Source organism: Arvicola amphibius, chromosome 12 (assembly GCF_903992535.2).
Source record: "Arvicola amphibius chromosome 12, mArvAmp1.2, whole genome shotgun sequence".
Classification (NCBI taxonomy): Eukaryota; Metazoa; Chordata; class Mammalia; order Rodentia; family Cricetidae; genus Arvicola; species Arvicola amphibius.
Genome location: NC_052058.2, coordinates 54604261 through 54748439, shown reverse-complemented (window position 1 = coordinate 54748439; position 144179 = coordinate 54604261). Strand labels below are relative to the sequence as shown.

Here is a 144179-nt window from a genome sequence, read left to right as displayed (position 1 = left end):
CTTGACCTAGAGTTAGGCAAGTCCCTCTTGAATATGTCACCAAATTCACAAATGACAATGATATAGGATTACACTAAAATTTTATTTGTTAAGGTTAAAACTTCAAAGGACCACTGTCAAAAAAAACTGAGAAGGAAGCCCACAGAATGGGGGAACATACTTGCAAAGTATGCATCCAACGAAAGACACATACCCAGAGCTTATAAAGAATTAGTACATGTCAGCTGTGAAATGGCAAATGGCCCAGTTTCTGAAAAGCAAATGATTTGAGTGGGTACCACTGGAGAAGGTACACAAATGGCAATGAGGGCCTCACATGATGTCCAGTGGCATAATCAGCCACCAGGGAGATGCAAATGAAACCACTATGAGATAGCGCTTTATGCCCACAAGGAAGATTAGACTCAAAAAGAGGCTAAGGTGGAGCTGCTGGCAGAAGAGTAATGTGTTCCAAACAACTTAGGAAAATGTCTGGTGTTTTCTAAGGCAATTAAATGTAAAATCTCTATATGACTATAGTGTAAACTCTAATTGGCTTTAATAATAAAAACCCTGAGTCAGATATTAGGGAGTGAAAGCTGAAAGATCAGAGAAGCAGAGCAGCCATCCACTAGTTCTTACCTCTGTGAAACCCTCAGACTGAGTGGAGCAGCCTGTCTCTACAAGTCCTCAGACTGAATACCTTGAGCTCCTGTCTCCTCCTGCCTTATATTTCTCTCTCCGCCCAGCCATATCCCTTCCTGTCTCCAGACAGATATATACACAACAATGTTGTACATGATCAGCTGAGCATATGAGGACATGTGGGAAGACGCCCAGCAATGCCTGGGTCAGAGGAAAGGAAATGCTACTGGATCAGTTTTCTAAACACATACCCAAGTAAGCTAAAGGTTCACATCACAGCTTAATTTTCTGGAAAGCTTTTAAACCTTTAAAATGCAAGAGATATAGAATTTGCATGTAAACTCAATAGGATCCGGTCCCTGGCGCTTGCAAAATATGTTACACTTTGCACATTAACGATTCTCTGCCTTGATTTCCTCATCCAAAAGTGAGTTCATAATAATACCTACCGCATGGAGCGAGTTAAGGCTTGAAAGAAGTCAATGCATATAAGGCTCTCAGAATTCTGCTATTTGCCATTTATTATTTGGTTGACTGGCTTTTCGTTGAAACTTGTGTCCAAAGTCATCACATGAACCTGCTCAGTAAGAGATGGCTGTTTACTTGTTAGATTTTTCTCATTAGCTTCCTCTACCCCCTCTCCTCTCCATCTTTTTCTCCTCACTGGAAGGGAGTGTGTTCCTTGCTTGTCCTCAGAAGTTGTGGAAATAGGGAACAAGAAGTAGACCAACCCTCCAAGTCATGTGATAACACCGAAGGACTTAGCGGGCTAGAAACACCATCAGCACACAATGGGGGGAGATGTATCTTGGGAGGAAAATGAAATTAGTTTATTTGGGAAGAACTAACTCAGTATCTACTCAACCTGAAAGGAGAGGGAAGCACACTTCAGGGAAGCAGGACTTGGAGAACAGGATGAGAAAGGACCTGGGTAGGGATTTGGCCAGTGTCTCTCTCCAGACAACACGACAGGAGAGTTAGAGGGTACCATGGGAAGCACTCGCTGACATTCATCTCTTCCTCCTGCAGACTAGTCACGTTTGCTTGATTTTGATTCCCAACTCTAATAGAAGCCCATGATAAAGCAGCTGATGCAATCCTGCACCACAAACAAAATATTTTTTTTTTGCCAGTTACGTTAATCATTATTTGGTCAGTTTTAACAACTGAATTGGAACAACTTCAGGGAAACTGAACTTCTCCTGGGTCCTGAACCCTCGTGGTAAACAAAAGCACTACATCTACGAAACGGAAAGGTCTCTACAATATAGTCTAGATATCACCTTTGTCCCCAAAATCACTGCCCAAAACCATGCTGTTGCCCAGGAGAGACACTTAGCTGTGTCTGTGTGTCTAAGCTGCCTGTAGCAGGGGGCTGCCTCTCGTCTTTTGTGGAATCAGGTCACCCCAGGAGACTTTGTGTCTCTAAACAGGAGTGACACGCTCCTTACATCTAAGAACTAAGGCTTTGGTAAACAGCTGATCAATAAGGAGGCAATGCTACCTGAAAGGGATCACCGTCTTAATTGTCTTAACACTAATATCAATGGTGAACACAAAGAGAGCAATTGGATAATTAGATAATGAAACGGGGCCATGGGAACCAGAATCCAGAAGAGGCTGTCTAAGTCTGAGCATCATCTCTCCTCCCCCCATCTGAGATTGTACCTTTACCACATTCCCTTGGACATGAAGACCCTCTGGTGAAAATTTCCAGTGTGGGAATCCAGAGACAACTTGGAGCTCCTGAGGGAGACCCACGGGGACTTGAAGCATGGTGGGCGCATTGGCAATGTCAGGAAAGCATCCTGAAGAACTCGATTTTTCTTCATAGGGAAGCATTAAGCAACCTCCCTTGGATCTGGATAGGTCCCCAGGCTGGCTTCTCTGCCTCACAATCCCCTGCCCTTTCTCACTCCCCCACTTCATTCCTATTTGTCCTGGAATTTGTCTCGTAAAGAATGAATGTGCCCAAGTGATCTATTTAAAGCATAAATCTAACAGTGTCAGCTTCCGGTCCTCTAATTAAAAACCCTCAGTCTGTGGTTTACACAAAGCTCTGATGCAAACAGAGCTGCCTCAGGTTCAGTGTGAGACACTGAGAACATGACAACGGGAAAAACAGAGAAGCTCTGCCCTAATACAGCCTGGTGAGAACAGACAACGGAACTCCACAAGCTCCCTTGACTCAGCGCGGGGAAGAAAAGGACCACGGGAAACTCTCAGGAGCACTGGAGGTCAAGAAAGGGCTTGCCTGCAGAAGAAACACATGAGCAGACATGTCAACGATGCACCGGGAACCAGAGACCAGTGTTTCTTGAAGCCTGGTTAATGTTAGGTCAAGGAAATTATTCAGAGTGTTGCACAACTGTCTTTTGAGACTCGGGGATCATAGTGGAAAAGGGGATGGAAAGATTCTAGGAGCCAGAGGGAGCGGGTGTCTGTAGCCAAGCAGTATTTACCAGCTGGGACAGAGCAGTTGCACACAGACATTCACAAAGGCTAGGACTATGTGCCCAAGAACAAGCCCAACAAAATCCCAGCACTGAGAGAGGAGGGCCTGGTGAAGTCCCACCCCTATCTGAAGAGCTATTGACTGTTGGTGGAATCAGTTCTTCAGAGATGCAGGCCCTGAGAAGCTACCTGTGTTCCAGCACTAAATGAACTCAGTAGGTATTTTGACCAAAGTAATAGAAGAGCAACCACAAGGAGACAGCATGGGTCTCAGGCCTCACCAGGCTGGTGGGAATGCCATTAAAAAAGGAGACCACATGTGATGACCCCCGTTTCCCACAAGGGTCCACGAACATTGGGACCTATCCTTTCCTCTAACTAGATAGTCTGCACTGGTCCTATAGCCTCCACCACCTTGATGTTTGCTTCTCTGAGTCGCGGACACTGTGGAGACGAGGGAAAAACAAAGTGTGTGCAACCACACAGATAGATATTTACCGATCAGTGGGGAAAACTGCTCCAAAGTCAGTCTTAGCAGGCCCTGCCCCCCCCCACACACACACGCCAATTTAATGGATTAACAGTGGTTTTGGTGGTTTCTAGTCCTAACACTTATTGCTAACTTACCTCAATTTCCTAAAATGGTAGTTCTCAACCTTCCTAATGCTGCGACCCTTTAATATGGTTCCTCATATTGTGGTGACCTCAAACCATAAAATTATTTTGCTACTACTTCGTAACAGTAATGTTGCTACTACTATGACTCATAAATATCTGATGTACAGGATAGCTGACATGTGACCCCAATAGGCTTGCAACCCACAGGTTTAGAACCACTTGCTTTAGAAGGTTCAAAGAGCTAAGTGTGTAAACAGAGCGCAGTGAACCTTGGGGCAGTACGCTTCTGTAACTGCTGAGAGAATCAAGATACTCTGAAATCGGGGGGATCTCCGTGGGTGCTGTGGGGCTGCCTGGGTGGGGCTGGCTGTGCATGCAGTTCAGTTGCTAAAGTACTTGGCCTCGCATGGGCAAAGTTGCCACCCTGGTTTTGCTCCTCAGAACTTATTAAGACCAAGCTTTTAAAGTCAGCATCCTTGATGTGAAGACAGAGGACCTGAAATTAGGTTCAAGGCCTGCCTGAGCTGCACGAGGCCCTGTCTGAAAAGGAGTGAGGGTGGGGACAGGGAGAAAGAGAGAAAAGCCAATCAGTCAACCACAGGGCCTGTCCCATGTGGTACTGAACACCCATGCAGAGCAGTGACAAAATCTGCTCATTTCCTGTCGCCCAGGTGCTGTGCTTGAATCTCTATTAAATCACCATCTCCATGAAAGGAGAGAAGAGACTCTCTTGTCAAATATATCCTCGGAGCCTAACACAAGCAGACTGTGACTGAGCGGGTGGGCGACTCTCGGGGTCTCCCAGTGAGCACACAGTCAGGCTGTGACTGAGCGGGTAGGCGACTCTCGGGGTCTCCCAGTGAGCACACAGTCAGGCTGTGACTGAATTAGTGGCTGACTATGTGAGCACACAGTGTATTCTCTGCCATGGAAATTTTTCAGTCACTTCTCTGTAACAAAGTAAGAAAAGATGTCAAATTGACCCAGGCAAATCTTCTCTGTGTGAATGTGCTGTGCTGTGGTGTGTGTGTGTGTGTGTGTGTGTGTGTGTAAAATTCTAAACTCCGTGTTCTATACTCCAACTTCTTTCCGTTTTCTTACATTGCTTGCACTGGGGAGTGATGAGCTACAGTTTCACCATCCGGGTCAGGACTCTCGACTGTAAGTGACTACCTCATGTAATACAGGAACGCGTTTATGGGCTTGTCTTTAACCACTGAGTCCACACATGCAAACCCTGCTGACAAGAGCAACAAAGACACCGGAAGTTCAAGACCTAAAGCCTTAAAATCCTAGAGAAGTGGGGTTATCTTTTTCAAACAGTTCTTGCCAAAGTCCAAGGTACCTGCCTGTCCATTGGCCAAGCCTGGGTCACATGCTCATCCAGAAACCAACCGTTGGGATTCCATTTGTCCAAGTCCTTCCCTGGAGCAAGAGAAATGAGACTGAACCACAGGGAATAATAAGAGAGAGTGCCTGAGAGGTGAGTGCAATCCCAGAAGAAAATCAGGTGCTACTACCGGCAAGGGTACCAGATGCTGGGGAGACTGCAGGCAGATGTTAGCATCTCCAGCTATCTAAAGCCTCATCTGATAGACTGTCAGGAAGCAATTAAGCCTTTTGTCACCATGGATGCCACGCATGCATTTAATGATAACAGATGTGCAGCAGCGCCGTGAGCAGCTGCAGAGAGGGAGCCAGCAGGGCTGGAAGGAAAGCCAAGCAATCTATCTTACAGCCTGAGAGTTCCCCCAAGTCGACTTTACTACTCAAGATACCCAAACTGATTCAGGTACCTTTCAAGTTGCAAAATTCTGCTCTGGGATTCAGCGGCTGTATCTGAAACTGCTTTATGACCAACAGTTAAACCAAGGTAAATTAAGGGAGAGAAACCAAGGATACGGTTTCGTGCATAAAACCCAGCCATATAATTAACAGAGCCCACATCAATCACACATCAGTTAGGCCTCAGTGGTTTCATAGGTATTCGATGGTAGAAATAAACCAATCATGATAGGCAAAGAGGGTTGAAGCCAGTAAAACTGAAGCACTTAAACGCGGGGCTCCTGTCATTAATTAGTCAAGTTTCCTTCTCTTTGTGGTATTGGTGAGACATTTAGTAATTAGATTTTTTTTAATGTTCCCCCTCTTCTAGCTTTAGATTTTGTAATTCCCAACATTTCTTTATCTAGGCATTCCATGGAAGTGAGGTGTATTTTTAATAGAAATAAATCCTTGTATTGTAGATCATTTTATGCTTTATAAAATCACTCACTGGAGTTGCCCAGCAACCTTGGAGACATGCAGGACAAATATCATCCTCGCAAGTAACTACTGGAGCATCCACATGGTACAGCATGACATGGCACAGCACAGCATGGAACAGCATGGCATGGCACAGACTGGCACAGCACAGCATGGTATGGCACGGTACAACACGGCATAGCATGGCATGGCATGGTATAACACAGTAAGGCACAGCATGGCATAGTATGGCATGACACAGCATAATATGGCATGGTATGGCCTGGCACAGCATGGCATAGCACGGCATGGCATGGTATGGCACAGTATGGACAGTGGAGTCTGATATTCTGACAACCGGAATAAAGCGTCTTCACATTGTAACGGAGGCACATCAGAGCTATGGAGTTCTCAGAGGTGGAGCTCCTCAGTCAGAGCAGAAACACCCTCAGTACTAACAACCCTGGGGTTATGAGTCTGTTCTATGTAAGTACAAAAGCATTAATAATAACCTGAACTTTACAAGTCACCCAAGCCTACTAGTGGTAATGCCATGGTGGGGGGACCGATAGCACAGATAACCCAAATAGCGGTACTTTTTAAAACAAATAACACCAATGTTGTCTCATAAAGTATCAAGGAGCCTCATTGTTTTACATTTACCTAAAATTATACTACATATATATCTATTTAAGATATATTTACAATGTAAATCTATATTAATATAGGAATATATAATAAAGTATATATGTATGTGTGTGTGTGTGTGTGTGTGTGTGTGTATCTTAAATCTTAAAGGGCATTATGCCACTTGGACTGATTATGTTTCCCACAAGAACCATAGACTAACAAAATCTCCAATATCAATCACAAGAAACTTCCTTTTGAATAGATGGTCATTGTAGTCCAAGTGACTCCCATGACAGTGTAGACAATTAATGTAGCTTTTGGTCACCACTCAGAGGTTGAAGGTAAATCCCTATTGCTGAAGACACCACCCACTTAGGACACATAACTAACCTGAAACTCTCCTTCCTGTGGTCTAGCTTCCATGGTACCTGATAATACTATGCAAGCTGCAAAGCAAAGGAAGCAATTAATAATCCAACCCAGACGTGATGCCTGTGAACTATAACAGTGGCCAGCATGGCAAGACATCTATAAAGATGCAGGAAGTGGCACTCACATATTGGTGGTGACCAACAGCTGTCTAATTGGACTTTAGGCTCACTCAACAGGATGGGAATCATACTTGGTACTAGAATCCTAGCCAAAGCCTTGGGCTAGTGAGGTCATAGATCTTAGAAGAGAATTTACTACTGCCACGTTGCTAAGCCAGCATAATTCCTAACTTGATTCTAAATCTTGTCCTTATATCCACAGATAAATATAGCTCTCACCCCTCATCAAGGAAGTGTCTCTTTACAGCAGATGGAGATCATTGCACACACATGAACACACATACACACAACAACAACAATAACAAAAACAAGGCACAATGCAAAGATCAACCAATGGTAGCCAAGCTAGAGTTCATTCATACTATGAGTTATAGTTGGGTCAAGTTCAATAGCAGCATAAGGGAAGAAGCATCGAATGTCTGCAAATGAATTTGTTGCACATCACAGGAACCGGAACATTTTATTCACAACTTATTGGATTTGAAGCATTTCTTTCAAGCAATAGGATCAGCATGGCAGATGCACAAAGATGGGAGGAAGCTCAGGGAAGCCTCTGGAATTCACCAGATCAGGGTAGCCATGGGCATGAAGTGAGGATGGCTGGGGGATAGGAGACATGGCCAGCGGTGGGGACGGTCTGTGAACACGTGCCTTGATTATACAGGGTTTCAATGCCTCCAGAAATAAAACACCTGCCATTTAATGCTGTCTTACTGTCTCACAGTTAATAACTCTCAGTGCCTGCATCACTCCAGCCTGAACTTGACTTGCTGCACTTGGGCCTACTTTCCTTGACGGATGAGCTCACATGGCGGCTCCTTGTGTTCGTCAAGTCTCCAACATAAAGACTGCAACACCAGGTTTGTTTGCGTCCTGATTTTCAGTCCTGAGGGAGATTTAAAATGATACAAATTATCTCCAGAACCTAAGCTAATTAGTTTAGACTGGTGAATTTGGATTCATCAAACGCGTTGCTACTCCACATCATCACAGCTGTGCATGAATACAATCAGTTTTAAGGACGGTGAAAACACACCAGTCTTTTAAGAATGACGTGTGTATTTTTGTTGGTTTGTTTGTTTCTTTCCTTATTTATTGGGCGAGGGGTCAACTCCAGGGTCTTTTAGGTGCTAGGCAGGAGCTCCATCTCTACCACTAAACCCAAGTTTTCCATAATGAACCCTTTGCTTTTTAGAATTAAGGAAAGAAGTTCCAGATTGGAGAGCAGACACCTCATCAAGTCAAAGTGATGGATGTACACAGTTCAAAACCTTTGCCAAGGGACTAATTAAGAAATAATAGTTTGCCTTTCACTTCCATCTTCAGTTGCCTCTAAAGTCAACTCACTAACATTTCGGAATGTTCCTTTTACACTTACGCAGACGCGTTGCGGCTCTTCTGTGGTTTGCTAGTCTATATGAGTACATTGGTAGATTATGCAGCTCGTGTTCATTACCTCCCTCTGCCCTCTGCTGCTTCCCGATATATCCATGAGCCTCCACTTAGCTCCTTCATGTGCAGACATTTAGTTTTCAGTATTTAAAGGCAAGCCTTAGGCAAAAGGGACAGATAGCTCAGTGGTTTGCTTACCTTAGAGATTTGGTAAGTAGCACACATTAATTTCGCTTGTTATAGATAATCTCTGCTAACATTCCATTGGTTGCAAAGAGCACATGGGTGCTTCTAGACTGGTCCTGACTCGAATTGGGAACATGCTTTCTCTATCAGCTTATTCTAGAATGACAATGTTTTCATCATTATTTAAATGACTGTGAGTTCGTGACCCATCACACCTGCTTCTGTCTCTCTTGATCATAACCCAATTCCTAAATTTTCTGTCATATCCAGTACCATCCCAAGTCCTCCTTTTCCCCCAGGCCTGTCTTTTAGAGTCACTCTCATCTGGCTTCTGAACTGGCTGTCCTGTAGGCATAGTGGAGAGTGTGGCTGACTCCCAGGTCCCTTCTATAACAGATAAACAAAGAGACACAAGATTTAAAGTCTCACTGAATGATTTTTCCCAGCACTACCCACTCCCTCTGTTGATTCAGCTAACTAGCACATGCCACCCCTCCACACACAGACATTTCACCTACATACCTGATGTATTATCTAATCTCAGTGTAAGCTCTATAAAGGAAAGAGAGGGGGTTTGGGTACATGTGTGCATGTGTGTGTGTGTGTGTGTGTGTGTGTGTGTGTGTGTGTGTGTACTTCCACATGTCCACTCAAAATTATTCATTTCATTTGTTCACTTATTTGACACTGGATCTTACATAGCCCTGGTGGCTTTGAACTCTCCAAATAGACAAAACTGTCCACAAACGTGTGCTTTCCCTGCCTCTCTTGGGTGTGCTGTATTTATGGGCATGAGCCACTCACCTGTTAAGATGGACAGTTTTGTCTTTTGTATCTTCTGCTTTGTCCTCAGTGCCTAGGATAGTGCCTGGCATGGTGTGGGCACTAAGGCTAAGGATTGAGGCTAATGCATCTCCTTTGCTAGAGCCACTTCCAGGAGTGGACAGCCCAAGGCCAATGGGGCCAATGAGATGTGAGGAGAGAGTCTACATGAAAGAAAATCAAGTCAGTCAGTCTCTCCAGAAATGCAAGAAAAGGGGGCTGGAGAGATGGCTCAGTGGTTAAGAGCATTGCCTGCTCTTCCAAAGGTCCTGAGTTCAATTCCCAGGAACCACATGGTGGCTCACAACCATCTGAAATGAGATCTGATGCCCTCTTCTGGCCTGCAGGCAGACACACAAGACAGAGTCTTATTGTATACATAATAAATAAATAAATAAATAAATAAATAAATAAATAAGTAGAAATGTGAGAAAAGAAGTGGCTACTCAGGTTGCTTCTGTCAATCATCTTGTGAGCCAGAAAGGGGTAGCCTTGGGGCAAACTCAATGCCAGGGGCGTCAGGTCAGGAAGACATTGGGAGTCTGGACCCTTGGTTAATCTTTGAACCATTTAGTCAGGGAGCGCTCCCTACCTTTGGTTTGTATTTAGGTTGATTTGAATGTATTCTTTTATTTGCAATAAAGAATCTTACTGGCTATGTTGGCTTTGCCCAGTGCAAGCCATTTCCCATCACGTTTTGTTTGTTCAGTTTTTTTGTTTGTTTGTTTTGATTGTTGTCATTTTGTTTGATTTGATTTGGTGTTTCAAGATATGATCTTGCCATGTAGCCCAGGCTAGCGTCAAACTTATAGCAGTCTTCTTGTCTCAGCCTTTCCAGTGCTGGGGCTGTGAGCATGCACAACCACACCTAGTTTGTACCAGTTGCCTTTACAGAACTACTGCTCTGCTTTTCTGGACCCAAATGGCCCTTCCATGAACCCCATGTCTCCTTTTGAGGCACTCCATGCTTTAACTGGAACACATCCTGGAAAACTGTCTATGAAATTGACAAAGAACATATTTTCTGAGTCCTTCAATGTCTTTAAGTGCTTTTCATCTCTCCCCTTGAACTTCTCCGATGAATTGGGTAGATACGGGACTTGAGGTTGGTGACTGCAGCATCTTAGTATTTTGAAAACACCCTCAAAATGCCTCTTATCATCCCCTTTGCTGATGTAATGCTTGGGTGATCTAACTCTATTTTGAGGAATGGGATAGCTACATTCAGCAAAGAGAATACAGAACGCCCGATTAATTTCGCATTTCAGATACCCTGTGAAATATCTGGGGCATACTCAAAAACTTACCCAATGTTTCTGCTATTAAATGTAACCAGTGTTCTTTCTACTCGCCCTACGGAGGCCCCCATTGCTATATTCTTAATTTACCTGGTCTATTTTTAGTATTACTAGTATTACTAGTCAGGGCTTTTCTTTTTGTGTTTTGAAAAACTCGTGGTGTTAATGCTAATTGAACAATAAGAAAAAGTATGATTCTTGTTGGCATGTTCAACTGGCAGATCACCTTTGCCTGGCAGAGCCCCCCCCCCCAATCCCCTGACAGCTTGGGTTTGAGGGACTACAGCAAGAAAAAAACAGTATTCTATTACATTAACCATAGTGTCAGAACAGCTCTAGAGAAATTCATTCTTAGAGCAGAGGCCTGGGAAGACTAGCCCATTCCCCACAGGGCCCTGTAGCCTAGTTAAATGATCTGATTTAAACCTGGCTACCCAACTGACATTTCACACAAGCATCAGTAAGCAACCTCTCCGAGGGTTCAAACAGAAGAAAGCTTGGCTTTATATGAGTGAATATTCTAGATACATTTTTGAGCTTGCCACGTAATTGCTCTGCCATGACCTAGCAGGGGGATGTGCTATCTCCAAAGAAAAAGATGATTTGCTTTAAGATACATATTTCTTGAAGTTAACTCCGAGTAAACAGACCAGAAAGTAAGCAAAGAGATTCAGAGATAAGAAGCAAAGCAGTGGGAAAACTGAGCAAGATAAAGATAAGACGCAGAAGTTGGAAGAGCTATGGTCAGGAGAGATTTTTAAAAGATGCTTTTTAGAATTATTGCACTAAGGATGACCTTAGACATCATCTAGCTGTTATCTAGTCTAGGCGGGGGACGGTGCAGCTCAGTGTAGAAGAGTACCTGCCTAACACGCAACAGACCCTAGTTCTGATCCATAGCATGGAAAGGAAGTGGGAAGGGAGGAAGGGAGGAAGGGAGGGAGGGAGGGAGAAGAGGGAGGGGAGGGAGGGAGGGGAGGGAGGAGTCTAATCCAGTCCCCAGTTCTTCATTTTATAACTGACAGTAACAAGGAGGAGGCTTGCCCTGAGTCACAAAACCCAGGGAAACTAAGCTCCCCAATTCTCCAACAAGTATTGACTCTACCCCACTGCCGCTGCTGTTCCGGATCTATTGAACAGCATCCCCACCCACTCCTACCCCCATTTAGTGATCTTGACATCCTCTGTGAGTGATAAACCTCCACCATCCATCTCAGCTCAGGGGAGCAACTTCATCCCAAATCCCATATCACTAGGTAGTGCAACTCCAACGGGGGTGGGGGGGCAGAGGGGGGGAGCGCATCTAAGGAAAAATGTTCCTCTTACCAAAGACATTGCCTGTGTCCCCCAGCCTGTCCCATGAACATGCCTGTTGGAATGTAAATGACTACCTTCAGCGTTTTCCTTGGGTCCCTGCAGAAGCCTCTAAACAAAGGCAGGTTTGGTGGTACATAACACAGGACAAGTGCGTTTTGATTGGGCGAGGGTGGAAGGGTTAGACAATGGTCTGGATTGCATCAGGACCCATCAGGTAGATGGCCGCAGGTGTGCACCCCACCATTGCTTCACACGAGAACAAAGCAGCAGATTGCTCTGTGCTCTCATTGTGTTCCTGTCATCAGACTTCACCTTCTGGCTTCTCGTGTCACAGCAAGATATTTTAGTAGAGCTAGTTTCCCTGATTACGTGAATAATTCACATTTTGCATCTGAATATGGGATGTTTTCAGCAGAGCAAAACTTCCTTGAATGGCGATTTTGATTTTCGAATTAAGAATCACTCTGTCTGGCCTCAATTTTGAAAAAATTACTCATCATCCATGAAGGTCATTTGTCTTCTCTTTGTGGCCAAAAGTTAAGGAAGAAGTCCAAAAGGTCTCCTTTATGTTTTTAACAAATGGGTAACTTTCACTGTAAGCAGATGGTGTAATAAGAGTAGAGATCAGAAAGCTGTTTCTATGTTTTATTAAGAAAAATACATGGGAATGTATTAAAAATTGATTAAACAACCATTTTCAAGAGATGATCTCACTGTGTAGTCCTGGCTATACTTGTACACTCTATGTGGACCAGGTTGGCCTCAAATTCAAAGAGATCAGCCTACCTTTGTCTGCCAAGCACTGGGGCTAAAGGCATATACCATCATATCTGGCTGTATGAACAACTCTTAAGAAATTTGACTATGACCTAAAACAGAAAAACTTTATTGAAATGTTTAGTTGGCTGTTTCATTGTTGGTTTTAAAGGTGGGAGACTTGAGAGTTTCTGTTGGCTTGTGAGTACGAATGGGACTTCTACTTCTTCATCTGGTTAGCAGCATCACTAATGCAGCTATCAACAAAGAGTCCATCCAAAGTCATCAATTAGTCAAGAGATTAAAGTCATAAATCCAGCAGAGAACCAACTCCTGCAAGCTATCCTCTGACCTCTGCACATGTGTAGGTGTGAGTGCTTGTATACAGCCATGTGTTTGCGCAGGCATGTGCACATGCACCCCCTACACACACACCCCGGAAACCTCTGCCTCGAAAACTTTTTTTCTTGTATACTTGAGTCCATGCTATCTCTCCAATTGCTAAATATAGTTTTCAGTTGGCTCAGGTGCCATGACTGTACAAACAAGGCTAAAAAGAGCTGCAATGCTAGTGTGGCCATTGCAGGAACAAGGCAGCAAACACTTAATCAAGAACATGCTTTCCATACGATAAACACTGGAGAAGCACTTTACTGACGGTTATTTGCCCCTCCAGAAATTGTGTAAAATAGGTTATGTTTTTATATCTCTTTCATAAGTAAAGAAACGAAACAGATTCAAAGAGATTAACAAACTTGTCCAAAATCATTGAATTAACAAGGAACAGATCTGAGCCTTAACCACTAGATTCTACTATCTCACAGGAATGAAGAGTAAGCCTGATTTATTATCACTACTTAGTAATGTGGAGAGAGAGAGAGAGAGAGAGAGAGAGAGAGAGAGAGAGAGAGAGAGAGAGAGAGAGAGAGAGAGAGAGAATTATGGAGGAAGAGCCAAGGCCAACTTGGGTCATATTTTCTGCAGGGTTACCAGGAGCCTTCAAGAGAGATTCAATCCTCTGCTGTTTTTAGCAAGTGGCACCTGGTGCCCAGGGAGGAGAAAATAAAGTCATTCCATCAAAATGCCAGAACATGGGCCCTGGAGCTGCGTTATCAGAGATCCCAGTGACAGGATTCATAAGTAATAACCTAGAAAGCTGTTTCAACTGGAACAAATTCTTAACAATATAAAGCAGCTTGTGGCTGCTGCTAAACTTTTCTCTTCAAAGTGACCTACAGCGAGCCTCTGCACTTCTGTTTAATAGAAATTTCAGGCCATTGTTTTGGGCCAGACTGGAAATAAAGATGGAGATGCTAATGCTAAAGTTTTGAGGCACCAGGCTGAAACTGAGATTAGAGACACAGCAGTCAAATTTCCCATACAGGGCAATTTTAGTTGATATGATAATGAAGTCCCTTGTTCCTTAATTTTTATGTCCCCAAAAGGTGGTGTGAAACAATCCAGTATATACTACCAAAACTTCCCTACTTTTCAAGCCTCTGTCTCTTCATTTTATGGAAAATGCCTTTGAAATAACCAAGCTGCTTTTGGTTTTGTTTCTACTTTCTTTAAACCCTGTTCGGTCCCATCTGAACACTCATTCTATTTTATATGTTAAATGGTTTCCTGGTTCCAGAATAAAAGAATCTATACAGTTTGCACCTTTAACTCGTAATAGTTAGCAGCAGATTGTCAACTTCATCATCTCAGGCCTGTTTGGGAAAGGATGTCTTAATTGGGTGAATCAATGTGGAGGAACCACCCTAAAAGTTGGCAACACCATCCCTCGGGTGTGATCCTGGTCTCTATGAGAAGGAGAACGGGAGATGAGCACAGACAGTCGTTCTCTTCCTCTTGGCAAGGGGTGTAATGGGACCAGCTGCTTCAAGCCCTTGCTGCCTTGCTTCCCCTTCATGATGGCCCTCACTTGAACTGTAAGCCAAAGTCAATCCTTACTTCCTTGAGTTGCTTTCATTAGGATATGGCATCACAGGAACAGAAAAATAAATAAAACACTTGTAACTTTGTCCTTTGACAAGTCCTAGGACTCTCTGATGATATAGTGACTTGCTAATAGAACACACATACACACACCTAAAACAACAACAGATAATTTTTTTAATGTCTATCAGTTAAGAAAAATATAGTAGTTTAAAGCAAAACAATGGAAAAAGCTATGTCTCATTCACCTCAGTACCCCCTATTCCCCAGAACAATACCTGGTACATGGTAAGTGCCCAGTAAATTTTGTTTAATGATTGATGAACATTATTCAGTATATAATGATGGTTGTGTCCATCACTTGTGCGCCAATCTTCCAAACACCCAGATACGCTCACAAAATCCACTTACCTGGATCATACTGATCTACATGCCTTCGGGAATTGCTTCAGGTTTTACCTTTTCAAACATTTGACTTTAATACATTTTGGAGCCTTCTGACTTTAAGAAGTAATCCTGTTAGCATAGATAAGTTCCTAGACTAAGTATTAAAATCCTTTTATCTGGTGTTGAAGAATGATAGTCGCCAATACCACTTATATGATGGTTTTCCTTCATTGTCAACTGGGCCACATCTGGAATTAACTAAAACCCAAGTGGTTAGGTACACATGTGAGGATATCTTCTTAATTAAATCATTTGAAAGGAAGATGCCCTTTAATCTTGGCCACACAATCTGCTGGGCTATATAAAGCACATTGAAGAAGGAAGCTCACTGGCAAGTTCATCCCTTTGCAGGTATCAAAGCTTACTTCTTTAGGATTCCGGCAAACATTGAAGACCAGCTGAGATATCCAGCCTTGGACCTTCTGTTGATATACAGCAATTGTTGGACTAACAGGACCACAGCCTGGAAGCCACTCTCATAAGTCGTGTGTGTGTGTGTGTGTGTGTGTGTGTGTGTTCATTTTACCAGTTCTGCTCCTATAGAAAGCCCTAATACAATTTAGGACCATCTTTTCAGTGCAATCATGTCTAATCAGGAACTTTATTTGGAATTCTAATCTCAGACAGCACTAAGAGGAATTCTGGTAGAATCCATCTTTGGATACAAGAACTCCTTAACTCCCTTTCCCCTGAGTACCCACTTAACTCCTCTTTGCATCAAATGCCTCCCGGCTCTCTGGTTTCCTGAATCTCAGTAATGGTACCACATGCCCAGCTATTCTAGTCTAGTCTGATATTTTGGTATCATTACCCTGAACACTTATATTCACTCTCCAGTGTGTGTGTGTGTGTGTGTGTGTGTGTGTGTGTGTGTTTGTCTGTGTGTCTCTGTGTGTGTCTGTGTGTGTCTGTGTGTGTGCATACATATATACACCTTACCCATCCATTGAATAGGCTATCAGGTAGCAATGATAACCTTGGTCACTTTAGTTCAGCTAATTATCTTTCTGAGTACTACTGAAAATCATCCCTGAGTTCCAGGAAAAAGAAAACTACCAACGCAGTGAGCTTCCTCTCACTATACACAGCACATTTTCCAAGACACCATAAGCTGCCGTGCTCGTGAACACAATGCTGGAGTAACTGATGAAGCTCTGGAAGCCAGTAAGATCTCCTAGAAGGGACTATCGTTTTCAGCACCTTGGAGAGAGCAAGCAGCACCCCAGGTTTAGAATCACAACGATCCAGAAAGCAAGCCAGTAGGAGAGTTGTGACCACTATGGAATGCTGCAAAGGGGGCAGGTTAGCCATTCTTCTCAAACAAGTTTGCTCTCTGACCCAGGAACACATCACATCCATCCCCGCCTCAAGTCTTTGGCCCCAAGGCTTTTCCCTGATTGGATCCCTCTGCCCAGATGTTTTTGAATTGCTGTGCACGTTTCATCCTCAGGTCTCCGCCCCATGACTTTGCAAAAAAAGCCTTGCCTCACTCGTTATTTCTGTATTTTACTCTGTTCGTCATGTTGTCTACATGTGAAACCAAGCAGTTTATTCACTCCTTGCTAAGTTATCTCTCTAGCCCCAAACAGAAAGTGGATCTTGTGAAAGAATAGGCCATCTTTGTGTTAGTCCGCGTTGTGTTTTTAGGGTTTCAAGCCTATCTGATGCCTAGAATGTTCTCTGTAAATATTGGACAATTAAGAAAATGAAGTAAGACAAGCAATAGGACCATGAAATTAGACTTGAAGTGTAAGAGACAATTGACAACCTTGAACTGCACAGCTTGAGTAGGCACCAGTTGCTTCTAATTAGAATTTAAAATAGGACTATGGTTCAGGATAAAAGGTTTCTGTTCATTAGCATGGTCTATACAAGAACAAGAATCTATCACACTCATTAAGTGGCAAAGCCAATCCTAAATTTTAATTTCTAGAGTAGTTAATTTCCAGAATAGATAATTTTCTTGGTGATGGGATACTTTGTTTTATTGTTACCTGTTTTGGTTCTGACAGTGTCCCTGTACGTAGTCCAGGCTGGCCTCAAAGTCTAGATCCTCCTTCCCAACCTTCCTCAGCCTCCCAGAGGCTGAAACTGCAAGCATGTGACAGCATGTGAGATAACCAATACAACTTTTGAGATGTATTTTATAAAATATTGTGTGTATGGGTGTTTTACCCGAATGTCTGTGCACCACATGTGTGCAGTGCCTGTTTAGGCAAGAACAGGGCATAAGACACCCTGGAACTGGAGACTCAAACAGTTGTTAACTGTCATGTGGGTGCTGGGAATTGAACCTGGGTCTTCAAAAAGCAAATAGTGCTCTTAACCATTAATCCATATCTCCATCCTCAATTAATACATTTTTTTCAATAACACAAACTAAGCAAAGGCAATCCCTCTGTGGTTCTCTTAAAAACAGCTGTTGCTTCCTCTTCAACCATAACAAAGAACTTTGATTTTCTCAGAGACATAAGATAGAGACTGATACGGCGAATAATTGAGTGTTGCCTGAACCATAGCCCCTGTCATTTACTTGCAGAATTACTGGGATATAAGAGCATCTCTGAACATGGGGAAGAGATGGATATATACCAAATAGTTATGGGGAAGGGATATATATATCAAGTAGTGGACAAATTGCTTATGAATCCAGCAAACAACTTTAATGTGGACCACTTGGCTTTAAGTCCTCCAAATCATTACCAATGTTTTGAAAAGTTAAGTTGAGATATATAGCAATTCTTAAAAGTTCAGAAGTTCTGGAATTATTGGCCTTGGAATTCTTACATAGAAATATAATCTAATGTGGGTTGGCCACTGCTTCTTTAAAGGGGATGTGTGGTCTCCAGGCAGTCATAGACCTGGCACTTTATCTGTGTAACACCCAGCCTCATTTATTTTCTTGTATTAACTGCATGGCCCCCAAATGCATTTGGGTTTAAAGACTTCTACTATGTACTATGTTCTGATGAGTCTAAGGACTACAAGACCAATTGTGAAGATAAGTTTCTATTTAAAAACTACACCACAATTTTCCCTCCAAAACTATCAATCTATGGTATGGTGCCACAAGCATGAAACTTGAAGCTAAGTGCATGATAAAGACATTTATAAGGATATGGCACAGTGTGAATGTACATGCCTTTATTCGTATACAGCTGGTGTTAAACAAATGATTATTGCATAAATTAATAAAAGTATGAGAGCATGGACTAAAATTCTAAACCCTAAAAATATGACTTATTGCTATGCATAGTACAGTTTCTGAATCCACTATTTTTCCCTTTTTTTCTTATATTTTCCTCCACTTTTTGTCTCAAGATTAAGAACAGAGCAGGTACTTCATTAATTAAAGCTTAATCAGATCATCTATTAGTCTGCAGTTGGGCAGTCGCATTAGGTGTTCTGCACCTCCATAGTGCACCTATCGAAGTACTGAAGTCGAATCTCCTTGGTTTGGAGATGTGGGTCTGGCCCTGGTTGTCACTCTTTGAACAAGTCTCTTGGTTTTCTAGTCCAAAGTTCGTCCATCTGTGGAACCAGGTGGTCTCCACCTGGACTTCCTGCTTCATAGCCTCTGTCCCTGCAATAACGAGACAAAAGGTAAGTAACTAGAGCTTCAGAGATAGCAGAGTCAAGCAGAGAAGGACGAGAAGAGACACCCGTACCCTATAATTAAGGCAAAGAGACTTCCAAGCGTCCTGGCAGCAGTCCACGGAGGGCCAACAATGGAACACGAACTCATTAGCAGAGTGTTGAGTAAGACTCAGAGAGAAAGACAAGGCTGATGAGGAGGAAGTCCAAACGGAGACAGGGGATTATAAAGCAAGAGTAGGGAAACTATTGCTAATTAGGTCATTTAGACACTGAACGACTGAGTGTGATTCCTTCCGAAGCATTAAGAGAACAGCCAGGGGAGGCATAATAGTAGAAGAATATATGCTAATAGGCAAAAACAGGATCCCTGAGTAACTCGGGACAGCAATACCAAGGCAAGCTAATGGATGTCAGATGGAAAACAGCACCTGATTTTCAAGCCAATCTCACTTGAGGAGACAGACTTGAAAAATTACACAAAAGAAGCACATAGCAAGCACTCGGAAAATATTTGTTAAATCGAATTATATCTGCAAAAGCTCAGGTTGCTTTGCTGTTCTAAAAGCCTAACTTGAAGGAAATGAAAAATACAACAAATCTCAGAGTGATAATTCCAAACAGAGTCAACAAAAATACATCCTGTGCAAAAACCTCTTGTCCTTAAAATATAAAATTGAAATAATTCTATTTGCCCAGATTCATCGCTAGCCTACATCAACAGGATGGAGGCCAGGACCTATATCGGATTTGCATCCACTTGGGCCTCACAGCACCAGGCACAGTAACTTTGAATGGATGCATGCCTACATCTTGATCATCTTGGTGTAGAATAAAGCATCCCAGATTAATAGTCTCAAACAACAGCTACTTTCTTCTCTCATCATTCCATGGGATGACTGTGTCCTATAGGAAGCTCTTTGGGGTTTCTTCCTTCTCTCATGTGATGAGCAGCATATGTCAGTTGACAGTAGGTTATCTGGAGACCGGGGGGCTATGGTGACTTTCCCTCCATGTGGTTTTTTGCCCACCACCACCACCACCTGTGTGGACTCTCCGTGGAGTCAGTCCAGTGAGGTAAACAGACATCTCACATGGGGTTAAGTATTCCAAAACACAAAATCAGAAGCTATTGGGTCTTCTCAAGCTTTTGAGCTAGAGCTGGAACATCTGGAATATTCTGCTGGTTAAAGCAGATCACAGGGCAAACCTATGACTCAATGCCCAAGGCAAAAACGAAAGAATATGAGTCTGAAGAGAGATGGTTCATTGACGTTTGCCCTCCCTCTTCCTGTGGAGCAAGCAGGCTTGGAGTCATCTACTTGCTAGCACGTACCATTCTTTAGACACAGGAAGAATGACTCAGAGATGAGACCCAAATTCCAGAGGTTGAAACCAAGAGTTTAGAGGCATAATCCCAAACATCAAAAGGGAGGTTTGAACACAGAGCATCCCTTGACTTAAGTGGAAGAAATCAGGAACTCCGCCAGCCTGGATTTCAGAATTGCTGTAATTCCCTTCCTCCTCCTTTGGAAGAGTAAAAACTGGAGTTTCCTGAGTCTTTCACTGCTCAGTAGTGGCGAATGGGGGGACACATGGATTAATCCCTTCCTTGATCTTTGTCTCTAAGAGGAAGTGCACATAAGGAGTCTCAACCATGTTGCGTTGTGATCCTGGAATTTCGACTGATTTCACATAGCACGAGGTTTGCGTAAGTGAGGGAGCTTTTTGTATGAGAAGACATGAATCAGGAAGGTGGTGTCAACAGGCCATGACCCCCACTTTGTGCGGATTCCTCTCCTACTTGCCCTAGGACTTGATGCAATGACGTGGCTGAACCTGGAAGGACTGACACTCCACTGGCTAGTGGGAGCCATATACCACTGAAAGCCTCCATTTGCTTCACTTTTTCAGATACTGAGCCTCTGGGTAAGAAGTGTACAGTCACCGTTAAGAGACCACCCTTCAGGATGACATGAAGAGTCCATGAAGAGAAGGAAAGGTCCTGAGACCGATAGGAGGAGAAAAAGAGGCCCAGCAGATCTAATAACCCAGTTGAGACTCCGCTCGCTACCCCTACCCAAAAGAACACCAGAGATACTGGCATACAAACTGTCAGCGGGGTCAACCATAACCATACGAAAACAATTAAACACTTGGTTTTAGCCACTGAATTTTAGGACAGTTTACTAACACAGATGCTGGCAACCCCCTGCCATAAATCAGTGTGTGATCATGGGCAAAATATGATGCTTAGGGATTGTTGTTATGTTTTCATATACTAAGCCAGTTTAAAAACTGAGACTATATGAGAAATATGAGAATATGATATGAAAAAGAATCCTCTCATCTATGTTGGCTAAAATCAGGAGAATCTCACAAACAAATTATACACCATGTTTACACTCAAAACATGTCTCAACGTCCTTATGGCCTTTGGATAATAAGAATTCCTTTGACCTTTTTCCACTTTGTTTTTTTTTTTTAATCTCATCATCTTGTAGACCTGTACTGTGTGTGTGTGTGTGTGTGTGTGTGTGTGTGAGAGAGAGAGAGAGAGAGAGAGAGAGAGAGAGAGAGAGAGAGAGATTTAAATGTAATTCTATTGAAAAGCCTGTGTCTACTCTAGGTTCCATGTTATTATCCTCTTCCTAAGTCCCCCTCCCCAAATACTGAGCTTAAATATACATTAAAATTGTTTCAATTAATTGCAGCAGTGGAGTCATTTTGAAATTCTTCTCTATGCTGTTAAAGCAAGAGTTCCAACTGCACCTCACAAGAGGTCTCTGGAACTGACACCTCCAGAAGCCATAACCATCAACATTGTTGTGCGCCTTTTTGTGCTGCCGTTAATACAAAGGTCTGGTCTCAATCCAAGGAGTGTGTACTGAGCCCCTGCATTGGCATGGAGGAAAAATGGAGTTCCTTTGAATCCACTTACCTGTTTCACCCTGGGGAATCAGGATTACCCTTAGACATAAGGAAAAAGTTTTAGCTGAAAGTTAGGCATCTCCACACTATCGATTCCAGCATCCTTAAGGTGGCCTTGAAGCAACAGCGGCAGGAAGCCTCTGCTCCAGGGACCCATGACATGATAAAGTGATGTTTGAGGTGTTCGTTTAGCAGGAGTATAGAGACAGGCTGTGGGGTGTGGGATGGAAACTGATCTGAGTCTAACCCAAGGTGGACATAAAGGACAGAGCTGGGTGAAATATAGAATGTGAAAAATAACAAGGTTGGGAGAAAATGGTGCCATTAACATAAAAACTTAGGACTGTGAGGCAGCTGGAAAAGCAGCAATGGATGGGAGATCCACCCAGGATTACACTTACTTGTTTGGGTCAGAGGATAAATTAACAGGGCTATTGTATGGGCTGTTGGCAGCAAATAAGTGTCAGGGAAGCAGACAGGTAACCCAGGAAGGTACGAATCCAGGATGCTGCCATGTGCATCCATGTGTGTCCCATGATAAAAGTCAGCGCCCGAGGCTTGGAATTCCAGAGAACTGCCTCATCAGACTTCTTCCTGGGGCTGTCGTCATACTTCAAGACAACCCGAGAGTCACAGTAGAGAGGAAGTGCTCCTGGGATAGAGCACAAGACACCAAGCCTAATTTCACACCCAACGGAGATTCATTATCACCTACCCACCAAGCAAAGTAATAAAATTCCTTTACTTACGCTCCAAACAGGCACTGTATATGGAAATGAACTTGGTGCCTCACCGATAACGTGGTAACATCTCAGCATCCTCCAAGCCCTCTAAAGAAGCATCTGTCTTTCATCACTCATGGGTCCAGAGAGTCCTGTATGTAAGCCAGAAATTGGAAATGAACAATACTGTGACAATGAAAGCACGCTTGGTGGCTTTGGTTCTGCCATGCCGAGTGACCCATTGTTTCATGCCTCACAGTTTAAAACAATAAAACAGAATTTGAAAATCGTGCTCAAATGAATCTGAGATCCAGATGCCTCTTTAATGTATTTTTGTCATCTCTTTTGTTTGCTCCGAGTTGCTTACTTGCATATATCGTGTTCTGTATATTGAATCCTTGCACCCCCCCCCCCGTCCTCTCTTCCCTCAGCCCCTCCTTCTTCCTGTTGGTTTCCTTTGGTACCCCAGACAATTTTACTTCTACTTCCATGTCGTGTATGTATACGTGTATGCATAAGCAAGTGTGTGGGAGAGGGAAATTTGTGTATTTACATAAAATCTGGGAACCACAAATGAGATAAACAATATTTTCCTTTCTTTTTTCACTTGTTTTTTAGAATACTTTTAACATCTAACTTTTTAAATTTTTTTTTGAGAATTTGACACAAGAGAGCTGTTACATCATTTCTCCTCCCTCCAACTCCTCCTGTGTCTCCCTCACTCCATCTCAAATTCATGAGCTCTTTCTTTTTAATTACCATTACATATTTATATAAATGTTTGCTCCTATGTATATGTGATTAGAGCTGACCACTTGGGGACTGAATAACCTGTCAGGGGTCTCATCCCTGGACAAGACTCATTCTCCCTCTCCCCACAGCCATGAGAGACTCTGGCTCTTCATCTAGGCATAGGGTCTTGTGAAATTTCCCTCAACGGTGTTAGCTTGTCAGCTGTCTCAATGGTGCCAGTCTTATTTAGGTGACCATATACTTGAGATCCTACAAGCCCAGCATCCCTGTCATTTATAGAAGACACCATCTTTACAACAGATGCCCTGGTCCACTAGTTCTTACCATCCTCCCGCCCCTCTTCCTTGATGTTCCCTTCTTGATATATACCTAAGACTGGTTTAAATTACTTAATATGATTATCTACAGTTATACCCATTTCCCTGCTAGCAGCATAACTTAGTTCTTTATGGATTATGAGAAAACCTTGCTGTGTGTGTGTAACACATTTTCCTTGTCCGTTTTCTGTTGTTGGACACCTAGGTTGGCTTCACTGTTTATTTTAATGTACTTTCAAAACCAAAGTATATAGTTGATACCTCTCCTATTAAAGGTCAACTATAGTTTATATTATACCATTACAACTCTTTAGTAATTGTTCTTCAGAAAACAAAATATTTTCTTTTAGGGAGGGCCATTTTAAAACTATTGTGGCACATATTTTTAAATATACCAATTTTCAGCTGGTCTCACTTTCTTTTTAAATCTTTTCTCTTTTAAATAAACTTTATTATAAAAACTTGTAAACAAATTAAAAATTCAGTTTTTTTTCAAAGTTCTCCTCAGAAGTGTGTCCGATTATCATCTGTGCCATGGCGAACCATTCCCACTGCCCTTGCTGTACCAGACACAATCTCAAAGGCAGCCACACAGGGAGATGGCGCTGAGGTGCCTCACTTTCCCCAGAGTAAATGGCTATCAGTCAGAATGAAGAGACAGCCTGGAGTTCTCTTAGTCACAGGGGAACAGCCACTGTGAGTGACGTTCCTTTCTATTACCTCTCCCACACAGTCTCATATTTATACAGCAATCAAAACAAGAACTCGTATTTATAGCACTTCCTCTAGGCCAGGTCTCCCATGAGGGGCTTTACAGAGAGAACCTCACTCAGTTCTCACAGCGATGGTCCGTGGCAGTCCATCTCTCCTGCTTTGTCAGCAAGTTAAATAAGCTTGGAGAAGCCGAGCGGGTCACCCAAGGATTGAGTCAGTGCGCTGTTGCTTGGACTGCCAGTTCTCCACAGTATCTGTCCCTTTCTCCCTCCTCTTCTTTGACATACTGCTAGATCATGATCTTAACTCTATTGCATCTAGACTAACTGTCGCCAGTGGGATGAAGAGAAAGTGATTAATGCCACCCTCGACTGGTGCCTGAAGCAAGTCCCGCCGGATTACCCCTACATGTTTTCTTTCTGTGTCTGCTGGATGAATGCAGGGGATGTGTTGGAAGACTTAGAGGAAGGAGCCTGGACCCCTGCACTAGGGTTCCAGAGAGACATGGAATAGGATGGATATACACACATGTAAATATACATATAAGTGAATGTGCACACCCATACACTAGAATATATATATATATATATATATATATACACACACACACACACACACACACACACACACACACACACACACACGTGAGTAGGTTGGTTATGCAGTCTTGGCTCACAGAATTACAAACACTGAGGAGTCTTAGACCTGTAAGGTGGGATCCAGCAAAGCTGGTGGTACAAAGGCCTGAGAGCCGGAGAACCACGGGCAGAAGGACTGACGCTCCTGGCCAAGCTTTCTTTCAGATGTGAAACCAGAGAATCTTCTGTTTCTCCATACTTTTCTTTTACTTTAGCCCTCAGCAGATTAGATAAGACCCTCCTACACTGGGGATGGTAAACTTCCTCCTCAGCACAACATTGTTTTATTTATTTATTTTTATTTTTTTTTTTTGCTGGTCTCTTTAAGACACACTTTCATAGAAATAATATTTAATGAGATTCCTGGACATCCCGCGACCTAATCAAGTGGACAGCATGAAGTTAGCCATCACGATCCCTGGATCTCTTCCTGGATATATGTAAACACGATCAGGTTCAAACTAATCTTCTGAAAGACGAATTTTCTGAAAGATGGAATTGAAATGAGCCATCTCTGCTGAGCCAGCTAAGTTTAGCCAGCCCTCAGCCTTCTTTGCAGCTTGACCACAGATGTGCAAGATTAATAAAAAAAAAATACACAAAATACAACATGGGAGACAAACGCATCCTTATTGTGAGAAGACACTATGAGTTTATAGATCATCCCTGGTGTTCTTAATAAATTCCAAGTCCTGTTCTTTCAAGAGGCAAAAACAAGCAAAGTGGGTGATGCCTTGTCCTAGCCAAGCTCCCCCAGTGCCACCTTGCTGTTCAGAAAACTGACACTAAAGACACCTTACATGCATGCTTGCACCTGTAGTAGAAAAAAAATCTGGAGAAAAACCCACACGGGAAGGTTTTGATTACATAACAAGCTGCCCCCAAACCACGTAGCTTACAGTGAGACAACCCTGCATAAATACCAAAGCCTCCCCCCGAAAACCCCATATTTCAGTGCACAAGTTTGATACTCTACAGTGTTTGCTGGGTGTAACTGGGTCGTTCTGCCCCTAACCCATGCTCTGCTAATATCAGCTGGGCTCACCCACATATCTGAGCAGCTGAGGGTTGAGCGGGGTGATGAAGTAAGCATGACTGAGCCAGTTGTCTCCACTTGGAGCGTCTCTTCCTCCAGTAGACGAGCTGAGCTTGATAGCTTGGTAGCCATGGCAGAGGATGCAAGAACAGCAAGAGAACAAAACTGCCTGCTGTCAAGTTACTTGGTCAAAGCAGGTTCGATGGCTATGCCAAGAAAAAGTGGGGGAGGCCATTATCAAATGCATGGGTATGGAGAGAGAGTACAAACGGGGCGGTTACTACAGCCATTCTGCTGCAGCATCGCAGGATCACTGTAGAGGGACCAAAGTGCCAACAGCTGTGTCCCCAAAGTCATTTCTTCTAGCCTCTGACCTTCAAACCTCCAGCTAACCAACAGTAACAGAATCTTCAGGACAGCAACACCAGTTAGGTTTTTTTTGGGGGGGGGAGGGTTGGTTTTTTTGTTGTTGTTGTTGTTGTTGTTTTGTTTTGTTTTCTGGAGATTATTGGAAACCACACTTGGAAAGAAATGACAGATTCATTGCTCTTCTGTGTTTTGGGAGGGCACTAGGAGGCAGAGCACTAACTCCCTCTGATTGAAGCATGTTTCCGCAGGATATGAGAAATCTCTCTGCAAAGAAGGAACTGTGAGGTAATGAGCACCCTGCCTCCTTGTCCTCCTCCACATGGCAAAGGTGCTGTGTAGCAATTTCCTGAGACAGAGTCCTCCATCTTGGAGGGAAGCTCATTAAGCTGAGGGAGTAAACCTCTCACAGACTTCAGGAAACCCCTGGAACTGACCAGGTTTATTAGGCCCCTACCTCCCCAAGCATATATAAGCAGTAAGAACTGCTGAGAGACCATCCCGAACAAACTGAACTGCCTACAAGGCTCTCAGACAAGCTGGCCTGCCTAAAAGAGGGTCAGACCAGCCAGGCTACTTGGAAGGAGCTGAGATAAGCTGAGGTTCCTGAAAGGGACAGTCTCACACCCACTGAGCTGCCTGCAGCTCTGGGTTGAGCATGCGTTCTAGGTTTCCAGCTTCCATTAGCTGTCACATATGCTGGGGTAACTTTTGATGATGTACCTGTCTGAGTTGTTTTGCTCTTATAAGTAACTGCTCACCCATATTTTTTCAATAACCCCAATCAAATTCACCGGATCAGTACAACACCAAGTTGGACTTCGGTAGTATCCTGACTTTGGTCTGTCCTTGGTTCCCTATCTGGGGTGAGTAGATGTTTGTTTACATCTCCGCAGGAACAGGGTCACACAACAGAGGATGTAACCAGCTGAGTGTGGTACTCTCTGGCCCTTAAAGTGGGAGGAATACAGAAAGATAGTGAGGTTAAAAGAAAAATCAATGGAGCTGCTGTCCAAGCTGCTACCCAGGTTTTCTTCTATTAAAGCTTCTTCTTTGCCTTAGTTTCTACTAACAAGGGCTTCTCTTTGTGGCTTATTGTTTCTATAAAAGCACATTTCATTTAACAAGCTCTCAGCCAAGAAAAACAAAATGTCTCACCGCAGCAATAACTCATTTCAGGGACTTTAGACCAGACTGTTGCTAGTTTGAGTTGTGTCTGCTTCCAAACTTGGATGCCAAAGTTCTAACCCCAGTAGATCAGAATGTGGTCCTCCTTGGAAACAGGGTCACTGCAAATGCCATCAGTTAAGATAGAGTTATACCGATAATAGACACAAAGAAAATGGCATATGGTGATGCCGTCAGAGACTGTGGTGGCCCAGTGGAAGCCAGAGAACACCAAGGATTGCCAACAAGCTACCAGAAATTAGAAGAGAGGCATGGGTAGGCTGACACAGATGTCTACTCTCCAGAAATATAAGAAGCATTTCTGCTGCTTAAGCTATTCCACCTGTGGTCAGTTGTTATGGCTGTTGTAGAAAATGAGCACACGTGTGAATTATCACCCGTGTTATGGATCACTGCATACTTATCCCAACATTTGCTTCTTACTCTTAAGACTGCTGGCCCCAAGTCCACTTATGAACACAGGGTGATGTTTGCCTGAGCTCAGGCAACATGGCCCAAAACCAGTTCAAACCCTATCTCCTGACCCTAACCACACACCTTCCTTTGAATGTTATTGCTCTGTAGATGTTTCTAACCGTTGGGGCAGCTGGCCCAATCCCTGCGTTCAGGGGCGTGGCTGCCCCAGGGGAGAAAGGTACCTTTAAAAAGAACCGGGTTGGGGATAGACGCCCTGTTTTTCCCCTGTTTGACTCTCTGCTTCGCTGGAGCTTTGGCTTTGTAAGTGTATCCCACTCTCTCCTTTTATTAAAACTGATTTATTCTAAAAGGACTATTTTTTGGTTATTTCCAAATTCCTCTGACCGCCGCTACATCTAACAACAAAAAAGTTGAGACCAAAACAAAGGAGGGAGCTGCTGTTTGAAGGTGCCCCCATTGTGCAACATATTGGTTTCTAAAAGAATTAGTTCTTAATCGATTCCTTATCAACTCAATGGTATTTTAAGTGCTCCCAAGGCATTTCCCATTTAAAAGTGCCCTGTGGGGGCTCTTTTTGTATGGCGAAGGGTATTTTCTGCAATGTGAATGATTACCTGCTTCCTCTAAATTTGTTTGCTTTCCAAGTGTAATTTCCTTTCCTCCAAGACATTTGTGTGTGTGTGTGTGTGTGTGTGTGTGCATGAAAGTGGGCCTGCCTTCAGTTCTCTGCCTCTGCCTTGGCTGTCAGGAGTTGGCAAATGCTTGCCTCTGCCATCCTAGTTAATGACAGAAATAAAGGCCGCCCACAAGTAGCAGTGCCTTTTAAGCACACGTGGTGTCCGAAATGCCTCCCTCTCTGTTTCCAGCCATTTTGAACATCCTCAACTTAATGACCATTGTTTGCATAGGAGAAGGGGGGAGAGCATCATTTTGCTAGATGCCAACACTGAGCCATTAGTTACTCCCTAACTATAGTAAGCTCCGTATTAATTGCTATTCCAGATACTTAGGCGTATGTAAAGCAGCAGGTGCCTGCTTTCCTTCTCCGGGTCTGCCTCTAGCTTCCTGTGCAGGAAGAAATCCTTTTGGTGGCCCAGAAGAGAAGAGACAGCTGTGGCTCATAATGTGACAATTGTGTGACTTTAATAATTGTTTCTAGGGGCAAAAGAAATGGTTCTGAGTTTAAAAACACTTGTCTGTGTTCGGTTCTCAGCACAAACATGACAGCTAGTAAATGCCTGTAATGCCACTTCTAAGGGATCAGATGCCCTCTTCTGGCCTCCTTGGGTACCAGGAATTCACATGGTGTACATACATACATGCAGACAAAACATCTCTGCACATACTAAATCTTTAATAACAGTTAACATTGGGGAATGAAAGTTACCAATATTTTCATGGTTCTCTCTTGCTGTTGTTTTTGTTACTGATTAATTTTATAAACACCTGTAGAAACCCCAAATGTCAGGCACACAAAGGTGAAGAGGACTCTGGCTCTGTGTCTCCCATGTTCTGTCTCCGCTGAGAAGATAAGTGTGTAAACAACAATCACAGCAACATGGAAGTGCAGTGTTATAGAAAGTCACTTTGGAAACACAACAAGAAGTGCCACACTTTGCTGGAAATGAAAGAGCATTTCCCCAGAGCTGGTGGTATGCTCATGAAATCTTGAAGAATGAGTAGGTGTGTGTCAAATGCATGATGTCATACAGGACCTTTCAAGAAGAGACAGTCATGCAGTCCGTGAGGCAGTGATGCGAGCCCAGTGTTTGGAGGCTGGTGGGAGGAAGGACACAGGAAATGAGGAGCAAGTAAGAAATTAGTTGAAAACATTCATGGTGTCAAGACCACAATGCAGCTTGGACATTCATTTTTCTGTGGAAAGATTTCATTCCAGAGGGGTGTCTTAGTTATTTTTCTATTGTTGTAATAAGACACTAAAACCAAAAGAGCTTGTTGAAGAGTTTATGAAGGCTTACAGTTTGAGAGTGAGTCCATGCCCATCATAGTGGGGAGCATGGCAGTAGGCAGGCAGGCATGGTGCTGGAGCAGTAGCTGAGAGCTCACATCACAGAAGGGGGGGGAGTAACTGATAATGGCATGGGCTTTTGAAACCTCGAAATCCACTCTCAATGACACACCTCCTCCAACAAGACTGCACATCCTAACCCTTCCCAAACAGTTTCACCAACAGGGGACCAAAGATTTAAGTACACAGGGGCCAAGTATTCAAATACGTGGACCATTCTTATTCAAACAGTTACAATAAAGTAAGGACATGATGAATTTTGGTATCCTGGGAAATGGTCCAAAATCTGTTGGGGCTGAGGGCAGGGAACTGAACCAGAGACAGCAGCTATGGGGAAGAAGAAAAGGTAAAGGATTTACACAATAGTGGTGATGCAAAATTCTACACGTTGGTGACTGTGAGATATGACCAAAAAAAAAAAAGATCTTAAAAGATCACACATCTCCGGCCTCAGCATACAAGTGTCCTTGAGGAAGAAAAGAGAGAGGTGACACAGCCAAGCAGTAAGCTACTGCGACAGACTTCCAGAGGCCAGAGCACTCAGAAACTGCAGAGGGGATTTTTAGGAGTGAGATTCCCCACTCACTCCTACCTGCAGATTTGGGATCTGCTTGCTCATTCTGACCCAGCCACTCCTCAGAGATCTCACTTTCGGTCAGAGTAGAAATTAGCTCGATTTGCAGCCAACAGCCAAAGGAAGCAGTTGAGAACTGTATCTGTCAGGGCCTCAGTTCCACACAGCAGAATATTCTGGCTACTTTAGTCAAGGAAGAAAAGAAATTATTAAAATATATGATTGACTGATAAAATCACCCAGAAGGCCAGGCTTGGAAGCATCATGGCCAGGGATGACACTTGGACCACACTGGGCCACTGATGTTGGGCTCTGGAAGCCTAAGATTCTGCCTTCACTGCTCACAGGTCATGCTGATTGATCAGAAAATCATGTTGACTGATCAGAAAAGTAACACTGATTAATCAGAAAATAGTCTCCGTCCTCATTTCCTCCCTTGCCTTTTTCCCCACCAAACTCTCCCATCAATGAATGTAATTGGTAGAACTTGAATCTACAGATATTTCCAGAGGTGAAAATGCAAGAATCTGATTTTTTTCCCTTGGGGAGGTGAGATTTACAAGTGCAGGAAACACCCCATAGATAGGAAAGCAAATACTGCTTCGGAGGGTTACTGTGAACGACAAAGCTGGAACTAAGAACACCCTGTCCCTGTAACTTGGGAGCTGAGATAATCGAAAATGTTACAACTTCATGCTTTGTAGGATAGGCCTCCCAGGTAGAGAACTCACTGTGGCATGTGAAGTATTGTCAATTTTATACAGTACGTTGTTGGCACACGCAGCCAGCACAGCCTCTGAGCATGTGGTCCTCTCCAAGGCTGCGGCAATATGAAACTTATACATTCAGAGAGTACTGACTGTATGCCTATTGTGTCCCCTGACCTATATTTGGCATTAAAGTCAATTGGGCTGAAGTACTGGGGACATCTGTGCCCATATCATTCCATGTCATGTTCACAGAGATGACACCTGGAGTCTGTCATGGCTGTGACAATCTGTCATTGTTATAGAAGCAATTACAGTTTGCCATGACACAAAGACCTTCATGGTCACTCGGGGATGTGAGAGCTTGCTTGGCAGGTGCAGCCGGACACCCCCTTTCTACATCTTCCAGTCAGCTACTCCAGACTGCCTCAGTAAAAAGAGACCACGAAGGAGTGGCATGAGGTCAAGGAGAAATAGGTTATGATCCTCTAGGCCATTTGGCCAGACTCCTCAAATTAGGAACCCAAGCCTGGGAGAGAGCTTCACCTCCTGATAATCATTCCCATCTCTTCCCTCTGAGGGCAGTTAAGGGGGACACTCAGCCCACTGGACTCTCCATCCCTCTGCAGCACAGGAAGATTCCTGGTCCTTATTCCCCAGCTCCAGAGTCTCTCCGTGCCAGAACAATCTGAATCATCCTGGGGAAAGAAAGCCATCTTGCTGCAGAATTAAGCGTCATCCTAAGAGGCATATGTGAGTCCTGGAAAAATGGCTTCTTGTCTGAGTCATGGGTTAATGTTTAGGTGGGAAGAGGCCTCCTGAGCTTGGGTCTGTTTCCCTGGAAACATGGGCAGAAGTGGTCTTCACAGAAAGCACGCAAATCAGGGGGTCCATGCGCTCTTGATTTCCTACAACTCTGAGTAAGATTAGTGTCACAGCTTCCAGCGGAGCCAACACTCTCCTGCCCGGCTCTATGCAAGCTTTCAGCAGGGCCCAGTGTGCACTTCTGGCGTGAGGCAGGCGGAGCTGAGTGTGCACAGCTTAGGCACGTTGAAGGTATCTTAATGCTCCCCACCTACTCCAGGCCTCTACAGTTTCGTTTCTTACAGCCACAGCCTTGTTCTTTGGAATTTGACACACTTTTTAAATGAGGTCCTTTAGTAATCTTGCCCTAAGATGTTTTATATCAGCTTCTGCTTCCAACAAGGCGGACTAAAGATGACCCAAATCACCACCCTTATAAACCAACAAAACTGAGCACAGTCTACTGAAAACAATTTCAGGCATTATACAATTTCTAAAAAAAGAAAGGAGGAACAAAATAAGTGAGCACTAAATATGTCTTATGTCCAGGCCTGGAAAGTTTATTGGAGATCTCCCGGGTAAAGGGATTTACCTGCACTGAAGAGGTGGAGTCGTGTGTTTAAGAAGCCCAAAGCAGTGAGATTTCATTGAGCAAGCTGTCAGAGAGAACAGATGGTAATGAGTTTGTGTCTAGAATGTTCCTCAAAGGCCTATATTTACAAAGGGGTCATCGGGGCTTCACTCAACCTCTTGCTCCCTTTCTCTCCACTTTCTGGCCACCATGAGCTGAGTGGCTTTACCCAATAACACTCTCCCCGCCATGATGTTCTGCCTTGCTCCAGGCCCAAAAGCAATGGAACCAAAAGACTACGGCCTGAACTTCTGAAACACTGAGCGAAAGCAAGTCCTCCCTCGTCCTAAGTGGTTCATCTCAGGCTTCTTCGTTACAGTGATAGGTGGCCAACTAACACAAGTTACCTGCTCAGTGAGAGACCTGTGGACATCAACAAAGGACTTCGCCTGGATAGGTGACTGAATACAGTTGCTCCATGATCTCCATGGGGACTTGGTTCCAGGAAACCCCACAGACACCAACATCTAAGAATGCTTGAGTCCGACATGTAAAATAGCATAATAGTTCACATGAGTGTAGCCTACACACAGGCTCTGATCAGCTTAGCTCATTACTAGGCTACTTACACATATTACAACCCAATTGCTATGTGAATCACTGTTACGTTGAATTGTTTAAGGAGCTCTGAGAGGGGAACAAAAGATCACTACAAAATTTAATATAAATACAACTTTTTAAGAATATGCTCCATATAAGGATAAATAAATCTGTAGACATGGAACTGAAGGATACAGAGGGCCGCCTGTGCTGATTAGCACTTGTGTATGAGAAAACCACCTGAGGCAGGAGAAAGGCCCAAACAGGGTAAAAAAAAAAAATCTTGAAGCTCACCCAGGTGAGCTATTTCAAACAGAGCAGAGAACCCTACAAAGCACGGGCTGTAAGGAACGCTATTCGAGAGGACATTGCCAAATTAGCCCTATGTTGAATGTTGACTGGTCTCAACCAAATCTGAAAGCGAGCCTCAAAAGGATCATCGTACTATTTGATCCCTAACAGCTGCTTAGAACATACCACAGGGACACAAAAGAAGTATAAAGCTTCAGCACCCACCCAAGAGCCTGAAGTATAACGTGTTGGACACTCAGTGAAAAGTTGTCAGACATACAAACTGCAAACGACCATCCACAGGGAAACATCCATCAACAGAGACAGACCTGGAAATAGTATGGATGGCAAAATCTTGAGACAAGGACCATGATACTTCTATGATAATTATACCCCTGCCTGGTAAAGTGGGTAACTGAAATAATGAGCTCGGAAAAGAGAGTCATGAACAAGTTTTTACAATACAATTGGGTGACGGTGCACACCTATAATTCCAGATAATCAGAAGGTTGAGAGAAAAGGAGAGCAAACTCAAGGATAGCTTGAACAATTTAACAAGACCCTGTCTCAAATTGAAGTTTTCTTTTTTAATCCTACAGATATTGAAGAAATCACATTTGAAACAAAACTTTTCAGAAAGAAAACTCCAGGCCCAGTAACTTCACTGGCTAATGCCACCAGTTCTATACAATACAAACACCTTCAAAAATTGAAAATTACTATAGCAGGCAGAATAATGGTCTCTTCTGGATGCCCATGTTGTGGTCCCTGGAAATTATGACTAAGGATGTTGAGCATTTCCTTAAGTGTCTTTTAGTCATTTGAGATTTGTCTGTGGAGAGTTCTCTGTTTAAGTCTGTTGGGATTTGAAAAACTCAAGCTCACTACAGTCTAGGCTGAACTCAGGGTATAGCTCAGGCTGGCCCCAAACTAATTTTCCTCCTTCTTCAGCCTCTCCAGTGCTAGCTTATAGACACATGCCACCATATCTAGCATGTTTTCATTGTTTGAAGCCACTAAATTTGTGATAATCTGTTATAAGCAATAGTACAAAACTAATACCTGGGAAGGACATTTCCAACTTATTCCATGGGGCCAGCACTATCTTAACAGCCCAAACAAACCATAACATTACCGTAAAGAAACCCACAAAACCATTACCAAATTAGCAAGCCCATTCTAACAATATAGGAGAGGACAAGTCATCATGACTAAGTGCAATTTATCCCAGGAAGGCTATGATGTGTGCAAACCCCAGTGCTTTCCCGTGTCCCAAATTCCTCTAATGGGTTTGACATCCAATAGCATCACATGTCACCCTTATCTTTCTCCACTCTGCCCTCAACTCAGGCTTCACCCACAATCGCTATCTCTCTGTGTCCTACCTCACAAAGCACCCCACCTGCTTCGACAGGCTCGGGCTCTGCCACAGCAGTCTTCTCTTACCGTTTCTTATGAACATCTCTTACTGATCTGGAGCAGATGTGCCCCGGGGCTCTGCCTCAGGCTCCTCCTTCCCACCTCCCCTATCCTTCTACCACATTCTATTAGGACTTCTCTACCATGGCATCAATTTCTATTAACTGTTTCTTTTTTCTAGACGATGAACTCCAACAAGATAAAAGTGTTACTCAAGGCATCTTTGAGACTAAATGCCTAGCACAGTGCCTGGCATATGGTAGGTTCTTCATATGCATTTATTGATTTGTATCTATTGAATAGTTGATAATTTCTAGAGATAAAATCCAGTGTTCTGGGGGCACAGAGAGGACTAATTCAAAAGACATAAACAGTCCTCTCTGGAGACTGGAAGGGTTCAAAAACCAAACATGTCACCTTCCCACTCAAAAATACATCCCATAGTTTGCCTGAATTCATAGGCTCATCATGATAAAGTATTTATAACATTCCATTCTATTCGGGACACTAAGGAGGGTGTGGTCAAGTCTATTTCTCTGGTGAGAAAACTTAAGGTCCAGGAAGGAAGAAATAGCTGCCTAAGAGTCTGGTGTGGGATGAAGCAGAGCAGCTGGACCCGTCTCCAGCGGGCTCATTCGCTGGTCCTCCATTCTGCTCCTTCTGGCATGTGCTGCAGCCCCACCCCTACCTACAGAGAACAGAAATTAAAAGGACTTTTGCACTTGCCTTGGGCTCTGTGCGTTCCATCTCTATTTCTGTTCTCTGCCCTCTGCATGACTTTTGCAACAATTGAATTGCTGCAAGTCTACTCAACCCATAACAACCCCAGTTAACCCTTTGGTCCCTAGACTTTCTGGGCATTGCTTTTACTTCCAGGCAAGCAGGCTACCTCTTTTATTCCCTTCCTTAAGTGCTAATTTAAAGAAAATGAAAATGAGTATCTGAATTAAAATTGATTAGGTACAACTAAACAGGCCAACTACCCACTGAGTCTTTCCTAATTCACACATCCTAGCCACTCTCTCAACTCAAGACACAGCCCACGAAGTCTACCATAATCATGCGATCCGCCTCAGTGATGGTCGGGAATCACCGATCCTGTCCATTGTTCCTGAGTGGTCGGTCCTTCTGTTCTTGTTTGATGTGTATCTCATTGTGCCAGTTTCCCTCATCCAGCCTTTATTCTTTAATATTTCTGCTTTTTTCTTTTTATCTTTACTCAACTGCCCCATTGCTTCCATGCCACTGTGAAGAGAAGTCTTCTTCATTTTCTGCCTCTATTTTTCACCCTGAGAACTGTCTGCGGGTTCTGTTATTCAGGCCCCATCATTCTCTGCCGTCTAGAAAATGATCTGCATTTTTTCCACTGATTACTTATTTTCTCATTTGTTTGATGTCGTATTGTAATTTCTTCCTTTACAGCCATCAAATTGCTCAGTCTCTTTAGACCTCTGCCAAATTCCTCAGATTTGCTCTTTTTTCTCAGACTAGTACTACAGCATCTTCAGAGAGATACTTTCCTGGTGGGTGGTCCTTGATCCCCAACAACCATGAAGAACAAAGGAACACCTTTGTAAATTACAGTGCAAAACAGAAAATTAAGTCCTGTGTTAGTCAGGGTTTCCTAAGGGACAGAAGTGATATAATATAAAATACATATAAAGAATTTATTAGACTGACTTACAAGGCATGGTCTGGATAGTCCACCAATGGCTGTCTCAGGCTGCAAAGACCAGGAATGAACTGCTCATTCCATGAAGCTGGACACCTCTTAAGTCCTAATTTGGCACTAAAGGCCTGGAAGGTTCCTGGATTGTCAGTGGTCTTCAGTTTATTTTAGCATTCCCCCCCCCAAAAAAAAATAGTTCTAGTGTTGGTGAATGAATTCCACAGCAACAGACAGATGAATTTGCCAGTGGGAGCGACGGCCAAAAATAAGAAAGCAAAAACCAAAGAGCAAAGCTTCCTTCCTTCATGCCTGTCTATCTAGAAAGATCATAGAAGGTACCTCCCACATGTAGGGTGGCCTTTCTGCTTCAGATAACCTGATCAAGAAAATCCCTCTCTGGAGTTCCCCAAAGCTTGTGTTTCGGGTGATTTCAGATGCATCCGGTTGACAGGCTGGATTAACCATCACTATCACCTAAGTCTGGGGACACGCAGACTGCATTAAAGCCCCTTAAAATGGTGACACGTAGCACTTATAAAGCCTTCCACATGTGTCATATGTATAAAGAAGCCACAGAAAGAAATTATCCCAAGGCAGTTGCCTGCGGTAATGAAGGTACTCACTCCAAGAGTAAGTGCTTGTCAAGAAGTTTGCTTTTGTGCTGTGTTTTGTACTTCCCCCATTTTGTGTGTCTCCCTTCACCTTGAGGAAGAATTGCATTGGCTCAAGTGCCCAACACAAGCCCACAGAAAACCCATTCCCCTTTGTGAGATTTCTGTCGCTGTTGGGGAACTTCAATTCTCCAGGCTTCTCTGAATCCGTCTTCCTGTCACTTCTCAACACTTGAACTCTACTGTCAGTCATAATTGTTCCTGCATCTTTATCCTAGAATTGAAATCGATTCAGACATGAACTCAATCTTATTCTTTAAGCTAGAGGGCAGGAGGAAGAAAGAGAGGGAGAAGCACTTTTTAGTGTAAGGAATATTGGTTCAAATTTGGAGAAACAGAGTAGCTCTTGTGTGTGTGTGTGTGTGTGTGTGTGTGTGTGTATGTGTGTGTGTGTGTGTGTGTGTCTAAATAAACCTCTTAAAACCGAGCCTTGGGACTTCTTTGCAAGGGATGGATTTCTCCATTCATTTTGGGAGAAGCTATATTTGGATCTTAACAGTCCTTTCAAAGGCCAAAATCTTGAGTCCCTGATTTTACTCCCTTACCCTACTGATGTCATGCTGCTTTGCCACAAACCAAAAGCAACAGGCTAACCAATCCTGAGTCAAAGTAAACCTCCTTTTGTAAACTGATGACCCTCTGTATTGTTATAATACTGGTGACCTCTCCTTTGTCTTCTTGCTCTGTTCTGGTCCCACTCTGAAAATTCATGTACATTCATCTGGGAACACTTAGTAGCAGCTTAAAGAAACTAAAGCAAACAAACCTGGGTCTTAAATTCTCTGCAATAACCGTCAGTGAATGCCGGTGTGCTGTGGTTGAGAAAGGGCAACACCCCTGGAAGAGTTGGGGCCCTCAGCAGGATACTAACTAGCTGTCAAGGCATTTCCCATGACAAAATGGGGGGAGGGCAGAGACAGCCATGAAGATGGCTATTTTTAACTGTGAGCACAAACGGGGGAACTGAGGCGTCCAAAGGAGTCCATGTCACCGCTGATTCTTTGTTAACTGAAAGACGCAAAGCCTCTGAGACACCATTTTCCATTACTGTTCCCGGTGCTGGGCTGCGGTCCTATTTTAAGATACAATCAATTGTGTTTCGAACATTTTAGGGAAACAGCATGGACGTCTCCATCCAGCTCCCCGGGAGGTCTGTGAAACAGAATTGCAATGTGTGACCTGCGCAGGGTTTGTCTCGTGTCAGTACAGGATTCTGAGCGTTCTCCTCACTTTCCCCGGGAAGTGTGAACACTAATGATATTTCGCCTCCACTGTAGATGATAGTTATTGAACTGATTCAGATAAAATTAGTTTCTATTCCGGTAAATACAATACTTAATTTAAAGAGAATCTCGGGTTTTCTCTTTCCCTTCTGTATATTTTTTTTCTCTACACTGCTCATTTCCTTTATTATAATGTGATTTTGGGTTTTCTTTCTGTTCATAAATCAATAGTTTGCAGCAGTAATAAAATATAATTACAAACACTAGTGGTAAAGGTTCACAAAGATTGCCACCTTTATGTTGTATTTACTTAGCCTAGACGGAGGTCCATGTGAAACTTTTTTTTTCCTAACAGAGCCTCACGATATAGCCTAGGCTGTCCTCAGACTGCCGACTATTTACCCATCATTGTTATAAAAGCTAGAGAAGCAACAGAAGATTTTTAAAAATTGTCCCTACCATTACAGAGCTTCTAACTTTGCAAGAAAGATAAGTCATAATTAAATAATCAAGCCAGAGGATGCTGAGGTGAGGAAGAAATGTGGGACCATCAGGAGCTCACCATGGTGATTCCCAGCTGGGTCTAGGAAAATAAAATGGGTGTGGCATTGGTGGGTTGAGCTTCAAGGGTTGAGTTAGCTAAGTGAAGGGCAAAGGCTGGAGGTCAGAGATTGGAAAGGACAAGAAGGAAGAAGGGTCTATCAGGAAATGGAACCTTCCCGAAGGCCTAGAGGAGGGATGCAGCTTGAGTCAGTCAACAACATGGAATAGGGAAAATGTCTGGATGGAATAGAAAAGACAGAAGGTGGTGTCTCGGGAGGCAGATAGGCAGCCAGGAACCACATCATGAGGATCTCATCATAGTCACAGCCCTTTGAGGTCTCCAAAACTGTGGAAAATCATTGAAATGTAGATTTTTTTCAAAATAAACAATGTAATTGTTTTTAAAAAGTGAATTGAACTTTTTTTAAAATATTGTCAGTTACAGTATAAAAATAGTTTAGGGGGCTGGAGATAGCTCAGTTGGTAAGGTGTCTGCTTACAATTGTGAAGACCTTCAGATACCCAGTACTCATGGATAAAGCTGGTCGGATCAGCACATATTGCTAACCTTAGCGCTATAGAGACAGAAATAGAACCTGGAGCTCACTATGCAGCCAATCTAGCCACCTCAGTGAGTTCCACATTCAGGAAGAGATCCTGTCTCAAAAAATAAGATGGGGAGAAATTGAGGAAGACACCCCAAATGGAACTCTGGTATCCACATGTACACATGTGCATGCATGTGCACACTCATGTTGCACGTATGAACATGTACACTTGCACATATGGGTAATAGTTTGGGGGTACTGGAGAAAGAGAAATGAGGGAAGACAAGCCAAGTGGCTCAGAGAGCCAGAAAGAAGCTGCTGCTAGACGTGAGGTGAGAGGTGGAGATGGAGACGTGGCCAGGACCAGACTCAAATGAACACTGTGTCTGTGAGGCTCTAGGTCATGTTCAGCCAGAAGTTGAGGCTTCCCTGGCATGGCTAAGTCTCGGAGGAGTGGGTGGCCTCCCATCTCCTCTGCTAATGAGGAGCAGATACAGAGGTGTCATTGATGAGCGCTGAGCTGAAAAATCCTAAAGCTAAATCTCACCACCTGATTTATGAGGAGCAGTCATGGCAATGCGTATTTGTCCACGGTTAGTGTTTGGCTGAAAACCCTAGTGGTGCAGGAAGAGGGGTGGAATGATGAGGGTAGGGAATGTGAATAGCCCAAGGGGATTTAAAGAAGGTATCTACCTTCTTCTGAGGTTGTCTACAAACCTAGATCTATCTGTAAGTGGCCATCCCACCAAGGCCACATCTGTATAACTAGTTTATAGCTTACCTCTTCAAATTTGGAAATAAAATTTTAAAAATATGGAGGAGCTGTTGCTGGAGGCTTCTTCTCTGTGGTGGTCTGATCACTCTTGACATTCCTACAGGCATGGATTGGGGGTTTTCCGCTTGCCTTCATCTCACATTGCCCAACATATTCAGTCAAGCAATCTTCACGGGGTAGGAATGGAGCACACAGTCAAAGGACAGGGCCTAGCCAAAATGGAGAAAGGGGCTCATACAGGAAAGGTGGGGCATCTGCTTGAGTCAAGGGCTAGGGTAGGTGAGAAATGGAGAGACAGAGGGGCCAGAAAGTCAGGGTGGGTTCTCAGTGTCCTACAGAGGGGTCCCAATCAGCCTGTGTCTTGTTTGTCCCTGACAGAAGTCTGATGAGCTAGAAGAGTCGGGGAATGGAGACTAAAGATGCTAGATTGGTTTATGGTTTCAATGCTGAGGAGACACTGGGAACTTCAGCCAGAAACAGTTATCAGAGGAGACATTAGCCAACTGGAAGAGAATATCAATTCATTAATACAGCAGGGGTGTCACGACACTCGAACTTCATCTAGCAGGTAGAGTGGAGCACTTGCCTGGAATTGAAAAGAAATGCCTGGCGGGAGGGACAAACAGAAGACACCCATGACAATAACAGCCAAATCCAATGTCGTGGATGAAAGTCCTGAGAGACTCCAGGAGAGCCCCTTAGGAAATGGTCAGAAACCGAGGGAAATCAACAGGGAGTAAGAGTCTAGACTTGGAAGAAGGAAATAATGTTGAGCTGATAAGAACCAAGAAAAGGGTTTTAAGAGTGTCAGAAACAGCCGTGCGATGGTGGCGCACATCTTTAATCCCAGCACTCCGGAGGCAGAGGCAGGCTAATCTGGTCTACAGAGCTAGTTCTGGGATAGGCTCCAAAGCTACAGAGAAACCGTGTCTCAAAAAAAAAAAAAAAAAATGTCAGAAACAGGACCTTTGGCAGCACAGGGAGAAGCCAGAGCACATCTCTGCGAGCTTTACAGAGCCTAGGGTAACACAGAGCTGGAGACTGTTTGAGCAGCCCTGTATCTCAGGCTAAGTGATGTAGTAAAGCCCGAGTCTATGATCATGGGACAGTCCATGCTGAGCTTTTTTACCCTGCCTGGAAGAAAATCTGGTCACTCTGGCCCTAAAGGCACAGCCCACAAAGTTATAAACCTAAATGGAACTGTGCCTCTCCTTTGCTATGCTTTATCTAGCCCCTTGCCTGCCTGTCTGCAGGCCATCGAAGCCAGATTGGAATCCGTCTCCATTTTTAACAGTTTCAGTGACAACTCCTCAACTCTTGGTAGTCTGTTCTTCAGTTTCTGGAAATTCCTGCCAAGGTTCACAAGAAGATAGGCCTTTGTGACCCGTAATTTCTAAAAGGCATGCTTGACAATGAGCAATGACTCAATCAATAGGAAAAGTAAAGTCAGAGATTCCCCCCCTTTGGAAAAGTCAGAGCACAGGGTCACTGCAGCAGAGGACCCAAGCTGGAATCCCTCGGAGCATGCTGGAGGGCCCCAGCTAGGGAACTGAGGACCTCTGTCCTATCCGGAACATCACAAGCTTGGGCTACAAAGGAGCATTTGTGTGCCGCACCCAGAGAATAAGCTCCGATGAAGTTATGCATAAGGAGTGATTGTTGTCAATGTCTTGCCACTGGAGATTTTCCAAGTTTGGGTACGCAGAATTGATAATCTTTCTGACAACTTACAGTGCTCAAAGATAAAGGGCATCAATTAGCATCAGGTGATCATACGAAAAACCCAGTGGGATGAGAAAGAATCAGGACCCAAAGGCATCCTTACTGTAGGTAATAGAGCTTGCAGGGGTTGTCGGGGAGGGATGGGAAATAAGGTTTCGTCGTATTTCCAAGAACAGATTTAATTTGTAAATGCTGACTGAAAACCAGACACTGAACTGGGTGACAGAGTATGGGGGCTTGTTCTCCTGAAGAGGAGACTGCCTGCTTCAAAAGATAGTGTGAGCAAACACTGCGAACCGCATGAAGGCCGCCAGCAAAGGCAGCTGTGTGGCACTGCCAGAGGCAAGGGAGCCCCATGTGGAGAAACCCAAGAGGGCCTGGGTGTAGTGCAGAACCAGGGCACTTGCCTAGAATTCAGCAGTCCTAGGGTAGATCCCCAACAACAGAAAGAGGGGAGAGGGAAACACAGCAGAGCCTCACAGAGAAGCTGTTGAACCTGTGAGCGCTTCATCTGCACTACCCGCACAGGTGTGCTGCCACTTAACGACCAGCAGCTGGGAGAGAGGAATGGTCCCCACTGGAGGATCTGAAAGGTCCATGTCATGGAGTAATTTGCTGAGACATAAATTCGAATGGGCTTCTAGGAAGCTAAGGAGTCCCTGCCGGGCACAGATGCAGTGTGTGGACCGCACGCAACACCTGGCATTTGTGTCCCCATACAGCTCAGTTACGCTCTTCTTTGACATTCGCACAGTAAGTCACACACGGAGTCTTTTTTTTTCTTGCAGACTCAGTTAATGATGCGGTTGATAAGGTAACGATACAATGTAATGAATAAGTTTATTTGAAATTGCAATTTTTATTTAAACACCTTTAGAAAATATCATAATCCCATTATTTATAGAACCATTAAGAGTCTGAAAGAACTCCTACCATTTTATGACTACAGCTTACTGTATTTATGGTTGAAAGTGTATGTCATGATGACATTCATGATTCTGGAAATGCACCAAGGTCACGGGTGAGTGCTTCCAGAGAGTCCCGGATCAAAGTCTGCAGATAATAGATTTTATTGGCACTCTACTAGATACAACAAAGTCTTAGTTTGGGTTTTGAAAATAAAAAAATTCCCCCTTACACAATTTTTCTACAAGTTGAAGACAGCTAGCATGCTCTTGCCATCTATGGCATCTTGGCTTGTGCTGCCAGAAGACAATGGAGATATTATCCGCACTACCGCAGACCGACAAATTATTCAAATGAGAATGATAACCTGATTCTCCAGCTACATGTTTTCCTCTGAGTCTATTTCCTAGAAGGGAATAACCACTGAAACTCCAATTCTGGCTCCCTCCCCCAAACAGGCTCTGGAGCACCTCCAACCTAACATAATTTGACTCAACCCCCCCACACTCCTACCTTTGTCTTCTGATCACGTGCTTGATTGCCAAAGCTGGAAAACCCAATAGGTGGCCCAGACCTCTCTCTAACACGAACCAATCACTGAGTAATCAAATTTTCCTCCTAATGACTCTCAGATGCAGCCAGGCCTCCGCAGCCCCATAGCTCTCCCCTAACTTCAGGCCAAATCGTCTGTCATCACAGACCCTGAAATCTTGCCTGATCTAGTCTCCACAGTGATACAGAGTCGTCACTCCCCACCCCACCCAAAACTGTGAACTTGCTCTCATCAGCTCCTTCTGAAGATCAACTTCTGTACCAATAACTGGCTTGGGAACAGAGATCTGAAGCCCACAGCCCACACATAACACTGAGAAATACGTGGACTACCAGCCGCTCCTCCCCACGTGCGCTCGGGTTCTCTCACATCTCTATGCATTTACTTTTGACACTCTCTTCTCTGTCTCCCTACACACTAAGCTCTTCTTGGCCAGTCTCCATCAGTCCTTCAGGAGCGAATTCAATTGTCATTTTTCAGTAGAACCGTCTACAAATCTCAGTGGTTCTCCTGTCTGCTCCCCCCCACCCCCGTGGCACTGGGTATATGTTCTTATTACAGTGGCCTCACAGACAACTGTAACTTGTTAGCAGATTTACCTTCTCAAGTGAACCATAGGCTTTCCTTCAGCTCCGAGTCTCTAGTACCTAGCACAATACTTGGCTTCTGCCAAGCCACCAGGAAGTGTTTGCTGAATAAAAGGACCAGTGATTGAGGTCTTCGGCTACATCAGAAAATGGACCATGTCACCAAAGAAGAAAACAAAGCGAGTCAAAGTGTCAGAAAAGCTAAGACAATGAGGAAGGCTGCTTTCAGATCTCGGGCAACTTTTACATTACTCATCATATCCTGTCCTAACCAAGGGCTAACCGCAGCAGGCTCCGGTGGCCTGCTAGAGGAGCTCACTTGAGTACCAGATCCAGGAGATGTGCAATGATCATGAGAGAGAAGAAAAAAGCTGAAAGAAGCTGCTGGCTCTAAACGATGTGAGAAGATGCACAGTAAAATAGATAGATAGATAGATAGATAGATAGATAGATAGATAGATAGATAGATAGATATTCTTCGTCTTTGACGCCTGAGATCACAGTGACCATGTGTTGGTCACTATGCAACTTCCAAAGAAGCAAAGACAAGAAAGGATCCCTGAGATTCCCAGCTTTCTGTGTCCTGAATGGTTTACTACTCTTTAATCCTCCCGGTTCCATACTGTCCTGAACTTCCCCTTGTATGTAACAGGCCTTAGGTAACATTAGGACGGCAGCTAAACATTCTCATCTAGCTAAATGATCGTGCTAAGCACAACCTGTCTTGGGATGCGAGACACTGAAAAGACAAGTGTTTCCCAAGGAGCTTCAATCCCCGGTGTGCGTTGTTCTGATGAAAGAGTATGTTACGGGTGTGTGGAGAGGCTGGATGAAAGCAGGCCACGAGGAAGCTGAGCTCGCGCTTTGACTAACACTGGCATTTGGGTGATTTTGTGTCAGCCTCCAGCGGGATTTCTCAGGTACCCACTCTCAATAAAGTGGGGCAAAGAAAAGCTTCTCCTAGACTCTAGAGGGAAAGGCGAGCCAGGGAAAGAGGTAAATCCATTTAGTGCCACTGCTGGAGCCCACACTTCAGCCTTCTCCGGATAGGATACTGGAGGAGGTCACGCCCAACTATAGCAAACTGTATCACAAATAAATCTCAGATAAAGCTGATTCTCCAGCCCCTCAGCTGTCTCAAACGTTCTCTCCTCCAGGAGTTCCTATCCCGGCTGTGCTTCCCACCGGTCACTGAGCAGCGGCGCCGCGCCCTCTCGGCCCCACCCAACACATAGGGTCCCATGTCTGCACCCCACTACCACTCGCGGGGCGCCACCTATCGGGGTCCCCGCCCCGCTCAGCCCCACGTGCTGGACCCCGCCCGGGAGCTAGCGGCCCTTTAAACACCCCCACCCTTGCACACTACCCCCCCCCCCAACCCGGACGGCAGCCGAAGAGGGACAAACTCATGGCGTACAGCCAGTCCCTTCCGCGGAGCGCGTCCCCCGCAGTCCTAGCCCGCCGGGCTCTCCACCCAGGGCTACAACGCCTTGGCGCCCCCCACACCCCCGAAGCCGGGTGCAGGAGTGTGGGCGCTGTCCGACTCCCGGGAGGGGCGGGAGGGAGCGCGGTCTCGGCCGCCGCCGCCTGCCTCCGCCTGCCGCTCGGGCCGCCCGCTCGCCCGCCGCTGGGTGCGCTGCACGCGGGGGGCAGCCGCGGTGCAGAGGTTCATGCAGCGGCGGCGGCGGCGGCGGCTGCTGCTGCTGCCGCCGCGGAAACAGACAGACCGGGCGCTGCCGCCGCCACCCTCTCGCAGCTCCATGCCGCCGCCGCCACCGCCGCCTCCTCTCCGGCGAAGGGCGGGGGGCTCCGGCCCGGGGTGGGCAGCACTCCTCGCAGCGCCGCTCCCCTCCCTGCCCTCCGCCGGGGCGCGGGAGCCGGCGAGAGCGCCCGCCGCCTCCTAGGAGCGCACGCTCCGCGCGCCCTTGCTAGAGCGAGGAGGCGGGCGTGGGCGGGCGTCGGGGCAGCCGCGACCCATCGCGCGGAAAGGGGAGGGGGCTTCCCCGGAGGATGCCCCGCGGCGGCGGCTCCTCGCTCTTAGGCGCTAGCTGAGCTGGACCGGGAGCGAGCGGCGCGTCGCCATGCCGGCGTGACGGGCGCCCGCGGCTGCCCGCGCCGGGCCCCCGCGCTGCCCCACGCCGCGCCGCGCCGGCGCCGGGCGGCAGGATGGGCTGTATCCAAAGCATCACCTGCAAGGCGCGGATCCGGCGCGAGAACATCGTGGTGTACGATGTGTGCGCCACCATCGACCAGTGCCCCACGCGCATCGAGGAGACCTCGCCCATCGTCCTGCGCTACAAGACCCCTTACTTCAAAGCCTCGGCCCGCGTGGTCATGCCCCCCATCCCCCGCCACGAGACCTGGGTGGTGGGCTGGATCCAGGCGTGCAACCAGATGGAGTTCTTCAACACCTACAGCGACCTGGGCATGTAAGCGACCGGCCACGCCACGCGGCGCGGGAGCGGGGTCCTGGCCCCTCTCTCGGCTCTCCATTCCGGCCCCCTCCCCAGCCCCTCTTACCGTTGTCCCCCATCTCTCTCTGAACCTTCCTCTCGCCTCCCCACCCACCTCCCTCCTCCCTGCGCTTTTGTTTCAGTGACAGGGAGGGTGACGGGAGGCTCCTAGCGAAGGCATTTTCTCGTTCTTTGCTTCTGACTTCCTCAGAAAGGCGAGGAGGATAGTGAGGGGCAGGAAGAACGCAACTGGGAGGTTTCGAGAGGCAAAGATGGGGTGGTTGGCGAGTGTCATGGGAGTTTGGGGGACACAGTTTGTGTTTGTGGGTCTCCCCTGAAAGAGTTTGGGGAGAGGAGTGGAGTGCCGGGGGCGCATGGTCTGTGTCGTGCGTCCTTTAGAGAAAACCTAGCGGGCTTGAAAGAGAAGGTACAGGGTGTCCGAGTGGGAGTTAGAGATTCTGCCATCGCCCCCCAGGCCAGCGAGCATAGCGGTATCTTGGTCTGGAACCTCCAACCGGGCAGAGAGCCTCTCTGGCGATGTGCCCCCAAGGACCAATTCTGGAGCGGTGGGAAGCTGGAAGGCTCCCGGGCCAGGCGGAACTGGTGGCCTGTGCTAGCAGCCGGTTGGTGCGGCACGAGATGATTCTTAGGCTCAAGGAAAGGATGAGTCCCTTCAACTGTCTGGGGTCTTTACTTTTCAAAAGTTTCCTAATTGCAGCGCTGGTAGGAATTCCCAGGCGCCCACCGCCGAATCCAGTCAGCTGGCTGGGAGCTCTCCAACTTCCTTCAGCAGCGCTGGTTGGTGCGCGCTGAGGGTTTGGCAGCTGCGGGTGCACCTAGATCGCCAGGGCTCTGCTGCCACCAGGGGCAGACATCCTGTCCTGGAACCGCAGACTTTGGGAGGTCGCGTTCTGGACTTTTTTACTTACTAAATTTTCATCTGTCCTCCTGTCCCTTTTCAGAATGAGACTCCGTGCACTTGGCGACCATAGGTGGCTAGGAGATTTGGGGCCTGCATTCTGCCTCCTATTACAGCGTCAGTAATTATCAGATTGTAGCCTTTAGGGAACCCCCTTTTCTAGAAATTCAACCTCATTTCACTTCTTAAATCTAAAATTATGGTGCTTTCAAGATTTACCTATTTAAAATGGATATGGGATGGGGGAGTTCGCGTTTTAAAAGGTCAAATCATCTTTTTAGCAGCCGTCTTGGGGCTTTTTCTTGCACTCTCAGAGCATGTAAGTTAACACTAGTCATAGGTGCTAAAAGGAATTTTGACAGATCGTTTTGTTCCCTTTTCCTCCCAGAGTCTGCACTTTGCTCTTTAAGCATAAAAGCTCAGTGGGGAAAACTGGTTGGTGGTGAAGAAATGTGAACCCTGCTTTGCAGTATGCCTAAGCACACTGTGTTCTTGTCTCTCCGGAAGTGAGAGACATGGGGGACATATTATTTGGGGTGAATCATTCCATCTAAAAAGACACAACGTGGAAAGAGTGGGGTTTTTTTTCTTTACACGTGTGTGTTAGAACTGTTTGTTTTGTTTCTTTACACGTGTGTGTTAGAACTGTTTGTTTTGCTTGGGCCGGTTTGAAACTCACTCTTTTCACCAAAGTAAGAGAAAACCTGGCTAGGGAAGAGAGCATCTATCTGATGCCCCTGGCCTCACCCTGATTGGGGGGGGAAGGTGGCAGTAATCTTTCTGGAGACAGTCACAAAGCCTGAATCCCTTAGTAAAGGGAGCATGGAATAACTGAACAGGAACAGCCCCACATTTCCCATGACTACACAGGAGAGACCTCTGTGGCCTCAAGTCCCTTGTAAATCAGTAAATACAAAGCACATAATATATATATATGCTAATTATATATAATATACATATATATGCTAATTCCTTCTATAAAATATATCCTGCCAAAGAAGTCAAGTTGAGCTGTAAACATATGATAGCAAGCAGAACTTCCTTCTACCTAGGGGAGGGTGTGTCTACCTTGGAATCAGTTTGCACAGGCATGAATTCCTTACAATATAGTACCTTGACATACCCTACTGAATTCTTACATTTGGGTTTGGAACGATTTTGCTCGTTTCATTTAACTTCTACTTTTGATATTTTAAGATTGCTGGTTTCTGTGTTGTTCTTGCAGGGAAGCAGGAACAGTCCCCAAGAAATCATAAATTGCATTATTATAGATCTGTATCCAGAGTCAACCGATCTCTTTGTGGTTGTAATAATTGCTATGTGTTTAGGGCCACTTTAGAGCCTAGATGTTACTGAACCAATTTCTACAGAATATTTAGGCACTGAAAACATGGCCAATGTAAACTTTTTAATGGGAACTCGGATGGCACAGAAGTCAGTGTCGCCTGCTGGTTGGTTGTCCTGACTGCTTTCACCAGTGCCGTGAGCAACAGACACTGCAGGCTGGATTCCACTCCATCCAGCGTTCTCTCACAGAAGCGTGGCACAGTGAAGTTTGGGTTAGAAGGGTGCCCTTTTGAGATTTTGGAAAGAATTGTGCCGTACTAAACCCACAGCTAAAACAGCAAGAAACAGCTGGTTCCAGGATTGAAAGAGAACATGGCTTTGTGCTTTAAATGTTGAACTTCCTCCAGGGAAGGAGAGCATAGAATTAGTTTTCATTATGGCATTTTTCAAACAAAATTTTTGCTCTCATTTCTCTTTGCCTCCCCCACTAGTCCTCTTCCCTTCCTGTGCCCTTTGACACCTTCCTGTTACATCTGACCTTTTGACCTTTCCCCCTTTTTCTCAATAGTTCTTGTTCCCCTCTTGTGGCCTCCTACCTAAGTTTCATAGTCTATAAGAGAGAACATGAGAATTTGGAAAGGGGGTGTAGTTGTTTTGGAGGCTTGTTTTGTTTTATTTTTTTCTTTCTGAGTCCAGGACACGTTACTTTAAAATGATACTTTGTGGATCCATTCATTTTCTTGCAGATTCCATAATTTTATTGCTCTTAATGGTTAAGTAAAAATTCCACTGGGTGTATGCACTGCGTTCTCATTCTCCATCTTTCTGCTGATGGACTTCTGAGCTCGTTCCATTTCCTTCTTCTCGTAAATAATGCGGCAACAGACATGGATATGCAGATATCTCTGTAGTTGGATATAGAATCCTCTGTATATGCCTAGGAGTGATGTGGTGGTTCTATGGTATGGTATGGTATGGTATGGTATGGTATGGCATGGTATGGTTGGTATGGTATGGTTGGTGTGGTATGGTATGGTGTGGTGTGCTGTGGTATGGTTGGTATGGTGCGGTATGGTGTGGTATTGTATGGTCTGATAGTTCATATAGTAGTTCTATTTTAATTCTTTTTAGGCAGCGCCATACTGACTTCCATCATGGATATACTAGGTTTACACTCCCACCAATACTGAATATGGGGGTCCTCCTTCTCCACATCCTTGCCAGCATTTATTGTCATTGTTTTCCCTTGATCATAGCCATTCTGACCGGAGTGGGATGGAATCCCAAAGTGGGTTTGATTTCCATTTTGAAGGGAAGACTTCTAAAGGAACATTTGAAGTAGTTGATGGCGATGATGTTGTAATTTGAACTTGAACTTAAGTGATTTAGTATTTCCCCAAGTGACTATGAAGAGCCAGGTTGGTGACTACTTGTGGCACCTCTTTCTTTCTGACTTGGGTCTGGTGAATCTGGTTAAGGCGGTCTTCAGCTGAATGTTCAAAGTCTTCCTCCTCCCTCAAGAAGAGCTGCTGGCTTCCCAGTCTGCCGTCAGTGAACACATACTTACCCACCCGGTGTCCTGACTCACAAGCACCACAGAGCAAACAATGGCTTTTGTAGTCACCTCCTCGCTCCCTCACACCAGGGAAACCAGTGATGTGCAGGGGGTGAGAAAAGAATGTCTTGAGAAGAAGAACCAGGAAGGGTTTTCTGAAGGCACGGTGTCTCTAATGGTCTCTACAATATGGGGAACATCCATCAAAACAGAGAAACAAGAGGTTCGGGGATGGGGGAAGAAAGTGTGTTAGAGGGCAAAGACTAGGCTGTGTGGAGTGCACACAGACAGCAGTGGCTGGAATCTCGCAGGGAGTTGGGGCCTCTTGGGAAGCATCACGTAACATCTAGAAAAGGGAAAGTTAAGGTCAGCTCTTCATCACCAGGGGATGGTAGGAGTTTCTCTGTGCCTTCTTCCTACCTCTTGGGTGTGCAGAAGCTGTCCAGCAGAGGCAGAAGAACACCCCCAAGTGCTCAGTCCAAGAGATTTCCTGGGTGAGGTTGATCAGGAAGAAAGCTCTCTTGCCAGGAATGGGTGGGGTGAAGCTGAGATGGGGGAATGGCTGTGGCTAGGGAGCCTCTTGCCTACATTGTCTTCTACGATTGTAAAGGGGATCTTCCATGATCAGCTCAGACCAGCCAATCTGGAGAGCTTTGGCTTGGGTGAAATTTAGGAGGTCATAGCTCACCTTCAAGAGAGTCTGCTAGCTCTCTACTCATCACTGCTGCAGCTGCCGAGCTCCTCATTAGCCTCCCATTTAGACCTGTTCCCTCCCATCCACGCTGCTATCTATTGAGAAACATACTCCTTTTGGGTTTTTAATTTCCATGTTTCTAACACCAATAGACCTGCTATTGAAAGACACTCACCTTTCCACGTGGCTGACAGCTTTCTGTCATAGTTAATTACTCTCAGATTTTAGCTTCCACACTCTTTCCAGCTGCTCTGGCCTCTGTCTTACCTTATAAATCTTACTCTATGTTATTCAAAATACACATTTCTCTTCTCATTCTGTGCTTTCTCCCGGTAATTCCATCCATCCCAATAACAGCAGATGCTCTCTCTCTCTGGTATGCAACCAGGTACATGTATCTGTGTGTGGCTCTTCTTGACTGTCGGAAAGGTATCTTAGGCTTAAGATTTCCACACTCAAGTTACTTTCTGTTGATCTCTTTTGACGTTGTTGTTGTTGTTGTTGTTTAGTCTTTTGAGAACTATTGTGCCATGTAGCCCTACGTGGTCTGGTACTCACAGTGAGGCCCAAGCTGGCCTGGAATCCATGGCAATCCTCCTGCTTTGACCTCCTGCACACTGAGGTTACAGGGCTGCACCGTACCCAGCTTGGCTCATAAACAGTTGATCTCCACTGAAGCATTCGCCAGGTTTCTGCATCCGCAATTCTTGCCTGTCTTCGTACAGAATAGCTCCACTCCCTGTGCTATAGCAAGCTAGAACATCTCTGTATCATTCCAGAGATTCTGCCACACATCCAGGCTACCATGAGACCTACTGACCCCACTCTCCATATTCGTGATGCAGCCATTTCTGTATATTGGTGGCTGCCATCTTATGCTTTTTGACTGAACTTCCCCTCCGTCCTTGTTCTCCTCCTCCTCCCCCAAGTCTCTTCCCACATGGCCGGCAGAGATACATTATAAACACAGGTGTTATTACTCTCCTGCTTAAACTTTTTAGTAACTTTTGGCACAGTGGGTATACAATGTATAAACCACTTCCCACTCGGGATTTCTGTTCTTAAACCACGTCAGCCATCTCCAGGTCTTCAGTAGAACTAACTCAACTCAGCTCAGAGCTTCACCCCAGGCTGGCCTCTATCGGAAATGCTCCTCCTGCCTACCCTGTTCTACCTAGTTCCTGCTCATCATTCAAATCTCAACTGCCCCTCAGAATCCATCATTGACTTAACAGTTTCAATGAGGTTCTCCAATTCTGCTCATCCATAATGCCCTGTTCCTATACTTTACAGCAAGGGCAAGTGTAGCAGTTCGCTTAACTTGCCACATGTATCATGAAAGTAGATATTATATCTGTTGTGTCCTCCATGAAAACTGCCTGGACCATAGATAATAGTCAGAAAGCATGTGATCTTGCTAAATATATGAGCCATTTTTATCACTTTAAATCACCGTGTCCCCTTCAACACATCATGTCTCTTCAAAATTAGCTTTACATGTGAACCCTCAGTCTAATCCATGAAACTCCTGACACCCGAGGGAATGATTGACAGTAGCACACAGCCTCGCTCCCCCACGCTTTGTGTTCTGTTAGACTTCACTGGAAGGTCTGCTTCTCAGTATGCAGCTTGTATCTTTCACCTCCCCCACCTCCCTTCTGTGTCCTAGTCATCAAATGCTGAAGCCTCACTCTCAGGTCACCTACCTGCCACAAAGTGGCACTCGGTGCCCACCCACAGAAGCATGGCGTGGAATCCCTGGATCCATTGCTCCACCTGAACCCCCGATTCTGCACATCCCAGGATCTGTGGGAATGGTGGCATAAAGATCATGCCTGGTTGAGACGTGTCCCCCTTAGCTAGTGCTTGCTTTTTTGTCACAGGGTGGCTGAGAGGGTGGTCCTCACCGTTAGGCATGACTTCTTTGAGCATTTTGCTCTTCAAAACCAGATCAGCCATTTGTCAGTGAGTCTCCTCCTGGCTGCTGGACCGTTACCCATGATCCCTTCCCGTGACAGTCTCCTCGGGAGAGTGAAAAGAACACTGGGGACCCTAGTCTAGAGCATCAGGTGGAAAGCAAGCTCCAGTTCCCTGATGCGCGTCCTGAGTGCCCTTGAAGGGGAGATGGCCTAGCCCTTTTCCTCTAATCTCCTCCATCTCTGCAAAAGAGGAGCAGCAGAGGATTAACTGGTTTTATCAGCAAAGCATTAAGCTCACTGGAGATAAAGCACAACTCCCAAAGGGATAGAGAGTACACACGTGATTAGGGGAAAGGTAGAAGGAAGGAAACAAGATGTGCTTTGTGCCTGGGTGCCAGACTGTGGCTGCATGGCCATAGTGGGAAGGGGGGAACAGGGAGAGGGTCATTTGAGGGCGCTGGACTGCAGGACACAAGTGACCTTCCACTGGGCAGCAGGAGTACATGATGTCTTTTGGGGCAGGTCTGAGGAGGCATCAGGTTCCATCTTCCCAGGCTCCTTCCCTTGTCTACATTGTTGCATTAGGGAAAGTTGCCAGGGATGACAGAGGCCACCGTTTCTGTTATGTTAACACTAAGCAGGAAGTGGCTACAGTTTAGCAGCTGATTATTATGGATCCCTTTAAGAAGAAAAAGCAATGGGAAATAAGCAGAAGAGCATGCCGGTGAGTATTAGAGAGGGGAAGAGTGCGCATAGAGCTGAGAGTCTCTGGGAGGGAGGGGCCAGAGCCTGAACTCCAACAGCAAAGATACCCACATTGTGAGATAAGCACCCACAGAGGTATTGTGGGGTACATTGCTTCTCATTCTTTCATGCTCAAATCAAGATGCTGTTTAAGAACGGATCCCATAGTTGTGATGGATTTCAGTACAAAGCAGGTAATGATGTGTGGGGAGAATGGTCCACACGGAAGAGTGCCTAGAAAAATCTAGTGGTTTTGCTTGAGAAGGGAAGGATCACAAACTAACACATGTTCTACATGTTAGAGGCCTGTGTATGTGCCACAATACTGAGCGTCCTTCATATATAGTCTCACATAAGCCTTATCCTGAAAAGGAGGGTCTCCTAGTACAAGGTACAGGGAGGGTCAACAACCTGCCTGTGGCCTCGTAGTCAGCAGGAGGTCCAGCCAGGAAGCAAGTCTGTTATTCCCTGGCCCTTCCATTTCTAATGGACCACTTTGCCTTCCAGGAAGGAGGTTCTCCAGACTTGCTCTGCTAAATAAAAATAATGAACTTAGCCTTGCTGTTTTTTACTGTTTTGTGCATTTCCTTGATAATTTGGAATTGAGTTCAGAGAGCGTGGTAGCAAATATCTTTGAGTCTCCATCTCATGCTCCCCCCACCAGAGAGAAAGTTATAACTGTAAGAATCACATCTTCTTAGGAGGGCGGGAGCTCCATCCATGCCAGAGCTCATCTTCTGGGAACAGAGATACCATCTCCGGCTCCCAGACTCCTCACAGTGGCCAGACTGCAGAGTTTAACTCTGGGCCTATGCCTCTGCAGCTCCTCTGTGGTCCTATGGATGACTGGGGGGAGAAGCGAGGAGAGAATGTTTTCTGGTAACTCTGCCCTTAGGTATTCAGACATGTTTCTGGCTGCTACGATTCTTGGGCTATTCCTTTATTAAAGCCCATCAGACCAGCGCTAGTGGGTGGACCCTGCTTCTAATTAAGCTCCAGGAGACACACCAATTGGAACTATTCACCATGCCAGCTTAAGATCTAGCTGCTGGCTCTCTCAGAAAACCTGGGTTCCGGCGCCAGCTCTGAGACCTTTGGCAGAATCCTCCAAATTCAGTGTCTAGTCTGCTTGTACATAAATGAGCAGTCGTGTCTAGAGTTAGGAATCAACTGAGATGAAAACTGTGGAAGGGATTCCAAACTGTGGTGTGCTGTGTACACGTTACTTTGATTATAGCTTATCGGTGACTCCAGAGAAGCCTTAAGGAACTGTGGCCCTGGGCCCTTGGCAGAGAGAATAACTTAGAGCCTTGAGGGGACCCCTGACATGGGTGTCTGCCTAGAAGTCTCCAGACCTAGAGGAGGGGGGTGAAAGGCTCATTTTGTACCTCAAAGACTATGTTTTCCACTCATGTTGAGAGGCAAGTGAGGAAGACACCCCCATTCCACCAAAAAGTCACTTCCCAGCTGCTCTCTAGACAACATTCAGGACCCTGCTTTGAATTCCTGAACCTGAACCACAAAATTTAGCCACATCCTCAAGAGGGCCATTGGCCCTACCCAGAAGCCTCCCTTGGTCACAGCTTCACATGTATTTAGGAAGCTACAGTGTACCCCATGCAATGAGTTAGGAACAGAGCCCTGCTTTCCGTGGCCTAAAAAGTCATGGGTTTTCCATTCTAGAGAAGAGAGAAGACAGCATTTGAAATCATTTATGTCTTAAACTATTTTTAACGTTTGTCATTCTTTCCAAGCCCTTTGCACAATTTCATTCTGTAAGGGGGTGTCCCATAATTAACCTTACAATAATCATGAAACGGATTTGGGGACAACAGTTATACCCTATTTTAGACAAGCAAGTAGAGGCTCGGAGAGCTGCCATAATGTGTCCAAGGTCATCTTGGCAAATACTGGTGGAACCGGGCCAAGTGTGTAATCCTCCACACTCTTCCCCAGAGTCCTCCCACAAGTACACAGGAGTTGGGCTTGGGAGAAACTATCCGCAGCGCTATGTGTATGTGTGTCGCTTGTTCTGAGCATGTTTAGAGACGTCATTTATAGTCTACGAAAACCAGAGAGCAGAAAACAGGAACATCTAAATGTGTTCAACAAATGCAACGAGGAATTTCAGGCTGTCAGAGAAACACAAAGTAAACAAGGCTGTCTGATGGTCTGATGGTCCATAAGTGGGGTGGCTGTGTCAGTCCTGTCTCTGGAGCCTCCACTGGCTTAAACCCCTGGGGCCTGACCTTTCCCAGCGGGCTTGTGAGCCTGTGTCAGGCTCCAGCACTCAAAGGCCGTCAGAGGTCTGGCTAATGGGAAACAGTAAATCGACATCCTCAGTCAGCAGCTACAGCAGCATCCTGAAGGGGCAGACAAGCCAGGGCTGCCAGGGAATGAGTGGTGCAGGGAACAGGCTCTGGCAAAGCTGAGAGCTACCAGAGACTGGTAAATTAGATCTTGCCTTGCCCTCTGCCATGGGGGTAGGGGGTGAGGGGTGTCAGGAACTGACTGTGAAAGGAAGGAGAAGCTTCATGGGGATTCAGAGATGCTGGTTCTATGAGGAAACAGGATCAGACTTGCTCTCTCTCTCTCTCTCTCTCTCTCTCTCTCTCTCTCTCTCTGTGTGTGTGTGTGTGTGTGTGTGTGTGTGTGTGTGTGTTTTGTTTTACCATAAGAGTCATACTATGAGCCTCCATTCCAAAATGGCAGTCTCCACCACACCCGAGCTAGGAAAATCGATTCAAGAACTGATTGTTTTAAATGACTCAACTCTTCCAAATATCCACGAACCATCTTCACATTGTTTAGAGAAATAAGAGATTGGTGCCACCAAACTAAACCGAAAGCTCCTGCTAAGGAGGAGGAACTTTGGCCCTTGGAACCAGGGAGCCAGTCTTTTATATGGACACCTGTACACTTCGAGTGATTGACAAGTATCTCCCTTACCTGTACTCCTGTGCAACCATAACCAACAACCCAACTTAATGATTACAGAGCCACTTGCTGAAGGCTTACCTGGTGCCAAGTGTTTTATGCGCGCGGCCTCTGAAAACCATTGTTTTCCTCAGAATAAAATAATGACATAGGAGTGAAGAGGTTCGGGTGTCATGTCTAGCATTAGGCAACTAGTGAAAGAGGCATAATTAGGAACAGATAAAACTAATTCTAATGACTGTGATGAGCTGTTCGAAAGAGTTGAATAAATGGATGGATGAATGGATGATGGATGGATGGATGGATAGGTGGGTGGGTGGGTGGAGGGATGGATGGGTGGGTGGGTGGATAGGTGGGTGAATGGGTGGATGGATGAATGAACATTGGATGTCCTGGACATTGTCTGATTGCTTGCTAAGGAAACCCGAGAAACAAAATTTTTAAACCAAATTGGTTATGCCTAGTGTTCTTGCATCTGGCGGCCTAGTTCATTCAGCTGGTCAGGATCTGGTGTTCATGAGATCAAGGTCTTAGGAAGAGACCCAAGCATGTGAGCACCTGAGTCAGTACTCCTTGCTCTTCTATCTCCCTCCCCAGCCAGCTCTGGTTCATAGCCAGGTTTAAACTGACAACCATGGAAACAGCTAGAAAACATGCAAGTGGTGGTTCAGCAGAATCCTCTTTGCCTGGCCGGGTGGTAGACAGCATAGTCAGTTATGTTGCCCAGAAGCACACCTTACAGACGTGCACACTGAGGCCCAGAGAAGAGCCGGGTGAGAGTGTGAGTGAGTGGCAGAACCAGGACTCAAACCCAGGTCTGTCTGATGCCATTGCTGATGTTTCCCATCCCTGGGCCTCCCCATTGCTTACTCTTTTAGTGTGAAAATCAGCAAGCGGGTTATTACCTTCTGATTTTAGACGTACACACACACACTCACACACTCACACCTTTGTTTGAGAAGAGTCCAGGTCAGCTGGCAGAAGCATCACCTATATCAGAGAGGAAGCAGACAGAGCATAGGAGGAGTCAAGTCCCTTGGCAGCACAGAAGGAAGCTCAGATCAGCCCAAGGGATATCTGCACAATTGCCAGGAGCAGAGACCAGCCTCGTGCCAGTGTCTGTACACAGTGATTAGCAAGCTAGAAAGGAGAGGGTCTCCCCAGAGACACCCATCACAGATGGCAGGAAATAGGAGGCCTTGGCAGCCAAGAGAGGCTGGACGTATGGAGAGACTGGGACTCAGCTGGGATGCCCAGCAACTCAGAACCCCTGTTCTCCAGCCGTCCCATAGCTACCCCCACCCAGCCCAGGTACTGATGGCGATTATGGTCCTTCTTCCTGGCTCCCTGCCCACAGACAGGCATGGTATCCTCATGTCCCCTGGCAGCTCCAAAAGAAACAAGATCCAAGTGGTGTCAAAGATGACAGTTTGTGAGGGGGCCAAGGGCCCTCCCCTGACAGCAGGGCTCAGCTGGGAGGCTCTGGAGAGCAGAACAGATGGGGGGAGTCTAACAGGGATATCCTAGCAGCCTGGGGACTCTGTCTCTGTCGTGGACTTTAGTTGGGCTTCATTTATTTTCTAACATTTTCTTTTTGTGTTAAGGGGTTTTAGAATAGGAACCTAATAATGCTGTGTCTGCTTTCTCTAATGGAGGTGGGCTGGGAAGAACAGGGAAGTATGGGTCCAGGCCACTCTCTTGTGCTTTGGTCTTTTGGGGACCTAAGATGAATATAGAGGAACCCCTTCAGAGGGGAAAATATAGACCTCCCAGCAGCATATCACAACTCCCGAACTGACATCTGTGCCTTTTCAGGCCACATCTCATGAGGACGCTAGAAATCCAGGACGACGTCAGGTGATCAGCCTCCCTTCCTTGACCCTCTTCCACGCCACTCTCAACATCTGCACTAAGTCCTGGTTCCTGCCTTCCCTGGAGGAGGAGGCAGCCTCAGATCTCCTGGGAACTTAGACCCCCCACTCACACCACCTATGCGACATAGTTCTTACAGGTCCAGTTACTCCAAGAGCCCCTGAAGTCTGGTTAGCCTGCGATTTGCTACTGTTTGCTGCCAGGCTCCTGAACGTTTTTGTCAAGATCTGCTTCATCTGTTTTGCGTGTGTGTGCGTGTGCGTGTGCGTGTGCGTGTGTGTGTGTGTGTGTGTGTGTGTGTTTGTCACAATTTCTCACTGTCTTGCTCCCACCCGCCGCTTTCTTCGGACCTGTCACCTTTTCAGACTCTTAGGCCTATTGGGTATCCTGAATCCTCTGACTTTTCGTTGTTTCCCTCCCTTGGATTCACCCACCTGAGGTTGAGAGACAAATGCAGAGGGGGCCACAACCCAAGCAGCAACACCACACACCTTGAAAGCAGGATCTCCTACCCTTCTGGAAGCCCATGAACTACAGAGTCCACACATTCCCTTGTAGCATTAGTGGGCAGCTGCTTTCCAGAAGAAAACTCAGTCCTAAATGATCTTTAAAGAAATTTACCCATGAAACTCTAGTTCTGAATCCCCCAGATTGGATCATAGTGTTGAGGACTCGGAGTAGGAAGGGTTTGGAATCCAAGGAGAAGGCAGAGAGGAAGAGGGGGATTAAGTCAAGCTTTGCCTTTTTCCATGAGCACAAACACTGGACAATATTCTAGTATAAATATTGCTGGTTAAACTGGTAGAATGGCCAGACCGAAAGACATGGGTGAAACACCCACTTTATGTCCATAGGGATAGGTCAAGAGCTAGATATATCTGCAGTTCAAGAGCAAAGACCAGTTTATAAGGTAGCACTTAAATTCTAGGGCTTTTAAGACTTGAGTGCTTCCTGTCTTGAGTGTCTGAAGCTGACTCACATGACCCAACACAAAGCTGATGAAGCTCCTTGGCCTCCAAGTTCCAAACTAGATCACAGTCTTGCCTCTGGGTTACACCATCAACCATCCACATGGTTCGGAGTTGTTTCTGTAGATGTTTTCAAAGAAGCTGTGTATAAGATCCAACTTGTTGAAAATGTTGCAGAGAGATTCTGTGTTTTAGATGATTCCATCTTGAAAATGTTGTGCAGATATTCTATGTTCTAGACGATTCTATCTTGAAAATGTTGTGGTGGTATTTGTGTTCTAGATGAGTCTATCTTGAAAATGTTGCACTACACAGATGTTGTATGTTCTAGATGATTCTATCTTGAAATTGTTGTAGTGTATTCTGTGTTCTAGATGATTGTATCTTGAAAATGTTGCACTGCACAGATGGTCTATGTTCTAGATGATTCTATCTTGAAAATGTTGTGGTGGTGTTCTGTGTTCTAGATGATTCTGTCTAGAAAATGTTGCTCTGCACAGATGTTCTGTGTTCTAGATGATTCTGTCTTCTTGGACTGTCAGCTATGAAGATCTGGTGAAGTGTCTCCCTACTCTAGAGTGTTCATGACTCCTCTTTCTGTTTTTACTTTTTTTTAGGATGAGTCTTATAATTTTTCAGTTTTTGCTTCACTTTTGACTCCAAGGAATTTATTTTGCAAACTTAACCATGCATTAAGAAGAAATTTGTAATGGGAAGATTTTTCAAGATATTTAGCTTATTATGATTTGCTTACTAGAGCCATCATTACTCAGTTATGGGCAGAAGTTAGCTTTTAGTGATTACTCTTTCTGGATTGAGTGAATATTTTTCAAATAAATTTGTGTTTGGCAGCACTCTTAAAAGAAGTCCTGTGTCTCAGCATTCTGTATTCAGAATTGAGATGAGAGCCAAGGTACCAGGAGACTTCTGACTGAGGCCAAGGTCAAGGGAGCCCAGCAAATTACCCCACCGTGCACTTGACACAACCCACAGAGGCATACTGATGCCTCAGCAGATCTAGTTCTGCTGAAGTATTACAAAGGACTTTGATGAATGACAATGATCTTTGTCACCCAACTATACACACACTGTAAGGCATGGACTACTATGACAAGCCAGAAGATTCTTCTAGAAAGGAACCTGCATTCCTAAAATGCCTCCAGGCCCTCCTGAAGCCCAGCAACCCTCAGTGTCTCCCTGGAATGTCAGAGACACCAGCAGCTGGCTTCAAGTTTTACTGCACCTGCTCTCTGGCCTTGCATCAAGGGCTCATTTTGCACTGGCATTTGGCTTCAGGCAGGCAGGAGCTTGTCTGCTTCCTTCTTTTCCAGATGGCTCTGAGAAAGACCAGCAGAGGAAGGGGGGTGGGGATAGAAAATAGGACCAGGAGGCAAATTCCTTGCCATTTGGAAGACACAACCAGGGACCCCTGAGGAGACACACATGCCTAAAGTCAGCCTGGCACTTGGTGATCTGTCTCTATGTGGGGCAGGGGAGCAGAACACAGGAATCCTGTGCTGGGTTATTCAGGGATGCATGCGGAGATCTCAGGTTTGTTGGAGTCATATAAACCTACACTCTCATAAACAAAGAGCAAACAGGCAAAGGAACAAGCTAAACGGCCAGGCTGTAACCAGGACTCGTAGAGTTGCTTGCATGTGTTGGTTCTGTGGAGCCCCTACTCACTGTTAGAGGTTGGATATGGAATTACCTTTTTCCATAGAACCGGTGGGCAAACCAGGGTTCAGCAAGAATTTAACAGGCAGGTTTATGCCGTGAGGAAGTATTCACACTCCCCATTGGATTCCACACTGAGTGTTCCCTTAAATAGCTAGTGGGGGAAGGGCACTTCAGAAGCTAAAGGACCAGAGATCTTAGTGCAATTCCTTTTATATCAAAGGTAAGAAAACAGATTAAAAAGGAGGTGAACTTTCCAAGGTCACTCAAAAAAAAAAAAACTAAGAAATCTTCAAATGATGGAACTTCTTGAAAAAGTCTGTGTTTTGAAATATTTAATTAAGTTAATCTCGTTTTTATTAGTGTTAACATTTCTCTTAGAAACTCTATCGTGGGATGACAAGTCTATAGGAATGACCCAGTGTAATAAACAATTAATTATATGAGGGAAAGGATCTTAGGCCCCATTTTCATTTTTGTCTGTGCCTCTTGGTTCAAAGATACAGAATGGGTTGTCTCCTCTCAGTTAGTCTCCATTAAAAGAATCTGAACTGTCAAGTATCTGTCACCAATACTTAGTAACAAGCAAAATTCAGGACAAGGAAGAGGGGGGAAAGAAGAAGAGAAAGAGATGCTAACTGTTTACACAAATTTTAACTCATTTAAAGCTCATTCAAATTCATAGTACCTCCATTCCATATGCAAAGAAATGGGGGCTTTTGAAAGATCGTGTAATTTTTCCAAGCTTGCACTGAAAGAATTCTAAATGAACACCGGATCACCAAGCATATGGGTGTTTATCTTTGAGGGAAAAAAAGTAAATATCAAATTGTAAGTAAGATTTAAAAACACTGTAAACAGCCAATAGTTGGAACATTTCAAACAAAACCATTACAAACACTCTTCCCAAATTGAAACTGTACAAAATGTATTCAAGATTCATCTACAAGCCAAAAGCTCCAAAATACACTAAGGCATTGAGTTCCTAAGTTTTCAGCTCTCTGGGCCCCTCGTAGCATCCCCTGTATCCCTCAGAGGTTTCCTGGTAGGCAGAACACAGTGCCGAGTAGCCACGGCTGTTAAAGTTGGAGGCCTAAGTTATCAGAAGGTGTGGCTCAGTAGAGACAAGTATGAGATCCAGAAGCCAACAGTCAAGAATTCATTACCCCTGACTCTCCTTCATAGGAGACAACATATAGAAGGCATGGGCCAAGGAATCTCAGTAAGTAGGTTCGAATCCTGCCCCCAACTACTTACTAAACCTCTCTGCCTTTGCTTTCCCATCTAGAAGAATAAATAGTAATGGTCCTACTTCATAAACTTGTTGACAAGATTAATGAGTTAACATTTACATCTTGGGAACTTCATAGGCTCCCTCCTCCCACCCTCTTAACTTCTTATCTTTGCTTTTGGCACAGCGAAGCACGGATCTCAGAGCACTGTTGCTGGTAACTGAATCTTTTAACACCAGTAAATAAAAACAACGTACTTTCTTCCCATCCCTGTTTATGCTCAGAGAACCACATCATCCTAGGCATGCTAAGTAGCCCATCAGTTGATCCTTATTCATTATTTTATCAAATATCTTTAAGATTTATAGTAACCGCTATTCTAAGTATAGTGGGGGAGGAGGAACAATGGAAATCTGTAAATTTAACTCAGAGGTAGATAAACGTAGCACTTGGTGTCCTCGAGAACCATGATGAAGAACAGAAATTAATCCTTGGGGTCAAAAGCCTTTGCAAAAAAAAAAAAAAAAAAAATGGTGGTCATAGTGAACTCTGAGGCCCAAACCCCCTGCATTATCCTCAGTTTGGAAGATACTGAACCAGCCAAGCCGTGCTGATTCTCGTCCTTCATCAAGGTCCTGTGTTCCTAGCATGCGTTCATCTGCTGCCTTCCCTTTGCTCCTCTCAGTGGCAGTATGAGGAGCACAGGGAAGGTAACATCTCTATTGCACATGAAGAAACTGAGGCTGAGGCTCTGAGAAGTTTTATGATTTGTCCAAGACCCAGGGGAGCAGACAACAGACTAAAAAAGTGTCTCTGACTCACTGCCCACCACTTGCCTACATTCTCCCACTAGCCTTCAGGTTCTGAATCTGAATGCCAGCTTAAGAAAAAGGCGTTAGGGCCGGGCGGTGGTGGCGCACGCCTTTAATCCCAGCACTCGGGAGGCAGAGGCAGGCGGATCTCTGAGTTCAAGGCCAGCCTGGTCTACAAGAGCTAGTTCCAGGACAGGCTCTAGAAACTACAGGGAAACCCTGTCTCGAAAAACCAAAAAAAAAAAAAAAAAAGAAAAGAAAAAGAAAAAGAAAAAGGCGTTAGTCACCTTTTCTTTGGAAAGCTTGAATGGGCTCCCCTGAACGCCAAGAATGTGTCTGACCTGAGCTTGTCTCTGAATCTGTAGAAATTGCAAGACTGGACATTTTGCTGACTTTGGCTAAGGAAATACATTGTGGCCTACCTTCGCCTCATAAAGCAGCTAGAAGGGACTTTGGAGAAATATCTGACTCATGTCTCCCCTTCCTTCCTGCAACCCAGAGGCAAGTGAATGTCTCTATGCTGTGTTCCCAGTGTCTACTAAGAAACCTTCTTCCCTGTTGAAAGGCTAGACAAAGTGCATGGATGGCCTCGGGCATCCGCTTGTAGAGTACTGGGATGGAAGATGCCAGGCATACTCTGGAAGGCTGGATTGGGCAGTGACGTGGGATAACAAAAGTTCCTCAATGTCAAAACTCCACCCCCTGTCTGTGTTGTATGGGGCAGCCCTCCAAATTGTATAGATGAGTCCGGAGCCGCTTTGACGGAAGTGAGAGGAGTCTGGAGCAGAGGTGGTGACTCTTGCATCTTGGCTTTCTGAATCTGTGTGTCTGAGAGCAGTTCAGCTTTGGTATCCTAGGGCTAGCCTTAGCAGTGACGACTACAGCGAACTCTTTCCATTAGAGAGCATTTCTCCAGCCTCCTTTCTGTTCCCTTTGGTATAGATTGTGTTTCGGTTACTTTTCTTGTCGGTAACAAAATACTTGACCAGAGCGACTTAAGGAAGGTGTTTCCAGGCTCCCAGCCTGAGGAACAGTCTGTCACGGTAGGGAGATGACAGTGCAGGAGCTTGACACAGCTGCTCGTGCCCCATCTACAGTTCAGGAAGCTGAGGCTCCTAGACTTCATTCTGTTCCTGTGACTAAGGCCATGGCCAAAGGCAACTTGGCCAAAAGCAATTTGGTTTATGCGTCCCGAGTCACAGTCCACCAAGGGAGGCCAAGGCAGGAACTCAAAAGTAGGAACCTGAAGCAGAAACCATGGAAGGATGCTGCTCACGGGCTTGCTCCTCAAGTGATTTGCTCAGCCTGCTTTCTTTTACAACCCAGGAATCCCTGCCTAGGGATGGTGCCATGCACAGTGAACTGGGCCCTCCTCCATCAATCATTAATCAAAATGCCCCACAGGTTTGCCTGCAGGCCGACTCACTGGGAGCATTTTCTCTGTTGGGGTTCCCTCTTTCCAGGTGACTTTAGCCTGTGTCAAGTAGATACAAAGAAGCGACAAACAGAAAGTGCCGAATGCTGATGGTCAGCTCTCATTCTCCTTTTCTTCAGTCCAATACCCCAGCCCCCTGAATGGCACCTCCCACATTTAGGGTGGGACGACCCCCTCAGTTACCCGAATCAATAAACTCCCTCACAGAATGCCCAGAGGTTTATTTCCATAGTGATTCTAAATCCCAACCAGCTGACAGTTAAAATTAACCATTGTGGTTGGAGATGCAAAGAAGTGGGCATGAGGGCAGGTGTGTGCCTTCAAAATGAAATTAAGTCCTTCTCCCACATTCCGCTCTACTCCTGAAGCCTCGGAGAAACCCCGAACTTCTTCATGAACAAGGACAAGAAGAGGGGTTGCCTCTTTATGGGAAGAAGGAGTCCACAGAGAAGCCTCCGGTCAGTACCAGGAGGAAGGGAGAAAGGTTTCTCCTAGGAGGGAATGGCCACAGGGCGCGCCTTGTACCTTTGATGTGCCCTTACTGCAACTGGAGATGTGCCTCCCACCCCTCCCAGAGGAAGTTATTTACTGAAGAAAATAGCTGGGATTTCAAAGATAAACAGCCACCCACTCCCTGTCTATCAGGAGCTAAGCCTGTTAAGATGAACGGAGACCTCTCTCTTCTCGACTCCCCGCCCACCCACCCTATCACTCTCTGATCCTCCCTGCTCCATCAGGAGGACAGCCAGCCGCCTCCTCCCCATCCCTGCCTCTCACCTTTGGAAGGAGGCAGATCAGACTTGGGCTAATCCTTTCAGAGATATTTCCTGCTCCTGTGCCTCCCTTGCCTAGAAGCAGTTTAAGGGTTCCTGTGACTCTGGATTTCAAAGGCTTTCACTTCCTAAAAATTTATTGCCATCTGTTGATTTCGTTTCCGTGACACCCACATCAGGATCATTCATAAGGAGGATTAGACCACTCCTAGACCCCTCCTCCCTTGCTTGTAGCTTGCTCCCATTCAAAAGAACTAAGCCCAGATATGTAAAAAAATCTCTCTCTTTCTCTCTCTCTCTCTCTCTCTCTCTCTCTCTCTCTCTCTCTCTCTCTTTCTGACCCTCCCTCCCTCTCTTTCTCCTCCCTCTTTCTCTCCTTCCCTCCCTCCCTCTCTTTCTCCTTCCCTCCCTCCCTCTCTCTCCTCCTCTCTCCCTCCCTCTCTCTTCTCTCTCTCTCTTTTTCTCTCTCTTTCTCTCTCTCTCTCTCTCTTCCCTCCTCTCTCAACTGTCAGGTAATCTTGAGTTTGGGAGTATGTGTCATCTCTTCTTTCATCCCCAGAGAAACCTGGTTTCTGTAACTTCTGTTTGAGCAGAGGATTTCTGCTGTGCCATTTGTCAGCTGTTTGGTCTGCCTCGTCATTACCTCTTAATGAAACTGCACGCTTTTCATTTTTATCAGAGGGTCAGGGGCCGGCTGTGGCTCATCTTCTTCAGCTCCTCATTACACTGCCCCCTCTCCATCATTCCCAACCCTCCTCTACCACATGCACTAGAGGGTTTGGGTAGCCACTGCAGAGGTGCTTCGTGAGCTGTCAGGCACAGGGCCAACACACACACACATGCACTGCATGCACACACACACATACTGTATGCGTACACACACATGCACTGTATGCATACACACATGCACTGCATGCACACACATTCACACGCATGCACGCACACACACACACACACACACACACACACACATTCACACATAGATTAAATGATTTGCCTAAGACTTTTCAACCTTTAAGAGCTGGGACCTAAATTCAATGATCTGACTCCAAAGTCTACATACTCTTGGAGTTCCTGGCTCTGTACTCTCAGATACTATTGTGCTATAAACGGAACCACAGCTATTCCAGAAGGTCTCCTGGACTGAGAAAACATGTGTTTCTACCCAGGTTGGATTCCAGAGCCTGATAGGGGCCACAAACATGATCATTTTCTCAGTGAAGCCCTCTGTCCACCAATCTTTCCTGGATTGTCATGCTCAGTAGATCAATCATAAGGTTAACCCACTTCTTTGAGCCAAGGGCCACATCACCCCAATAGACCTGAGTTGTTTGGAATATTGGAACTTTCCTTAAGTGAAGTCTGGTCCCTACCTATTTATGTTTCCATTCACTGCACATTGTCCCTTAGTGACCTATGTAGGTATTCGACTCACAGGACAACTTACCTCTTCCATGCGACATGACTCAGGTCAGAGCAGAGCTGATCATCCCAAAGCCAGTCTGACCTTTTAAGGAGATGTGCTAAAGCCCAGGAAACTCAGAACCTGTCACTGTTGGCCTGTCCTCCTGGACCATGCAGAGAGAGGGCAGTGCAGCTTTTCACAGGTAACCAGCTGCTGCTCGCCTGCCTTGTCCCCTCCTCCCCTTCTCCCCACCATCTCCAGAACAGTAGCCTTTTTCCAGAGCTGGATGTACCTAGCACGAACAGCTGTGCCCATCAGGTGTCCACGGAGGACAATGCAAGTTGTCACAAACTGTGCATCCAGGTAGCAGCCAGAATAGTCAGAGGTAGCTGTCCTGTGTCTGTCAGTCACGCTTCACCTTGATCTACACCACCATAACGCCCCCACGCTGCAACTTTTCTGCCATGGAAAGTGGGAATAAAGATCCTACATTTGCAAATTGCAAAAATGCTTCTTAAGTACCTGTTATGAGCCCAGCTCCCAGCACAAAGTAAATATTTAAGAGTAGATTGATGAAGGCTCCTGTAGATGAAGGATATACAGTCAGATGAAAGCACGCAGGAAGGGAAGGCTATTCTGTTTTCCTCCAGTGGCTGGCTGACCTGTGTGACTAGAACATGCAGGGCATCCTGTTCCATAAGCAGAGTACAGTCGTGTGATGTTCATGCCCCCAGCATCACCGCTTGTCCCATTGTTTGTGTTTGTCTCCCTGTGACACAATTGCATGTTGGCTGTGTCTACTGCGAGAGATCATCAGATCTGTGTCCCTAATAGACAGATGACCTCAGTTCTTAGCCTCTCACCCCAAGTAGACCATCCTGGTGGGGTCATGCAGGGACCTCTCTTGTGCGTGTTCACCTCCACACCAGCCGTTTGTGTCAGGGGAGCATGCCTGACACACACTTTTTTTTTTTAGAAATTTAATGTTCCCCTAATTCATTTTTGGTTAGAAGAGGGTTTGATTTCCAAAGAGCAGATTATAGTCATAGGTAACCTGTTACTTGCCTGTGAACTATGAGTAAAGTACTTGGTTTCTTAATTTGGAAAAAAAAAAATGGATCATGGTGGTAACACCTCCCTCACCGGGTTGTTTTAAAAGCAAACATAACTATAAGAAGCCAGCCGGGCAGTGGTGGCGCACACCTTTAATCCCAGCACTCGGGAGGCAGAGGCAGGCGGATCTCTGAGTTCGAGGCCAGTCTGGTCTACAAGAGCTAGTTCCAGGACAGGCTCTAGAAACTACAGGGAAACCCTGTCTCGAGAAAAAAAAAAAAACTATAAGAAGCCATTGTGTAAACACCAAGACCTTTCCCCTCCATAGTACAGACCAGCAGAAGCCCAGTGGTTAGGGTAGATACCGCTCATGCCCCGTGTAGCTCTTTTGCTGTGTTTTACCATTAAACGTTTCTGAGAGCGCCTCGACATACTTTAATTAGTCATTCTCCCACCACTTTCACTGAAAGATACGGATGCATGCCTTGACAACATCAACTAAGGGTACAAAGACAGAGGTCCCCTGTAGATCAGGCCCATCATTCTTCCCTGGTGTAGATGGTGGCTCCTCTGTCTGTCTTCTGGCTTAGTTAAGAAGACAAGATTCAGATTTATTAGTGGCCCTAACTGCTGTTTTCCTTGAAAGCCCTGAGCTCTTTCAGCGGCCGTCTGGATTCTGAGATTTATAGTCGCCATTTCTAGCCACTAATGATGTCTGCAGTTGGATTTGCATGTCCACCGTCCCTGTTCAGTCTTCATCCGCCCAAGTGACTGTCATGCCGGAGGTGGCCCTTTCCTAGCGAGTCCGCTTTCTTCGTCCTGCAGAGTGTGTTACTTCACAGCCCTATGTTAACAGTGGATCAGGCTATGGGAAAGGAACAGCATGCAGTCTGCTCAGTGGAAGGCTGGCAGGGGGAGAGAGCGGTGCTTCTGTTCCTGGAATGGCCACACTGCTGCTGGAAAGCCTCTCTCGTAACTCAGAAGAGCGCAGCCCCACCAGGATGTGTCAGAAGTACTCTAAACTCTTTCCTATTTACTTAAAGCAGTCTTCCAAAGACAACTGCGGAGAAACCCGTTCTACCCCCTCCTCATTCTGCACGACCCTCAACATATCCCACCCCTCATGGGGCCCCCAGTAATGGCAAAGATTCATTGCCTCCTTCCTCCATCCCCAGAACAGAGCAGCCCAACTTGATGTTCCGTGGAGATGTAACAGAAAGGGAAGGCCCTCAGAAAGCCCCTCAGAAAGACCATACTTGGGTACTTCTGAAGCAGCTCAGCCCTGGCTGGTGGTGTCCATAGGAAGAGTACCCTCTTGGATTCACTAGTCTGGTTAAGGCCGGCCTACAGTCTCCTCTGCCAGCTGCATGCTGGATACATAGAAGTAAAAGCAATTAACAGACCTACCTTAGTTAAGGTTTCTATTCTACAGTGAAACTCCATGGGCAGGAAAGGGTTCATTTGACTTCCACTTCCACACTGCAGTCCATCATTGAAGGAAGCCAGGACAGGAACTCAAACAGGACAGGGACCTGGAGACAGGAGCTGAAGCAGAGGCCATGGAGGAGGGCTGCTTACTGGCCTGCTCCTGATACCTCTGCTCCGCCTGCTTTTTTAAAGCACCCAGGACCGTGAGCCCAGGGATGGCACCATCTGCGTAGGCCAGGCTCTACCCCATCAATCACTAATAAAGAAAATGCCTTACAGCTGGGTCTAATGAAGGCATCTTCTGATGGAAGTTCCCTCGTTTCACATAACTCTAGCTTGGATCAAGTTGGCATAAAACTAGCCAGGACATTATCCTAGGCAGAAGTTCAAATGCAGCTGCCTCTGCCAGGAAACATTGTCTGACGTAGGGACGTCTCCTCTGTTACCTCTGGCATCCTCATACCATTATAGTCAGTTTGTGGGACTGTGGACTATAAGTGCCAAATTGTAGAGACTTTTGTTTTTCAACCCGGCCTTCTGAAAGTCCAGTGTGGTTCACAGGACATGGTCATTGTGTCTGATGGATGAAAATGAGTCCCGTGTTGAACTGGCAGTGAAACTGAGTGGTGGGGGTGTGTGCTAAGCATGTGAAGGGTCCTGTGCACTCTCTCTCTCTCCCTGTCTCTCTCTGTCTGTCTCTCTCTGTCTCTTCTGTCTCTCTCTCTGTCTGTCTCTCTGTCTCTTCTGTCTCTCTGTGTCTCTCTCTGTGTCTCTCTCTGTCTGTCTCTCTCTGTCTCTCTGTGTGTGTCTCTGTCTGTCTCTCTCTGTCTCTCTCTGTCTGTCTCTCTGTCTCTCTCTGTCTCTCTCTGTCTGTCTCTCTCTGTCTCTCTCTCTGTGTCTCTCTCTGTCTGTGTCTCTCTTTCTCTCTCTGTCTGTCTCTCTCTGTCTCTTCTGTCTCTCTCTCTGTCTCTCTCTCTCTGTCTGTCTCTCTCTGTCTCTTCTGTCTCTCTGTCTCTCTCTGTCTCTGTCTCTCTCTGTCTCTCTCCGTCTCTCTCTCTCTCTCTCTGTCTCTCTCTCTCTCTCTCTGTCTCTCTCTCTCTCGCATGACTGCATCTAAATCTCTAGTGGTTTGGTTTGGGCTATATTAAAGAACTCTGCTACCTTCGTGAACAGCATCAAAAAGATTGTAAAGGCCTTGATCTCAGCTTTGCTTTTCCTACAAAGTTTCTGCCATGTGGAGCTTCTCACAGCTGTTTCTTATATTGCCCCATCTTTCCCTCAACAGTCAACCTAGGTAGGCTTCTCCTTCGATACAGCTCTGTTTTCCTCTCTTCAGAATCAGTGTTGGTGAGAGACAAAGCTTCCCGGTGTCCCCTGATGCTCTGCGATTCTGAAGCTCCAAGAAGACAGAGGGTCTGGATTTTCTTCACATAATTTTCAGGGAACTATAAATGTTTTGTCAGGGAAGAAGATGACTTGGGGAGCATGACAGCTGTCTCATATTATTTTAGGGGCTGTCATGTAGAAGATGAAAAGGCTTAGGTTTTATGAAAGGCCCCAAGGACTGTATACAAGACCAATTATTAATTCATTCAACAAATATTTTTTGAGTAGATGCCATGTCATGCACTCTTCTGGGCAATAGCAAGGAAGATATGAGGAAAACACCAAAAAAAAAAAAAAAACTCCTTACCTTTTAGGAATTTACATTTTAATGAAATGAGATTATCCAGAAATGAATGAGCCCAATGGAAAGAAACTTAACAGACCCTCAGCATGGGCTTTCTGTAAGCTCATTAGTCAATGTTCTGCCGCTGTAACCTGAGAAAATCTACTTTTATTAACCAAATATTAATTTTGCTCGTGGTTTCTCAGGCTTGGCCCAAGATCACCTGGTTTCACTGCTGTAGGCCTGAGGCAAGGTGGAGTATCACAGTGATGAGCTTTAGCTGGAAGAGGCTGCTCACGTCCTGGCAGCCAGGAAGCAGTAAAAGGATAAAGAAAACAAATCTGGAGGAAAATGCACTCAAGGGTAGCCACTACGGCCTGCTTCCTCCAGCTTGGAACTCAATAGATTAGTACTGTGATGAGATCAGTGCTTTCGTGATCCAGTCACTTTCAAATTCCCTCCTCTGAACATTCCTACATCAAAAACCAAGCCTTCAATTACCTAATTCTGGAGAATACTTTATATCCAAACTATGCCATCTGCTCTTGGCCCCCAAAGACTCACGACATCTCATAATGCAAAATGTGTTTATCGTATACCCAAAGGTCCCCAAAGGGGCAACAGTTCCAGCACTGCCCCAAAGTCCAAGGCTTCTTAGCGATACATGGCGACTATTACCTTTGTGCTGTAACTGTGCTAAGCTAAGACACTGTGACCAGTGCAACTTAAGGAGAAAATGGTTCCTTGGGTTTACAGTTTCAAAGAGCCAGTCTGTGACCATCATGATGGGGAGCATGGCAGCAGGCAGGCGAGCATGGAGCTAGAGCAGTAGCTGAGAGCTCACCTGTTAAGACAACAACAGGGCAGAGACAGAACTGACTAGAAATGGCATGAGCCTCTGAAACCTCCAAGCTTGTTCCCAATGACATGCCTCTCCCAACAAGACCACACCTCCTCATCCTTTCCAAACAGTTCTACCAGCCGTGGATCAAGCATTCGAATACAGGAGCCGATGGGGGCCATTCTCATTTAAACCACCACCGATAGACCCAGTAGATACAAGGTAAAAGTTTCCATTCCAAAGGGAAGAATGAGGAAACAGCAAGAAGAAGTAAGGACAAGGCAAGATTAGACCACACAGTGCAAACCATAGTCCTATATACAATTGTGATATAAGCTTCAACATATACTTGTGATATAAGCGTCAACATAGTGCTTGAACAGCCACAGCCATGTGGCCTTGCTGACTGCAGCCCAGATGGCCATTCCCTTTGGACTGGCTCCACTTGCTTCCTGTGGCTTTTCTCAAGAGACATTATGTGCTCCTGGCATCTCTTAACTTCCTGGGGCCTTCGCTGCAGCCTCAGCTTCAATCCTGTCTGCTCAGGAGCTTCCATCAGGGACTCTAATCATGCTGCACGTTGCCTTACTTCAAAATCCGAGTGAGAACCTTCATTATGCTGTTAAGTCTTGCATTCTGTTTTCCTGTCAAACAAGCATCAGGGGGGATAGCATCAGGGTCTGCTTCCAGTTTATGCAGAATCTGGATCTGCTTGGTCCATGGTTATAGGGGCCTACAAGTACCAGAATGGTAACACAATGAGATGAACCCTACAGTAGCATCGTCTGAGGCACTCCCGTCTAAGGAAAGTACTGAAGCACTTTTCTCACACAGTCTTTCTAAAGAGTTTATAGTTGTACAGGCTTAGAAGTTGCTGAGATGCTCTCAGCTGTCCTGCCCGGTGTCCTGGCACACAGTACTGGGCTCCTCACAGTGGAACTGCTTCTTCAGCACCAACATTACTGGCATTTCTCCTCTAGCCAAACTGTAAGGTTCTCACATTTTTGTGCTCTGATTTTGCTTTCAGTTCTCATTGTAAATCTTGCTAAAAGCAGCTAGCAATACCCATGCCACAGCCTAAATGCTTTGGTGTCTTAAAATTTCCTCTATCAGACTAGTCCATCATCTTTAAATTCTGTATCCTGCAAAGTCTGAGGACACAAATAAAAGATAGATAAATGTCTTTCAGACTATAAAACAAATGTCCTCTGATCTAATTTCCAATAAAGTCCATATTTCTTTCTGAAATCTTACGGGCATAGCCTTTATTGTTTATATTCTTCTCAGAATTTTGACCTGAGTGCCATCAGAATAGACTGTTAAGTTCTGTTAATGGCATTTTTAACATTTTTAGCCACCTTCTCCAGACTTCCAAGTGTCTTCTACAAACCAGTTCCAGAAGCTTCCTAATATATCATCAGGCAATACTATCATGGCAACCATCCCGTTCCTGTTACCAACTTTCTGTACTAGCTTTCTCTCAGTGTGAAAATACCTAGGAGTATTATTTAAGAGATTAATTTTCTAATTTTGGCTCCTAGCTTCAGATGCTTCCATCCACAGTTGGCTGGCTCTCTTGCTTTGGTCTTGAGGCAACATAGACTACCATGGTGGCAGGAGTTTGTAATGGAAAAGGCTGGTGACTCGATGGCATCCAGAAGGAGAGAGGAGACACAGACAGAGACAAAATAGTCCCTTCAAAGGCATGCCTCCAGTGACCTACTTCCTGTCCTTTAGCTACGAACTCAACTCACTGATCTTACTGGTGAGTTTAGTGCTTTTTCCAGCTTCCCCTCCAGACCCCACCTGGGAAGTGTTAAATCATAGGTCAATCACTCCACAAATCTTTGGGGGTGGGGGATAGTTTCTATTCAAACCATAACAGTGTTCAAAGACATATCTCCTATTTATTGACCCATTTCTAGTGGCTGGCTAGATCAAGCAACCCTGTTAGTTCCTGTGAGTCCTATAATGGCATGCATATAAGACTAGTTCAGATGAATGATGTCTCAAATCCTAACATTCCCAACTCAAGTTATGATCTCCACTCTGGGCAGCATCTCATCAAGGTAAATGTTGTTCTGGAAAGGGTCAAGAAATAGTCCTTTAAAAATCCTTCACTAGCTGGGTGGTGGTAGTGCACACTTTAATCTCTGCAGCTGGGAGGCAGAGGTGGGAGGATCTCTGTGAGTTCAAGGCCAGCCTGGTCTACAGAGCAAGTTCCAGGGCAGCCAAGGCTACACAAAGAAACTCTATCTCAAAATGTAGGAGAGAAAGAGAGACAGAGACAGACACACACACACACACACACACACACACACACACAGAGAGAGAGAGAGAGAGAGAGAGAGAGAGAGAGAGAGAGAGAGAGAGAGAGAGAGCGCTCTATTAGACAAGGCTGGCCTAGAACTCACAGGGATCCATCTGTCTCTTTGGGGATTAAAGGTTTTGTGCTACCATCCCTGACTTGAGGAAGCTGATTTTATGTTAAGTCATTGTGAGTCTCAAGCTGAAGAAAGAGACCACAGGAGTTGGACAATTGGGTTGAAGAACCATCAGAAGTGAACTGAAAGAAAAAGTGGTAACAGGCAAGTGGAGTTCACACTTTCTCCAGGTCCTTCTAGAATGCTTCTTTTCGATAAACAGCCTGGGAATGAGAAGGCCTCAGGACAGGCCCCTTTCCTGGCCATTATAAACTTACGTTTCCTTATGTGTCAGGGGATATAGTTGGGAAAAGTACACAGTTACGGTGGATGAATACTTTTCTAAACTGTAAAGTGCAGTGCTGGTCATTCCCTTGGCAGACCTGGTTGTGTGCCCATTATGCGCCAGGTTCTGTGCTAACACACAGGGCCTTAAGGATCTCACCAAGCTGTCTCTGGGGCTGCGCAGGTGGCTACAATATGGCCCACTGGGTAGACCATGTTGTGCCCTGCTCGTCATCTTTCTTTTGGCGGATCCTCTTGCTCTCCTTCCTTGCTTATCTGCTCTTTCACGTCTTTATTCTTTGCTTTGCTTACTGATAAGGTGATACTGCTTAAAAGGGGAGAAGCGTGGGGGCCCGATTCCTACTACTCTGGGACTGAGAGTTGGCAGGGACAGCAGCAGTTGAGAGGGTCGAGAGATGGGGCACCTGGAGACAGCTGTCCTGCTCTCCGCATCACTGCCAGGCTCTCAGAAGTCAGCACACAGCGAGAAGTCAGCTTCCGCAGCCCTCACCCTGTCCCTGCAGGCGCAGGCTTTCCATTACCAGGCTCTGTGAAGATTAACGTGTCATCTTTAAAGCACTTGGTGCTTCTTGGGAAAAGCCATGCTGTGAATTCAGGCACTGCTAAAAGATTGAACTCTTATTAAGTTTCCGACGCCCTGCATGCATCAGAATTCTTACAGCCTTTGCTGTTACATCCAGTGTCCTGGGTTAGTTCCCAGCTGGTCCCGTAGACAAGCAAATTACTGGCAAACTCTGGTTAAGACACTGTACTTAGCATACCTAGAGTACCGGTGAGTGACAAGACTCCTTTTAAAAAGCCCTTTGAAAAAGGTTTGCTGCGTTCCCACACCCCTTCCTCTACAGCTTGAGAGTGCAGGGACCTCTTGGGATTTCATAGATCTTGGGAGACTAGATCTTTTAATATATCAAAACCAACCTTGGATAATAGACTTTCTCTGTACTGATTCTAAAATACTTGAATGTTAACCTTTGTGCGCTCTCTCTCTCTCTCTCTCTCTCTCTCTCTCTCTCTCTCTCTCTCTCTCTCTCTCTCTCTCTCTCTCTCTCTCGCTCTCTCTCTTTCCTCTCTCTCTCCCCCTCCCCCCACAACAGAACATATCTGTTTGGTGGGGAGAAAGCTCATCTAGACCTTGGCTTCCCTTCTTCACTTGGCAAAGTCATAGTGCAGAGTTTCACACCCCGTTCCTGCTTCTGCTTTGGGTGAGGCAGGGAATCAGAAGCAGACGTGGTGGAAACTGTTCCATTAGGAATTCTCTCTGGCTGGGATCCACTTCCATCCCTCTCCTGCCCTGACTGCAAACTAAGACTTAAGAATGCCTTCTGACTGTTCTTGTCTTTGCATGGATAAGGAAAACATTTTCACCCCGACTGTTGGGCCAAGCAGACCAACACCCAACTGAGTCTTAGTCCTCCACAGGGGAAACAAAACTTGATGAGCAGGGAGTCTGGGTGGGTCTTCATTCCAGAGGGTGGCTCCTGGCAGTCCTTCTGCCCATTTTAGATATGGGAGTTGGCTAGCTCTATCCAGTATGAACCAAAGTGGAGTTGTTCTGAGAGCTCTGAACTTTGAAAACAAAAGAATTCCCTTTCAGGAGTCACCACCGGGAGAGTTTAGCTATACTCTTTGCCTCTCTGCCCCACTCATTGTCATTTTTCCTCTTCTGGTTCAGAGATAAACTAGGCCCATACTGAAGTAGATTCCAAGTGGAAATCAGCTGGGGAAAGTTAGACCGTGTAAACGGACTGAACTTTTCCAGGACACTTGTTGGAACCTCAAAATTGGCCTAATTAATGTGTTTGCATAGTATTATGCCTGTTTTCATTGTCGGCTTAATTAGCTTCTTTAAAAATAATTCTTCAGGTGAAGGATGTTAATGGCTTCTCATCCTGCCCTGCTGCGCGAAGCCAGAGAGCTCGATGGTTTTAAGGCCAAACAGAAGGAAGTAGTACTTTACGCCGCAGGTAGTCAGCGTGTGAAAATCGTTCCTCTAAGAAGCAGTATGGGCTGGAGTTATAAATAGACCCCAGGAATGAACTTTCAGAGAAAGTCATGGATGACAGCTATAAACTGGGTTATTAAAGGAGACTCGGGACATTTTCTACGTTTTTAAAGTTAGCATTGTAGCTAAGTCACCCGTATTCTCCCAGGACCATCCTGATGCCGCCTTCCGGGACAGAACGGAAGGCAGTGACTGCTGTCTGACCTACTGAGCTACTTCAAGATATTCGGGCTCCGCTGTTCTTATGTCTGTTTGGTCGCTTTACTCCATTTGCTCTTGCTGTCTCTTTCTCCCCCTCAGTGTGCTGATCTTTTAAATGGCCGTTCCTTCAGGACTCTGAAGTGACTTGAGAATGTTTTAGAATGATCAGCCTAACCATAAGACAGGAAACTCAAGCTCAAATTCCATCTCTGCAACTAAGTGGTTTCCTGTTTAATGCTTAGTCCCCATTGGGGCATCACTAATCATTAAACCCTTCCTGCTGCTTCATTTAGAACTGGTGGACCCAATACTGCCCCGGCTCCCATTGGTGACTGAAGTAAATGTTACATGTACTCATTTTGAGACCCCTGAGATGAAAGGGTTGTCACCAAGAGAGAGCGTAGCTGAAGGAAGTAGCATAGGAGGGTCACAGGCTGCATCCCGCAGCCACACAGGAACACATTCTAATTAAGTCAGGTATAATACATTCTAACCCTGAATGTCAGATGCAGTGTTACATATTATGTCTAGGTTCAATTTTTTCAAGATTTCTCTTCAAAAGTTGCCTGTCCTTTAATTAATCACTTGAAATCATTACATATTTGTGGAATCTGGGGACGATCTTGACAAGAAATAGTCTCACAGTTCAATCTGTATTGCTGCCGCCTGCTGGTGGAGTATGCAAATTGCAGGTTCTTTTAGAGAATTCCCTCAGATTCATCTCAGAAAGTGTTAACACTTAGCCTAAGGCCGGTGCAGCAGCAAGCATTGTCCCTGATGTGAGCCCTCTTAACCAGCTCTTGGGGAAGTGCAAAGCAGCCCTTGTAAGGAGTCTTGGGTTGTGGCATGCAGCTGCAGATTGGGGCCCACAGCTGGACTATGCTCAGCCCTTGTATACAACCAAGAAGCCTTGGGAAGAAACAGATTTGGCCTCTAGTGGAAACCTTCTTCTCAGAAAGAAAAGGAGCCGCTCTGCCATCCTTACTAAGTCAACAGTGCCCCTCCAGCATATCACCAGTTTAACAAACAACCCGCCCTTTCCTTTTTTAATGGAAGCTTCCAGTTCTGAACAGATTTCCTTGACCTGAGACTGGCTGCAGAGATTGCTCCGATACTCCAGAAAGCTTAACTAAGACGGGGCAGCTTTGCACTGTAGGATGTTAGACATCTGGGGCACTAGACTGCCTCGGACGTGTCTGCTGCAGAGCTACCGGCTTCTACATCAAGGCTAACAGACCAACAAATCCTTCTTTCCCCAAGGTGTCTGGTTCTATGTAGTCTCAGGTCAAAGGGATAGGAGGTAAACATTTCCCACTGGGTAGGACTTGAATTCTTGTGTCCTGCTCCTTCTTGCTTTCAGCCTGAATGTTCCAAACCTGTTCAGTGAGGATGAATGCACACCTGGAGCCAGGGACACTGTAGCTAGACTCCATCTTCTCAAAGGAGAGGCTGATGGCAGCAGGGCATCCTACTGTAGAGCATGAAGACTCCAGGATCCCTGGGTCTCCACTCTTACAAACTACTTTCACCTCTCATGGTCTTGGAGAGTCGTGGCATGCCGGGAAGGAGTTCCTTCTTTATGTTGAGCTGGAAGTACAACTGCCAATTGTTTAAAAATATTCAAGCTGTGCAGAACCAAGCGAACCTGGTTGGATCGTGTAGTGGGTGCTTCCTTCACAGAAACAACTGGAGGAAAGTGGCTTTTGAACTTTGGTACTTCATCCAAACATGAGAATCTTCGTCTAATCTGGCGGGATGCTCTGATGTGAGAGAGCAACAGTTAATCAGTTAGGGGGTGGAAGAAGTCTCCATCAAGGAGGATAATATATGGGGAAGCCGTGTATTCTGATGCTGGCTTACACTAGCCATTTACTCCACACATGATGCTGTGTGTACTCTCCATTTTATGTTCTCCCCAAGCATCTCTCTGGATCCCTAGCAGTCAAGTAGAAAACTGCAGGGAAAGTTAAATGACATACCCAGAATGGTTGTGTTAAATCACACCACCGGATTTTGAACTTAGACAATCAGTATTAGTCAAGCCCAGCAGAGCGTGATCTTCATACTGTGAGCGTTGGGGGATGGGTAAATTTAGGATGACCTCTGAATAACAAATACAGATCAAAGGATCCTGAAGCTTTTCATGTGAATGGCTTGATACACAGCAGCCATGACAGGATACCCCCAAACCTGTCATATTCCTTTTATGATAATCGTGTTTCATAATAGTGGATGACACATGCTGAGCCTTTGTAGCCTGTTCTTACTGTAGAGACATTTCCTGACAAGTTGAGAGGTTTTTTATTTGTTGTTATTTTTGTTTTCTTGAGAGTTTTTTTTTTGTTTGTTTGTTTTCTTTCATTGAGACACAGTCTTACTTGCATCCCTGGCTGTCTTGGATCTTGCTATGCAGACCAGGCTGTTCCCAGATTCACAGAGCTCTGCCTGCCTCTGCCTCCAGAGTCCTGAAATTAAAGGTGTGCACCATCATGCCTGGCTTCTGACAAGTTTTTTAATTGGGGGAAAATAACTGGTTTGTTTTTACATCTTTCCTGGCGTTCTGCCTCACGGGAAAGCAGGTGTCTTTCCACCTGAGGACAATTTTTCACTGTACCCGGGTCCTCTGCATTCTGCAGAGTCCCTGCCATTTTGGGGTAGGACATTCCAAGTTACATCACCCTGCTGAGGCTTGCTGTTGTGGCTTCATCTCAAGCCCTGCAATTAGCACACAGCGTAATCTTCTTTTTGCTTTCAAAAAATATAACAGGATCTTAGAAGTTTCCTATTCGGGCCTTCTTTAGTGTCCCTTAGCAGTCACGCAGATCACCAAGCCCAGGGGCTGGAGTCTTGTGCCATTTTAGACAGTTCTCCTTGTTCTTATCAAACTCAAGCAAAATATGAAGCCAAGTCCTGCCCACCAGAGCCTCTCAGGACGCCATCTGCAGACCCACGTGACTGCCCTGCAGGTACTGAAAGGTGCTCGTGACCCTCGGCCTCTTCCTTCTCATACCAGGCCTCACAGCAAAGTTGCTCATGCTGGAGGGTCCCATACCCATCCTTTGAGGGGCTATTTTCCTTTCTCTGGTCCACTAGAATGAGACTTAGCTGTGCTCTGGCCTTCTAGTTTGGCCAGTCCCACTGTCCTGTTCAGTTGGAAGGAACAGGAACAAACACCTAGGGGAGGAGCCAATCCGCCAAGTTCCTCCGCCTGCACCCTGTGACCTCCCCCCCCCCCCCCCCCCCCCCCCCCCCCGCATCTTAGTTCTCTCCGGGTTTTGTATGCACTGTTGTAAAAACAGGAAGAGAGCCATTTTTCCCACCACATCCTTTCCTGGTCCGCAAGGTAACTTGATAAACCTCTGTGTTGTGCAGTTCAAGGAAGCGTCTCCCTTTTAATGTATTTAAGAGCCACTCTGTGTGGAGAGTCACAAAGTAATGGTGCCTGTTTTCTTGGCTGATACATTCTTAGGGGAGGAATATTTCAACAGAAGTGACTAGAATACCAAGTGCACAGGTGTAAGACAAAGTAAGTGCTCAGGGAGCAGAGAAGAAAGGCTCCATGTTCCTGAGGGGCAAGCAGGACAAGCAGGACCTCAGAGGTGGGCAGTATAGTGTGTAGGTGGTTGAGGTAGAGGAGTAGCATGGTGTGGGGTAGAGAGCACAGAGGATCAGCAGGAGGGTAGACCTTGTGGCCAGTTCATGGATGTTCCGATGCCAGGTTCGGACGGTGTGCTTGTGGGAGTTTGTTCCTGAGCAGCAGAGCAGTATGGTCAGAATCTGAGAGGTAGGAGGAGCCGAGTGAGTAGACATGAGGGGAAGCCAGTTACCACATAATGACCACCAGATTCGACAGGGAAAGTGAAGACAAGCTAAGACAAGCTAACCAGGGTTGGAGAGGAGCAAAGAGAGGAGAGGGGTAAGATTGTAAATCTGAGTCCCTGAGAAAGGGGTTCCCATTAATAGAACAGTAGACAAGAAGAGCCAGGAGTCAGGGACCTTAAGCACTGGACATGAGCCAGGGAGCAACGTTAAACTAGGGGGTTTCTGGACTTTTCCACACTCATGTCTGAAAAGTCGCCTGTACTTCCTGTGAGAGAGCATGAGAGTATTTTTCAGAGATTTGTTTTTTCCTATGGGGGGGAATAGTTATAGGACTCTCAATAAGTGGCATTCGGGGTCGTTTGTTTGTTTTGTTTTGGAGTGGGAAACAGCTCATCTAGATCCTTCCCCTGATCTCTATGAGTACAGAGAGAGTTCAGATTTCACTGAGAGGACAGCAAGGACAGAACCGTATATGGCGTATGTGCCATAGGCATTTCCTAACGTTCTAGCAACACATCAGGATGCTCTGAGTCGGTCCCCAGCTCGGGAGTGTGTCCCCAGCTCCAGAGTGTATCCCCAGCAGGGGTTCCAGGCACTAAATTGCTACAGCTGGGCTTCCCTCTATGTTCACACAGCCAGACAGCAAGTTGTGGCCTGGACTTCAGAGAGCATGAGGCACATCCCATGTTTGTGTTCTAGCAAAAGGCTCCCATCCTTCCCAGGGACTCTTTGGTCACATTTCCATTCTGTCTTCTCAGTAGGTGACGTGACTTTCATCCATTATTGTTCCCAAGGAACCTTGCCTTACCTCCCCCAGTCTTTGTTACTTCATTCTAATATTACATGTGATACCGTGCTGAGCTCCTTAAATATACTAAAGGAGGGACAGTCACAGTCATGACTCCCAGAACACCCATCCATCGTCCACCCGATAAACATAGTCACCCTCCAACCTGAGGGATGATAGCTACTCAGTGTACCACTGGGTCCACCCCCGGGAGGAAAGCCATCTTTCCTCACCATTCTCATTCACAGACCCTGTGCCATGTCCACTCCCAGTGGGACAGAGGGAGGAGAAGCCCAAGGACCTGCCCCCACCCCCACTCCAGCTGAGAATGTGGCAGTGAGACCCAGGTGTGAAATCTCTACTCCAGCTCAGATCCAAAGACTGACTTCTCCGTGGGTATCTCTCCACAGCTCTGTGGACATCTTCACCAATACCAGCCCATCCTATAACAATGGGACCTGATACATGCAATATCTCCCTGCTTCTTAAAGGGTGACGGTGACTATGAAGGACCAGACCGAGGCTGTGCTTGCTCACCATTGCTCAGCACTGCCTCATCCTGTGTTTTCCTTTGATCTCTTCCCGCAGGCTCCCTCTCCCCTGCTCTAAGGTTGTTGGGTACTGCGTGGAGCTAGAAGTAAATCTGGGAGGGATGAACTAAGTGAATAAAAGTGATGAATGAATAAAATGAGTGAATTAATATGTAAATAAAAGGAGAGGCAGGGTGAGTCAGATGGCCCTGTCAGTAAAGGCACTTGCCACCAAGTGACCTGTGTTCAGTCTGAAGGACCCACATGGCAGAGGGAGGGAACTGACTCCCACAAATTGTCCTCAGACCTGCATCCATGTGTGGACTGTGGTATACACACACACACACACACACACACACACACTACATTTGATAGAAGGTTAAGGCACTGAAACGCTAAAAAAGAAAAGGCCGGCTTCTGTTAACAGGCCTGATTCAGGTATCAAACTTGTACATTTAACTTTTCTGGTCCTCGGTGTGCACACATCCTACAGTTCCTGTGTTCTCAGCTTTCATTTCTTAGGAATTTCCCAGTGTTTACAATTAGGTTTGTACTCCTGAGGACACTTTCACAGGTTGCTTTTATCAAGTACCACAATTCCTTATCTGTTACTAGTGGTTTCTAAAATAATCCTTGTTGCAAACCAAATAAGTCTGTGTGGATCCATTTAACACCTGATAGCCAGGGCAGTCACAGATTAAGTCTGGTTCCGGGAACTTCCTCTGGCCTTCAAGTCTACCCAGCAGGAGCTTTGTGTGCTTTCTGGTCTTGGTGAACTTACCACCCTCAACCTCAAGGAGTGGTCAGACAGTCCTGTTGAACTAAACATGTCTTCTCTTTCATTCCAAAGTTATCTACCAACATCTGTTCAAACTGGCTAATTTTTTTTTTGGTACCAACAAATATCAACTGATAATTTATGAAGCATCTAGCATGTGTCTCTAACTCTTCAGACAGGCTGTAAGTTAAGTTCCACCTGCTGAGACAGACCATAAAATCTTAAAGCTAGAGGGATGTGGAATAATGAATTCTGACTGCCTTGGGGGAAAGTTGTTCTCAGGTGCAGTCTCCCTAACCTCAGGTAAATACCTGTGTCCAGGACCAAGCATCCCATTGGAGGTGGTGATCGGAATGGAGACTATCCATATATGCCCTGTCTCTGTCTGGTTACTTGATGACAGTCAGGGACTACAACTGGTAGAAGCTGGGGAGGGACACAGGAAGTGAAAGAGGAGCTGCCAGCATGTTCAGAGCCCTTGCACACTGATCATTTAATTTCATCTTCCCACTCCTATAATGTTGGAACGATTGTCTTTATTGAAAAGTAGGAGAACTGGCAGCCAAAGACCATGTCATAGGTCACCCAACTAGAAGAAGGCAGATGTGGGCTTCAAGACTGGGCTTGAGCCTTGAAGTCTTTCTTCCATCACACCAGAATTAGATCTCTGAGATTCCTTCCAGCTCAAAATGTTCTGAGTCTCATGTCCTGTGCAATTTCATTTGCTTGATAGGGGCAGACATCACTTCTCGGCTTGCCATTGTCTTAGGAGGCAAATCTTGAGATGAAAACGTGAGTCTGGACTTAGTTTCACTGCCTACTCTGATATGAGTAGGACGTGTCACCTTGAATGAGACAGGCATATAGCCTCTCCCCACCCCATTTTCCTCATCAGTAAAAGGGAACTCATAGTGGCACTTCCATTGTGTCCCATATAATAGAACAATGGTGCATTTCACGCCCTACGTGATATGGCCCCAGATCACACCTTATCCTCATCTCCCCCATCTCCACTCCTTCCTAGCCTCACTAACCCCTGTCCTTTCCCTAAGCACCCCAGGAAGCATTCTCACCCTTAGCATTTTGCCTAGAATGTTCCCCAGATGTGCACATGTGGATACTGTCTTAGTTAGGGTTTCTGTTGGTGTGATAAAACACCATGACCGAAAGGTGACTTGGGGAGGAAAGGGTTTACTTTGCTTACACTTCCAACTCATAGTCTATCAGCGAAGGGAGTTAGGGCAGGAACCCGGAGGCAGGAGCTGATGTGGAGTCCATGGAGGAAGAACGCTGAGGCAGATTATTAGAATGAGTCTCCATGGCAACTGGCAACTAGAGAAACTAAGTTAGCATTAGAAACTTATTGCCGTAACACAGCCTGGCTGCTGACCTGCTGACCTGCTGGCCAACAGGTCTAGCAACTGAAGGAAAAGTGAAACTCAGTCAAGGAGAGCCAGGGCCCTAGTGAACAGCACCCCAGCGGGTGCACACAGAAGCTGCAGCGGTGGCAGCTCCCTGAAGAAACTTGCTTTGCCTGCCGCCACTGGAGACGCCATCCCTGCTGCTTTAAGGATCTGAATGCAAGTTGGAACGGGGTGTGGGGGGAGGAGTGGCTGTGTTAGAAAGGGACATTTCACAGAGGTGACCTTGAAGGGTGTAAGGCTCTGAGTGGCTTATTTGGTGTCCTATGACCCCTGCTTATACTAAGTTTGCTAGGATAGCCAGTTTGGGGCTAGACTTCTCTGACCTATTTCTCCAACAGCCCCTAAAAATCTAATTCCCATGGGCCCAACTGGCTGCTTCTTCCTCCTTCCTCCTCCTGCTGCCCAGTGAAGATTCCATTTCATTCTGTCAGTGTTGTGTGAATGCCTCAGTTAGCACCAGGAAGTATGAGGCCGGCTGTCATAGGCTCTTCCTTATAGGCCAGATGGGCAGACTGGGGCCTGCTGAGTTCGTTCTAGAGCGCAGACTCAGAACCACTGTGGTTCTACTGTCGGCTTTGTGGTCTCAGAAAAGTATGTGGGTCACCTGACCTCAGGTCACTACCTCCAGAAAGTGGGACGGAAAGAGTGCATACTGTTAAGGGAAATACATGAATTTTAGTTAAAGTGTACCCAGTGCCCAGAGCGTGGCTTGGTCTATAGTGAGTGTGTCTTGCGTTTGCTTTTACTACCATTCTCCTCCCATTGTTCCTTGTTATCCTGTAGCAGCTACAATAAAGGCACACGGGTGTACTGGGAGCTCCTCCAAAAGATACTTGATCTAGTCTCAGAGCCTAGGGATAGCTCTTGGAAGATGACCATATACTGAATCTCTAAGGATGACGTGTGTGTGTGTGTGTGTGTGTGTGTGTGTGTGTGTGTGTCCAAGTATATCCAAGCAAAGAAACCATACTAGGCAGAAAGAGGTGAGTTACCAGGCAGGCCCTGGCACCACTGTGGTGTCACCTTCAGAGTAGGGAGCAGGGAGTGGGGGGGGGGGGCAAAGATGTCTCAAGGTCAGACCGTAGCAAGCTTGCTCTTTATCGTCTCAGCACCTCTTGACCTCTTGAGCCCTGATCCCACTCCCCTCCCCGACTCCAGACAAGATCCAGCCTTGAAACCCAGGTACCAGTCCATGGCATTCTGTCACTGTGTTGTCCTCAATGTGGAAAGGACACGGCTTGAGCTGGCCAGTCGTGTTCACTGGGGTTTCTGCCAGAACAGCAGCAGAATGCAGCTTGACCCTTATGGCGGGTTATTGGGAAGAGTGGTTTGGGGCCATGGGAGGCCTTTGCCCCTATCCTAGGCTCCCAAGAGCCCTGTGAATGTCCCTTCCAGGAAAGTCCCTGTGTATCTTCCTTCTGTGCTATGAAAGTTCCCAGTGTCCCGCCAACAAAGCTTTTTTTAAACAAAAGTTTCTTCAATCTGATTTCTTACATCTTTGCATGAAAAAGACGTAACTAGTAGACTAAGAGGTGTGGACCTCATCCTTCATGCACCAAGGAGCTATGGAAGGGGCTTAAGTTGGGGTCAGCTGAACGTTCTGGAGCTGTCAGTCTGACAGCAGTGTGAAGCAAGACTAAGAGAGAGGCTGAGGGTGCGGACACTGGGCAGGAGAGAAAAGTCTATAAAAACAAACGGAGGGGCTGGAGAGATGGCTCAGAGGTTAAGAGCATTGCCTGCTCTTCCTAAAGGTCCTGAGTTCAATTCCCAGCAACCACATGGTGGCTCACAACCATCTGTAATGAGGTCTGGTGCCCTCTTCTGGCCTGCAGGCATATATACACACAGAATATTGTATCCATAATAAATAAATAAAATATTTAAAAAAAAAAAAAACGGAGAAGGGGGATACTCTGGGAAATGTCACGGAGGTGCTAGGATGGAGTAAGGCAACCAAGCCAAGATTTCTTGACAGCTGTGTTTGCGTCTGTGAAGCTGAGGGCCCTCTGAGGCGGCCTGGGCATGGAAGAGGTCAGGTTCCAGAGCAGGGAGTCGGCAGAGGCGGTCAAGTCCTGCTCTCTCCTTGTAGTCTGTCCACACCTGCCTGCCACACCTCAGTGTCACCTTGTGGGCCAGGGACCAGCCCTTATTGCTTTGATATCTCCTCCACTGAAAGATTTCTCTTAGATTTATTTGTCTGGTTCTGCCTTCCTGAGAGCATTCCGTGCCGAGAATAGGCCCTCCCCCCTGTGGTTTTTATGCCTGCCTTCTGTAGCCTGGCCATGCTTGCCTCAGAGAAAACAGGGTCGCTGTCAGCTGTAAACAACCCTCTCCACAGATTCTTGAAGATAACCCCTGGCAGAGCCTCAAGATGGGAAATGCAGAAGTTAGAAATGGCCTACTAGGGAGAACATGACATTTTAAATGCATCTTTTATACCCCAGAGATGTCTTTCTTTCCATTCTTGCAGTAATCCTGTAAGACATTTACATGTAAGGAAGCCAGGGTTTGGGGGGGGGGCAGATACTGTACATAACACCACACACCTGCTAAGGGAGTGGATGAGGACTTGAATCCAAACCTAGAACTCACAGCACACTTCCTCTTCCACCTGTTGTTGTTGTTGTTGTTGTTGTTGTTGTTTGGAGTGAATAGGTTGCAGCCAGTCTGCATTCTGAAGTCTGTTAATGTCTAAGCTGTGAATTGGCTTGTTTGTTATTGGATGATGAGCCTTACAAAGTGTGCATAAAAATTAGGTGGGTGGCATTTTTCTTGGCATCCACTCTGGTTTGGGGTGAGTTAGGTGCCCAGGAGAACCTACCTCAGAAGCAACGGCACTTTGTCTTTGACTCGTACTTCTCCCCAGGACAAGGGCGGCTTCCATCACTCTGTGCTGGAAGCCCTGCTCATCCGAGGTTTTTCTCTTGCTTCAGACTCTCCGGTGCCCTGCACTGAGCAACCGTCTGGTTGTCAGCTACAGTGTCCAGCCACCAGTGTCCTTCCCTGGGGATCCCACGCTTTGCCCTGGCTGAGCATTTACCTCCAGCTTCCCAAAGCAGGGTGTCAGCAAATCCATGCTTAGAGCCAGGAAACTCACTCATGAGTCAGCAAAGTAGTCAGGGTAGGACTCTGGCAAAGAGAGGTTCTGGACAGCCACACGGGTAGGCCACAACTGTACCCAGGCCGTCCAGCTGGGAGTTATCTTCAGGACCGAGTGCCGAGAAGCTGCAATAGAAACTGTGTGTCTTAAAGATGAGTTGAACCCCATGTAGAGGGAGTATAGTGTGTGAATAGGAGGAAGGTCCTAGCTCCATCACTGAAGAATTCTGGGTAGTTGTTCACCCACTGAGTTGTAAGCTCCTCCTCTGGAAAACACGAGCAGTAATACTTTACAGAGTCCTATGAACTTAACATATGTGTAAGTATCGGGTGGGTGGCATTTTCCTTGGCACCCACTCTGGTTTGGGTAACTTAACACATCTAACTAGTTTAGGGCAACTGTCAGCAATAAGCATCTTTAATACACAATGTATGATGAGTATTAGCAAAGCTTAGAGCCAATCTTATGCTTGTCCTGGTCCCATGCTTCAGAGAGCTCCACTGTAGCCTTCTTCTATGACTCCTTTCATGGGGTTTGAAGTTCTGAAGGCCCAAAACCATTCTTCTAGACCATTCCTCAATGGCAGCTAAGATCCTGGAATCTCCCACCTAAACAGATTAGAGTTCCAGAACCCATATGGATATTTTCTGGGTGGTTGTTTTCCAGAAGTGGACTCTACTGCCTTGTGAGCTCTCAAAGGCCTAAAATATGTCCAGAGGTCAGAGTGTGGCGCTGTCTGATCCTGTAGACATCTGTGTCCCACAGCAAGTATGTGGCTTCCTGAGGATGGTGGTGTCCACATGTTCATTTCTGTGTAGCTCCTCATAGACTCAGAATGCTACATTTCAGTGCTGGTCAGAAACAGAGATAGTTGTTGAGGTAGGGGACTATCTCAAATTTAGCAACTGTTAGGCTAAATTGATAGCCTTTAAATATAAAGGCATATGATAGGTGGGGTTGTTGTTATTCTTGGCCAAGACCCTGTGAACTGATCCTGATGCTGGTGAAAAGTGAGATGAGAAAGCCTCCCACCTGGAAGTGACCCTGTTCCTGCACCGATGTGTGCGCTCACTTCTTCCTGCTGCTTGCTTTGCTCAGGTAGACAGGGCAGGAAGGGTTGGAAACAGTGTTTGCAGACACAACCAGGTGTCCACCCAGTCTCCTTGGTCATGGAGTCTAAATTAAAGATCAGATGGCACCAACCCACTCCTGCTCACAGAAACAGCTCTGAGCCCCTCCCACTCCCGCCCCCAGTCCGGGTCAGGCAAGGACTTTATTGGCATGCTGTCTTAAACTTCCTTTGCAAAGTCTCTCAGGGACACCTCTTCGTGTCCCAAATGAACGCGGTTTTCTCTACAGCTGGCAGTATCACCACCACGCTCAGTTCTCACCGACATAAACAAGTGTTATCTCCAGGAAAATTAGTTGTGCTTTCATGGTCCACTCCTCCTTCCTTGACTCTACAAACACTCTTGACTCTCCGCGTGTTCCGTTTCAGTGTGCCTTACCACACACTGAATGCATCTGTGCCTCAGTGTCTGTCCCTGGAGCTGCAGGACACCCTGCTGTTTGGGAGAGAGAGACACAGTCAATCCGCAACTCTGGAGAAAGAACATCTCTAGAATCTGGAGGTGATGCCGTGGGACTGAATGCCCCATTCCACCACTGGCTCCCTCCGTGTCTCCGCAGCACTTAGTTGATTTTGATGGGTGGGCACTGTATATCTAAGATGAGAACAGGTGCTGCTGACCTCGTGGCCGTGTGAGGATGTAAAGAAACAGCTTATACAAAGCTCTTCTATTCTCAGTGCCACGCCCAGTGCATCTTTCTGCTGAGAGGAGCTGATTTGTGGGAGGGGAAGGCAGAGCTCTGAGGGACAGGTAGCAGGAGATTCATTAGCTGAGCCCCTAGCAGGGCTACTCATCTTCTCTGTCAGCCTCAACTTTCCTCCCTCCGTGGCTGCAAAATGTCACCCTTGAAATGAAAGCTTATGTCTGAGCTGGGCAAGAGCTCTTTTGACCCAGGATAGCGCAGGCACGTTCAGTGTGGTGTATTGCTTTGTTGAGGCTTGGGGGTGTGTGGGGCGGGGTCTCGTGTGAGCACTTCTGACTTGCCTTTTTCTCTCAGCCACATATGTTCAGACTGTTAATGCACTTTAATCACGTCTGTGAATATTCATTCCTGTCTGTCTAAGAAAGATGCTTGGTAACCTAAGGAGGCTGACAATGAGAAGGTGTCTGACTATGGAGGAGGATGCAGAAGCCTCCTGGGGGCAGCTGGGAGGACAGTGTCCAGTCCTGGACAGTTGGAGATTATTCTGGAGGTCTGATTGATTCTCATCACTCTGGGAAATCTCATGCTCGGAAGACAGAAGCCCGCCGTGGGCCTCAGGTTGGCCATTTGTTCTTTTAGTTGTAATTGTGGGCAGGGAGGGCTCGTTGTCCCCCTTCACGCCGTTCCCTTTGAAGTCTCTTGTTTCAGAGAAAGGTAAATATCAGGCTCTTTGATGTGTTGCTGTTTGTAGCAGATGCTGTCGGAGGAGCTGAAGACAAGTAGGTGTGTTAAAAATCGTCTTAACCCATTAGGACTGCTTGGAGTAATTTCCCTGGAAACCTGTGGAGAGTGTTCTCAAGTTGAGCTTCAGACAGTTGTAAATGTGTCCTTTTGTTGGCTAACAGAGGTGAATGCTAATGCTGGGAGGGGCTCAGGGAGCCAAGGAGTTCTTGTCTGCAGAGCTCTCAGAAGCGCTTGCTCTCTGCCTTCCTCGCCTGAGTTCCTTGGCCCTTACATCGTGGTTCCTTCTTGAGGTCAGGGCCTGTCCTGTGCCGAGTGGACAAGTGTGGTGGTGACCCCGGCCCTCTCAGTTCACCTCTGCCTCTCGGCCTCCCTACATGTCACAGTGCACATGATGTAGGGAGATGCCCATGCTCAAAGCATCCGGGGACACGGGGAGCCATTGCGGAGTCACACACACACACACACACATACACACACGCACACGCACGCACGCACGCACGCACGCACGTGTGCGCCCCAAGCAACAATGCCTTGCATCTATCTCATCCTGACTCAGTCACCAACCAGCTCGCCTGGACTAATTTATTTTACTTTGTCAGTGATAGTTTCCTTGCCTGCAAAATCAGGGAGTTAGATGAGACCAAAGCGGGAGAGCCAGATAATACTATGTCTTAGTCTCCAGGACCCGTATGCTTTCTGTCGAAACTGCCCAGTTCTGTCCGGGTGACATAAAAGCAGTCCAAGATAGCCAAGTGGGTGGCCATGGCTATGCACAAATGGAACTTAATTCATAAAAGCCGACCACAGGTCATACTCTGCCAACCGCTGGATTGCATAACCATAAGATTCTTTCTTAAAGTTAAGGTATTTTATCTTATGAAGCCTTTTTTTTTTAATTATTTAGGTGTGGAATTATCAGTTCTTTTATTTACCGTGTGACCCACTCCTTTCTTGGTGCTGAACTTTCTAAAATGTTAGAGCGCTGATACCCTGAGAGGTCATGAAGTCCCAGGCACTTTCCCCGCTAGAAATTCCTCAACAACTCTCTGGCTATGTGTATTTATCACAGCGAGCGTCTCATCTTGAGACACTCCATCCACCCCCACCCCACCTGTCCAAGGACTTAATTAAGGCAGAACCAGCTTTTTGATGACCTTTCTTCACGGTCTTAGCTGTGCCACCTCCTTTGTTCTGCCTACTCCTCCTACCATGGACAGTGCTGCTGTCTTCCTGCTGAGCCCCTGAAGCCTCAGCTCAATCTCCTTCACACTAACCTAGTTACCACCACCCCACATTGCCTTGTGCTAGGCTTACTCTTCTCTGCTGAGTCTCATAGTGGGGACAGTATTATAACACTGCCTGCCTGTTCTAGCTGCATCCCTGTCTATCAGACCCCAAAGGACCTATCTTATGTACTTTTTCCAGACACCCAGAAGCTACTTTGGTGGCCTCAGTTTGTCCAGAGTGGAGGACTGGAATATTTAATGCCCCTCAGGTATTTGAAGTCCACTCTTTCCAGGTTGGTCAGAACTCCTGTGTGCCTACAGTTCAGCCATTCTTGCATGAATAAAACAACTAGCTGCTTCCCAACAAAAATCTATGCTAATACAAGAATGCATCCATAGAAAAATAAATACCATTAAGACTGGAATGAAATGGAGGCCCTTGGAGTAGCGTTTCTCAGATGGGAGTAAATGGATACTTACTGTTATTAGCCTATCAGAGAAACAGCAGCTTGTGCTGATGAGGAAATGTGATACGGGGATGCCAGGTCTATAATGGCTGATCCTCTAAACGAAGGCAGGAAAATGTGCTATCTGGAAGCCTATTAATCTGTTGTCGTATTTACTGAGCACCAACGGCAAACTACATGCTCCCCACGATGCAAAATGCAAAGTAGAGACACAAGTCTTACCCAGGGAGTTACCAACTTCCCAAAACAAGACAGGAAAAAAGAAAGAGCATACAAAAGCAAAAGCCAAGATCAAAGACAAAGGGCATGGTCAAGAGACATGGTCGAGGGTAGCTGACAAGGCCCTGCCGTTAGTGACAAAGGGCTGTGAAGTCCAGGAGGTTCAAGCTCGGAGAGATCTCGGACTCTTCCATTTCAGCATTCCTCTTTACAGATTGTTATTGGAACCTGAAGAGAGTCCTCAAGGTCTCGAGCCTAACCACTGTTTTCCTATCAGCTAAGAGTAGGCATCTCCACCAAGGGAGTAGACATACTATGGGACTGCTATGACAGAGAGAGAAAGCGCAGTGCAAGGTGGGATGGGTAAGTCTTGGGTTGAGGAAGGAGACTCTTACCTGAAGGGACGGACTCCAGAAGAGAGAGGTAGCTCATATATCATTCCAACTGCATTGCTGGGAGTTGTTTCGTTTGACACTCTGACATGGCCGATATGCCGATGGAAATTTACTTCTGAAATGGACCTTCTTTATAGAGAGTGCAAATTCTCCTTCCCTTGGCTGAGTGCCTCTAGCTATAGAAAAACACAGTTCTGGCCTGAGCCATGCCTGGCTTATAATAGAAACAGCATCCCACTCCCAAATGCAGACAAACGGCAATACAAATAGGCAAACACCTGCAGCCTGAGGAACGCTTGGGGCTCTTGTTGGAGATCATGAGGCACCCACACGCAAAGATGATGAGGCACACATGGTTGAGCAATTCCAGTTCACTGTTATGGTAGACAGCACAGCAGTGGTGTCTCCAATAGCTCCACTGAAAGCTAGAGTGTGCACAGAAGCCACCCTGCCCTGAGAGAAGAAGCCTGACAGCAGATCCTTATAGAGCAGGTGACTAGCCTGGATAATCTATGAGGATATGTGAGGAGCCTGGTACATCTGCCTGTGCACATGCACGACCCACAGGGTCGTGGGTGGACGGTGAGGTGATAGCAAGGGTAGCACATTTATCTCAAACACATGGCCTCTTTTTCTTTAATTTATATGTGTGTATACATTTGTTCTTAAATATATCACTATGACTAACTCATTCTATGCAATGTTATTTGTATGTATTTAATTTCATTGCTGACCATTTGGGTAGTCAGTTGGGGGGCTCATCCCTAGAGAAGAGTATTTCTCTTGCTTACAGCATTTTTAGTTGTCTGGAGTTCTTTGCTAAGGTCACAGGCCACAGTCTGATCTTGCAGAAGAAGTTCCCTTTAGCATTCTCCACTTGACAACAGAGAGGAGAGTCTCAAATTTCAGGAAGGTGGAGGGAAAGGCAAACAGTGACAGAGCAGTTTCTGGCTACTCCATGACGGGACGGTGTGATCTGAGGTCCCCTCTACAAGATGCCTGTTGGGGGAGGACACTGCTCTAAGCTCTAGGGTCACAGCGGTGAAGAATAAAGTCCCTTCTCCCTGGGAGGTCTTATCTGCAGACAACTAACAAAGGCAATGAGAAATGGAGCTGCTTTCTAGACTGAAGAGTGAAGACGGCTTTGCCATTTTAAATGAGTGCTGAGGAAGAGGAGGGACATCTGGTGACAGATGTTCCCAGTGCATGGAGGTGCGAATACGATTGTGTGCGCCTGAGGCCAGCTTAGGGAAGGTGGGTAGAGGTGAGGTCAAAGAGGTAGCGAGCACAACAGTGGAGCAGATACTCTGAGACCCTGGAAGCATTTGCTGTGTCTTCTATGAGCCTGTCAACCATTCTTAGTGTCTGGGGACGCAAAGATCAACAAACCATGGCCCCGACTTCATGCATCTGATGATCCAACGATGGGCGAAGAAGGAGATGGACTGAGGACCCCCTGGCAAGTGCTGGGGTGTTTGGAGGGGCTCAGAAAAAGAGGCCATGTGTTTGAGAACAATTAAGAGAGCACATTGGAGGGAGGGAATGAAAGAACCAAAATGATAATATTGTATTTTAATTTCAAAAATTTAAAAAAGTTATACAAAAAGACTCCAAGACCAGACTATGTCCCTGGGCACCAGGACCTCCTGAGAGATGCTGAGTCAGACACGGGAGGTGCTTGCTGGCATCACTGTGGTTTCTGAGTTTGGGGAGAAAATGAACAGCAACAAACCTAAAACGAAGAATCAAAACTATAGTGTTGTCTTTTAAAATAGAGAATCTTAGATTGTTGTTGTCCCCTCCTCGGCTGGCTCCATGTCTTCCCTTGCTGTACCCTCTGAGGTAACTAGTTAAGAAGGGTATGCCATGGCTACCTCCCCCTCACTCCCTACTCTGTTAAAATGCAGGCTGGACCATGTCTCAATCAGTATTCTTTTGCTGTGAAGAGAAACCATGAGCACGGCATATAAAGAAAACATGTAGCTGGGTGGTTTGCAGTTTCAGAGGTTTGGTCCGTTATCATCGCGGCAGGACATGGTGGTGTGCAGGCAGGACATGGATGGTTGCATGCAGGCAGGACATGGTGGTGTGCAGGCAGGACATGGATGATTGCATGCAGGCAGGACATGGTGGCGTGCAGGCAGACATGGATGGTGGTGTGCAGGCAGGACATGGTGGCGTGCAGGCAGACATGGATGGTTGCATGCAGGCAGGACATGGTGGCGTGCAGGCAGACATGGATGGTTGCATGCAGGCAGGACATGGTGGCGTGCAGGCAGACATGGTGGCGTGCAGGCAGGACATGGATGGTGGCGTACAGGCAGGACATGGTGGCATGCAGGCAGACATGGTGCTGGAGGAGGAGCTGAGACTGGAGAAGGAGCTACGTCTTGATCCCACAGGCCGCAGGAAGTGGTCTGAACTAGGTGTAGCTTGAGCATAGGAGACCTCAAAGCCCGCCCCCACAGTGACACACTCCCTCCAACAAGGCCACACCTACTTCAGCAAGGCCACAACTTTCGATACTGCCATTCCCTCTGAGCTTATGGGACTAATTACACTCAAACTACCACAGACCACATTGTTTTAAGTCCTGCTGAGAGTCTCCTACCTAGAGACCTCCCCAGACGCCAAAGTTCCCTGCTTAAAGGACAAGTCTTTTCTTTTTGAAAATTAGTTCAGAATTTGTCTCAACTTTTGGGGCGAGGGAGGGTGTTCAAACTTCACACACGACTTTCTAAAGGCCAGTCTTTGTCAAAAGTTGTCAACCCCATCCTCCCACCCTGTCATGGGATAGTCTCTGCCAAACAGCCACAAAAATCAATCCTGAAAGATCTCAGCCGTTTAATAGAGAATAAGCTGGTGAGTGAGTGTAACTACCAAAGGGCTTTAGCCCAAACTCTGCCATTTGATAACTGTGTCTGAGGACGCTCTTTCTGAGCTTTAGTTTCCCAGCCTCTAAGTGGGCGTTAAAATCCATCAGCTTGTTTCAAGAATTGTGTAGACTCTGTGTGCGTGACTACCTTGAAATTTCAAATGTGCAATAGTACTTTTATATTTTATTCATACCTCCCAAAGGTGCCCGGCATAGTATACACAGAGAGGCTGGTGGCTGAATAGTGAGAGAATAGATGGGATCTGAGTGTTTATTTCTGCTTTGTTTTGTTGTTTCTTGCTTTTCAGCGCTTAGCAAGCCCTGCTAGGCTGAGGAAAGTCCTTCCAACAGGTGATGAAGTGACAAGTGGACCCCCGTGGCACTAATGGGTGAGCCACAGGCCCACGGGAGAGCCCTAAAGCGCACTATGTGTTTTAAGACAATTCAGTGGGAACTGGAATTGGTATGTAAAATGAAAAAAAAAAAAAGATAGTTTTTTTTCTTTAAAAGAAAAAGGCGTCGGGCAGTGGTGGTGCACGCCTTTAATCCCAGCACTCGGGAGGTGGAGGCAGGTGGATCTCTGAGTTCGAAACCAGCCTGGTCTACAAGAGCTAGTTCCAGGACAGGCTCTAGAAACTACAGGGAAACAAAAACCAAAAAAAAAAAAAAAAAAGAAAGAGAAAAAAAAAGAAAAAGGCAACTGAGAAATACCACCCAAGGTTATTTCCAACCTCTGCGCGCGCACGCACACACACGCACGCACACACACACACACACACAGAGGCATGGGCAACCTTCACACATGCACGTACACATATAAACACAAAAAAATAATTAATCTGTGCCTTTAAGCTGTGTGGGAGATCGGATGTGGTCGGCCACATTTGCGGTTTGGATAGGCTGCCTCCTTTTGCCCTGGGTGTGGTTCTTTACTGGTTTGGAGTCTGACACTGCTGTGAGGTGGCCTCTTTCCCGTCCTCCCACCCCCATCCCAACCCCATCGTGGGACAGATAGCCATATTCGTCCACATGCAGGTCCCACTGAATCGCGACACCAAGTCATTGACTGCTGGGCTGCTCAGTGTGCAGAATGGCAGCTGGGGAGAGCTAAGGCAGACAAGTCCTCTCCCAGTTCTTGTAGCCAGCTGAAAGAACAAACAGAACTCTTGAGTTTCTAATACTGCATACACACCCATCTAACTGGAAGATCGTTTATTAAATTCCTCTTTCAGCGATCAAGTATACTTGGAATCCTAATAGTTGTCCACACCCTCATGAAAATACATTTAGTTATGGACTTAATTACTGAGGTTTGTAAAGCTTCAGTGTTCTCTCATCACACATTTTATCTCTATAACTCTGTGAAGTAGCTGTGAGCCCTGTCTTCACACCTAAGGAAACTGGAGCAGTAACCTGGAAGCTGCAGGCAGAGAGAAAGGATTTCAGCGCCTTCTTATCTCCCCACTGAGCATGTCTCTGCCCTGTACCACACTGTCTCTGGGGAGCCTGGAAGTCCGGAGCAAGCAATCCCCTGCTTAGGAGAAGGGCTCCAAATTGAGGACCTACTTAAAGCAAGCCCTGACTAAGGGCAGCCCATTTGGTCTAGAGGCCCTGGAGAGAGTCAGCTTGACCATCTACTGGCCGCTTCCCACCTCTATCCCCCCACCTCCCAAAAGAGAATACCTAGGGTCTAGGGGACATTGTCACCATTAGGCTGCATGACTGTCAGAGGACACACAGCTGAACCGGGCGTACTAAGGAATTTCTGTATTTTCATTTATTCAATTGGAAAGTGGTTGTTTAAAATCTCTCATGCCTCTAACTTAGCCAATGTAAAAGCACACTTAAAGTGGTTTCCCCAAGATTAGAGATACGAGGATCTGAGGGTTTAGATCCCAGTGTGGCACTTGTTAATTGTACAACTTTGGGTTACAAATTACAGAATCCCTGTGGGCCTTAGTTTCCATGTCTATAAAATGCCAGTAACCCAGACATGTTCCTCGAGCAGGTAGATGTTGGTAAGGTGAAGTGGGGTGACTGTTACAAAGAGTAGTTAGCACGTGGCAGGCATGTAGGAAATGCTCCGAAAACCTTGGGTGGCCCAAGGTCTAGTACTCATAACCCCATGCACTCTGTTTGAGGACGGAAGTTTAGGCAACACCCAATGGGCCCTGCCAGTGGCAGCACCACTCCTTAAATAGCGGAGAAGGGAGTGGCAGGTGTGGGAAGTTAGCACATGCTGTCTTTCCTCAGCAGAGTCCAGCAGTCACAGCTTCATGGATGGCCTTTCAAAGATCCATCTGAGCTGAGGCGATACCAGGAGATCCAGAGCTGGGTCTCAACACACTGGAAAGCACAGACTGAGACGAAGCACCTTCTCAAGCTCCCAGATTTCCCTCCTCGGTTCCTATAGACTGTTTACCCCAAAACCTTCATCATAAACGGGGTGACGTGGAGATCAGAAAAAGGAAAGGAATAGGCTGGAGCCGTAGACCCTGCTGCAGGCTCATGCCTGTCTTTCCCTCGGCCACTGGCTGTTTTGGGTCAATCTGTCCAGAGACCAGGCTTGTGAGCACAATTATAATAGAAATGTAATAGATAGCACACTAATCTCTAGTAAATCTACCTAAAAGGTAGGAATGAATGAGCTGAAAGAGAGATTCGGAAGCACGGGAGAGTTACACCCTAAGAATTTAGAAAGAGGCAGCAATACCAGAGATTCCCACCTGCCTCAGAACAAAATTGCAATATTATAGCCTGGGAGGCCACCGCACTGAGTAATGTCTCCCGATGTTAATAAAGTCTTTGAAAGCCTGGATCATGCAACTTATTGCACTTAATTTATATTCTCTTAGGCAAAAGCACCATGACCTGGATAGAAATTTAGCCCGAAAGTAATAAAGCATGGAGAACCACAGGTTACAAAGCAGCCTAAGCGCAGCCAGGAGTCCTGCTCTACGACTCGGTATATTTTAAATGTTAGAGGAAATTAGATAATATTGGACATTTATTAAGCTAATTCTATGTGCCAGGAATTGTGTTGTGAACTCTGATGACCCCACATTCACCAATCACCCTCAGAAAACCCTTCTGCAGAATACATTCCAGTCAGACGTTTTCTGTTATAACACATGCTCTTTGACCTTGGAAGTTTGACTTTTCTTCCATTCAAAGTATCCAAAAAGAAGTCACATTCCTAGTTATTTATAAAAAGATCAAGAGACGTCTTGTATTTCCACAGCAGATCCTTAGCCAGGCTGAAACATTGACCACAGACCAGAGTAGTCCACCTGTCCACGTGGTAGACAGCAACTCCACCTCTACAGCAGGGAGGTCTGGACACTTATGAGATTTCTAGGTTTCACTCCGCCCTTGGTGAGATTGTGTGAAAGATACCCAAGCTCAGAAAGCAGAGGCCCACTGGCTGGGATGCAGAGAACAAATAGGAACTCCAGCTTAGCACTGCCCTTTTGCCCTGCTACTGACTCAGAGAGAGTTCTCACAAATTCCATACATCTGAGGACTCTTGCATAAAGAAAAGAGGGGCTATCCTGCCAGAGCCCAGCTACCTGGACCTCACAGTTGCTTTACCCAGGAGAGGTCACAACAGGACCTAGTCTGGGGCTGTTTTTAGGATGGCCAGAAGACCCTGGGATGCAATGGTCCCTCTACTTCTCCCCTTCTCACAGAAGCCATACACCTCCCACCCTAGGAATTTGTTTGTTAAAACTGATGGATGGTTTAGGGACTGGAGAGGTAGCTTAGTTTGGTGAAGCGCATGCCACACAAGCACAAGGACCTGAGATCCCCAGCACCCATGTAAAAGCTGACCCTTGCCTTCAGAAGAGGTGGAGACAGGCAGATCTCAGAGCTCACTGCCAAGCTGGTCTCGCCAACAGGTGCATTCTGAGCTCAAGGTTAGACCCTGAATCAAAAAGATAAGGTATAGAGAGAGGGTGGGAGATACACGACATTAACCTCTAGCCTCCTGACGTATGCATATGTATTCACGCATGCACACGCACGCAAACATACAATGATCATTCATACTCTTATTTCATTATCACATTATCACATTATCACAGCTCCTGCATGCTTGTTCATATTTGGTGATGGGAACTTTTGAGGTTTTTCTGACTCCTGTGCAGATATATAGGACACAGGGCCTTCCAAAGCTGAGCACAGTGCCAGGATCAGCTCACACTTAGGACTTCATTCATAACCTACCCTAAGACCACTCTGACTTCTTGGTCTGTCTGCCTCAGAGTTCCTAACATACTCAGCTTCTCTGAGCTCTACTGGATGAGAGGTCAGAACTAGAGTCTACTGGTCAGAGCCACATTCTCTTCTCTCCAAAGCTGGAGATGTTCAGTTCTTCCCAAGTGACTCTGTCTCAAGTTTCCTGGCAACTAAAGTCTCTGCTGCCATCTAGCCCCCTGTGGTTATGCACATGGGGTTTCACTGATGCTCCTGTGTTGGGCAATCAATAAAGAGACAGGGAAGTCAGCTACGAGGCGGGCTTTGGGCAGCCTGGCACGAGAGGGAAAGCCCGTGATTGCTCATCTCTCTCAGTGGCATCAGGTAATGAATCAATTCCGAATTGTCAGAAGAAATCAGTTGCAGTCTCTGACTGCCTGGCTCTTCAAAGATGGCCAGCTGTGCGAAGCAAGGATCTGAAGTCTGGGTTTCGTGAGGCTCGGGGAATAATGAGGTCAGGGCCAGTAATAAACCTAGGTTCTCTTGCCTTTGAAGGCAGCTCCTTGTCTTCTCTGGATCCTAGGACTCCAGGCTGGAAACCAGCTGGGCTTCGGAATCAAGAGTGAGCCCGAAGGAGCCTGTGACCTGCCTGTCACAGGCAGGTATGCAGGGCGAGGGCCAGCTAGTGGGGACAGGCAACAGGCTTAGGGAGGGAAAACAGGATGTCAGAGCCTTTTCGCTCTTTTAGGCAGTTAAAGGTGTTCTCTGCTTTACCCATGAGCCGACGAGGAATGAAATGTTAAGCTCACTCTGGGTCACACCCGTGGGTCGCTGTAGAAACAGATTAGATCTGTCAGGAGGAGAATTCCCCTCCTTGAAGAAAAGCCCACCAGCCAGCCAGGGAGAGACTGTGCCTCTAGGCTGTTGTCTTGGAAAGCTGACGGAGGCATGGCTGGCCTCACTGGTGTGAGCTGACTGCCACAGTGTGAACAGACCAAGTGCCCTGCCCCACCACTGCAGAGTGGACAAACCGTACACTGACCAGTGACCAGCCTGTCCCCAGCAGTGCCTCCTGGGTCACCACAGGGACTCCAAGACCTAAGAGAAAGCTGAAATTCACACGTATGTTTTTCCCACGGAATGGGGCAACTCGGGATGGATAATTTGCTGAGAGTAGCAGAGACTCCTGGGACGAAAGGCAATTGGAGTTGCTCAGAGACAGACAATATGTTGGTACCAGATGTCATTTTAAGCTAAAAACCTATGGTTATGTTGCTTAGATGATCTTCTTTATTTACTCTAACCAATAATCCCCAAGCCATTCTAGATTGAGTGTGGGCTGCTGCGCATTCCTGGGAGAACCACAGCTCAGTATTTTTAGGTGTTGCCATTTCCGACTAGGGAGTAACTTCTGCCTGCAGCTTCCTGCCATTTTGCATCTGATTACCTCTGCATTTATTCTGTCGCAAGTCCTCCAAAGCCTGCACCTTGCTTCTCTCTCCCAGGGGAGTGTCACCCCTGAATGATGTGCTTATATGCCCCAGGTCCAAAGGGCCTCCCTGGGAGAGTCTGTGCCTCACTGGCTGGATCTGTCGCTTGGATATGTCTCTGTCCCTTTCCTGCTGCCCCACCTCTGGCCTAGGCATTACTGAGAAGCAGAGACTCAGGAAAGGATCAGGGACCATGTGGTTCACAGAAGTGAGACAAAGGCAGAAGAGAGAGCATCCTCTGACAGGACAGTGCCTGAGTCTGGGGGAGGAGCCAGCTCCCCCAGCTATTGTGAACCTGTTGAAAATGGCGCCAATACCCACCCTCATTCCCTTCCCTTGGAGGCTTTTGGCTTCCAAAGCCCCAGAATTGCCCCACATATACCTGAGCTCTGTTCCACCAGTCTATGTGTCCTTCAGTCTGTCCTGGTCCTGACTGCTCCCTTGTTTACCTGAGTACCTGGGTAGTACGTGTCAACAGTCCAAGTCCTTCTGGAACTGGCCTGCTTGTCTTACCTACCTTTGTCGGGGCTGCTCAGGCCTGTCACCACTGGGATGGCAGGAGAGGCTGATCTGTAAAGTTTTCCCCAGTAGAAGGAAGGGAGATTTCTGGGACAGAGGTCCCTTGGGGAATGGAGGAAGCTCGCAGTCCCAGAATGGGCCCCAGGAGTCTCTCTCTGCATGCATTGTGTCAAGAGTGTTGCTCCTGGAGGGCAGCACAGGCACGCAGAGTTGGCAATGCCTAAATCTGATGCAGGAGTGTCCTGAATGTCACAGAGACCTGCCTGCTCAGCCACCTGTTGATTTAGTTACCTTGGACAAGTCTCTTCAGCACCATGAACTTGTTGGTTCTTACTGATGCACCTCAACCTATGGCCTGCTAAATGTTCTCTCTCTTAAAGTCTCTCACCAATTCTGAAGCTTGCTGATCCAACTAGGCTGTCACTAAGGTTGGAGGTGCATGTATCATGCCAGCTCTTACTTGGGTGCTAGGGATTCAAAGTCAGGCCCAGCAGCAAGCTACCAAATGAGCCATCGTCTCAGCCCTTTGATAAAGCCATTCTAAGTTTATCGTAAGTTTCTTAAAAAGTACTTAATACGTCTAACCATCTGAGCACCACAGCTCAGCAGCACACTGTACGTTTTCAGGCATTTCCGCGTGTGGTTGGTTGCATTGTGAGAACATCATCCGTGTATTGCTAGCCCAGGAGAAACAGAATTCCAAGTTTAGTCTCTGCTGAATGCTGATCACTGTTTTACACCAGAAAGTCAGAACATCCTAGGCTGAAGCTTTGTGAGTCGGGAACTGTCTGCACATGAAGTGGATCTGGTCAGCTACACAGTGCAGAAGGGCTCTGTTCTCAGGATCAAAGTGAGGGGTCGTGTGGATGTAAGATGCTCCCTCTGCATTAAATGGAGCTGGTGACCTCAGTGACTAACACTGCTGCTGCTGTAATGCCAGAGAGGGTGGTCATAGCTCAGCCTCACTGTTCCCCTTCCCCCACTCTCCTGCTCCTCTCAGAGTCCCCTTCAGCATATATGACCATTCTGGTTCACAGGGGCATTCATGCAAGGTCAAAATATTCACCGAGGAAAAATTAAGGCCTAGCCCACCCCCCACACCCACCTACAGTGGAGTCCTGCACTAACAGTCCTGAAAAAAATCTGCCCTGACAAAACATGACAGTGTGAACTCGTAGACCAATTTCAACACAATGCAGTGTGGCCAAGGGCAGTCTGGGTCCACTTTGATTGGATAATGCCTGTTGTGACACTCTGCCAGGGTGCAGGGGGTCAGCATCACATGCATACAGCCTGGCAAGAATCATGCCATATCATAGAGCCTATTTCTATCCAGAGTACAGGGCACAACCCGCGTGCCTGTCCCCATGCAGAGTGATGGCCACCTGCTTATATCTTTTTCTCTGGACGGCAACTCTCCTTTCTTTTGGGGCCCACATGATTGTCATCATCCCTATATCCCTGTCACTGTCCCTTACTTGAGACCCTTCTCTTTGGGCCTATGAGCTTGGGCATCCTAAGCACAGGCCCACCCTGATAGCTTCTCTCTGGGATTCCACTGGGCTATTAATGTTAGGCTAAGCCCCTCTGCACCCCTTTGGCTCCATAAAACATGAGCCCAACACCACACCCAGATGCCCTCTCTACATCCTTCCACATTCCTGTGTGAACTAAGTTCCCTTCGTGGTAGCCCTGTCCTAGATATAAATATTATAACTATAATAACTAATAATATATTAATATATAATAATAATATAATAGTCCACCAGTCGGGGACTATTGAGAAACAACTCAAATCCTAAAAAATAAATCAATGCTTGCCTTTCCTCCAATGCCCAGTCTACACCTGCTAATTTTGTCACATTCTCTAAAAATATAATAGAAAGTGTGTCCCATGTAACTGCTTGTCTGCCATTCATGGGTCCCTGAGAAGCCTCGGCTGATCTTTTTATCCTGCCAAAAATTGCTTTGACACACTTTTCTCTCATGGGTCTGTCCTCTGTTAAGACTGAGCACAGGCTCAGTCTCTTAGAGCCTTCACATGTGAGAAGGGCTAGAAGGATACTATGTTATAGAAAGCCTTCAAATGCCCCCCACCCCGTGAGCCATAGGTCACAGAGGATCCAGCACGTTAGCTCAGAAGGAGAAGGAAACAAAGGAAACAAAGATGCTCCCTGCCCTGTGTCCATCTAAAAGCAATGGGAAGAGCAGGCCCTTAAATGATGGTTGGAAATAAGACTTTAAGGACATCACTGTTTCCCCCTGCAGTTCACAAGCGCAGTCTATGCCCATAGTGAAGATACAACTTGTCCATGTAATCCTACCCATGTGCCTAATAACTGTTCTGGGCAGTTCTCACAAACTGACATGCCCTCTTCAGGAAAGTGGATGGAAAGGGAGAGGGGGACATTTGATTCTTTTTCTTTACTTATTTATTTATTATGTGTGTGTGCATGCGTGCGTGCTTGTGCATGTATACATGCATGCATGCGTGTATGTGTGCATATGCTGTGACTCAAACCTAGGACCTCACAGACATGCTAGGCAAGTACTATACCACCATGCCACGCCCTATCCCAGCCTCTAAATATAATACTCTAACAGTGTGGCCCCTGGTAGGTCAATCATGCGCGCCAGGAAAGGCCACACATTCAAGAATATGTAATCAGTACCAGTTATACTTGAAGGATTAAATAAAAAAGACACAAGTTGAGTGAGGAAGGAATGGGATGGATCTGGGAGGAACTGGGGAAAAAAATGAAATACATTGTATGACATTCTTAAAGAACTAATATAAATCAGGAAAAGAAAAATATAAAACAGGAGAAATGGGTGCTTGTTTACATAGTCCATTCAAATGATGCTCTTCCCAGTGCTCCTTTTAAGGAAATGATGTTTGTGTATATTGAATTCTTCCTTCACGTACCCTTTCCTGTTACTGAGTTTACAAGCACATTTGAAAGAACATAGAGTTGAGACTCATAACCAAGTGTAATTCAACCTGACCGCTTAGTGGTATGTTACAATATCTCCAAGATCCAAGGTGCTTGTCTGCAAAATAGGATGATGAAAATTGTTGAAAAGATGAAACAAGCTTAGTCCTTCATTCACCAAAAATATATATTATGGGCTGGCAAAATTGCTCAGTGGTTAAGAGCACATACTGTTTTTATAGAAGACCTGATTTTGATTCCCAGCACCCACACCAGACAGCTCACAACAGCCTGTAGCTCCAATTTCAAGGAGCCAGTACCTCTCTGACCTCCATGGGCACACTCACAAATATGCATCCATACACATAAATAATGAAACTTTAAAACGTGTGAGAATGGCATTTCTCTAAGCCTTTTATTCTTAATACAGAATAATAGTAGCCAGTCAGATGTCACCAAGTTTAAAAGAGTGTGTTTGAAATGGTTGGAACTAAAAGTTGTGGCACATTGCAAAATTTACTTTGAGAAGGTGGTGAACCCATACCCTTGAGCACCAAGGGTCAGGATTGGAGTTGTCTACAGGCAAAGGCGACTTACATTTCAGGCATACAGAGTACCAAGGACAAGAGTCTGTATTCTAGATGACAGGAACAGATTTCAGGAAGTCACAACTAGAGAGTAGACGGAGAGCCAAAATGGATCTAAGGTGAAGGGTCTCTAGGACAGAAGAGACAAGGAAGGACCTTGTAGGGGAGCAGGATGCTGAGAACCCTGGCCTTGGTGCCTTTGAAGAAGCCCTTGGATGAAAATAGGCAACCAGGAGGGTGAGTCGGGGCTGTGGGCTTGGCTTACCCACTTGCCAGGTCAGGGTGGCTCACTCTCCATGGGCAACCGGGAGGGTGAGTCGGGGCTGTGGGCTTGGCTTACCCACTTGCCAGGTCAGGGTGGCTCACTCTCCATGGGACATTTCCCATAGCCTTTCATTCTCTACCTCAGTGCTTGCCCGGACTGACTCAGATGATCAGCACTGATGATAGTAACTAATAAGCTAGTTATTTCTGGCTCATATTTACCGGACTGACTCAGATGATCAGCACTGATGATAGTAACTAAGAAGCTATCTATTTCTGGCTCATATTTACCAAGTATATTACAGGCAATTTGGACCGATCTCCTTGTGAGCCAAGTTCTGGAAAATTCTTTAGAAGATAGACCACAAACAGGTCAGGTACCAACTCTTTTTGTTCTGCAGAAAATAGTGATGGATCTGCCGTTCAGACCACAGCGTCGAGGTTCTCTGTGGTCTTAACTCAGCGAAAACCAAGAGAGGCCAATGAAAAGCCCAACAGAACATAGACATATGTTCAAGCCTTATCTCCATCCTTATGAATCCCCAAGCTTTCTGAGCTTTGGTTTCTCTTCTGTTAGATTAAGAACATAACAGCTTCTTTGTGGACTTATTGTGAAAGTGGGGAATGTTTTATGGAATGTAAAAGTGAATGTCTGGTTTGAGTTCTTTTCTCTTTCATTCAGTCACCAAGTAAGGGGGAAGTATCTCCATAGCAGGAAAGATGGTGGGACCCCAACAGACTTATGCTTGGATTGCACCTTCTGGACCACCCAGCCACACAGGCTGGGGTGTTGTCATGGCCACCATTTCCCACCCTGCCTGTTCTTTCCTTCTTGAACCAACCTTACATTCAGTTAATAGAGAAAGCTCTTTTACACTCTGTGTTACTCTTGTCTCCTGCTCATCGTATATCCAAAGTTTGCTCAGGAGCCAGTCAGCCTGTATTCAGATTTTCTGTTGTCCAAGGCTGGTTTCTTTACCTCCCCAAACCTCACTCCGCTATAAACAGACATAATGGGAGTACAAACTCTGGAGGGCCGCAGTGAGAGTCCTCAGGAGCAGCCTGTCAGAAGATGTGCGGACAGACAGTCCCTGTGCAGTATGAGCTCTTGGTCAACACTGACTGTGGTGATTGTCACAGACATCCTGCCCTTCCAGCTGCCCAGGCCCTTTTGCTGCTGAACCACCCTGATACTCCTGTCCCCAAATAGTTTATGTTGTATTTATGTGATTTCTGTAAGTCTTTGCTCTCCGTCAGGAGATAAGGGAGGTTCTCCGTCAGAACAAGGACGCTGTCTCATGAGTCTTGGGGTGCCTCACATACACGAGATGCCAAGCGCATTGTAAGGAATCAAGAATCAGTGAGCTAGCGTCAAATGAATCCTCTCTCTGAAGCACTTCTCTGTATTACTCATTTTGACTGGGCCTGTGTTCTCTCCAGTAGAGTTGGTTGTAGCCAAAGAAGGACTTGGCAATATTTTAATCTTAAATGGCTCTCACTACATTGGCATTGGAATACTGGCTTCATGACACCCATTGCTCTGCTGGCTTGCATCTTTCAGCCTGTGCTCATGCTGAGTAAGGGATTAGTTTCAGGGGTTGGGTGTTGCTCTCGGCCTGTCCAGAGTTGCAGGCCCATCTATCGATAAGAAAGCAGATGGTCTTAGTGGTCTTGTTGGCCTCGGCCTGGAGATATAGAGAAATCACTTCTGGTTGTGTGTACAGAAGGCCTAAAAAAAGTGGTGTGTGTGTATGTGTTCGTGTGTGTGTGTGTGTGTGTGTGTGTGTGTGTGTGTGTGTATGAGGGCTCTCTATTTTCCAATTCTAACGTGGGTGGTATCTTTCCACCCACATGAGAATTCATGATCCTAGAGTGGACATTGAGGGGAACTACAGGACTCTGGGAAGGATGAGAGGGGCTTTATATAACTAACCTGGGTCTGAACTCCTTCATTTTAACCAGCTGCTTCTGCAGTCGGCAATTATCAGCTTCCGGTTTGGCTTTCTGTCCTCCCCTGCCTCCACTGTTCAGCTTTATTATTGCTACCGGGAGAACCAGGGACTTGATGTGGTTCCTAGACAGCAGGAATGGGATCTAGGGGTCTAGCCGGGGGCTGCCAGCTCCAAAGGAAAGGAGGCTATTGGCCCTGCACCCCTGCACTTGCTGCTAGCAGAGTCCTGTCTCCCCCAGACAACTCCCTCCTCCTGAGTCCAAGGGGCACTGCCGAAGTTCTAGTCCTCTCACATGACTGTGATGCAGGACCATCCATCCCATACGGATGATGTCAGACCCCTCCATGGAGCCCTCTCCTGCTTCCTGCCTGTTTCTGAGTTCTCAGAAAACGCTAGATGCCCCTCACTTCAGCACCGCTAAGAGCTCCCCACCTGCTGTCTTCTTGGAATCTCACAGCACAGCCGCCTTCATAACTGTGCCCCAAAGCCTTAAAGGCACACAGCCCACTCTCGGACTTCTTACGGTATCCGGTCTGTCATTCTCTCCGAGCCTCTGCTGCCCCTGCCTGCACTACCGTGCTGCCCTTCTTCGCTGACCCCATTGCTTCCCCAATGGTCTCTGCCATATTTTCCCCCAGAGGAAACAGAGAGTAAGCTATAAATGGGTGTATTTGTACTCTACTGTGTAACTAGAAATGGCATTTGGGTGCATGAATCAGAAAAATATGGAGTTCTAAAAGAGACCTAACTTATTTCAGGGTGGAAAGATGGAGGTAGGTGGATCAAGGAAGGTGCCCCAGAGGAAGTGATTCTTAAACTTCAACTCACACTTACCCATGGATTGCACACAGTTAACCAAATAAGCAGCGGGTAAAGGGTACTTTAGAGCACACGCTAAGGCCCTGGGGCAGAGGTTGACATGTACAAGAACTGTATGAGAAGCCAATGGCAGGAGAATGCTGAGAGCATGAGAGAGCATGAAAGGAGAAGCAGCCAGGGGCATTGTCAGGAACTAGATTGTGCAGGTCTCTGAGGAACAAATTAAGGGCTTGTGTTGTGCTCTGGTGACAATAAGAAGTCTTTCAGGAGACGCACACCGGGAAGGTCACCTACCCAGCACAGTTTCAGATTAGTCCCTTGTCTCTCCCTCCGCCTCCCACCCTAGGGTAACCACGTGCTGTGGGATAAAGCACACAGCCCTCCGGAATCAGGAAGACAGGAAATCAGAAAGCCCACAAAAGAATCAAGTGGTGGGGATGGCCTGTCCACACAGCTGGACACCACTTGATAAAGCCTGAGAATCATATACATAATCTAAGACTCCAGTGTGTCACATGGTGTCCTGAAAGAGGACATTACTATCCTGTTTTATCAGCTTAGGACACTGAGGCTGGGTATAGCCTCAGTGATAAAGTTCTATAGCCTAGTAACAAGCCAGAACACAGACCCAGTACTGTTTCCCAAGCCAACACTGTTTCTGCCCCACCCAGCATGGTCTGCACACAGTCCCCAGGGAAGACACAAGTAGAAAAAAAGCATCTTGCAGGTGTGCTGGTGTGCTGGTGTGCCTCAAATTCCCTCCGCAGTTTGAGGGGCCCCCCCACTGAAGGAGCTCCTGATTTCAATTTAACATCTAAAGAGTGTGAGGTTCTCCAGACCTGTGTTGCCTGCTGACTCCCTGCTGGCTCTCACACTGACACCAGAATCACCAGAGCAGAGATGATCCACCCAAGGACAAAAGCCCTGAGCCTTTGAAGGAGAGCAGAATGGGCTCAGAGAACCTGCAGGCTGGCTCTTACTAAGAGATGCCTACCTCTGAACTGCTGCCCAGGGAGTGGAGAGGCAGCACACACTGATGTAGCCTGTTGTGCCTGGCACCCGAGAACCCCTTCTTGTCTTCCTAGCACACCTCTCATCCGTCCGTTCTCTGTGGTCACTGATACAGGACCTACGCCTGCCAGGAATCAGGTCACAGGCATCTTTGTGTCCCTCTCCACATACTGCCGTGGACACATAGAGCTTAAATAATTGCTTGTTAAAGGGCTGAGCCGATCGATCCACAAGCATAGCGGATGGGAGGACGCGAATAAATAATGCAGCTTGTAGAAACGGAAAGCTGAGTCAGTCACGTGGGGGTCTCCCTCGTGGATCTAAGTCTCAGCTCTGACACAGCTGAGCCAGTGGACCAAAGTCACCTGTCGCCCCTCCACCCAAGCTACAGCATTTGCAAGACAAGGCTTAGCTGTGCCTCCCCCACCAGAACTGTGGAGCACCAAGTAAGCCCCCAGCATGGCGCAGTGAAGGATGGTGGGCTTAAGGAACGCTAGTTTCCCTCCCTGGGGGCTTTGCAAACGCATGAATGAGGACACTGCCACAGGGACTTAACTCCAACTGTCATCCTAGGCATCACGCAAGCTCTCTCAGGCCCGGTTTCCTCCTTCGCAAGATGGGGGTGGCACTAGAGTAGCCACCCAGGTGTCACAGTAGATTAACTGAGAGCGAGTTCGTGAGCCATTTGCATCTGCAGTAGCTGCCAGGGCTTCCCATCTAAACGCGCTGTGCTTGGTGCCAGTGAAGCCCCCTGAGATATCCTGCAGCTTCCCATCCCCCCCCACAGTTTAGAGTTTGCCTTGTGAATTTCCTGCCTGTGTGTCAGTGCCTCCCCACCCCCCAGCCTCTGCCCACTGTAACCGTGTACCCACTCTGGGTGCTGATGCGACATTGCCACGGTTCTGTCATCAGGGCACACACAGATGTGAGCCCCCTGGTAGTTCCTGCCCAGGCTGAGCTGCAGCTGGTGACCCCTCACTCACATCTGTGGCCCTGCCCAGCAGGCAGTGAAGTGCTACATGCTGCGAACACCAAGTGGAAAGCTAATGGAAACAAGAAAGCCTGGTTTTCAAATCTCTGCCATTAGACCTCCATCCTTCTGTTTCCCCATGCCTGCCTTCCTCTGAAGTAGGGCATGCATGAGCCCGGCCCCTCCCTACACCCTCCCTTCCCTCCTGGGTACCAATTGGCGGGAACTGAAACACCTTCCACCCTTCCACCTTTGGAACCAGTGACACAGTAAATGTTCCCAGGAGCACCAGCCTCCCCTGGGAACATGCCTCGGCTCTAACACTACCTGTGAAGAGAATCAGTGCTTCGGGGATGGTGGGGAAAGAAGGTTAGAGGGCCCAGGCCCGGAGTGGCTGTGCCAGCCTATGATACTGACCGAAGAGTGTGTCTAGGGGGTTGCTGAGTCTGTGCCAGGCCACTCCCATCTCTGCTTCATCCTTTCTTTGTGGCATCGTTGAGTGATTTTCCCGAGCTTCAGTTCCCTTATGAAAGAAAACATAGCAACATGCCTGCTGTAAAGTTGCTGTGTGGACCATTTGGTATGATGCTTGGCACACGGTAGCCTCCAGTAAATATCAGTAGTGGCAATATCGTAATACCTGACTTCTGAGGTTCTACCCTCTATCTGCCCTGATGATCTCAACTTAGTAACCACAGCTCTGTGGTTCCCTTGGTCTTGTTCTTGTGCCAGTAAACAGATTTCTCTGACTTTGACTTCATTTCTTGGCTTCCAGACTTTGGAAGTCTGCTAGACCACTGAGACCAAGGAGCCTCAGCCTAAACTGCTTGACCCCAAGGTCCGCAGATCTTGTCCCTCCTCAGGGCCACCCTTGGCTTGGGGACCCAGAACTAGAGTTTGCCAGGTTCTGTTCTGGTCCACCAGACTTTTTGCCCATCCTTTCCCCATTCTGTTTGCCCCAGAAACAAATGTCTCTTGACGGAGCCTGACCCCCTTTGTTCCTGCCATAGGGCTGGCTAAGGGGGGGTGGCAAGAACATGAGGGGAACATCACCTCTCTTCCCCATGTTATGGAGCAGCCAGGCGATCTGTGAGCCTCCTGTGGCTATGATCAGAGAACCTTGGTTTAACTTGCTTAAGCACAGTGACAGTGAGCATGGCCTGGTTGTGGTCACTTCTCCCTGGATCACTGATGACCACCGAAGCAGGAGAAGGGTGAAAACACTGTCCTGTCCTAGTGGTGTCCCTGCTCCCCTGCTGCCACCTGGGGGCCCAGGAAACTGCTTTGCTTTGTTTATTCAGTGCATAAATGTCTAATGGCTCCCTTTGCATCTGGAGATCTGACAACTGTGTCTTCATCAATACGTTCTTGGCTTTGAAGATTTGTTCTTCTTAATCAGTTGGGGGAAATCACAAGTACTTCTGGTCGAGCTAATCTGAAGAGACACATTCTGACCTCAGCTTTTAAACACAGTTTAGGTCCAGCTGTCAAGGCTTGACAGAGTGGCTCCTCTACTAAGGGCTGCTCGGAGCCCAGCTCTAACCATTCTCGCTGTGTCCATTGTCACCAACAGATGATTGGGACCGTTGCATTCAACCGCAAAACTCTAGCCGTACCTTTATAAAGAGTTCTACAGCAAATGCTCTATGCTGAAGCAGGCAGTGAGATTGCAGACCCAGACTGTGTCAGCAAACTACAGCGGGGTAAATGGGGAGACCCTGCAATGTCCACTTCTAAGGACCCGCCAGAGGATTTCATACCAGGAATCCCACATGGATGTCGTAAAAACAAATAAATGAGCCACATCTCCTCCCAGTTAGTGACAAAGTACCAAAAGTAGGGGGGTGGGAATTCAAATAAGTTGAGTGTCACAGTTAAGAGCTATGGATCCCTAGATTATGTCGGGGACTCGAGGAGAAGCTTGGCTTCAGGGATCCAGGTAGTACACAGGCAGAAGTGGTACCTCCATCCAACACCTGGCACTTAGAGAAATTCATCAGAACTCAGGGCCACAGCATCGTCTCAGCTGCAGACGATCCAGAAAACTTGGAAGGAACAAGGAACCAGAAGCCTGAAGAGGACAGTCTTTAGACACCTAGGCCCAGGGATGTCCCCTGAACCCCAGAGACCCTGGAGCCCAGGAGAGCCAGTTGTGTGGAATCTTGTTATGAGATGGACAGCTTATCTCTTGGGGACAGACACTACATGTCTTTATTTGAAGCCACAACGTCTGCCCTTTGTGGTCTTTAGAACCCACCTCTGTCAGCACAAAGGCCAAAGTCTTGAGTCAAAAGTACAAAGGTGGTAACCCAGGACTTACCTATTCGCATGTGTATTCTGCCCCTTTGGATGTGAGAGAAAATTCAGAGTGAAAGAGCTTGCCAGGGAGTCCGAACTCAAGAGTCTCTAGAAGGAAATGAACGACAGCCTCTGAGCATACCTCGGTTTTAGGAGAGTAACCTTTCCCCTGTGAGGTGTTTGTAGTGTGAGTGAGGACAAGCGTGTGTGTACATTTGTGTGTATGTGTGTGTGTATGTGTGTGTGTGGTGTGTGTGTGTCTTCTAGGTCGTTTGTGTCACTCACAAAGTTGAATATAGTGTTGGAACAAAGTAAGTACTCACCAAGAGTACTTGTGAAAAGGAATTGAAAGAAATGTGTTTTCTTCTTGTTCCGTGACTGGGTCGTTTCTCTTTTTCAGCGTCCCCACTGAATACTAAATAAGGTGAGGCTGTTTACCCTCCTTCCACCTCCTCCAGGGGAAAGTGAAATACTCCAATTCCGTCTGCGTGAGGGGAAGAAAGTTCCTTTCAAGGGCTCTCAGGCACAGTTAGTCGACACTGATTTGAAAAGAGCAACATACATATTCGTACCCACTTGTAAAGCGCCTGTAATGCACCAACCACAGCCTCCTCTTGGCCCACACAGCACCAATGCATGAACAGCACTTTATTACTTCTTTGAAAGAGCATCTGGACCATGGTCGTCACCCCCATGGGCTCAGAGCTCATTGAGGATTGGGGAAGAACCACTCCTTGTCAACTACTAGGCTTTGTGTGTGTTAAGGGACCAGGTTAAGGGACCAAAAGGGCTTGTTGTGTGGCCTGTGGGCATGGTCCTTGTAAGAGACACAGGCTGCGTCTGCAGAATTGCCCCGCAGGCATGACTAAGCACCCTTCCGTGTGCGAGGCTGCCGGCTTGTGCAGCTAATGGGAAAAAGGGTGCTCTGCTCCAAGAAGCTTAGCACTGAAATCAGAGGCAAACCATCCTTAGATGTGACCTAGAAAACTGGCCTCCGACCTGAGATGGCAGAGCTGTCAAACAGAGAAATCAGCAGAGACCGTTGAGTCCCAGGTGGGCTAGACGACTCCACACACTAAAGAATAAGCACATCAGGAGGTGTGGTGCCAGAGAAAGTCATAGAACTGAGCATGAGGGTGGGAAGTGAGGGGAGCCTCCACTTAAACATGAGGCCTCTGCCAGGACTGTGGAATCTTGGAAAACATGGGAAATTTTCTTTTCTGCCATAGAAGGGGGAAAAAATGTCTGCCTGTGTGCCAAAGAGAAGCGGATGTGGTCAGAAAGGAAGGAAGCAGAACAGGCAGTGGGCGGGTGGTGTTTACAGGCTTCTCGGAGTCTGACATAAACAATGCAGAATGAGGAAAATCCTAATTTTAAAACTTACTCTGCAATCATGGTGCAAACCATCCGAGAACTGGGACATGGGCCAGGGCCAGGGCCAGGGCTGGGAATTGGTGGCTGAGAAGTTGAGTGGCTGCTCAGAGGCAGAGGGATTTGTGACTCATCTTGGAGACACACAGTGCCTTGGCCTGGGTGGTTGTCCACCCACCCACCCACCGCCGCCACCTCTGCCCCCTTCGCCACAGCCCTGAGCCAAGCCCTCACCTGCTCCATACCTCTCCTTTCTTCAGCAGCCTGACAAGGACTAAGGCCAGATCCTGTCAGGGTGGAGTTTGGAGCGAGAGGTGCTACAGAACCAGAGATGGCAGAGAGCCTGAGGCTCCTGGGTGGGAAGCACAGCGCTCTCCTCAACACTCAGTGTAGGAAAGCTTAGTTCTCAGAGTAGGTGCCATTCTCTTCTACAGAATGATCGTGCCTTAGCTTCATCAGAAAAGGTTAAGAGCAAAGGTCTGAGCCCCTCACCACCCACCTTGCCCCGTCTAAGTGCAGCATAGTTGCCTCAGCGGCTGGTAACCCTTTAAAGACCAGGCTCCACGCAGTGGTTAGACAACTGTACCAGTAGTGAGGATGTTACACTCAGCTGTGGAGGGTGACATTGTCAGAACTGATCTCAGCCTCACAAGGAGAACAGGATGGTGGTGTTCCTCTGCTCTGCCTGAAGTTGGTGAATTACCTAAGGAAGCTTAGGTAAACCTGGATAGCCAGGGAAAAGGCCCGGTGAGGAGGAGGAGGAGAGACTGACTCGTAGCTGTACCAGAATGTCTCAATATTTGATGCTAATGTGGCCACACCAGTGCACATCAGTCAGGTCTTCCATGACTACTACACTTATTTCTCAAGAGTCCGGGGCCATTGAGCACCAGAGAGGCCCTGTGAGAAAGGAGGGGATTTAGAATCAGACCTCTGTTCTGCCATCCAGTTCTGACCCTCCCTAGCTGGATGACTTTGAACAAGTTTCCTGTCCAGCCCTGCTACCCGGCCCCCGCCTCCTCAGTGGTTTCCCAGGATTAGGAGTATAGAGTGGTCCCTCTCAGAGAGGCTGCTCGGTCCAGACCCTTGTTCACACTGGGGACACTGGCCAGGTCAGAGTGTGCTCAGGACAGCTCATTTGAGGGAAATGTTTAGTGTGAGCTGTGGGGTTGAGATTTGCTTCTTCTAAAAGAAAGACGGAAAGTGTGAAGGTTGCCATAATCGATGTTTTCATTATTAGACCCATTGGCGGGCGCATTAGCTGGGAGCTTTGGGTCAATGGCTGATTGTTTAAAATGAAAACACTGTTTATCACGGTGAAGAGAAAGGTCGTGGGAGAAAGCGAGGAGTGAGATAATAACTAATATGGGCAGAGAACGGTGTACTTTACAAAGCGTTCGCTCATACGCCAACACTTTGTCCTATTCTTGTGATAACTCTCAGACGAAGGGACTGCCAGGAGCTTTTTTTCTTCCCATTTTACACATGAGGAGCCTGAAGCTGAGATAGAATGATTTCCCTGAGGTCAGCTAGATCCTAAGAAACCATAGAGATGAAAAGGAAAGGAGAACGAACGATGGAGCCTTCCAAAGTTCAACTGGTAAGAGGTGTGGCAAAACCAGCAGAGAACCCTGGGAGAGAGAAGTAAGCTAGGGACGATCCAAGAGTGTCATGGATATGCCATGTTCCTGGCGCTGCATTCTGAGCAAAGGACACAGCAAGCTTGGCCCTGTCTCACTCTTCCGTGGAGAAGCGGGGAGGTTTAAAACCTAAAACCCCATTATGAGTAAGCTCAAAGATGAGGATACGATGTCAAAGACAGACCACAAGCGTGTTCCCTCTGTAAACACTACAGACATCCGCAGTCTCGGCTCATCTGAGTGACACTTTGGGTTTGTCTCCCTTCTTGTGTCTGTACTATGCGATTGGCCTCAAAGCTCAGAGGATCTGCCTTGGTAGTTAGTGGCTTTGTGATGTACTCCTCCCTTACCTTCAGCCTGGGTAAAGGCTCCTTATAGATTCTATAAGCCAGGCTCAGTGATGGTGCACTTGTATAATCCGAGCACTTGGCGCAGGAGGATCCACAGTTGAGGGATATCTGTAGATCATACACAGCAGTCTTGTCCAGCCTGGACTGCATGAGACCATGTCTCAAAATAAGATAGATAGATAGCTAGATGATAGATAGATGATAGATAGATAGATAGATAGATAGATAGATAGATAGATAGATAGATAGATAGATAATAGATAATCAATAGATATTACCTACCACGTTGCAAATGTTCCTACTCATCCCAACTCTCTCCCTCCAACACGCAAATTCTCCTTTGAGGTACCTGACCGTCCCTGGCACAGCAGCTTCCAGTGCAAGTCCCTCCGCTGCTCAGATGAAGTCCAAATGCCAAAGCCCATTATTCAAGACACCCGTGCAGCCGAGGCCACCCTAGCCACCGCTCCATTCTCACTTTCCTCCGTTCACTTCCCAAAGTCGTCCCTTCTGTTTCCCGGACATTCTGTCACATGCTTGATGCTGCTCTGGGCTTTGATGAAACCTCCCGGCTGAGAAGGCCCGTCTTTAGCTCCCATAACCCATTTCCTCTGCAAAGCCTCCCCCCAGCTCTTCTGCCTTTGTGGATCTCTACACATCCGGAGCCGGTCGCACTCGGGAGTTTGTGCTACTCATTTTCATATGTTTGCTGTGTGCTGGCGAAAATAGTCTCTGAAATACATTCATGCTTACTAATTCACTCATTTCAAGTGTGGCTCACCTCCCCCTGAAGACAAACAACGTTCAGTGCAAGGTGTGCAGCTATCCTAATAATAGATTCTAGATGAATAATAGATGTTGGGGTTTTAGAAGCGAGCAAGTATCTGAAGTATAGAGCTGTGATAAAAGATTCTGTCGTGCGCAAGTTCTATCAAGCCCCACACATAAAGGCATGAAAATGATCCAAATACAATATTTAATCCTTTGAGAAATATTAAGGTTTTAGAATATATTTTATTAATTCTTTGAGATGCATACAATGTATTCTGATTATATTCACCTTTTCTACTCCCTTCCAGACCTAATTCCTCCCAGGTTCACCCCTCACTCCCCATCCTTCCTCCTCAGTTCATATTGTCTGTGTGTGTGTGTGTGTGTGTCTGTGTGTGTGTGTGCGCGTGCGTGCACGTGTGTGTGTGTGTGTGTGGTGTGTTTAACAGACTGAATCTTGTTTGTGGTGCTCATATAATCACGAATGTGGATTCATCCAAGAAATAGTAAGGTTTAGTTGCATGCCAGCTATGTGCTAGGTGCAGATTCAAAAGTAAGTCACAGTTCCCAGGAAACTGACATCTAATGAAGAAAGAGACATAAAAACTAAAAGTTAAGATGTAATCTGGCACCTGTCAATCTGGACACACCCATCGGTTGGTGGAAATAGTGTTCTTCCTGTGAGGGAGTGGCTCACGGTGAGTTCCAGCGGGCGAGTGGATAGATACGGGGGATACGGGGGACTTTCATTAGGAGGAAGAGCAGTGTGAGCCAAGGGTGTGTGTGTGTATATTAGAAGTGATGCCAGGCATGATGGTGGACACTTTTAATCCCAGGAGGCAGAAGCACACAGATCTCTGAGTTCAAAGCCAATCTGGTCTACATAGCAAGTTCAGAGACAGCTAGGGCTATATAGAGAGGCCCTGTCTCAAAAAGGAAGGAACAAAAGAAGGAAGGAAAGGAGAAAGGGAGGGAGGGAGGGGGAGAGGGAGGGGAGAGGGAAGGGAAGACTGGGAGCTACCGATAGATCTGGGGCTTCGCCTGGCACAGCTCACCAGCATGCACAGTAAGATGAGCACTCTTAGACTTTGCATCAGGTCAGTTTCTGTTACTTAGCTTCTGCCAACCATAATACACTACAATTATTCTCAATAGTCATCAAGGGCATGAAGACAAGAGAAAAGCCTCTTGCAGCTGTGGGCTTACCTCCTCCCCAGGCGGTCCAGCCTTCCCTTCACTTATGCTGGGGTGACTGGCATAGAAAATACCATGGGGGTAGCCAGAAGCAGCAGTGTTTCCATGTTGCTAGTAGGGGATGCTGAGACATCATCAGTATCAGCCTGAGCAAGTAACTCCCTTTTCTACCATTTGGATAAGCCCTGCCAGATCTTCTATCATCTCTGGAGGGGAAGAACTTTATATCAAACAAGGCCATTCATTATCTCTTAGCTAATAAATGGAAAACTCACCATTCTTTAATTGACTTATAGGCATTATTACCAAGCATTGCTGTTGTTCCTGGTTCCAGGGGTGGAAGTACGTAGAATGTCACAATTAGGATCCAGTCAAATTCCCCATGACTGTGCTAGGGGCTGTTAGTTAGATCATTGTACAGCATAGGTTCCTTTTACCATGGGTACTTGGAAGCAGTATGATACAATGATCAAAATCACAGACTCTAGAGTAAAACAATCTAACCTCTTAGAGTCTGTAGAATCTATAGGACACTTGATGTATACCAATGCTTTTAAGCCTCTACCCTCTCTTGAAAAAAAAAAGAGAGAAGGAAAATCTAGTTTTAGTGTGGAATCTTTTGAACATGAAACTATGATAACAGAGTACATAACACCGTGATTGGGATGGGGTAGGTGCTCCGTAACTATCAGTCATGACCATTATGAGTATCATCGATATACACAACATACTCTAGAGGAGATACGTGGCCTAAGAATGGCTACATGTTCGCCTCTATCATTCTTTCTGTTCAAGGATGGGAAATGGACGGGAAGAGTAGACAGGTACTCAGAATGCCAAGGTCACAATCATGGCCATGAAGATTCCAGTCGGGACACTAAGCCCAAGGGAGAGCAGCACGTGAGGGAGAACACATGCCAGCCCATAGTGGTTCCCACAAAGCGTGTTAGCTTTAGTGGGGAAGTAGCCAGTACTCTATCACGGCTTTTCTTTGACCTGTTTTCTGAGTACTGGTTTGGTTTCATGGTAGAATTTAAAGATGCCCTGTTGAATAGAAATTCTACTACTATGGCTTTTCTAAGAAATTAATATAATGTTGAACCTCACCTCTTTTACCCCTCCTTTCCTCTCCTTCTGTTACATCCTTTCAAGTTAAATTTTGTATCACCTCTTCTGGGTGTCAAACCCTATTCAAACACATTCTCCCCATGAAGGTGCATCTTGTCATGGGTGACCTCTACACCGCTCATTGCAATCATCCCAATGAGTAGGTAACTATTGGTGGTCTCGTCGCTGTTCCTTTGGGCTTTTCCATTGGGTCAGCTAGGCTTTTATTTAACTTACTTTGGCACTGAGTTTTATTTTTAATTTCAATTTGATTGTTTTGATTGTTTTTTTCTCATTTAATCCTGATACAGCCCAGCATAGAACTTTATGGCCTAAATTCCCCCCTCCCAATTTCCCATTTTTCCCAGTTTGACTGTGTTTGTAAAGTGGTGGGCACCTGTCCAACTTTAAAAAAATTCATTCGTCCTCTTCTTGTGTGTCCCTTCTGCTTTGCCAGGTCAAGCTGGGAACTGCCTGACTTGAGGGAAGGGAGAGTAAAAGCCATCAGTGATTCGGATGGGGTGAGCTACCCCTGGTACGGGAACACCACAGAGACTGTGACCCTGGTTGGCCCCACCAACAAGATCTCCAGGTTCTCTGTCAGCATGAATGATAACTTTTACCCCAGCGTGACATGGGCAGTGCCAGTGAGTGACAGCAACGTGCCACTTCTCACCAGGATCAAGAGGGACCAAAGTTTTACCACCTGGCTGGTAGCCATGAACACCACCACAAAGGAGAAGATCATTCTGCAGACCATCAAGTGGAGGATGAGAGTGGACATTGAAGTGGACCCTCTTCAGCTGTTGGGGCAGCGGGCCCGGCTAGTGGGCAGGACTCAGCAGGAGCAGCCCCGGGTTCTGAGCCGGATGGAACCCATCCCCCCTAACGCACTCGTGAAGCCCAATGCCAATGATGCCCAGGTCCTCATGTGGAGGCCCAAGAGGGGGCCACCCCTGGTTGTGATACCTCCTAAGTAGAAGCGGACTGCCCAGCTGTGTGTTACCAGGGGTGGCAGGAGCCAAACTGAGTTTCTGAGCCAAAGCAGACCTCTTGGTTTGCCAGCCTCTGCAGCTGCTTGTGAAGAGTCCAGCTGCTCCTTGGGTGGTAGAACCATAACCCTTAGGAAAAGCCCCCTTCCTCTTAGGAATAAAGAAATCACTGATTTGACAGACTTGCTGTGATTACCATGCAAGTAGCCATATTTTGCAGCTGACCGGGATGATTCTTTTATTTGAACTATTGACCATTTCTTTCCTGTGAGATGCAGGGGAGGTAAATGAAACTAAACAGTGCCTGTGGCGGATGCTGCTTCCCAACCAATTAGAAGCGCGCGTGGAAACATCCACACCAGGTGTTCGTAAGACAGTCCCCCGTGTGTGACTGGAGGGTGTTGGGGAGTTGGGTGAAAGATACTGGGTGATGGAGAGAGAGAAGAAGTTGTTGCTACAGATTAATATCAAATATTAGTTGATGATCAGATTGTCAGCACATTCTCTGGAATGAGAGAAACACTTAAACGGGGAATGGTAGTGCCTGCCCTTTGCACTGAGAGCTGCCCTAGGGAGCTGTCCAAAGTGCTGATGCCCGCAGCTCTATTGGAGACTGGCTGCTTCCATACACTCTTTCCAAAGAGATGGTTCATTCTCAGTGTTAGTCACAGAATTGGCTATGTAGTTCCTGTTTGCTGTAGTAACCGTGGCACTGGGTCCCTCCTGGGTTTTTTAGTGACTCAATCTGTGACTTTGTTTACAACTACAGATTTCTCACCAGCCCTTGGTTTACAAAGATGTACAGCCTCCCGTCCATGCAGGGTTTCAGGAACATCTCCACAAATGAGAACGATACTTTCAAGTTTTAATCTCTGACTTGTTTGGGCACAGGAAGTGTACAGTCTGTGCATGCACATGTGTTCTCACACACCAGTATTCAGAGATAATAACAACTAGTCTTGCCAGTAGTGCCTGAATATTCATCTATGGCCTTTAAACACACCTAGTATGTACACTATAAGTCCGCATAGGTTAACTTCAACTATACTTACAAAAATTCAACTTCAACTGCTTGTCCAGCTGTAAGGAGGAAGTGTTTCTTACTTCTTTAGTGAAAATCTGGGCATTTTCTTTAAGCAAACTTGTATTACTGAGATCCAGCCAATAAAGGTGGGAAGCCAGATGTCCTTAATCCAGCTGTATAAAACTTTCTAATGAGTTTCCAGTATTTACAGTGGTAAGACTTCCAACCCTTTCAGCCTAAATCACCCCCTCCCAGAAAAGAGCTTTCCTTGTTATTCTCAGTAGTGCAGGTTGTGAGATGGAGCCCTCTTTGTTCCAAAACTCCCCGTGAGAACAAACTCAGACCTCTCACAATGTTGTGCATTGAATAAGTAAATTCTTCAAGCTTAATATCAAAAGTGTGAGATTCCAAGTCTGGAGCCATTATACCGATCCTGCCATTGACTCCAAGCCTGCCAGAGTTTGGGGACAGAGAGTGTGAACTGGGAAGGCTTGTCCATTGCTTTTGTTTAAAATGCACTGTAGTCTAATTGCTTTTATGCTCTAGTCCCAGAGGATGCGACTCAAATTATATAGCACTAACCTCACACCCCAACCATCAGCTCCTCTCTCATAGACTAGTAATTGATGGCAAGTCATTTATAACAACACATTAATGCCCATCTGTGAGTTGCAAAGACTCTTCTATTTAGAAATAATTCAGCTGTTATTTTTGTTATTTTCTCTGTCCTTTCCCATGCTTCCCTACTTCTTTATGGCAGAGCTGACCTCAGAGAGCTACAAGCTGAAGAATAAAGCTGCTTATTTTCCATGCTGACATCAGAAGCACCAATCTCTCCCTCATTGAATTAGATGCCACTTTTATGAGATTTGGGGCAGTAGATGCTGATCTTGGAATCCAAGCCACATAGCCCCACTTTAAGAAGACCTGATTTTTTTTTCCCACATCTAAAATTATAACAACAGATGAATAAGAAAGAGTTTATATTAAAAATCCCCTGCAAGGTTTCAGTCTTTAAATGTCCCTAGCACATTAAGATATGAGTCACATAATTATATTTCCATAAAATATAGCTTTTCAAAAACCTGTCTATACTTATAAAGCAAGGTGCAGCATGCTTACCTAAGCTTATTCCTACTTAAAAAGAATCACTTCAGATTTTTAAAATAAACTACCCCCAGGTGGTTTCCTGGGGAATGATGTAATAACAATTGAGAAAAAAAAATATGTGAGAAAGGGCTTATAAAAGGTAAAATCACTATGCAAATATGCATTACCGCTGTCATTTGTTACTTCTCTAAACTCTTTCTCTCAGTCCCGGAGTCAACCTGGTAGAACACTCAATTACCCAATAGCCAATTATGATAAAGTTATCATTGTTTTACAAGGAGATGACCCCCTTTCTCTCTATCTGTGGATCATTGACTTTTAGCTTAGTCAGGATATTGCCAAACAAAGGGCTTTCTTGCAGGAGAGAGTTAACCTTGAGAACTCTGCCGGGGTCACCTGCATTTTCCCAACAGCCTGCATTTCCCTTGAGGACAGGGGTCTGATGCCAAACGACATCAGTCTCAAACGGACTCGCTCTGAGCCTTTGGTGTGAGTTGGGTGGGCTCTAAACTATATTTGGACTTTGTCTGGGTTCATAGTTTCTTAGTGACACAACAGTTTAAAACCTCCGGTATTTGAAAGAACGTTTCGTCAGGTCTTAAATCCTTAAATGAGGTCACCGTTGAGATCCTCTAGTCTATGATCTCCAAGGAAATTGAGGCCCATTTAAATTAGGTCAACTGTTCAGGATCACAAACCTCATCAGCACAGGCCTGAGTCTCCCAGACCACAGCTTACAGTACAGGCACATTACCTGGAACCTGGGGGTCTTTCCTCATCTCCAGCCAGAAACACTGCCATTGTTCCGGAATCATTCACACACAAATCAATTAGCCTAGAAATTAAAAACAATTGGGTCCAGAACCCTTTCCGTTATAATGTCAAAAAATGTTCCAGATTGCTTTCTATCTGTGACAGCTGTTTTGATAGTGAACCCTTAATCTGTTCTCTGCTGATTGCATACCACATCGTCAGGTCATTGCTGTCGTCCACAACACATGGGAGGCTGGAGGCTGGTCCCCTGTCTGCCTTCCAGCCAATGAATCATTTTGGATCTCCCCGCCCCCCACAGTGAATAGCTCAAAGGCCAAAGTCATGGTCTAAGAAACAACTCTGAATAGTAAAATAAAATAGCAATGATTTATAAAAGATTTTGCAAAAGGCTTCCACATGCATTTGCTCCTCCACAGTCATCGTAAGAAGTGTCGTTCGGTGTGATGGTGGCGGTGCTATTGTCCTCATTTTACAAACAGCAAATTGAGACCAAAGAGGGTAAATGATGTATCCACAGGCGCACAAACAGGAAAAATGCCAAAAGCCAGGATTCAAACTGGGCCTTTTGCCTCAAACCCCCATTTTCTCCCTCTGCATGGTACTGTCCCTTAGTTTACCCCTTAGCACAAAGGAGAAGAAAGAAAAGGAGAAGGCAGGTCACTGTCATCTGCACAGTCATGTAGTTCTCCCCTACCTACCAAGTGGAGTCATTAAAAATGAGAGAATGAAAGCTGTTTTCTTCCTCAAAGAGCCTTGTAATCCCCAGGGAGGTTGGCCCAGAAAAATGCCTGTCAGGGACTGTGGTGTGGGGGAGGTGGCTGTCACTTGTAATTAATGGAGTAGGAAAAGCTGTTCCCCTGGTCTCCGAATCCCTTAAACACCACAAGTACAAAGACAGACAGGAAGCATGCATCCTACAGCTGAGGTCCCAGCTGAGCACTGCCCTGCCACCCGCGGTCCCTCAATGCGTGTGCAGGAGCAGCCCATGGGGCGGAGGCAGTGAAAACAATGGCTTTCCAAGGCCTTCTTGGCACATTGAGCATTCTTGTTAAGAATGGAGGGTGCAATTAAACATCGCTAGAGCCAGCTCCCAACTGAGTTTCAAAGAAAGATATAAACGCACACATATACACGCACACACACGCACGGACAAAGACCTACCACACTCACACACTTTCCAGGCTGAAAAGAAAATTAATCAAAAACCCAGTGAATGTCTGAACTCTATAATTAAGCCTAAATGATCCTTAGATAGAACAGGAGCCGAATGAACAAGCTCAGTGAGCAAGCACACAGATATTTTTACCCCAGAGTCTTATTGCCATTAATTTCTTTTGAGATCTAGAGTACATCTGGTCCCCATTTCCCTGGTAAGACATCTGCCTATAGAAAGCTTGCCAGAGAGTTGCCAAGGTTATCTGACCATTCCCAAGCACTTCTATAGGAATTCCTATGGGGAAACATATATATATATATATATATATATATATATATATATATATATGTTCAGATCTTTTCATGGATCTCTACTGGCCTGTCTGTCCCTACAGTTTTGGCTAAGACCTTATAGTTTGCAGGTAGTTTTACAAACCTGCCATCTTGAAGGAGATAAAATGAGGAAATACTTCCCCTCACCCTGTATATACACAACACATCCCAGGCTGTCTCATAATGGTGGAGGTATGGCTGGTTCTGTCTTCTCTCTATATCTGCCTATAGTGACCCCTTTCTCTGTGGTCTCTTTTGGCCCAGCTGTACAGTTGTCTTTAAGCATGTCCCAGTCCCTGTTCCATGCCTCAATTATTCCTTTCTCCCAGCTGGGCCGAAAGATGCTCCCTAAAAGAACCAGCTCAACTTTCCAAGACAAATACGGATCTAGGCCTCTAGGCAGTAGGACACATGGCCAAGCATCGAGCCTCTTGCCTCTAGGACCATGTTTGTCTTCAGCTTACCTAGAAAAAGTGGGTTGATCCTTAAAACAGCTGAGTGCTGGTTCAGAAATACCAGGGGGTAGGGAAGATACATATGTCACAACTGCACGGTGAAGAAGAAAGAACCAGACACAGAGCCAAGACTCAAGCAGAACTCAGTGCTACACAGGATTGTTAGGGATACAGACAGTGCTGTGAGATATTTAAATGGTAGCGTCGTTGAATCTGGGACTGACTGAGGGCTGGCTGAGGCCCAGCATTACTGGAGCAAGGAGGAGATAAAAAGGAGGACAGGATGTTTTGTTAGTTGCCAGACCTAGGGTGAAGGTGAGCCAAGCAAGGTACTAGGACACGTAGAATTTAAGAAGGCACTCACGCTCAGGCCTGTGTGCTTGTATGCCCCTGCAAGAGCAAACCTTCTTGGTGTTTGCCTTTGGTGCCTGGCTTGCTCCTTACTCTCGGCCCCACTTCACATCTACCTCTAACTCTCTGCTTTCCACACAGAAGAGCAAAGCAGGGAAGGTATCATGGGATTCTCCAAATGCTCATTCTTCCAGCAAGTCTTTCTAGAAGTATGTCCTACATACTTGGCGAAACAGAATCAATTTTTGCCCTCAGTGGGACAGTGCTCATAGGAAACTGTAGGAGGCGCTCCTTGTGCCACTGGCTCATGCATTGGAGGTAGCCCAGGACCTTGGAAAGTGTCTCAGAGTCACCTCTCTACCTGATGGGTGCATCAAACAGTCTACCATTGTTAGAGACTGGTATGACCCCTCTCCCATGCCTAAGGGATAGAGTGACGGGACAAGACTTCTCAGGCACACTGTCCTAATGAAAACACAGTGCACACCCCAGCACTTGGATTATCTCTCCATCTGCGGTGCCCCCACCCTAGAAACCAATTAGAATATTCCACCCCAAACGTGATCCAATGACATGCTAACTGTAAAAATAACAGGAAGGATAATGCATGCACTTCAGGCTGAGAACTATTTCATTAAACTGGGCTTTGAAAGCAAGACAGCCAATTAAATTATTTCCCACTTTGCTCTCTCACATACAGAAGCTAAGAAAGGCTATTACTTCTAATTAATTAGAGAGAAAAGACTGTGCACATGCATATCAGAAGAACGGAGGTAGAGACGCTGCCACACCTATCTCCGTATGCTTGCACATACACATGTACACGCACACAGGCATGCACACCAGAAAATTAAGGGCTTTCTTACCTAAAGAATTCCATGGATCTTTCTGGGCAGTGGTGGTGCACACCTTTAATCCCAGCACTTGGGAGGCAGAGGCAGGTGGATCTCTTCAGCTCAAGGCCAGTCCAGTCTACAGAGTGAATTCCAGGAGTACCAGGGCTACACTGAGAAACCCTGTCTCGAGAAAATAAAATAAAAACTTCCATGGATCTTCTTAAATGACAAAAAAAAAAAAAACAACTTCTAGTCCCAAGAGCCACTAATAAAATCAAAGTACATCGTACATCCATGAAAAGAGAAACAGGACATTTGGTATAAAAGAATAAACAGCTTTAAAGTCAGTTTAATTATGAGCTTGTTACAGAAAAAAAAATATCTTGTCTTTTTGCCTTTAGTAGATTATTTCCACCCAGCTCTCTATATGCCAAATATGTTATTCATTGGTACAGGAGACCAGGGGATCTGTATTGATGTCATACTGACCTTGACATATTTATCTGTGGCACAAGAAGGAGGCCCCTTGTCAGTGCCATGTGCACCCCACAAGTGTTTATGAGAGTTCTGGGTTGCTTGTGTCTTGCCTTAGGAAAACTAGTAGACAAAAGTAAACTACACACTTAAAATATTTTCTATACAAAAATTATGCTGTCTAAAAAATTGCTTTTATATAATATATGATAGAATTAATATACTAATGATATATGGACTAATAGCAATAATAAATCATAAAGAGCATGATTAGTAAGGCAGTCTCCTTGGTGATGTGACTTTCATCCATGAGCATCTGTGTGGTGTGCTCTGTGATCACCAAGTAGACTGTGAGCTCGGCTTAGGCCTCTGTTCACATCTGCTTACCTGGTACCCAACATCCTCCCCACCTCACGATGTTTGTTCTTCTTTGCCAGGTCAGGTACCAAGGGCTGGCAGAGTCTGGCACAGTCAGGACCTCTGACCCATTCTGACATTCCTACAGAAATGGGAACTGGCATTTACAGATGCCAGAAAGCATGACTGCTATTCTGGTGAACAGGGTACAGAGAGGGCTGCTTTCTAAAACACATCTTAGACCAAGTCCCTGTTTGTATATGAAATGGGTTTATCTTCTAATTTCAGAGCATCAAGACAAGTTTATTTAACTGACTACATAACTTCCTAAAACTGAAGCCATATATATAATCAGAAAAAGCAATGACATCATTTAAATGTGGGATTATAAAAACATTTTTGCCCTAGTGATACTGTGAGCAAGTCCAGCACACACAAAATGTAGACAAGTGACTGGGGAGGTGGCTCCCAAGGTAAAGTGCTTGATGCATAGGCATGAAGGCTTGAGGTCAGATCCCAAACACCCTCCAAAACCCAGACATGGCAGCATGCATCTATAACCCCAGCGTTGGAGGGGGCTGGCAGAGAAGACGATCACTGGCTAGCTTGCTGGCTAGCCTGTTTAGTTTGACTAGTGAGCTCCAGGCTCAGAGAGAGAGAGAGAGAGAGAGAGAGAGAGAGAATCCTGTCTCAAAAAAACAAGGTGTAGAATTCCTGAGAAAGACACCCAAAATAGACCTGTAACCTCTACACTTAGGTGCACACACATGCACCCACACACATACAATACACATACACAGATATACACACATGCACAAATGTGCACTATCATACATACGTACACACACACACACAAACACACAGACACACACACACACCAAACAAAAATTTCAGGAAAGAAAGAAAAGGATTCACAACATCTACTTTACCTAAGAACACCTCCCTTTGTGCATTCAAAAATGCTTTTTGTTTCAATTTTTAAAATTGGGTCCACCCACTTTTTTAGGACTTCAGCAGTTACATAAAGTGGTAGATACACGTGCCCACAAAAAAAAAACCAGCTGGTGTACATTTTCTTCCTAAAGAAACTTTGATTGACAACTTCAAATTGCATGATATAGACACATAGTGAAGAAGAAGGCTCTGGCAATACTGTCCTGAGTCAATGGCAGAATCCTGGTTACACCCAGGCCTCCAGTCAGTCTGGTTCCTGCAGACCGCTGCTCCTGGAATTCCAAGGGGCACTGCTTGAATTCCCACCATTTCTGTAGTTCGTTTGTGCTTTCCCACTGGACTAAACACACAGGTGACTTGGGATCCCTTCACACTGCTTTAGTTTTTAATCTTTTAAGAATAGATGAAAGTTACAGACTCCTTTATAGAGATGTGTACATGAAGATGCTCAGAACTTTACACAAAATTCAAGCTATTATCCCTTTGAAAATTTACTTATACAGCTTGAATTGTGAATGTCTGCTTTTAAGGAATGGTGTTTCCTTGGCCACTGTCTTAATGCGCACTGTTTGCGTGTTTCCTTGTCCACGTGCAGGTCTCCTAGTAGGACAAGGCAAGCCCAGCACACAGAACCACACGGCAAGACACCGAGGAGGATATGAGCAACGGCTGGTGGCGCTAGAAGCTGACGCCCTGGACAGCTGATTTCTTATTTTAAAAGAGTGCCATCTTGCCTGTCTCCTCACGGCCCTCCCATCCTGCGACCAGTACCTCCTCTCCCCGCCGCGTGTGTCCAGCCAGGCCAGCTGGTTGGCTCATGGGGGAGCTTTGTTGAAATGGAAGTTGTGCCTGCTGCAGCTTTTGTGTGTGGAAAAAATCGAGTTCACCCGCACCTCCTGCTCATCCCCTCCTTCCACATGAAGCCTCCCAAGGACAAGGCTGGTCATCCTGGACTGAAGAGACCCCACACGGCCCAGCCCTGGCTCCCAAGCCTGCCTCCTCACCCCACACTTCTCGGGTGGGAAACAGGGAGAACATCTATCTCCCCTTCTCCTCACTCTTCTCTATGTGGATAGCCAATGTCAATCATCCTCTGAGGTTTCTCTATGGTCTTTGGAAGGCAACTGTTTGCCCTACCATGGACAGGCTTGGTGCCTTCGGATGTCCAAGAGCAGCCCTCGCGTCACCAGGATCAGTGGAGTGAGAGCAGAATTTCCCCCGACAGGGCAAAAGTGGTCTATGTTGTTTTCTTGATTGTTTTATTTATTGGTATACTCCCCAATTTATTTATTTATTTATTTATGGGATCTGTATTTATTAGACATCAGGAAATCTACTTCCCTCTCTCAAACATCAGCCCCAGATCTGTCTTGTCGGCCCCCACAGAGCACAGTAAATGATTCCTCTTTAAAGCCACAAAAAAAGAGGAAAAATTCTTCTCCCTAGTCCCAAATACTTCCACCCCAGCCAGCTTTTCAACCCGAAATGGGATCAGAAACTACCAGCTAGTAGCAAGCGGTCCAGCCCCACGAATCAGCACAGGTCCACCTAACCAGACGGAAACTCAGAGTCTTCCAGCCCCCTTCCTGCTTTTCTCTTCCACCCCTTCACAAACCCGCGCAAGACTGAGCAGCGGGCTCCAGCCTGACTGTTAACACTGGACCTCTCCCTCCGCTCTGGTGCAGAATGCTTGACACCAGATGCGCATTAGCGCTAGGTCAGGAGCTCAAACCCACACACCTGGTTCCCATCTCAGTTATCCGTGGTAGAGGCTCCAGGGGGCTGAGCAGCCGTGGTCTTTTGAGGAGCCCAGATGATTCTAAATCGTCAATGCAGTTGTTAGGAAAAAACACCCTTCTACATCCCCATCCACCTCCGAGACCCCTTCCTCCTTTAGTTCACAAGATTTCTCTAGAGTCCCCATTGCACCAGTTCTTTTCCCTCGTTACACCTTCTCCCCACCAGCACCATCAACCTGAGCAGACCGAGAGTCACACCTGAGGCTGATGCTTGCATTTGCCTTTCTAGAAGCAAATGCTCGTCCCCTGCCCAAGTTCGCCTTCCATCTGCACTTCCCTCCACCACACATGCCTCCCTCCGAGAGCCTGAAGGTTACATGGGTTTCCCTGCCTCTCTGTCCCAATTTTGAGGCAAAGCTTATTCCGGTCTTTATAACCCAAGGGTTGGCTGTTTCTGCAGAGCAACCTGAATTACCCGAGGGCTCCCTGGTGACAGGAAAGGGTCATCCATAACAGGAAAGTACTGTCCCCCAAAGAGTCCCTTACCCAATAACCTGACAGCAGCCGCCTGCTCCAGCATCCAGATGACTAGAAGAGACTTCTCACCTCTCATGTTGACAAGTTCTCAAACAATGAATATATAAGCGAAGGGGTGTGTGCTTGCGCACGCACGTGTGTGCATCTGCGTATGTGTGTGTGTATGTGTCTGTGTACCGCCTTCATATAAACGACATGGACCTATGAAGATGCTGAACTTCCACTTTACAGTATAGACCTTTACCTGAAAACAATCAAGAACTTGTGCTGTCTTGCACTCGGCGGATTCCCCGAGCTCCTTTCCTCGAGGGCCCAAGTGAACGCCATAGTAGTGCTCCCTGCAGAATGTTGTAATGTCTAAGAACTGTTGGGTGTGTTAGAGAGTGTGTATGCTGTATGCACAAGAGAGTGCCCTAGCATAGGCAGAGTCCGTTTTTGTACCCCGCCTCCTAAGCAGGTTCCCAGAGCAAGTAGATTTTCCTGCATTCATAGCACCATGCCGTCTTGCCCTGTTAATCAGATTGTCCTGCACCAAGTCCCATCTCTCAGGGTCCTGCTCTCTGATAGACAACGGTTCAGTCGGTGGGTGCTAAAGAGTTGAGTGTTACACTTCTTAGGTGACATTTACCTTTTCATTGGGGCTATTGACAATGCCTTAATCTGAAGGAATAGCTTGAATGCTGGGAATTCCAGGTGCAGAAGTGGGCCAGTAAGAGAGATTATTCTTATCTCAGGAGGGCATTTTAGAGCCTCCCCTTCCCCGTACCTATCTTTAAAGTCAGCTCATAAGTACATGAGCATGAGCAAGCACACTTACCTACATCCACATCCCATGATTTTGGAATACCTCCCTTGCATCGGACCCATCTTTAAAATTTAAAAAAAAAAATGTAAAAAGGAACCAGCTAAATTAGTTTAAACCTCATTGGGAAATGCAGCCTATTTTTTCACCGGCCACCAACCATCTGGTCTACTCCACCCTGTTCCATTTCCTTCCTGCTCCTTCTCTTTTCTGTTACTGGGCCTATCCGTTAATTTATGTGTACATGTCCTCTCTGCTCTCGCCTTGTTTCCCCCGAAATGGATTTTCTTCCTTAAAATTGTGTTGTTTTTGGTGTCGTTGAGGACAGAGTGGAGGCTTAGAGCATGAGCATGTATGTGTGTCGCTGAAGACAGAGAAGCCAGGTATTCTGCTACAGTTTGAAGAATAACGCTACAAAGGAAGAGATGAAAGCTGGCTCTGCAGAGTGCCTTAAAAATGACTTTAATTAGGAAATTCTGAGTTGTCAGTCTTTGGATGTTACATAAACTCAAATGGATGTTGCATTTCACTTCTCTGGGATTAAAAAAAAAAAGTTAAATACAGTATGTATTCAACAATGACAACAAGTATATTTTTTTTTCTTTAATTGGGTCCTTAAAGGTTTAGTACTGAGGAGGTGGGGGATTCGAGGGCTTGGAAGATGGCTCAGGGGTTAAGAGCACTTGCTACTCTCCAAGGGGATCAGAGTTCAGTTCCCAGCACCCATGTCAGGTGATCCACAGCTACCTGTAGCTCAAGCTCTAGAGGATCTGACACCTTTCAAACCTCTCCAGGCACCCAGACACACATACCTGCACATACATGCACACACATGCACAGCGAGGGAAGGGGAGGGAGGGAGGAAAGAGAGAGGAAGAGGGGAGAAGGAAGGAGATACACTTCCCCAAAAATAAAATAATTTTTTTATTATTTAGTACACAATTTTTCATAAAACCAAGGGAAGGCTCCAGGTACATACAAGCTTTGGGATATATAGAGGAGAGGCACAAAAGTCAGGCTCTGTATACTTAATAAAGCTCTGCCAGTGAAGGCCACATACTACAACCAGATTCCATTCACTGAGCAGTTTTACAAGGAAAAATAAACACAGACATTGTGGGCAAGGAAAAGAAAGAGATTCCCCTTCCACCTAAGGATACACTATTGATCTTCATCTGCTAAGGCTGCCATAACAAAATGCCACTTACTAAGTGGCTTACCACACACCACACACACACACACACACACACACACACAATTATTTCTCACAGTCCTAAAGGTTGAGAAGTCCAAGATCAAGTTCCCTGCACACTTAGGGTCTGCTAAGGACCCAGTTGCTGGTCCATGGACAGACAACCTTCCTGTGCTCACATATAAGAGTGAACAGCTCCTCCAGGCCTCTTCTCAAGGGCACTAATTCAGATCACAAGTACTCCATTATCATGACTTAATTGCTCTCAACGCCCCACCTCTGACATCATCATCCTAGGACTTAGGATTTAAGCATTTGGATTTGGGGAACAGAACATACAATCAGCCCATACCACTATTCTAGTCTCTGATTCAGGGAGGAGAATTTGGAAGAATATCCCAGAAATTGCCCTTAACCTCTTTCTCACTACCACTCCTTCTTAGAGTACCTGGGTCAGCATCTCTCTCTCTCTCTCTCTCTCTCTCTCTCTCTCTCTCTCTCTCACACACACACACACACACACACACACACACACACACACACATGCACACAAAGTTTAGCTGAACCTTTGTCACCCAAGGAGCTAACCCAAACCCAGTTATTTTGAACGATTGAGTCCAGGCAGGCAGTTAAGTTTCTGTACCGTTGCCTTCTCTCTCAGAGAGCTGAATTTTTAAAAGGTCAGATATCCTCTAAGCAAGAGTGGGAAGGGCAGAGTTGGCAGTGAGGCCCTAACACGCACTGCCCTTGGATCCTGAGAAGTCAGTGTAGTAGGGAAGTAACTGAAGCCCCTAGCTCTACCAGGCCTCTCCCCTACCTCTCTCAACCACCTGCACCTTGTTCTTGTATTGCTGGCTGGTTAAGTGGCTGGTGTTATCCAGCTAATAGCTACTCTCTCTTTTAGTCAAATCTGTCATGGTTATTTTCCACAAGAAGCATGACTCTTCTCTGGGGCCAGCAGTTTTAAGAAGACTGAGAGCCACTAATTAATATTTATTTTCTCTCTCTCTTTCTCTCTCTCTCTCTCTCTCTCTCTCTCTCTCTCTCTCTCTCTCTCTCTCTCTCTCCCTCCATCCCTCCCTCCCTCCCTCTCTTCCTCAACCCCCTCGCAAGCAAGGAGACACAGATAAAAAGAAAAAGATAATAGTTTCTACTAACCTCTATCATGCCTCTGTCAGACAAAATTATGAACTCAAATGGATGAGGGGGTATTTTTAAACATTTGTATTCATTTTTGTTTTTCAAGACAGGGTTTCTCTTTGTAGCCCTGGCTGTCCTGGAACTCTGTAGATCTGTAGACCAGACATTTCTCAGAGGCCAGAGGCCCTCCTCCTTCTGCCTCCCAAATCATGGGATTAAAGGGGTAAGCCTCCACTGCTCCACTAAGCATTTGTGTTTTTAAGACAGCCCCACCCCGCCCAAGTCGGCAGAGCAACACATGCTCAACTCTGTGGAAAGCAGTTCCACAGACAATTTAGAGAAGGGATTCCGGCATCATCCGTGTCATAAAGTATGATCTGCAGGCTACCACCCATGAGAGGACACCTGCTAGGTAAGTATAAGGCCTTACGTTTGATTTTTGGCACCAGCACACACACACACACACACACACACACACACTTTAAATGACATTGGTAGTTTTCCTTAGTTCATTCATTCTAAGCACCAAAGAGTGACCCAGCCATCATGAGTCCCACTGCAGAATGTATGTGTATACAAAGCTCTACTGTAGGCATGAGGGCTAGAGAGACGTGCGACTCTTGAGGCAACTGAAAATAGAAGTTGTATTTACTCCCCGTTTTAAAAGAACCTTGAAGCTTGTATTGAACTCTGGTGACTTGGGAGAGGGGACACATATGTTTCTGATTTTCAGAACTAAGCTGGCATACATTGAAAGAAGATACTTGGGAAGGCGAAGATAGAATATTCTCCATGAGGGAGTGACATAACGCGCCTAAGCATCTCGAGCTACAAAATCTGAACGCGTAAAGTATGTAACATACTAATTACTGAAACCTTCCTACCTTCTCATAGCAGAAAACACAATCAATCCCTTTCTGAAGTTGTTTCACTCACTCACCACCATGTTCCCCAAAAGAGAATCTAGCCGACCGGTCATTCTAACCCGTACTTCATCTGGCCCCTGCCGGAAGCAGACAGCAGTTCACAGCAGTCAGGATGTCAGGACACTGGCGGAGCATGCCACTAGGCCAGTCACTGTTGCCAAAGCACAGGGTGTTAAGAGGGCCAGGACTGCATTTCATCAAGTCAAAAGCTTGAACCCTTCCCCTCCCCAGTACAACCACCTCACCATATTTCCTAGGCTCTGAGCCCAGACCCAGGCCCCTGGGAGACTCTAATGTCCAGCCCAGCTTCAAACCTTGGGAAGATGAATTGAGCTGCCATTCCTCAACTCCCAGAACGCTCCAGGCTCCCTTGGCAAATTAATCCTGTTTTTCCACATCCCACATGCTCCCCTTCTCCAAGGGATCCTACATTTGCATAATTAAAGGCTCCTGGTGTGATCTGCAGAGTGAAAGGACCCCTTCTATATGACTGCCTTGTAAATAGGATCTGTCCCTCTGAGGGGGAGAAAAAGAAAATCAATACAATAAGAAAACTATATACTAGAAAGTATGGAAGGGGAAGAAAGGGCAGATAAGGGGAGAGGAGAGGACTAGAGGAGTTCTTTCCAGGTGATACTCTGTCTGGATTCTATTAAAAGTAGCTGTCAAATAAACCCACTACTTGAATGACTCTAGCCTCCTCAGGCCTCCCTCTTAACCTCTGCAGGCACGGGCTTACTAGTCCACAGAAGCCTCAGCTCTACACATCCCAGATTCCCAAGCAGAGCCAAGTTCATGCTCTTACTGTTGCAGAAACCCATGGAGACTCCTTTTACTGCAGCTGAGAGAGAGACAAGGTGACTTTGCCAAAGTCACACATCCGCTGAGTGTCAGATCAAGGATCCCAGTATGGCTGCTGTGACTCTACTGTCTGACTTTACCCAGTGCAGTGGGAAAGAGTGCAAGACACAATTCCAGAAGATCTAGAATTGAGACTCAGGTTAGTGATGTAGCCCAGTGGATGGAGCGCTAGCCTAGCGTTCTAAAATTGAAACCCAATATGATTTCTTACTAGGTGTATAAAACATGGATGGGCTTCCTGCAAACATAAGGTAAGACAATATATGAAATTCTAATATGAATTATAAGACACAGAACAAGCATGAGGCTTTGGGACAGCTCCGCAGGCTATCTCAAAATGCCACTTACCTACTGACTGTGTGATTCATTAAGTAAATAAATATAATTAAAAGGAGCTGGCTTTATAACATGCTACACACAAACTCCCAAAGCAATCCTTAGTCAAGCCGGAAAAATTAAAACAGTATATATTTCCTGTCTTTAAACTAATTATCTGATTCACATGGATTCAAAGCAAGCCCACTCCCAAGGTATTTTCTAAAAGTATGTGCATAATTGCCCTAAATATATTGAGGAAGCATGGCCCTTGTTAGGAGTCTCTGAGCACTTCCCACAGCGCCCAAGAGTGGAGCAAAGGACTTCACAGGTGACAGTTCCCTGAGAAGTGAGTGGAGCCGAGAGCATCCAACCGAACGTGCTGTGCTTTTGCAGAAGCCTGCTTCCGCTTTGCTCCTCCAGTCACCAGAGCCATATTATGCTGAAAGGCAGCTGGTACCAAGTCCATCCGTCTAAGCTGCCAAATAAGACAGCCCAGCGTCTGGACAGGCTTGGAAGAAACAAATTCTAAGAAGGAAAACCAATTCTGCTCTCTGACAGGGTCCTGAAATTTAGCGAGTTTCTCTGAGAGAGATATTGTGGCCTTCAAAACATTATATTATACTGCAAAAAAGAAAAAAAGCAGACTTAACACAAAGAAATATGAAGAAAAGCTCATCTTCACAGCCCTGCCAAACATCACCTGCTCTTTTCTCCCCAAAATCAGAGTATGCGACTCCACAGGGGAAGTCAACCTCATCGTCATCCTGCCAGCTTGGGGATGTATAACATGTCTTCACTACCTTACTCGGGTTCCTTCTGACCAAGATTCCAAGAGAAATTAGAAAGCAAGCATGCCCATGCCGTAGACAAAGATGAAAAGGAACACAGTGGCTGGGTTTCATTCTCAGAGAGGATGGCTAGGATAGAGAAAGGGGAGAGGTAGGAGATGAAGGAACTCTGGAAACAAGCAAACAGGGCACGGGAGATACCGAAAGTCATGGCGACTGAAGTCTCCAAATTGGAAATCCATATCCCAGCCTGAGACAAGATGTAGTCTAAATGTACTCTTTCCTCCCAATGCCGGACTTTGTCTTTATCGCTAACCAACTGCCGAGTCTGTGCTGTAGCAATTACTCATTCCCGGGAAATGGTCTGTTATTTTCTATCACTGTGGAAAGACAAAGAGAAATGGTCTCTGCATGAAACTGTTGGTGGCTTCTGTTATGGTTTTGAGATGGTGAAGAGAATGGCACCTGGTGGAGAACGTGAGCTTTCTTCTTCCTTACCTTTCTAGTCTCTGATTCAGGGAAGAGAAGTTGGAAGAATATCCCAGAAATTGCCCTTCACCTCTTTCTCACTACCACTCCTTCTTAGAGTACCTGGGTCAGCCTCCCCCCGCCCCTCACACACACACACATGCACACAAAGTTTAGCTGAACCTTTGCCACCCAAGGAGCTAACCCAAACCCAGTTATTTTGAATGATTGAGTCCAGGCAGGCAGTTACCCAGAATAGAAACCCACAGGACACAGACAATTTCTGGGTTAACTACTAGCTCTTTCTTCTAAATCCCAAGGTGTTAAATGGATATCTAAAGGTGTCATCTCATGTTGGGTGTGAAATCCCCAGTCTTTGCCCCCATCTGCACCCCATAAACACCACTAACATAAAGATATACCACTGAGCAATAACCCAAGTCAGAGTTAATAGATTCCCCAACTCATTCACAAGCCCGCTTGTGGTCATGTGGTCAAACATCGGCCCCGGCACACCCAAGCACCTTTCTGTCCTCAGACTCTCAGAAAAGCAAAGGCTTTCTGCTGTGGACAGTGGGTGCTGAGGCTGGATCAGGCCTCCAAGGTCTCTGGTTCTTCTGCTAAGCCCCCACAAAGGTTGATATGCCCCAAGACCCCCCCAAAATCTTGTCTTCTGAGTCAATTCTAGGTTAGTTGATTTGTAGGGAAACTCCAGGTTAGCTTGTGCCCTCTACAAAGAGGTGCATCTTTAGGAAAGTGCCCTGCCTAGCCCTAATCCCACTGGCTCGCTATGGTATTTTTCCTCCCTAGTCTAGCCCTTCAAAGTTTGTTCCTGGGAATGCTCCTGCCACACAATCCTCATTTCTCCCCAAAGACAGGAGAGACTGACGGGAAGTCTCAGAGTTGATAGAATGAAAATCAGAATCATTCTCAGGTGACAGCGAGTCTGGGAGGAAGAGTCACTCAGGAACCAGATGGCCCGAATTCAGAGGAAAGAAAAGGAACCAGTGCTCAAGGAGTGCACAAGCTGACGCTGCCTCTTCCGGTCCTGCCAACAAAGCACCTTCTTGCTGCTGAGTTCAGGCAGGCAGACACTAAAAGCTGTGAACAAGGAAATCTTGTGCCTCTCATTAGCAACTTGTTGCTCCACCACACTAGGAAAAGACCACCGAATATAGTAAGAAGGCTCTCGGGGCAGTAAGGGGAAGAGCGTTCAGTTTAAAAACATCAACAGGTTCCCAGTAGCAGGAGAACAAAAGAAGACTGCCCCCCTCAGTCCCACAGCACCTACTGGGTCAACTACTGGCTCTTTCTTCTAAATTTCAAGGCTTTAAATGGGTGTCTAAAGGTGAGCCTGTGACCATCATCTGGTAGAGGGATGGGATACCCCTAGGAACCAGCATCTGGTAGAGGGATAGGATATCCCTAGGAACCAGCATTTGGTAGAAGGGTGGGATACCCCTAGGAACCAGCATCAGGTAGAGGAATGAGATACCCCTAGGAACCAGCATCTGGTAGAGGGATAGGATACCCCTAGGAACCAGCATTTGGTAGAAGGGTGGGATACCCCTAGGAACCAGCATCAGGTAGAGGGATGGGATACCCTTAGGAACCAGCATCTGGTAGAAGGGTAGGATACCCCTAGGAAAGGACCAGGGGCCTTAAGAGTGCAATGGGTGTTTCCTAGAGGCCAGGCAGAGGATTTCCCAGTTAGTCTCCCTTGATGTACAGCCACTACCAAACACTTGTCAGCAAACATACAGAATGAGCCTTCATTCCCATCATTTTGTCCTAGAAACAAAAGACCCATTGCTTTCTTTATCCAATAACTATGTGGGGTACATCTACTGTGCAACAGGTAGTGTTCAGTGCCAGGGCCCAGGAGTGCAGAATGCGAGCAAACGCTCTTCAGGAGCTTGCGGTCTAGATCCCCATCCAGAATGGGAATCACCTTAAAGGTGAAGTGCTGGATAAAATCGGTACATTTGCTCTGCTGGCGCTGAGGACTCTAGAGGAAAAGAACACGAAGCCGAACATGAAAGTGTATTCTGATGAAGGCTTAAATCATTGTGGTCCAGAGAGATTCCTTAAAATAGTGGGATGGAGTTGGACTTAAAAGGAAGGGAATAGGATATGTGGAGAGCTAAAGAGATGCTTAATGGGAAGAGAACATGAACTATGTAAGGGCCCTGGGGTGTTGTGGGATGTTTGTACACTGTGTGAAGGTATATTACTATGTTTGGTTTAATACTGAGCAACTAGTAGCTAGGCAGGAGGTATAGGCGGGGCTTCCAGGCTGAGAGAGAGGAAGTAGGAGATGAATCGAGACACACAGGAGATGCCATGGAGACTCAGAATGAGTTGGACACACAGAATGGGAGAGAGGTAAAAGCCATGTGATAGAATGTAGATTAATAAAAATATAGGTTAATTTAAGTTATAAGAGCTAGTTGAAAGCAAGCCTAAGCTAAAAGCCCAGCTTTCATAATTAATAATAAGTCTCTGTCAATATTTGGGAGCTGGCTGGTGGCACAAGGAAAGACTCATGACCCTGGGTTTCTTCTCACAGACCTGGAACGTGAGGTGGTTGCCGTGGGGCAGACTTCCCCAGAACCATGGCCAACTGAACCCAGCACAGCTCCACACCAATGTGAGGACTCTCCAGCAGCCACTGCCTCGTTGGGGAGAGTGGTACTCAGTAGCCATAGAACACATAAGCCAAAGTCTAGCCAATTCCATTTTCAGGAGGTTTCTGGGGCCAAACAAACTCTAGGCAAACAGACCTCAGTCTTACTTATCTTTTGCCAAAGTGAGAACCCAGCTGTGACATTTGCTGACCCAAGAGTCTAAGGGCTTGCTCGCCAGTGCCCAACACTAAAGGCTGTTTGGTGACAGGGATGGAAGGGTCACTCTTTGGTGGGCAGAGGCAGTAGCGCAGGGGTATCCACAGGCTCCCCACAAGAGCCCAGGGAGGACAATCTGACATAAAATCCATCTGCCAGACCTTCCTAATGCACAGAGTAGCCTCTGGTTTACAGCCACCGCACAGAAGCAACACCGGCAGCCGCTCCAGGTGTCAGCCAGGCAAATGGATTTTCTAGGATATCGACGTGTGGGGGAGCGAACCCTCTGCAGGACCAACGTGAAGAATGTCTTTCTTCTGTTGCACATTTCAAACCGCGTTTCCTATGACACCGGCTCTCCGATGAGTAAGACTCTTCTAAGTGGAAATGACTGAAGCACAGCAGTGAAACTCAGAGTCTCTACATCACAGCACGGGGAAAATACAGCTGGTTTGGCCACAGGGGTGGCTTTTAGTCTCCAGCAGACTCCCTACTTTCTGTTAGCGTTTCTATTGGAAACTTCATAGCCCAGCCTTTACTCTCTGAATTTCTATCAACATCCTCTTAGTCCTTGCTAGGGCTGTCCATTCATCTACATTTATCACATTCTAGAATTTCTCTAGCTTGCTTTTCCGAGTCTTTCCAAATCCCTTCCACACACCCATTCTGAAGGCTTCTCCATGTCATCTCAGGTATAGTCACATCAGGGACCCACTACTCAGTAGCAACTTTCTATTTGATCATCTTTCTGTTGCTATGATACCTGAGACAATCACTGGAAAATGAGGAAAGTTTTATTTCTGGCCCATAATTTCAGAGGGTTTTGTCCATGATCATTAGGACGTGTTGCTTGGGCTGGTAGCGGTATGAGTCGTTTGTTGTGCTCTGTGGCACTTGGGCTGTTCACCTCATGTGGCTAGGAGGGGAAGAAGGATCTGGGGTCCCAATCCCTTCAATGGCATTCCCCTCAATGACCTAAGACTCTCCCCCTGGCGCCACCTACTAAAGACGGGTATCCTCCACAGGTCTTAGAATGCACTCCCTGCAGCTGTCCTTTCCCCTCTCACCCTGGTTTGTACACAAACCCCAGCCTGGCTCACTTCCCCGTCTCTGAGCCGTTGGATAATGTTACTTTCTCAATGAGACTCACCCACATCACTCCAAATAAAACCACAGAGGTATGCTCATCTCCGGTGTCTCGCTTAACTTTCCTCCAAAGCACTCAGCACCTCTGGTAACAGATGACTTCCTAGTAGGCACTGTTCTAGCAATGTGATACCCACTTAGTAAAATGGTTTTTCCTTCTGTGAGGATGGCGGTGGTGACACGGGACATAACAGACACAGGAAGGAAGTCATACCATTATTCTGTTGAGACAGCCTTCCTTCCCCAGTTATGACAGGGGTTTGCTCAAATAAGGAGTAATTCACAATAAGAAGCACTGTTATTGGAAATCAGGCTTCAAGCTAGAAGTGTTCAAACGTCTAAGGGATCAAGTGAGGACTGTCTACATCACCCCCTCCATGGGCGACTTTGTCATCTATTTCATAGTTCTATCTTCTCTTCGAGAATCCATTCCATTTTCCTACTAAGTCCCTGGCCCCTCATGGATTCGTTCCACCCCTGGACCACATGTGTCACATCCGGCTTCCCCCCTCTGGTCTCCTTGTGATCGTCCTATATCTGCTCCCACTTTGAGTTGGATGCTCTGTTTTCTGGGGGAAGCTGTCTCATTGGTTTCTCCTTGTCAGGGTAGGTCAGCTGATAGTGGCTATCCTTGAGACATCTGTATTTCCTCCTGAAGACCCAGGGACTTTGTGGTCCCATGACTAGAATCACAGGCAGTAAGCAACAGTGGCTGAAGCTATGACCCAGTCACCAGCTCTCTTAGAACTGTTTTCCCATCTTTTATAGGGATGAAGATCAGGAAGTCAAGGGGGTGGAGAGGAGGGTGTTTTGAGGTCTGAGTACCGTGCATGAGATTTGCAGTCTAAAGACACTGGGCACCCAGAAACTTCATGACAAGGACAGGAAATTGGCAAAGCAGTTTCCACAGAAGAGATGAATGAGAAATCTTCAGCTCTTTTAAAGTCTTGCCTTAAGTTAGGCTTGCCTAGTACTTACTCTTGGCCTTTCTTGAGCCCTTTCAATTGCAACAAATTTTAAGGAAACTCAGGAGAAAAACTCCAAGTGGGTTGATGTAGTTGAGATGCTAAAAGGAGAAACATGTACAACAGTCCTGTCTCACAGGTCCACTGCTCCCTTCTCCTCTTGTCCTTCAAGGTAGCCTGGCCCAAGGTGCCTACAAAACTGAAGGCAAAGGGGTGTTTGGCTTGATGGTAGACCCAGCCGTGGTAACAGAAGTGTCTCCTTATCCCTGCAAGACCAGAACAAACTGATGGAGTGGAGAGACCTGTGTGTATCCAGGGACGGTAACGGCTGTCCATGCTGTGTGGCCCTAGCTTCAGCAGGATAAACAAGCCTTCCCAAACAATGAGGGGCTGGCCAACCCACCCTACCCCATACAAATGATAGAAGATCTTCTGCAAGAGCAGCAAGTGCCCTTAACCAAAGTACCAACTCCCCAGACTAAATTAATATTGAGGAATGGCCTTACTGTGTAGACCAGGCTAGCCTCAAGCTCTCAGAGATCCATCTGCCTCTACCTCTCAAGTACATGTACTAAAGTTATTATCTATTTTTTAATGAAGGAAAGCATGCAATCATCTATTACATATATATATGTATATATATTTACATATATATGTATATGCTTTTATGTACCTGTACAGAGAACCTTCTGGGCTCTGCCTGTCGATAGGGTCTCCAATAATTGTCCCAGCCTTCATACTCCCTAGGCTAATACAGAGGCTCTCTGCTCTAGCTCTAGCGGCCATCTTTAACAACCTTGCTGAGGTCTCTGCCTTTGGGGAACACACAGAGCCCCTTGGGGCAGGCAGAGCTCCTTCAGGAAAGGCACACGGTCCAGAGCATTGCTCTTCCTCGGGTTCTGAGAGATTATTATTTACATTTCCCTAATGTCTACTTTCCATTCCTGGCTTCTTAAGAGGCAATCAAACAGGAGACACACTCCACCTGCTCCAAATGCTCACCTGGCTACAAACAAAAGCTTCTGGTGACTTAGGTCCCGCCCTCACCATGGGTCCAGGCAGGGTTTCCCACAAGCTGTAATTACGCTTCTGTTCAAGGGGATCTGGAGCCTGCCTCTTGAACTGTCTAGAACAGGGTGGTGTGTTTATGTGTTAGTAAGGGCAGGCCCACTGACCTGGAGGGGTCGGGGGCTGAGAGCATGAATTAATCCAGGAGCCTGCCAGCACTCAGGACAGGCAACCCATCAATAAAACATCAAAGGCCAGCACCATTAGAGAGGCAAAGCGGGATATTTTATTCATGACTGTATTTTGAAGGGGCTTGCTCATGACTCACAAATTATTCATGAGCTTCTTTCTATTTTTAAATGTAAATTACAAGGGTGTTTAAAGGGGCGGAAGTCCAACACCCACCCCCTGGTACCACTGTACTATTTTGGGAAAAGACTGTCCCCTCTCAGGTGAAGTTCTGTCCCACGGTGCAGTCTGTTGCTCCCTGAGAGACCCTGTTAACTTGGGAGGCAGACCTACCTGCTATTCACCTGTGACATTTCTCGGCCAGGCAGAACCAAACACATTCCCTGCTACAGGGACATTGGTTCCTAAAACATGTTAGGCTGAGGAAGTGACCGCCTGTGACCCTGCTTCTTCACACCCCACCACCACCCCGTAGTTCAAGGCACACATCCCTGGATCCCTCTCTGGCTGTCTGAAACCGAGCTTCTGGAATAGGACCCAGATATTTTCATTTTATATAAATACCCCCATAAATTCTTACACGGGGAGCTCTGAGTCCCATGATAGTTAACCCTGTTTCAGTATTATGCAGACGACCTGTGACAAGCAGACCCTGGGCCTCCCCCCAGGATACCTGATTCTGTAGGTTTGAGGTAGAATCTGAGAACCTGTATTTATAGCAAGTTCCCAGAGGATGTGTGTGTGTGTGTGTGTGTGTGTGTGTGTGTGTGTGCGCGCGCGCGCGCGCGCGCGTGGGGGGGGGGGTGTCTCTGATCTGGGAACTGCACTTTGTGCTCTGCTAATCTAAGGCCACCATTTTTTTTTATGATGTCCATGCATCTGAGGAAATGAGTGGTACTGTGAACTCAGATCTCCCTGATCTACTGAGCCTCGATTTACCATCATCTCTCATCACATCTCAGAATGTCTCTCATTACATTCCAGAAGCTTCTCCCACTTTTGAGTCTGTTCCCAAGGCCCTCTAGCCTGCCGGAATGTAGCCAAAGTAATGACATCATTCAGATTCCACTACAGCTTGGAAAAAGTTTACAAAGTGCTTCTTTTAAACCCTTCACCCCAGAATTTTCCACAGAAGCTGCAGAGACTTTTCAGCATGCCCTGGGTGCATTTCTTTCTCCAACAGACACTTAACAGACTTAACTGTCCTCACTATGAGTCACTAAGCATGCAAACACAGTCTCTGCCCTCAAGGAATTGACACCACAGAGGGACAAATGCAAGCAGGTAATTCTAGCACATTCAGGTTCTAGGCACTGACATAAATGGGTTGGACAAGGGGTAGGAGCCTGAGGAGCGTTGACACTGGAACTTAATCTTGAAGATGGAGAAGGGAGATCAACCTCTGTAATGGAACAAGGATGCCAAATAGCGCTCCTGAGTAACAGGCCCGGGAGCAGGGAAGGTGAGCTTCTGGGGGTCCTTGGTCTGTGGTGAAAACCCCACTCATGTTTTCTAGCACTCCACCCAAGTTTGTGGGGAAGGAACTTTAGAATGGGAGCTAAGGCACTTCCTTGGCTTTTACAAGCTAGGCCAGAAACAAGAATTAAGCAGAATTGTGAGCCTATGAATCAGATGAATAAAGTTACTTCCCATCATGGCCTCATTCCCAGAAGGCAGACTTGCCTCCATGTGCTTACAATGAGCCACCCCAAGAAGCTTATTTTTATGTGTTTGTACATGATGTGAATGCATGTATGAGAGTGTATGTGTGTCGAGAATGTCTGTGCATGCATGCATGCGTGTTTAAGGTGTGCGTGTTTTAATGTTTGTGCATGTACATGCGTGTACAGGCATACTTGCGTGTGTGTACCACAGTGTACATGTAGAGGTCAGAGGGCAATCTCATTGCTGAGCCTCACAGTCTACCTTGCTTAAGAAAGGCTCTCTGGACTGGCGGTGGTGGTGCATGCCTTTGATCCCAGCACCAAGGAGGCAGAGGTAGGGAGATCTCTGTGAGTTTGAGGCCAGCCTGATCTACAAGGGTAGTTCCAAGACAGCTAGGACTACACAAAGAAA

The 144179-nt window shown here is 46.3% G+C and overlaps 1 protein-coding gene across 1 annotated transcript; it reads left to right on the top strand.

Annotated features, from left to right (window-relative positions):
- The first annotated feature begins 46314 nt into the window (after window positions 1–46314).
- Window positions 46315–119346, top strand: Fam78b (family with sequence similarity 78 member B). The gene is made up of 2 exons (XM_038350207.1): window positions 46315–46577; window positions 118824–119346. The coding sequence occupies exons 1-2, from the start codon at window positions 46315–46317 to the stop codon at window positions 119344–119346; spliced, it is 786 nt and encodes a 261-aa protein (XP_038206135.1).
- The last annotated feature ends 24833 nt before the right edge of the window (window positions 119347–144179 follow it).

Excerpts from the sequence above, each read along its gene's own strand:
- Fam78b (XM_038350207.1), top strand. The coding sequence starts at position 46,315 with ATGGGCTGTATCCAAAGCATCACCTGCAAGGCGCGGATCCGGCGCGAG. Across the intron at positions 46,578-118,823 it reads ACCTACAGCGACCTGGGCAT|GTCAAGCTGGGAACTGCCTG; the intron begins GTAAGCGACCGG and ends CTGCTTTGCCAG.